Source organism: Rhinoderma darwinii, chromosome 1 (assembly GCF_050947455.1).
Source record: "Rhinoderma darwinii isolate aRhiDar2 chromosome 1, aRhiDar2.hap1, whole genome shotgun sequence".
Taxonomy (NCBI): Eukaryota; Metazoa; Chordata; class Amphibia; order Anura; family Rhinodermatidae; genus Rhinoderma; species Rhinoderma darwinii.
This window is the reverse complement of record NC_134687.1, coordinates 63,148,503-63,274,354: the sequence shown is the minus strand read 5'-3', so window position 1 is coordinate 63,274,354 and position 125,852 is coordinate 63,148,503. Positions and strand designations below refer to the sequence as shown.

At 43.7% G+C, this 125,852-nt stretch overlaps 2 protein-coding genes across 5 annotated transcripts; one reads left to right on the top strand and one right to left on the bottom strand.

The window, feature by feature from the left end:
• The first annotated feature begins 46,553 nt into the window (after nt 1-46,553).
• On the top strand, nt 46,554-74,684 carry LOC142750222 (uncharacterized). The gene is made up of 5 exons (XM_075859154.1): nt 46,554-46,795; nt 49,294-49,536; nt 66,975-67,082; nt 71,016-71,114; nt 71,953-74,684. Exons 1-5 carry the CDS (start codon nt 46,582-46,584, stop codon nt 71,979-71,981), a joined length of 693 nt encoding a protein of 230 aa, XP_075715269.1. The 5' UTR covers nt 46,554-46,581; the 3' UTR covers nt 71,982-74,684.
• Nucleotides 74,685-75,280: 596 nt separating this feature from the next.
• FAM114A1 (family with sequence similarity 114 member A1) lies at nt 75,281-121,975 on the bottom strand. Of its 4 annotated transcripts, none has more exons than XM_075859124.1 (14): nt 121,783-121,975; nt 116,005-116,282; nt 115,447-115,534; nt 114,829-114,936; nt 111,305-111,399; nt 109,544-109,678; nt 103,382-103,534; nt 103,097-103,220; nt 93,337-93,422; nt 91,372-91,542; nt 83,911-84,050; nt 82,392-82,464; nt 81,928-81,981; nt 75,281-79,469 (listed from the first exon to the last, which is right to left on the bottom strand). In XM_075859124.1, the coding sequence occupies exons 2-14, from the start codon at nt 116,275-116,277 to the stop codon at nt 79,374-79,376; spliced, it is 1,596 nt and encodes a 531-aa protein (XP_075715239.1). In that variant the 5' UTR covers nt 116,278-116,282; nt 121,783-121,975; the 3' UTR covers nt 75,281-79,373. The 4 variants fall into 4 exon arrangements, with proteins under 4 accessions (XP_075715239.1, XP_075715256.1, XP_075715230.1 ...); XM_075859141.1 differs by lacking the exon at nt 121,783-121,975 and adding an exon at nt 121,286-121,366; XM_075859115.1 differs by lacking the exon at nt 121,783-121,975 and adding an exon at nt 120,453-120,687.
• Nucleotides 121,976-125,852: the final 3,877 nt, after the last annotated feature.

Genomic DNA, 125,852 nt, shown 5'->3' with positions numbered 1-125,852 from the left:
TCAAACTCATCATCCACAGTGTCCCAGACTTTAATAATGATTCCTTAATGCTCGACCAAATAAATGTGCCCCATTAGTAACCGTGCCCCCTGTACATAGCGCCACATACAGCACCACCTTGTAGATAGCGCCACACAACCCCCCCTTGTAGATAGCACCACACACCGCCCCCTTGTAAATAGCGCCACACAGCGCCCCCTTGTAGATAGTCCCACACTGCCCCCCTTGTTAATAGCGCCACACTGCTCCCCTTGTAAATAGCGCTGCACAACTACCCCTTGTAAATAGCTCCACACTGCCCCCTTGTAAAAAAAACTCCACAATGCCCCCCTTGTAGATAGCTCCACACTGCCCCCCTTGTAAACAGATCCCCACTGCCCCCTTGTAGATAGCTCAACACAGCCCGTCCCCCTTGTAAATAGCACCACACTGGCCTCCCTTGTAAATAGCACCACACTGGCCTCCCTTGTAAATACCTCCGCACTGGCCTCCCTTGTACATAGCTCAACACTGCCCCCCTTGTACATAGCTCCACACTGCCCCCCCCCCCCTTGTACATAGCTCCACACTGCCCCCCCTTGTACATAGCTCCACACTGCCCCCCTTGTAGATAGCTCCACACTGCCCCCTTGTAGATAGCTCCACACTGCCCCCCTTGTAGATATCTCCACACTGCCCCCCTTGTAGATAGCTCCACACTGCCCCCCCTTGTACATAGCTACACACTGCCCCCCCTTGTACATAGCTCCACACTGCCCCCCCTTGTACATAGCTCCACACTGCCCCCCTTGTAGATAGCTCCACACTGCCCCCCTTGTAGATAGCTCCACACTGCCCCCCTTGTAGATAGCTCCACACTGCCTCCTTGTAGATAGCTCCACACTGCCCCCCTTGTAGATAGCTCCACACTGCTCCCTTGTAGATAGCTCCACACTGCCCCCCCCCCTTGTAAATAGCACCACACTGCCCCCTCCTTGTAAATAGCACCACACTGGCGCCTTGTAAATAGCTCTGCACAACTCGCCCTTGTAGATAGCTCCACAATGCCCCCTTGTAGATAGCTCCACACTACCCCCCTTGTAGATAGCTCCACACTGCCCCCCTTGTAGATAGCTCCTCACTGCCCCCCTTGTAAACAGCTCCACACTGCCCCCTTGTAAATAGCTCCACACTGCCCCCTTGTAAACAGCTCCACACTGCCCCCTTGTAAACAGCTCCACACTGCCCCCTTGTAAACAGCTCCACACTGCCCCCTTGTAAACACCTCCACACTGCCCCTTGTAGACAGCTCCACACTGCCCCATTGTAGATAGCTCCACACAGCCCCCCCCCTTGTAAATAGCACCACACTGGCCTCCCTTGTAAATACCTCCACACCGCCCCCTTGAAAATAGCTCCACACCGCCCCCTTGAAAATAGCTCCACACCGCCCCCCTTGAAAATAGCTCCACACCGCCCCCTTGAAAATAGCTCCACACCGCCCCCCTTGAAAATAGCTCCACACTGCCCCCCTTGTAGAAAGCTCCACACTGCCCCCCTTGTAGAAAGCTCCACACTGGCCCCCTTGTAGATAGCTCCACACTGCCCCCTTGTAAATAGGTCCACACTGCCCCCTTTGTAAATAGCTCCACACTGCCTCCCCTTGTAAATAGCACCACACTGGCCCCTTGTAAACAGCACCACACTGCCCCCCTTGTAAATAGCGCTGCACAACCCCCCTTGTAAATAGCTCCGCACTGCCCCCTTGTAGATAGCTCCGCACTGCCCCCTTGTAGATAGCTCCACACTGCCCCCCTTGTAGATAGCTCCACGCTGCCCCCCTTGTAGATAGCTCCACGCTGCCCCCCTTGTAGATAGCTCCACGCTGCCCCCCTTGTAGATAGTTCCACGCTGCCCCCCTTGTAGATAGCTCCACGCTGCCCCCCTTGTAGATAGCTCCACGCTATCCCCCTTGTAGACAGCTCCACGCTGTCCCCCTTGTAGACAGCTCCACGCTGCCCCCCTTGTAGACAGCTCCACGCTGCCCCCCTTGTAGACAGCTCCACGCTGCCCCCCTTGTAGACAGCTCCACGCTGCCCCCCTTGTAGACCGCTCCATGCTGCCCCCCTTGTAAACAGCTCCACGCTGCCCCCCTTGTAATCAGTCCCACGCTGACCCCCCCCCTTATACAGCGGCGTAACTACCGCGGTAGCAGCAGTAGCGGCTGCTACGGGGCCCGGGGCTTGAGGGGGCCCGTGCCGCCAGCCGACACGCCCACCCAAATGCCCGGTGGCGCTGCTAGCAGCTGTTATGGCTGCTACAGCGGTAGCGCCGCTACTGTGGGGCCCGCGACGCCGAGCCTTACACAGGCCCTCTCATGCCTGTAGGTGTCGCTAGCACCGGAGGGGGCCCCAGTGCTAGCGGCAGCCAAATACATGTATTAGCACTGAATGGCCGGGCATGTTCCGTGCCTGACCATCCAGTGCCTTACAATGACACTGATTGGCTAGCGGCGCGATGACATCATCGCGCCGCTTCCATGCTTGGAAGGTGCTGATTGGCGGGGCAAGTCATTCTGCCCCGCCAATCAGCGTCATTGGAGGATGCTCGTTCAGCTCCTGCAGACATGCTCAGAAGAGAGCATGTCTGCATCGCCAGTGAACAGCGTGGGAACGGGATCATGTGAGTATGTCAAATATTTTTTTTTTCCCTCATAAAAATGTGAATGGCATTATCTATAGTGGGGGGGTCTATCTACAGGGGGGGTCGTTTTTATGTGGGCTATTATATATAGGGGGTCTATATGTGGGGCAGTAGCTACAGGGGGGTCTATATGTGGGGCAGTAGCTACAGGGGGGTCTATATGTGGGGGTGTGGGCCACTATATACAGGGGGCTCTATATGTGGGCCATTATATACAGGGGGCTCTATATGTGGGCCATTATATACAGGGGGGTCTATATGTGGGTTACTATATACAGGGGGGGGTCTATATGTGGGGCACTATATACAGGGGTGGGCTATATGTAGAGCACTATCTATAGGGGAGCTATTTTTGTAGGGTACTTTCTATAGGGGTGGGCTATGTGTGGGACACTATATACAGGGGTGGGTTACCTGTGGGGCACTAGCAACAGGGTGGCTATATGTAGTGCACAGTCTAAAGGGGTGGGCTATATATGGGACACTATATACAGGGGGAGCTATATGTGAGACACTATCTACAGAGGTGGGCTATACGTGGAGCACTAACTATAGGGGAAGCTATATGTAGGGCAGCACGGTGGCTCAGTGGTTAGCACTATTGCCTTGCAGCTCTGGAGTCCATATGTGGGCACTATCTACAGGGGGCACGTGTGTGTGTGTGTGTGTGTGTGTGTGTGTGTGTGTGTGTGTGTGTGTGTGTGTGTGTGTGTGTGTGCGTGTGACAGTTATATTTAGATGTGTTGAGAATTTTAACTTTGTTTATAGGTGCAGAAATGAGAAGCTGAAGACATCTAAACGGAAAACTGCAGAAATGGGTCATGGCCGGGAGAAATCCATCATAGATGTCTGAACCGGATAGGATAGGATAGGGGATGCATGTCTTTTGTAGGACAAACTATAGGCCGTCTTTTTTTTGGGGGGGGGGGCTATATGGCGTTATCTACAGAGGGGTTCTGTATGGTGTTATCTACAGAGGGGGCTTTATGGTGTTATCTACAGGGGGGGCTGTATGGCGTTATCTACAGAGGGGGTCTGTATGGCGTTATCTACAGGGTGGACTGTATGGCGTTATCTACAGGGGGCTGTATATGGTGCTATCTATAGGGAGGCGCTGTGTGGTGGAATCTATAGGGAGGCACTATCTACAAGGGGGGGGGGGGGGTTGTGTGATACCCAGCAGAGGGGGGCCCCAGTCAAAAGTTTGCTATGGGGCCCAGTCTTTCCTAGTTACGCCCCTGCCCTTATAAATAGCACCACACTGACCCACCCTTGTAAATAGCACCACACTGACCCCCCCTTGTAAATAGCACCACACTGCCCCCCTTGTAAATAGCACCACACTGCCCCCCTTGTAAATAGCTCCACACTGCCCCCCTTGTAATAGCTCCACACTGCCCCCCCTTGTAGGTCGCTCCACACTGCCCCCCCTTGTAGGTCGCTCCACACTGCCCCCCCTTGTAGGTCACTCCACACTGCCCCCCCCTTGTAGGTCGCTCCACACTGCCCCCCTTGTAAATAGCTCCACACTGCCCCCCTTGTAAATAGCTCCACACTGCCCCCCTTGTAGATAGCTCCACACTGCCCCCCTTGTAGATAGCTCCACACTGCCCCCCTTGTAGATAGCTCCACGCTGCCCCCCTTGTAGATAGCTCCACGCTGCCCCCCCCCCTTGTAGATAGCTCCACGCTGCCCCCCTTGTAGATAGCTCCACGCTGACCCCCTTGTAAATAGCACCACACTGACCGCCCGAAGGTAAATAGCACCACACTGACCCCTCCTTGTAAATAGCACCACACTGCCCCCCTTGTAAATAGCTCCACACTGCCCCCTTGTAAATAGCTCCACACTGCCCCCCTTTTAAATAGCTCCACACTGCCCCCTTGTAGACAGATCCACGCTGCCCCCCTTGTAGACAGCTCCACGCTGCCCCCCTTGTAAACAGCCCCACGCTGACCCCCTTTTAATCAGTCCCACGCTGACCCCCCCTTGTAAATAGCACCTCACTGACCCCGCCTTGTAAATAGCACCACACTGACCCCCCCCTTGTAAATAGCACCACACTGCCCCCCTTGTAAATAGCATCACACTGCCCCCCTTGTAAATAGCTCCACACTGCTCCCCTTGTAATAGCTCCACACTGCCCCCCCTTGTAGGTCGCTCCACACTGCCCCCCTTGTAGGCCGCTCCACACTGCCCCCCCTTGTAGACAGCTCCACGCTGCCCCCCTTGTAGACAGCTCCACGCTGCCCCCCTTGTAGACAGGTCCATGCTGCCCCCCTTGTAGACAGCTCCACGCTGCCCCCCTTGTAGACCGCTCCATGCTGCCCCCCTTGTAAACAGCTCCACGCTGCCCCCCTTGTAATCAGTCCCACGCTGACCCCCCCCTTATAAATAGCACCACACTGACCCACCCTTGTAAATAGCACCACACTGACCCCCCCTTGTAAATAGCACCACACTGCCCCCCTTGTAAATAGCACCACACTGCCCCCCTTGTAAATAGCACCACACTGCCCCCCTTGTAAATAGCTCCACACTGCCCCCCTTGTAGGTCGCTCCACACTGCCCCCCCTTGTAGGTCGCTCCACACTGCCCCCCCTTGTAGGTCGCTCCACACTGCCCCCCCTTGTAGGTCGCTCCACACTGCCCCCCCTTGTAGGTCGCTCCACACCGCCCCCCTTGTAAATAGCTCCACACTGCCCCCCTTGTAGATAGCTCCACACTTCCCCCCTTGTAGGTCACTCCACACTGCCCCCCCCTTGTAGGTCGCTCCACACTGCCCCCCTTGTAAATAGCTCCACACTGCCCCCCTTGTAAATAGCTCCACACTGCCCCCTTGTAGATAGCTCCACACTGCCCCCCTTGTAGATAGCTCCACACTGCCCCCCTTGTAGATAGCTCCACGCTGCCCCCCTTGTAGATAGCTCCACGCTGCCCCCCCCCCTTGTAGATAGCTCCACGCTGCCCCCCTTGTAGATAGCTCCACGCTGACCCCCTTGTAAATAGCACCACACTGACCGCCCGAAGGTAAATAGCACCACACTGACCCCTCCTTGTAAATAGCACCACACTGCCCCCCTTGTAAATAGCTCCACACTGCCCCCTTGTAAATAGCTCCACACTGCCCCCCTTTTAAATAGCTCCACACTGCCCCCTTGTAGACAGATCCACGCTGCCCCCCTTGTAGACAGCTCCACGCTGCCCCCCTTGTAAACAGCCCCACGCTGACCCCCTTTTAATCAGTCCCACGCTGACCCCCCCTTGTAAATAGCACCTCACTGACCCCGCCTTGTAAATAGCACCACACTGACCCCCCCCCTTGTAAATAGCACCACACTGCCCCCCTTGTAAATAGCATCACACTGCCCCCCTTGTAAATAGCTCCACACTGCCCCCCTTGTAATAGCTCCACACTGCCCCCCCTTGTAGGTCGCTCCACACTGCCCCCCTTGTAGGCCGCTCCACACTGCCCCCCCTTGTAGACAGCTCCACGCTGCCCCCCTTGTAGACAGCTCCACGCTGCCCCCCTTGTAGACAGCTCCACGCTGCCCCCCTTGTAGACAGCTCCACGCTGCCCCCCTTGTAGACCGCTCCATGCTGCCCCCCTTGTAAACAGCTCCACGCTGCCCCCCTTGTAATCAGTCCCACGCTGACCCCCCCCTTATAAATAGCACCACACTGACCCACCCTTGTAAATAGCACCACACTGACCCCCCCTTGTAAATAGCACCACACTGCCCCCCTTGTAAATAGCACCACACTGCCCCCCTTGTAAATAGCACCACACTGCCCCCCTTGTAAATAGCTCCACACTGCCCCCCTTGTAGGTCGCTCCACACTGCCCCCCCTTGTAGGTCGCTCCACACTGCCCCCCCTTGTAGGTCGCTCCACACTGCCCCCCCTTGTAGGTCGCTCCACACTGCCCCCCCTTGTAGGTCGCTCCACACCGCCCCCCTTGTAAATAGCTCCACACTGCCCCCCTTGTAGATAGCTCCACACTTCCCCCCTTGTAGATAGCTCCACACTGCCCCCCCCCTTGTAGATAGCTCCACGCTGCCCCCTTGTAGATAGTTCCACGCTGTCCCCCTTGTAGATAGCTCCACGCTGACACCCTTGTAAATAGCACCACACTGCCCCCCTTGTAAATAGCACCACACTGCCCCCCTTGTAAATAGCTCCACACTGCCCCCCTTTTAAATAGCTCCACGCTGCCCCCCTTGTAGACAGCTCCACGCTGCCCCCCTTGTAGACAGCTCCACGCTGCCCCCCTTGTAGACAGCTCCACGCTGCCCCCCTTGTAATCAGTCCCACGCTGACCCCCCCTTGTAAATAGCACCACACTGACCCCGCCTTGTAAATAGAACCACACTGACCCCCCCTTGTAAATAGCACCACACTGCCCCCCTTGTAAATAGCACCACACTGCCCCCCTTGTAAATAGCTCCGCACTGCCCCCCTTGTAATAGCTCCACACTGCCCCCCCCCCCTTGTAGGTCGCTCCACACTGCCCCCCCTTGTAAATAGCTCCACACTGCCCCCCTTGTAAACAGCTGCACACTTCCCCCCTTGTAAATAGCGCTGCACAGCTATCCCTTGTAAATAGCTCCACACAGCAAACTGAATCGAGAGCGGTAGTGGTAACCTACCACTACCACTCTGCCTAACGTGACTCACCGAAGAGCCGAGGTGGTCATGCGCCGGAGGTCCTCTTCTAGCTGGATTCGGTGATGGCCTGGGAGTGGACCAGTCCAGTCACCTGACCTCAGTCATCTGACCTCATGTCGCTGACGTGAGGTCAGGTGACTGGATTGGTCCACTCCAGGCACCGACCTCACTGGGCAGCAAAGTTGCGGGGGAATAAAGAAAAATCCCAGATGGTGTTTTTTTTCTGCCGGACGCTACGGGCGGCAGAAAAAAATACCCATTTTTTGCTGAGCGTCCGTAAATTTACGGACGGTTGGCAACCCTGGGATTCTCACACTGCATTTTTTGTGGCGTTTTTAATGGCGATTTTGCTGCGTCTTTCATGCAGTTTTAAATGCAGCTTAATGTTACATTAAAGTTTCTAGTAAAATTTCAAATGCACTACATACAACTGCGTTTTGGTTTGTGGCTTTTTTTGGCCTTTTTGTGATCAGCTGCGTTTTTTCCAAACGCAGTATGCTCTGGGTATAGGCATTTTTCCCATAGGCTTCTCTATAGGACTTAAAAAACGCCAGAAAAACAGAATGTACAAAAGGACACCAAATGAAAAACGCCACTAAAAACGCCTTAAAAAACTGCATGTTTTATTTTAATAAGGGCGGATTCAGACGAACGTGAGCGTTTTGCGCTCGTGGCAGCAGCGTGTGGCATGCGTATTTGTCGTGTTTGTGCGTGGAAAAACGGAAGGAGGTCTTATGTTTACGCCAGCCTACAAAAAGGCCAACAATGCCACACCCCTGCTTGCTGTGCGCACCTGTGATGCAGCATTTTTGACCTTGGTGCGAAAGTGTTTCTTCAAATCCCTATTTGAGTTTATTTTGCCTGCTCAACTGCATTGATGCCGTCTAGCTCGCTGGCCCGTGTTCTGCTAGCGTGGATGGTTTCCCATTGATTTGGGGAACGCCGTTGCATGCTACTGGCACCCCGGCGTAGAAGACGTAGGATTTGAGTTCATCCAATTGTGGCCCAACGCACCTCAAAAGGCCACTTTCATACCCTGTATGCTGACCTCCGTCGTCACCCTGATAAATTTCGCTCCTTTTGCCGCCTGTCTGTCGGCGCCTTTGATATGCTGCTTGAGCTTGTTCGCCCAGGAATAACCTACCAGCACACAAACATGCGTCGCTGCATTTCCCCAGAGGAGCGGCTACTTGTGACCTTGCGGTATGTGTTGTTTGTAAGAACAGCTTACACGATGGTTTATGTGCTTCATGTCCTACCTAACATGTCTGCTTTGTTGTTTGTGTTTCTGACTTCATGTAGATTTTTGGCCACAGGCAATAGCTACCATTCGTTTCATTTCGAATTCCTTCTTGGGGTGTCCACAATTTGCGGCATTGTCACATCAACCTGTGTCGTCCTGTGGCTGAGATTAAAGAGCACGGTGATGCCTCAGCCAACGGCCCCCCACCGGCTTCGAATAGCCGAACAGTTTCAGACCGACACCCAATTTCCACACTGTATTGGTGCACTAGATGGGAAGCACATTCGTGTGAAGAAACCCCCCCCACTCTGGCTCGAGATACTACAACTACAAGCAGTTTTTTTCGATAGTCTAGTTGGCCTTGGCGGACAGTAATTTATGCTTTACCATAGTAGACATCGGGTCGTATGGAAGCTCAGCTGATGCCCGCATATTTCGCTCTTCCAAAATGGCCCAGCGGCTAATGGTTAACCAACTTGCTGTTCCCGAACCTCCCTCCTCCCTGGCTCCAGCGGCCCACCAATCCCATATGTTATCGTGGCAGATGAGGGTTTTGGCCTGACAAGACAAGTAATGCGTCCATTTGCGAGGAGGGGCTTGGATGACCGTAGGCGCATCTTCAATTACCGGCTAAGCAGAGCATGAAGATGTGTCGAATGAGCCTTTGGCATCATGCCAAACAAGTGGAGGGTCTTTATGACATCAATGCAAATGTCACCGCCCAATGTGACACGTGTGATCAAAGCGTGTGTTGTTCTGCATAACTTTACCCGCTCACATGATGCCAGTTATGATGGGGAATATATGGTAACAAATGCACCCACCACAAACATTGTGCATCCTGTTCTAGCAGGGCGCCCACAAACATCTGGTCTCCGAGTGCGTCAGCAATTTGCAGACTATTTTAATAGCCCTGCAGGAGCTGTACCCTGGCAGCATGTTGGTATTTAAAGTGTTGCTAAGTTATTATTATTGTAGAGAAAGGTCGTTTCTCACCCTTGTCCTTTTTTTTTTTTTTTTTTTGGGGGGGGTTAGTTGGGTTAGGAACTCGCAATACTTGAGGACCCTTGACGTGGGTTGCGAGCTTAAATCTGGAGGGGTTTGGAGTTCCCATTTTTCGGGCCACCAAGTCATTGGCACAACATACCCTTGTCTAGACCACTGACTTCCTATCCTATGTCAGCTGCCCTTTCTGGCCGAAGTCTGCTAGTTGCTGGCGAGAAAATAGAAACATCTTTGTACCAGGAATTCCAAACCCCTACCGATAAACTAATACCTCATCTATGGCGTTGATAAATGTTGTAACCTGCAAACCTGTTAAGACCTGAGACCTCATACCGTGAGAAGCAAAAACAAAAGGAGATATATGTCAAAGAAGGATTGTCCACACGTATTTTAAAAATTAACTTCAGCGTTTATGTTGTTGTCACACAAACGCAAAAAAAAACCAACATAGTTGTATTAAATACACACTTGCTTTTGTGCACCAACATGATGCTTAATAAAGGGAAAACATAACACAAGCCAGAAGTGTTTACACTTTTTAGAAATTCCACGGCCTTGACCACGCACACCTACAAATCGTGGTAGGAATGGGGCGGAGAGGTGTAACCGGACATGTCAGCACCACTATGCTGTTCACGGCCCTGATGAGGATGTTCCTGAACAGCATAGTGGTGCTGAAGCTATGGCTGGTAGCCGTGAGGCTGGATGGGAGGCCGGGTTGGTAGTAGGGAGCAAAATGACGGTCACGGCCAGCCATTGGACCAGGGGAGAAGTGGCTATGCCCTGGCCGATATTGCGGCATACTTGCGATGGGGGTGGCCGGTTGTGAGGGCCCAGCGATATTGTACCCCACCGAGGGCACTGGGACAGCACGCCACTGCTCGATTGCAGAGAAGCACCGCCCTGGACTATGCGGTGGGGTAGCACTGTCAATCAATGACACTATGGCCGACTGGAGGCGCCACCAGCCTATGCTCCGGTACCCGGCGCATTAATGGGGCCATGCTGCGGCAGAAAAAGTCGCAGTTGTCTTCATCGAAACGAGAGGAAAACACCTACACAGAAGAACAGACATTACTGAAACTGATAAAGCTGCGAGTGAACCGAAATGTTGGGCATGGGAGGAAATGTTAACACAGGGACACACTAGTGAATAAGGATGACATTACACATATATCTATAAAGACATCGACTCACCAATTCGTTTACGGTCGCGGGTGGTGCTCTTGGACGAATCCTGCTGGAAGAGCGCCTCCGCAATCTGGTCCCATGCCACCTCCTTCATTGTCCGGTCATGGTATGACTCTGCATGGGTGTTCCATACCTCAGGCCTCTAATGCACTAATGTGATGAGCTGCTCGACATCCATGTTGCGTGGCATGTCTGCAAATTCTTCTGCTGTTGGAGTATGGTATGCTGCCTTTTCAAACCAGGGCTAGAAACCACTTCCTGGTTTCTTCTTGTTTGGACCAGTTTGCTCAACCTCATTAGAATAGAGTCAACCAGTCTGGCGTGAAAAACGCGCGTTCCACGGAGGTGCATCCGTGTGGCATGCGTGATTTTCACCCACCCATTGACTTCAATGGGTGCGTGATGCACGAAAAACGCCTAAATAGAGAACATGTCGTGAGTTTTACGCAGCGGACTAAACCTGCGCAAAAAACACGGACTGTCTGCACTGTATAGGTCCGTGCGAGCCGCGTGAAAACCGTGCGTGCTGCACGGATGCAAATCACGTTCGTCTGAATCCGGCCTAAGGCTAGCATATTTTGAAGTTTTTTTTTATGCACTTTAAAACACCAGAAATTTTCTGTGTGTGAAGGAGGCCTTAGTGTGGTCAGGTGTTACCTCAAAGGGGTTTTCCAATACTTTTTTTTTTTTAGTCACTGCAATGCTTCTCAATTTATTTATCAATGCCCCCTGAATATCGTTCTTTCATTTTTTTATTTTTTATTTACCATTATGTTTTTTTTACCTCTGTCTTTTCATTTTTCTTGCTTTTCAGGTGATACAGTTCCCGGCATGTACCGCTTGTGTCCCAGCAAGCAATGTCGGCAGCAGGGACTCATCACGCCTACTACACTCAGCTATAAACATTTTCTAATCTCCGTTGCCATTTTACTGCTCTCATTAGATCAGTGAGAGCTAACGATAAACGTGCAACGTGCTATACCAAACAACACTCTCTCTTACATAATGGTAAAAAAAAATGATTTCATTTGACCAGAGCCGGAGTCCCAGAGAAGAGCGCTAGCATAACCTCTGCTCTCGGACTCTGTGGAATCCCCTGACATCACTGTCCATATATGGACAGTTATAAACCGGAGAGAAGAAAAGGAGCTTAGAAGCCATATATTAAAATATTACTTTAATGACACATAATAACAAATACACAGAAAAGTTGCTTAAAAAGGTACAAAATGGACATGAGGACACTGTTACAATTCCAGTGAACATACACGTTATGAACAGACAGCTCGTAAAAAATGGGAAGAGGTATTCAACTGCAAGTATACATAATTGTAAAGTACATGGAATAAAATAGGGGATAGGAAGCACTAGTGTTTATCTTAAAAAAGGTCAGCACTAATCAATAGTAGCGTGAGTATAATAAAGTGCTAATATGTGACTTGTTACAGACAGCAGGTGCAACCGTCCCTCCCCTTCAGTAGTAAAGAGTCTTACCCATTAGTTAGTTAGTAGCGAAGTCTGACAGCCGTGCACAGGACCCCAACGCGCGTTTCGCATTGAGCTTTCTCAAGGGGCTTGTAGTGTCAATAGAGCTGCTGCTTTAAATAGTGTAAGCAGCAGCTGACAGAAGAGTTTGTTAATGTCCGGAGTTCTCACGGCGCACGCATTCTGCCGAAACCGGAAGTGTGGCAAGCCCCACTCCCAGCCCCAAACGCCATAGCGCACATCTAGGGTCCCCGACGCGTACAGGGATCCCAGACATGCGCAGTGCGCTAAAGGGGCGGGAACGAGGCCAGGCACATGCCGGCAGAACCCACAGAAGACGTGCGCTCCTCGTTGGACAGGAACAGACATGGAAGATGTAGGTAAATAAAAAATAAAAAATGCAGATACCAGCGCCTATCATTAACCTCATATCATAAGATTAGTTTAAAGTATCGTCTAACAGAAAAGTGCCATATTGCTCAAAAAATATAAATATAGGAAAGTCAATATTGCTGTGTAGCATAAGTAAAATACAGAGATATATACATGTGTATTGAGAAATGTAAGTGAGCCAAAAGATAACAACTCATAGAGAGTAATTGCTATTTAGCTCAAAGTAAAACCAAAACTTGAAGAAATAATAATAAAAAATTATATACAAAATCAATAATAATATTATGACCAATACTGCTGTATTAGCTTGCAGGATTGGATAGGAGGCAGAATACTCTGCCAATAAAAAAATAATAAATGAATAAATAAATAAATACAGGAAAGAAAAAAGTGAAATATCAGACTGTACAGAAATCGACATATAATTATAAATGTATATAGTGACAACCCAATGTTTTTATCAAAAACGTATACCATAAATCATTCAAATGTGTATTTAAATTATTACAAAAATATGGAATAAAAACAATAAAAGCAATAAATATAATCTTTAAACAATTAATAATATACAGTGAAAAAACATAATTTTAGGTCATTAGCAGTGGAACATATTCTAGGTAAGTATCTCTGTGCATCTTCCATAACGAGTCCAATGCGACTGTTCCAATTCATATCACGAACAGGATATCAGAAGGTAATGTATCACACACCTGTGTACCATAGTAAAAAGACACACAATTAAAATATAATTAAAACCAATATGGGGGTAGGGACTCTAAAGAAATGGTGCAAAATTAAGTTGTTCGTTAAGACCTCCGGGTGTCATGGATCCTAATTTAACGATCCACATACATTCTTTTCGGGCCAGGACCTTCCTCAAATTACCCCCTCTGATGCCACAGTGTACATGGTCAATTCCACGAATTTGAAGAGACTTCGGATTGCACCCATGGTACTGCTTAAAATGTTTCGGCAATGTTTTAAACTGTTTGGGGTCACTAATGGCACTTGCTCCAATGATATCCCGAACGTGCTCCCTAGTGCGTGTTCTCAACTGTCTCGAAGTCAGTCCCACATAAATTTTAGGGCAACCACAGAGTGCATAATACACTACATGAGTAGTGCTGCATGAGATGTAATCTCTAATCTTAAAAGTATGTGTTCCATCTGTGGTTGAAAAGTCACTTGCTCTGCTGATATTAGGACAGGCGATGCAATCACCACACGGGTAGCATCCAACTCTTGGTTCTCTTGAACTAAAGGGATTCACATATTTGGGTACATAGTGGCTCTTGGTCAAAAAATCTTTACGATTTTTGCTCCTCTTCGCTGTCATCATGGGTCTCATAGGCAAACACTGTGCTAATGCAGGTTTCCGATCTCAAAATTGACCAGTGTTGTCCCAGAATGGACCTAATGTTGTCCCACTGATTATTATAGGTTGTGATAAAGCGGACATTACTGTCATTCGCCACCTGGACTTTAGTCCGCAGTAAGTTGCAGCGAGGCGTTCTTCTAGCTCTATTGTACCCTGATTTAATAATACGCGTACTATACCCTCTATCTGCAAATCTAGTTTTAAGTTCGTCAGATTGTCGTTCAAAGAGAGTATCGGTGGAGCAGATCCGCTTCGTCCTGAGAAACTGTCCAACCGGGATGGCTTTGACAGTGGCACGAGTGTGAAATGATGTAGCATGCAGCAGTGAGTTCACTGATGTGGATTTACGAAATATGTCCGTCTGGAGAAATCCATCATGATCAGCAGAAATTTGAATATCCAAAAATTCTATTTGATGTTTATGTGACTTATAGGTCAGCTTGATGTTAAGAGAATTGGAATTCAACTGCTGCATGAAGTCTGCCAAACCACACTCGGACCCCTGCCAGATGAAAAGGACATCATCAATATATCGGAGCCAGCACTGCACATGTTCAGCGGCCCGAGCGCCATCCCCAAGGAAAACCTGCCTCTCCCAAAGTCCGAGAAACAGGTTTGCATAGGATGGCGCGCAGGCCGCACCCATGGCAGTGCCTCTGGTCTGCAGATAGAAGCGGTCCTTAAACACAAAGAAATTGTGAGTCAAAATATACTGCAACAATTCCAAAATTAAGTCACAGATTTCACCATCCCGGTTGCTGGTTCCCAAGAAGAAGCGGACCGCCTCCAAACCATCATAGTGTCGTATACAAGTATACAAAGACTCCACGTCTGCCGTGACTAGTATCATATCTGATTCGATTTGAATTCCATCCAACCTACCCAGGATTTCCGTCGTGTCTCTAACGTATGAGGGCAATTCAGTTAACAAAGGTTTCAGATAATATTCTACAAATTTACAAATTGGCTCGCATAGGCCACCCATACCTGACACGATCGGACGTCCTGGGGGATCCACAAGGTTTTTGTGCACCTTGGGTAGAAAATAAAGCGTAGGGATCTTAGGTTCGTCAGTCATAAGTCCCTCATATACTTTTTTGGGAATAATTCCCTTATCCATAGCTTTATCAAGAATTTTAACCAATTCGGAGGAGAAAACAGATAGTGGGCTATGTGTTAATTTGGTATACGTCTGTTTGTCACGCAAATGTCTTAGGGCTTCCCTTTCGTACATAACTGCTGGCCAAACCACGATGTTCCCCCCCTTGTCTGCTGGTTTGATTACAACATCATCCAAAAGTTGCAGATCACCAAGTGCCTTTCTCCCGGGCGGCCGCGCCTCATGCGCCACCTATACACTTGGTTAGACTGATAGTCTTGTAAGTCTCTCTGGAATTTCCCTGACTTAGTTGCACAGATATCCTTCTCCCACTTGGAGTATTCTCTATCTAGATCATTTTGTATCTGTGCTAGGGTCTCACCAGGATAATCTTTTTTCAAAGTAGCCTGAATGACATCTATATCATTTTCCAATTTGGTCAAGGTATTAGAGTTGGATTGAACCAAAAGGTCCCATATATGGACAGTGTTGTCAGGAGCTTCCCCAGAACCGGAGTCCCGGGCAGAGGTCTAGTATATGCTCTGCTCCAGGACTCTGTGGAATCCCCTGACATCACTGTCCATATATGGACAGTGATGTCAGGGGCTTCTCCAGAGCCAGAGCTTCCCCAGAGCCAGAGTCCCGGGCCGAGTGATAGTATAGGCTCTGCTCTGGGACACTGTGGAATCCCCTAATCCTTGTCAGAGCGCTACTAGCACTCTGACTGAGACTACAGCTTTTCTCCTGACATCACTGACATAACTTCTTGTGATACTTTCCGGTCCGCTACTAGGGTGAAGAAAATGACGCGCAGGGGCTGTGATAGCACAGGAGTGGGCATGCGTGGTAAACACTGCTAGTGTAGAAACCACGCATACTCCGAGACTAGAAGTGTTTACCACGCATGCCCACTCCTGCACTATGACAGCCCCTGTGCGTAATTTTCTCTCCCCTAGCAGTGTCAGGGATCATTACTATGTATATTGTCTGAAAAATATTATCCTCACACATATGTATATACATTTCAGTTCTTTGTGTAATATACTGATATATATAACAAGTTCTTTGTTCATGTCGGACACACCTATGGAAGACACCGCCCCCTGGAATGCAAAGAGGAGTGTGCAGAAGAATGTATAGGAAGACTTACAGCAGAAGAGCCAATGGGATTCAAGCAAGTCCCACATCTATAGGGAGGGGCATGTGTCTTCTTTGTGTGTGTTTCTTTGTTCTGAATAAAGTTCAGTTCCTCCTGGCTGACATTGAAGCTGTACCTCAGACATTTGTGTGGTGTACTTCTCTCCAGGCATGCCTTCAGCTTTCAATTTACAGAGGTGGTTATTCGGTGTGAAATACGGACCTGACATTTGGCGCCGAACGTGGGGCCTCACTCGAGGAAATATCAAAATCCGGACAGTCGACAATCACAGGGTGAAACAGAGGACTCAAAGTTGCCCACTGAAGGAATTTGATCACCTCCGCAATAACACGGTAAGCGAATTGATTTTATAAATCTTCGTCTTATCTGTGTTAGTGGGCAGTCTTGTGGCGATCTGTAGAACCCTTTTGTTGATTTCCTGGACTATCTCAGGCGACAGAGGTGATATTTTCCGCTGTGAGGTAAAAAACCTGTGAAACCTTAGTCGCGCCCGACTAACCATCCTCTGGGTAATTAAAGATGATAATAATTCTAGCGAGATGTAATAATAAATACATTGCAGACTAGAGATGATAATAATTCTAGCGAGATGTAATAATAAATACATTGCAGACTAGAGATAATAATAATTCTAGCGAGATGTAATAATAAATACATTGCAGACTAGAGATGATAATAATCCTAGCGAGATGTAATAATAATAAATACATTGCAGACTAGAGATGATACTATTTCGGCGAGACTTAGCGTTGGAGACTGTGAAATTATAATATTTCCTGCCAGACCAAGAGTTGCAGATCGAAAATTGTTATATAAATTACGTGTATAATATAGACTGTTAGAATGGATGGTTTACGGTCCATATTCAAATCTCCAGGATAGTCCGAAAAATGAAGAAATTGATGGGAGTGTGTGGGATCCATAGAGGAGGGCGGCTCCAAGCCGCAGATTGGGCAAAAGGTATTCTGGAGAACAAAGGGAAGTTGGAAGGTAGTAAGTTGATGGAAAGTGCTTTAGAGGGATTTGCAGAAGAGGAAGTTAGGAATAAGAAAGGTATTGTATGTATTAGAAAACAGGACCAGCCGACGCCCGGTAATGGCGTCTGTACCTCATGTTGAGTGTGTCCTCATTGTGGGTGGGAAACCACCCCCCCTTCACAGCTGTGCACTGTGTTTCCAATGGGAGAGGCTGCCCCCCCCCCCTGCCCCTGATGTGGCCACGCCCGGCCCAACCAAATCAGTATGAAATAATCACCTTGTTAATTTTGTCATTTGTAGTGTTTTTTCTATTTACAGAAGTTCCAGTCTAGTTCACTGATGAAACAACACGTCATCATAATATAGAGATGGTGGCCGACAGATTGTATTGTTAAAGATTATGTGGTTGATGTTTTGAACGTAGATAATTCCTATACAATGGTGTGATGAATGATTGCAGATACGTATGTTGTTTTGCCGGCATTGAAAGTGTTAAGATTGTGAGACTAGAAGTTGTGAGAAATGAGTGTGTGACCCCCCTCCCTCTCCCCTGTAGTGTGCTGTGTTTGGGAGGAGGAGGGGGGCTGACTGGGTGCAGTCTGCAGGGCTGATGAGACAAAGGATTTCAATATGCACTGCTGAGATATATATATATATATATCAGTAATGTCTACAAACCTAAATAAATTTCTTCTCTTTTGCGCATGCGCTGTTGTTTATAAAAGTTACGATATTTATGTGTTATGATGTGATCAGATTTCATGTGTTTTGATGTTAATTCAGATGTATTAAACTTTAGATACTGTGAGACACGGGGTTTTGAAAATGTATGTGCCCCCACCGTTCCCTATTTATATATACAGTTTATTGGTTTGCAGTAATTAATGTTATCAGAGATAATATTTTTTGTTTTATTGAATAACTAACTACAATTGTTTTGTTTTTGATTTCACACATGAGTTATGTCATTGTAAAGATCAAATGTATTTTCGTCAGGAAAAAGTCATTTCTGTTTCAGGCTGTTGCACATTACAGGGGGTTAAACTAGTGCCGCACAGATAGAGTGCCAGACTTTGTTATGTTGAGATGTAGTTTTGAACTCTGCTACATTACTTTCGCAGAGTCCACAAAGGGGGGAAGGGTGAAGGAACTGATCAGGTACAATTTTGGTTTGTTTTGAGTTAATTAATTTGGTTTCAGAAGATCTAAAAATGTGTAAGAGACCCCAATGAGTAATCCAGATTAAATGTGTATGAGAGTAACCTACATTTTGAGGTTTTTCTGTGTAGATGGTTGTGTAAGAGACCATCCCCCTCCAGCAAATTTACACAGGAGGCAGAGGTGACGTCACTCACACGAGTCTTTATGGATTTAGATGAGGGAGAAGGCAGAACAAAAATTGTCTGGACATTGTTAATTTGATGTAAAGTTTTTAGGAATGTTTTATTTTTCTTTGTTTTTGTATTAATCAAGTATTTGCAGAATCTGATAAAAGTGAGATTCTCAAAGTATTCTGGATTATCAGATGAGTGTGGAGAAGTGTATAACATTTGGTTTTATTTTAGAGGATGAAGACGCCACCCCTTTGAGATGTTCTATCTATATGTGACATGGGTTTTTAATGTAAATTTGTAATAAAGATATTTTATTATACAGTATGTACAAGCCGGGATACGAGGCACCAGGTAAATTACCCAGAAACCACTCTCACCTTCTTGTTCATCTCAAGGAGCGGAGCTGGAGGTGCTCGCTGAGGCTTGTAACCTGGCAGAAGGTAAGACAGCCGACATTTACACTGACTCTAGGTACGCTTTTGACATCGCCCACAATTATGGGCCCATTGGTAGTAGGAACTTTATTGGATCATCGGGTAAGCCAATTGAGAGAGCGAGAGAAGACAGAACTGACAACAAGGGTATGTGCAGCCAGGTGTCAGTAAATTGGCTTGTCCCTGAATACAATAATGCCACCACTAGGTTTGTAGCAGCCGGCATGATGTGCGCACGGCATGACATAGGTAAAAAAGCAAAGGTACCTGTGAAAAGTGCAGCCCGGCCAGATTACCCATCCCAGCCACTGCAGAACATACAACTACCCGAAGTAGAAGTGTATGACAAAGTGCTCATGTGTGTAGACCTGTTCTCAGGGGGGGCCTGAAGCCCGGCCTGTATTTTTCCCACTGCAGACCTTGTGTGTAAGTGACGGGGGGAACAATGTTATCCCAAGTATTGAACTGGTGTTTGTACAATGATAAGATGTCAGCAGTTCTCTAGACATTGTCCCAAGGTTAGTTTGTTTAATAACTGTATTTAAGAAGGGTTGTGGGAATATTAAATACTGAGGTTAAGTTTTATGTAAAGTTCTGGACCAGCCTTAGCATTGGACTATTAGAGTCATGCGTCAGATAAAAGGTACAGAAGCGGAATATTCCCATTCGAAAACATTTTTATTTGTTTATTTTTATTTTTGTTGTGAAAGGGAAATTTTAGAGCAGAGAATTCTGTGCAGTGTATATGTGTATGTATAGATATGTATATAAAGAAGAAGAATCAGTTTGTAAGTTTTAGTTACTGACCAGTGTGAACGTTTAAAATAAATCTGTCATTGTTAATGTTCTCCTTCAAGTTAATTATCTGATTAAGATCAATTACTGATTAGGCTATGAAAAGCTTGTTCTTCACAGGAAGAGTCCAACTGGGAGCGGAAGGCGTGAGAACCAGATTCTAACAGAATGTGGACGGATAAGGGAAGATGAACCGGTAACACCCAAGGCACTCTTGATGGCACTTGCATTGATGGTGTATGACCTCACATATGCCCCAAGACTGCAAGGATCGACGTGGTAAGATCTAATTGGTATGTCCCAGGTTTTACAGCTGTCGCTGCTAAATTCTGTTAGAGCTGTTTGATTTGCCTACAGAACAGTCCTGGCAGACCGGTGCCAATCTTATCATACCCGCCTCCCACGAAGAGAACCGACCTTGAGAGGCCTTCCCAGGTAGAACGAACCAGATTAGAGTAAGAAAAATAGGTTTAAGACGCTTGTCAGATAAACATGTGGAATCTGTGTATCTTTCTGTGAGGTGGAGATGTTCCAGGCAATCAGCTGAGATCAAGGTACAAATCCTGCTGAAAGAGTATCACCAAGTGCAAATGAAATGTACCCAATAAATTACACATCTTCTAGGTGCCCTGTCCATTGTAACAGAGAAGTATTTCCTTATATAAAGGTGTTTGATGTCATTTAAGGGCCTGACATTATTGTATGTACTTAGAACAACGTTTATAATGTATGCGGATGATGTTATCACCAGATTAGTATTTATTTTAACAATTGACAAGAGTTGGGGGTCCCCAGCAAGTGCCAGTAAATATGAACTAAAAGACTTTTAACACGATGAACTCCATCACTGAGATGCGGCAGGCGCAGCCTGAGCCACTACAACGCGTTTATCATGAACTGACGGCAGTGTCACAATTCTAAGCGGCCGCCCAGACAAGTAACTTGCCAGAGGAAGAGTACAGATGCGGAGGGTTTGATAGTCACAATACAACTCCACTAATCCGCCTACGTGGGATCTCACCCCAGGCTCACAACATGAGGTGCTATGTACAGCCTGATGACGTAAACTAAAGGAGACGTGTCGGACAGATGAGAAGGACCAAACCAAGTCCTGATGACATCAGCAAAGTAAAGACCAAAGACCTGAGTGAATCCGTCAGCAGGATAAAGTGTTTTGATAAGTAAGTGACCAGGAGGGGGTAATAATAACTCCCCCACTGGACACCAACGTAGTCTGACTCCACAATTGTGTAGGTTACCCTGAGGTTGACAGTCAGTGAAGAGCAGAAGACAGGAGAAGAAGAAGACGATGGTGTACAGGACTGGCAATGAACTGATGGGACCCGAGACCTGAGGGTGATAGCATGAGATTGGTGATAGCATTATGTTATTAGCTGAGGCCCTATTGTTTATAATGTCTGAGGTTTATAATTATAATGTGTGTAAATATGCCACGGTGCTGCAAATTACAATCTGAGGAGTTTTATGTGAAGGTGTGAGGTGAAGGTCACTGTGCTGCCCATGACCTGTCATATCTGCAGGGGTAAAGTCCCATTAGGACAGTAAGTGACAGTGCGACAATTATTACTGTTAATAAAAATGTAGACCGGATTAATATATATATATTACAACCAGCAGTGGTTTGTAGATTATATCAAGACAACCATCCTGTATCCAGAGGAGAATAGGGAAAGTTAGGACCACTCCGACACCTTGGAAGTCCAGGTACAAAGGGGGGTTACTCATCAGGAGTAGCTCGTCTCAAGCTGGTGAAGAAATCCAAAACCCCTACCCGCCTGGTTCGAGTGGTCAGTGGTAGGTTGCTAGGCAAGACTCAGGGATAGAATAATATTTTTAGGGGGGACTGTCAGGGATCATTACTATGTATATTGTCTGAAAAATATTATCCTCACACATATGTATATACATTTCAGTTCTTTGTGTAATATACTGATATATATAACAAGTTCTTTGTTCATGTCGGACACACCTATGGAAGACACCGCCCCCTGGAATGCAAAGAGGAGTGTGCAGAAGAATGTATAGGAAGACTTACAGCAGAAGAGCCAATGGGATTCAAGCAAGTCCCACATCTATAGGGAGGGGCATGTGTCTTCTTTGTGTGTGTTTCTTTGTTCTGAATAAAGTTCAGTTCCTCCTGGCTGACATTGAAGCTGTACCTCAGACATTTGTGTGGTGTACTTCTCTCCAGGCATGCCTTCAGCTTTCAATTTACAGAGGTGGTTATTCGGTGTGAAATACGGACCTGACAGCAGCAGACCGGAAACTATTAGGGTATGTTCACACGCAGAGTCAATAACGTCTCAAAATACGGAGCTGTTTTCAAGGGAAAACAGCCCCTGATTTTCAGAAGTTTTTTGAGCAACTCGCGTTTTTCGCTGCATTTTTGCGGCGTTTTTTACGGCTTTTTTCAATAGAGTCTATGAGAAAACTGCTCCAAAACGTCCCAAGAAGTGTCCTGCACTTCTTTTGACGAGCCGTCATTTTACGCGCCGTATTTTGACAGCGACATGTAAAATGACAGCTCGTCTGCACAGAACATCGTAAGACCCATTGCAAGCAATGGGCAGATGTTTGCCAAAGTATTGGAGCTGTCTTTTCAGGCGTAATTCGAGGCGTAAAACGCCACCATTACGCCTGAAAAGTGGTCGTGTGAACATACCCTTAGAATAAAGGGAGTATCCGGTCCACCACTTCCCTCAGTGTACAGTGACGTCAGGAATGATGTACCCGTACATTGAACCAGCCGGAAAACGGAACTCAAAGATCATGGACGGGGTAGCGCCGGAAGTAAGGATTTTGCTACTGGAGACGTATCACGTGACTGGCGCTGGAATCCGGTGTTAGAAGATGAAATCAAAACGTAAGTATATTACAAATGTGTAAAGGATCTGCCAGGCACAGCTTCTGTGTATACGCCCATAGGTAATCCGTCTGCACCTGCTTCTATGTCTGTGAGACTGACTCCATCTTCCACCACTCAGGATGGCAGGCTTAGGAGTGGGAGAGCCTATCACAGCCTGGCCAGATGGAGCTAGCTCCCGCCCTCTGTCTATTTATACCTGCTTTTCCTGTTCCTCCTTGCTTGTGATTCTTCTCGTGTGGTTTCCTGGCCCTGCTGCAGCTTCTGAACTATTTGACCCTGCTTCATTCTGACCCTGGCTTACTGACTACTCTCCTGCTCAGCGTTTGGTACCTCGTACACTCCTGGTTTGACTCGGCTTGTTCACCACTCTTGTTGCTCACGGTGTTGCCGTGGGCAACTGCCCCATTTCCCTTAGCTTTGTGTACCCTTGTCTGTTTGTCTGTCGTGCATGTCACGACTGGTTCGTGGACCCACTGGGCCTTACCGTCTTGGCGGCATGGCAGCTGGCCAACAGGATGCAGGTAAATGTTTATAGTTCGTATAGGGTACCTGTGGCAGCTCAGATAGTAGCGAGGCAGGCTAGGCAGGAACTTGGCAGCAGGTGGACGTCAGGTGTGGAGAGGCAGGTCAGGCGTAGAATACAGTACAGCACGGCTACAGCAAGCACGACACTAGATTCAGGATACAGGAACAGGAAACAGGAACAGGAAAACACTGGGAGCAGGAAACACTAGGGGGCCATTTGCAAGACAGACTAGGGATACAACAACAAGGCTCAGGCGTGGGAGGATGGGGCAGGGACCTTCTTATAGCCCAGGGTGCTCTGGAGCAATTAGCTCAAATCACCAACATGCTTCTTAAGTCTGGACTGAGCTCGTGAGCGCACCCTGGTGGTCATAGTGGAGCAGGACGGCCATATGTGCAGACATCTCTTGAGAGAAGGGCGTCGACTGGATGGAAGGAGTTCGTGGTCAGCGACCACGGATGTTACAGTGCACTTACTGAGCGTAGGGACCGTCGCCCAGTTGTACCCCGTCGCCTAGGGCGGGTCGTTGCAAGTAGGCAGGGACTGAGTGGCGGGTAGATTAGGGCTCACTTGTCTGTTTCCCTACCCCCATCATTACAAAATGACATTATTTTTATATGTGCAGTGAAATAGAAATTTGTTAATTGGTTCCCTTTTAAAGTTGGATTCACACATATCGTTTTGCTGTGGTTTTGTGTGTTCTTTGTGGCGTTTTTTTTCCTGCGTTTTTTTTATTGCGGCCAGATGTTACATTCAAGTTGATAGTAATATATAAAATGCACTATACACAATTGCATTTTGGGTTGTGGCAGTTTTGATGCAATTTTGTGGTCAGTAGAGTTTTTTTTCCAAACGCAGCATGCTCTGGGTATTGGGTCTATAGGAATGAAAAAATGGCAGAAAAAAAAGCATGTACAAAATGACACCAAATAAAAAATACCACAAAAACAGCACTAAGAAGTGTTAAAAAAATGCATGTTACAATTTAATAATGCTCGTGTTTTAGAAGAATTTTTTTTACGCTGTTTAAATTGCCAGAAAAATTCGGTGTGTGAACAAGGTCGTAGAATAGTGAAGGCTTCGTTCACATCTGTGTCGGGGGTTCTGTTCTCATGGGTTCCGTCAGACCTTTCCGTCAGGGGAACCCATGAACAGAAACCAAACGGAAACCATAGCTTTCCATTTGCATCACCATTGATACCATTGAACTGAACATGTTGCATAACACAACATTGTGGAGTTGCGCAAATTAAAACATTGTCGCAGTCATTTTTACTAAAACCTTAAAAGAAGCGTAAGTGTTACCACAACCTAAGTTGGTAGCAATGATTATTATTAATATTATTAGCACATTCTTAACAAAGGAAATCCCACTATTATTCATGCTGCAGCTATAGTTTTGCCCATGCCCATCATTCCAATGTATCTACAACGTCTCTGTAGTATAATATTTTTCCCTACATAACATAAGTTTCCCTACAAATTTAGTATTATTTTCAAATATGGAAATGTTACTGTCTAAAGGCATCTAGATCTATATGTAGACAGGCCTCTCACTGACATAGATAAAGACATCTGCTTACCCCCAGACTACTTATGTGACAGGTCATCAATTGATAGGGTCAGTTGACACGTAGCGTAAATATTGCGGATTTTCCACAACGGATTTAGTTGCGGAAAATCCACTGCATATTATAGTAGCAGCAGAGTGGATGAGATTTGAACAAATCTCATCCACCCGCTGCGTAAATGCTGAGCGGAAACAAACTCTCAGAAATTGACATGCGGTGAGCTTTTTAATCCGCAGCATGTCAATTGTAATTTCATAAATGCTGCTTATTTGTTTTTGCCGGATTTCCCCATTGAATACAACAAGTAGCAGATTTTTTCGCAAAAAAACGCAATTTAGAAAAAAAAATCTTATACTTACCCAGTGTGTTTCTTTGTCCAGGCCGGCCTCCTGGGATGATGTTTCATTCCATGTGACCGCTGCAGCCAATCACAGGCAGCAGCGGTCATATGGGATGAAACGGCAACCCAGGAGGCAGGGCTGCAGGACGGCGGATGGACAAGTCGCCATGGCTACGTAAGTAAGAAGCATTTTTTTTTCAGGTGCAGTTTTCCGCAGTGGACATTGCGGTCGAAAAACTGCACTGCGGTTTTTCTGCCAGAATTCCCTGCGATGCATGGGGCGGATACGCTGCATGCTTTTACGCAGCGTGCTTCCACCATTTGTGAACATAGCCATAGGGCTTCCTATGAGGAAAACAAAGGATGCTTTAAAAATAAATAGATTCTCCAATATGCTGGCAATCTCCGTGAGCCAAACTGAGAAATGCTATGGATAACAATTCTTTGATATCTTTCCCTAACCAGCCAGAATCTGCCTATAAAAATTTGACAATGATTATCCAAGTTAAAGGCTATGTGTTTTTTGTTTTTTTTAAATCAGTGTGTTTTGTGCAACTTTCTAAATACTTTTTATTAAAAATTATTTTTACTTTTTGAGATATAGCTGCTTTGTATTCTGTATACAGAGCAGCCATATCGTGCCCTAAGACCTGAATCCGTCACGGGTTCAGTGTCTGCGGGTCCTGCGTGTGTCTGACACGCAGGATCGAGCTGTTACCGATCACATCTAATTTCATAACTTAGATGTGATCGATTATAGGTAGATCTCTGGCACTGACATAATGAATACAGGTTTCAGCGCTAGATACAGCTGCTGTGTATACAGAATACAAAGCAGCTGTATCTCAAAAAGTAAAAATAATTTTTAATAAAAATATTTAGAAAGTTGCACAAAAGAAAAATGTCTATCTCTGCATTTCGGCATGGCTAGGCAATGCCTTTGGTCTGAATCTGGATTTGGTCATCAATTAGCTTTGCCTGGTTGATTAGGGCAGGGTCTTTTCTTGGGCCTATATATACTTTAGGGCTGGATTATGCTGGTACTGGCTATACTGTTTCTGGCATGTGCTAACTCTTTCCAGATTCGTGTTTGTGACTGTTCTTTTCTAGTGTTTGTTTGTAGTGTGGGACCTGTTGGTCCTTTGAGAGATCTAGTTTTTGAATGGTGGTTTTATGTGTATCCTCGGATCAGTAGTTCCACTGGTTTGTTTGCCTTTCCTGTGCGTTTGGACTGCTGCCAAGCTGTTGCCCTAGCCTGCAGTGAGATATTATTCAGATAGGGTCAGTGAGTGCTGTAAATTCTTGTCCACTGCCTATTAGTCTGTTAACTGCTTGCATGCTATACATCTGCCATCCACTTTATTCATGCATCATCTCCATCTACTACTGCCTTCGATGTTTGGTTCTGCATGTCCACTGGTGAGTTGCTTATGACTTTTGTTTTCTGCCATTGTTGATGCGTGCTTCACCCATGTGATAGTGTTACATCCACGGGGAATGTGGATCCACTGGGCTACTCCGCATAACAAAGTAGCTGCTGACCAGACAAGCCTACAACAGTCACTAGTCAATGGTACCTTGATGGCAGGCTGGTGCCGGATTACTGCTAGCTGATTTGTGCTGGATTAACAAGCTGGTTTGTGCGGGATTATCAGAAGCTAGCTTGTGCTGGATTCTCGGAAGCTGGACTGGTAACGGAGACAGGACTCATCACGGACACAGGAGTCGACAAGGACAATGGAGTCGACAAGGACAATGGAGTCGACAAGGACAATGGAGTTGTCACGCACACTGATACAGGTCTTGACAAGAACACTGGACACAAGATACAGGACTGAACATGGATACTGGATAGTTACAGACACAGGTTTCAGGGACGTTAATACGGAACCTTCGCAGACTAAGTCTGGGTTAGCACTAACATTGCTCAGGCACTGGGCTAGTGGGCAGGGCTTAAATAGTCCAGGGTGTCCAGGGATCGGCTGGGGACACTTTTACTGGTGTGCGCACTGGCCCTTTAATAACAAGCACCAACACGCCCTACGGGCACAGTCTGAGGGAGGAGGAGGCAGAGAGCAGAGAGCGCCTGCATCCCTGGGAAGGGAGACGCCGGCGGAGATTCACAGTCCTGCTGCCGGTAAGAGCGGAATGCTGGCAGTCAGCGACCGCGGGCATCACAGTACCCCCCCTTACGCCCCCTCTTCTTGGGTCTAGAGCGTAGAAGGAACTTCTTGATGACAGCTCAGTGCCAAAACCCTTACAATCCACTAGATAAAAAGTATTCCCTCCTATTTTCTTATAGTCCAGAATCTCCCTGATCTTTAAGATATCTGAAGAACCGCTGGGAGTAATTGCAGAGTTAGGGGACTTACAGAAGTACAGGTCTCAGGAGAGTTATGTGGAAAGAGTTGGGGATTTTGATGGTAGCAGGCCAGCATAGTTTCACAATGGGTGTGTGGATCCACTGGGCCGTACCGCCGTAGTGGGATAGCAGCTGGCCAAACAGGATACCAAGGCAAAGTCAATAGTTTGCATAAGGGTACCTGTGGCAATACAGACAGCAGCGATGGCAGGCTTGGATGGGATCTTGGCAGCAGGCAGACACCAGGTGCGGTGAAACACAAAAGGCGTAGTATACGACACAACACGACTCCAACTCTCCATGGCACAGGAACAAGGTTGCAAAGGATACAGGTAGCAGGAACGGGAACACTGGTAACTCAAAAACACTAAAGGGACCATTTGCAAGGACTAACACTGGTAAACCCAACAATGCTCAGGCAATGAATGGAGGGGCAGGGCCCTTCTTATAGTTCAGGGTGATCATGGGAGCAATGAGATAATCTGAAAAATGTGTGTGCTCTGGCCCATTAAGGCCAGGATTAAGCTAGAGCGCGCACCCTAGTGGTCACTGCAGGACAGGACGGCCGCATGTGCTGGCATCTCTGGGGAGGAAGACGTCTGCAGGATGATAGGAGTCTGCGGTCTGCGACCGCGGACATTACACATAGTTTGTAAGTCACAGGATTGATCTGCTGTACCACTTCAAAAGGACCGAGAAATCTAGGAGCAAATTTTTAGGAAGGAACCTTTAAGTGAATATTCTTGGAGGACAACCAGACTCTCATTAGGGGGGAAAATTCAGGAGGTGGCCTTTGGTTTGTTGCCGGATTTGGAGAAAGCTTCCGTAGGTAATATTGGCTGTGGAAACTTTGGAGCTAGCAGGCACAGGAAGAGGCACACGAGGATGTTGGCTGTAAACTATGAAAAACTGAGAAGTAGCAGTGGATTCGCTTGTATGATTATTATATGCAAATTCGGCCCATGGAAGGAGTTGTCACGTTGAGCTGAAATGAAATGGCGGAGATGGTTTTCGAGCACTTGATTAATTCATTTGACTTGGCCATTGGATTGAGGGTGGTACGCAGAAGAGAAGTCCCGTTTTACGTCCAGAAGTTTACACAGAGCTCTCCAGAATTGAACTGGACGCCCAGATCAGCGACCATGTGGGGAGGCAATCTGTGCAGACGAAAGACATGCGGAATGAAGAGATTTGCCAGGTGAGGAGCTGAGGGAAGACCAGACAGAAAAACGAAATGTGCCATCTTGGAGAAACGATCTACCACAACCCAGACAGTGGTGCATCTAGCAGAGGGAGGAAGATCTGTAATAAAATCCATGGCAATATGCTGCCAGGGTCTATCAGGAATAGGATAGACCCGCAAGCTTGGAATCAGTAGCTTTGTTTTGACACAGTTGGTACATGAGGAGACATAGTCCACAACATCTTTGGGCAATGTGGACCACCAATAGTGGCGAGAGATAAAGTCCTGAGTCTTCCGAGTGCTGGAATGGCCTGCCAACTTGGAGTTGTGACCCCAGGAAAGATTTTTTTCTCTGGTCTGCAGGAGGAACATAGGTTTTCCCTGGAGGAATGTCTCTGATTTGTAGAGAAGTAACAGATATTATACGTGAGGAGTCAAAGATGTGCTGAGGATCCTCTTCTAGGTCCGTAGTCTCAAATGAACGGGATAGAGCATCAGCTTTGACGTTTTTATCAGCTGGGCGGAAATGGAGAAGAAAATTAAATCTGGAGACGAACAGAGACCATCTGGCTTGATGTGGATTCAGACGTTGTGCTGACTGTAGGTAGATGAGGTAGAAATTTGCAAAGCCCAAAAACCTCTGTATGGCACCGAGACATTGGGGACGAGGCCAGTCTAAGACAGACTTTACTTTTTCTGGATCCATCAGTAGTATTTGCTCAAAAACAATATACCCCAGGAAGGGTAAGGATTTCTTTTCAAAGATAAATTTTTCACGTTTGGCACACAGGTTGTTCTCCCTCAACCGCGACAGGGCTTGGCGAACATGCTACCGGTGTGTCGTAAGATCAGGTGAGTAGACCAAGATGTCGTCCAGGTACACTTCCACGCATACGTACAACAGATCTCAGAATATATCATACGAATTCCTGGAACACAGCTTGTGCATGACATAGTCCAAAGGGCATCCCGAAATACTCATAGTGACCGTCTCTGGTTTTGAATGCGGTTTTCCACTCGTCACCCTTTCGAAAGCGTATCAAATCATAAGCCCCACGAAGATCCAGCTTAGTGAACATCTTGTCTTCACGGATTTGGTTGAAGAGCTAAGAGATCAGAGGTAAGGGGTACTTGTTTTTGAAAGTAATCTTATTCAGACCACGATAATCGATGCAGGGCCGGAGAGATCCATCTTTCTTTTCCACAAAGAAGAATCCAGCTCTGGCTGGAGAAGTAGATTTCCTGATAAACCTCCTCCCGAGGTTCTCCTTGACAAATGCAGACATGGCTTGGGTTTCAGGCAGAGAGAGAGGATATACCCGTCCACGAGATGGTGAGGTCTCAGGAAGCAACTCAGTCGGACAGTCGTAAGTACGATGAGGAGGCAGGATCTCAGGAAGACGACCCGGGAGTGACCGAGGCACCAGAGATTGGACAAGAGGAACCGGAGGCAGACAATGGTGTAGACATTGGGATCTCCACTGGAGTATTTCTCTGGAATTCCAGTCGAGGACAGGAGCGTGTTGGCGAAGCCATGGTAGTCCCAGCAGGATTGGATTAATAGCCTTAGGCAGAACACAGAAGGCTATTTGTTCCAAGTGTAGAACACCCACTTATAACCTCAAAGGAGAGAATTTGATGTGGCAATAGTTGACCATTCATGGAAGCTACCGCTAGAGCTAGAGGTTTCACCAGAGGAGCCCTGGGCAAGTGGAGACGGTCTACTAAGGCCTGATGAATGAAGTTCGCAGCTGCTCCAGAGTACAGATAAGCAGAAACAGGATGCGATTCCTCACCTGAGGTGATTGTTACAGAAATTGAAAGTTTAGGAGAGAATTTTGCAGAAGGCATTGGTCCACTTATGGTAGTCTCTTCTATCAACCCTAGGTACTGGAGTTTTCCGTCTTCTGGGTATTTTCTGGGGGCAAAATGACCCTTGCAGCCACAGTACATACATAAGCTAGCAGAACGTCTGCGCTTCCGCTCCTGGTCAGACAATCTGACTCTGTCTACTAGCATAGGCTAATCCCTGCCAGAAGGTTGCCACCAAGGCCTCATGGTTCCAAGCGAACTCTGCTGCCAAAGTATGGAACTGTATGGCGTACTCTCCTACCATCTATTCCCCTTGGCGGAGTGTCATAAGGCCTGGTTCCTCAAAGACTGTACGAAATGTGTCCATGAAAAGCTGCAGACTAGTGGACACTGGTCCTTTACGTTCCCAGAGGGGATTCGCCCATGCCAAGGCCTTGTCAGACGACAGGGAGACAATGAAGGCTATTTTCGTCTGGTCGGACGGAATGTAATTTAAAGTGGATTTTACATTGGATGAGGAAGCCTCAACAAGTTTTGGAATCCCTATCATAGCAAGGTGGAAGTGCCAACTGCATTCCAGCTCCGGAGCTGACTGGAACTTTGGCTGGCTGAGTAGTAGCTGGAGCTACAGTTTGTGGAGCTGCCGGAGTAGTAACAGGAGCGATTTTCAAGCGACTGGCGATGGTATTAACCTCCTGTAGAAGCTGATCCTGGCTTAAACGGAGATCTCGCATGTCATCTTGCATAACTTGCCCCGCTGTCTTGGGTTTGACAGCGGGGTCTATGGCCTGAGCAAACAGATAGCGATTGTCTGGTGTTGCAATCTTGAACTCCACCAGCGGCGTACCAAGTATGAGGAGGCGTCAGCAGTTTTCGCTTGAGCCTGAATCCAAGAATCGCATATTTTAAGAATATATAATTTATAAATTTAGTAAAACAATATCACTAAAGTTAATTGTAATGGCCGGAAGGAGGTGAAGGGAAAGTGAGCCCTAATCTACCCACCGCCCTGTCCCTGCCTACTTGCAACGACCCACCCTAGGCGACGAGGTACAACTGGGCGGCGGTCCCTACGCTGTCTAAGTGCACAGGAAAACAAACAGGGAACATGCAAGGGAAGGGGCAGTAGCCATGGAACGCCACGAGGAAACGGAGCGGCGAACGGACAGTCAGGACCAGGACGAAGTGAGTACACCCAAGCGGGCAAGGAGACAGAAGCAAGCCAGGGGCAAAGCAAAGCAGGTCAAGCAGAACTGCAGCAAGGCAGAAGCACGGCAGAAGCAGGCTGGAGCAAGCAGCAGTGGGGCCAGGAATCCAAAAGAATTACAAGCACTGAGGGAGAGCACAGGGCAGGTAATAAAGGGCAGGGGGCGGAGCTAACTCCGAGAGACCAGGCCGCGATAGGCTCTCCCACTCCTGAGCCTGCCACCCTGGTTAGTGGGAGATGGTGTCAGTCGAACAGGTCTGGCCTCAGGTGTGGATTGATTAATCCCAGGAGTATACCTAGATGAAGTACCTGGCAGATCCCTAACAGTACTCCCCCTTTTATGAGGGGCCACCGGACCCTTACTAAGGGGACCCGGTTTAGTGGGGAAGAGAAGGTGGAACCTCAAGATCAATACCCCAGCGTGAACATCACGGGCAGGTACCCAAGTCCTCTCCTCCGGCCCGTATCCTCTCCAATGGACCAGGTACTGGAGGGAGCCCTGGACCATCCTACTGTCCATAATCTTGGCCACCTCGAATTCCACCCCCTCAGGGGTGAGAACGGGAACAGGAGGTATCCTCGAGGGGGACCAGGACGGGGAGCAGCGTTTAAGGAGGGAGGCATGGAAGACGTCATGTATGCGAAATGATGGGGGGAGCTCCAGACGGAAGGATACAGGGTTGAGGACTTCAATGATCTTATAAGGTCCAATAAATCGGGGAGCAAACTTCCTGGACGGGACCTTAAGGCGCAAGTTCCTGGACGACAACCAGACCAAATCCCCGACGACAAACCGGGGGTTAGCAGAACGTCTACTATCCGCCTGAATCTTTTGTGCGCTCTGGGACGCCTCTAGGTTCTTCTGAACCTGGGCCCAGACAGTGCACAGTTCCCGATGAACATCCTCTACCTCAGGATTAATTGGAACAACCAGGGGAGACGGAGGAGAATCTTGGGTTAAACCCGAAATTACAGAAAAACGGGGAGACCCCTGACGAGTTACTGACCCGGTTATTCAAGGAAAATTCAGCAAGGGGAAGGAATGAGACCCAATCGAATTGACAGTCAGAGATGAAACATCTTAAATATTGTTCCAGGGATTGGTTGGTCCTTTCCGTTTGGCCATTAGTTTCGGGATGGAAGGCGGAGGAGAAGGACAGATCAATCTCCAACTTTTTACAAAAAGCTCTCCAAAATAAGGAAACAAATTGTACCCCTCTGTCAGAAACGATATTGACTGGGGCGCCATGGAGACGCAGGATGTGTTTCACAAACAAAGAAGCTAACGTCTTGGCGTTAGGTAGCTTCTTAAGGGGCACAAAGTGACACATCTTGCTGAAGCGGTCGACTACCACCCACACCACCGACTTGCCCTGAGATGGAGGCAAATCGGTGATAAAATCCATGGAGATATGGGTCCAAGGTCTCTGGGGAATGGGCAAGGAACGTAGTAGGCCCGCAGGTCGGGACCTAGGGGTTTTGGACCTAGCGCAAACCTCACAAGCGGCGACGTAAGCCCTAACGTCTTTAGGCAACCCAGGCCACCAATAGTTTCTGGTAATGAGGTGTTTGGTGCCCAAGATGCCAGGATGACCAGATAGAGCGGAGTCATGGTTTTCCCTGAGTACCCTCAGCCGGTATTGCAGGGGAACAAACAGTTTGTCCCCAGGGACGTTCCCGGGAGCTGCACCCTGATCAGCCGCGATATCAGAAGCTAAATCAGAATCCGTGGCAGAGACGATTATACCAGGGGGTAAAATACAAGCAGGATCCTTCTCAGAAGGAGGATTGGCCATGAAACTACGTGACAGAGCATCAGCCTTAATATTCTTGGACCCAGCCCTATAGGTAACCAAGAAATTAAATCTGGTAAAGAATAGTGCCCACCGAGCTTGTCTAGGATTAAGCCTCCGGGCCGATTCTAGGAAAACCAGATTCTTGTGATCCGTAAGGACCGTTACCTGGTGTCTGGCCCCCTCCAGGAAGTGACGCCACTCCTCAAAAGCCCATTTAATGGCTAGAAGTTCGCGGTTGCCAATATCATAGTTACTCTCCGTGGGCGAAAACTTCCTAGAGAAGTAAGCACAGGGGCGGAGATGGGTGAGGGAGCTGGTACCCTGGGACAAGACGGCCCCCACTCCCACCTCAGAAGCGTCAACCTCCACAATAAATGGCTCCTCTTCGTTGGGCTGAATCAGCACGGGGGCCGAGATAAAGCACTTCTTGAGGGTCTCAAAGGCCAGGACGGCCTCAGGGGGCCAATGGAGGACATCAGCACCCTTGCGGGTAAGGTCCGTAAGAGGCTTAGCGACGACCGAGAAGTTGGCAATAAATCTCCTGTAATAGTTGGCGAACCCTAAAAAACACTGTAACGCCTTAAGGGAGGCAGGTTGGACCCATTCCGCCACAGCCTGAACCTTGGCAGGGTCCATGCGGAATTCATGAGGAGTTAGGATTTGCCCTAAAAATGGTATCTCCTGTACCCCAAAGACACATTTTTCAGTCTTAGCAAACAGATTATTCTCCCGAAGGACCTGGAGCACCTTCCTGACATGCTCCACGTGGGAGGACCAGTCCTTGGAAAACACCAGTATGTCATCAAGGTACACAACAAGAAAATTACCCAGGTACTCTCTCAGGATTTCATTAATAAAATTCAGGAAGACAGCAGGGGCATTACACAACCCAAAGGGCATGACCAGGTATTCGAAATGACCCTCGGGTGTGTTGAACGCAGTTTTCCACTCATCCCCCTCTTTGATGCGGATAAGGTTATATGCCCCCCGTAGATCGAACTTAGAAAACCATTGGGCTCCCTGAACCTGATTAAAAAGATCCGGAATCAAAGGAAGTGGGTACTGGTTCCTCACGGTGACCTTATTCAGGTTACGATAATCAATGCACGGCCTAAGACCACCATCCTTCTTCCCCACGAAGAAGAAGCCAGCACCTACAGGAGAAGTCGAGGGGCGAATGAAACCCTTGGCCAGGCATTCTTGGATATACACCCTCATGGCTTCACGTTCAGGACATGAAAGATTAAATATCCTACCCTTAGGAAGCTTGGCACCAGGCACCAAATCGATAGCGCAATCGTAATCTCTATGGGGGGGCAACACCTCGGAGGCCTCCTTAGAAAACACATCGGCGAAGTCCTGAACAAACTCAGGAAGCGTGTTTACCTCCTCCCGGGGAGAAATAGAGTTAACAGAAAGACATGACATAAGACATTCATTACCCCATTTGGTGAGATCCCCAGTATTCCAATCAAACGTGGGATTATGCAACTGCAACCAGGGAAGGCCTAAAACCAGATCAGACGATAATCCCTGCATCACCAGTACAGAGCATTGCTCCAAATGCATGGAGCCAACAAGGAGTTCAAAAACAGGAGTATGCTGAGTAAAATAACCATTAGCAAGGGGAGTTGAGTCGATACCTACTACAGGGATAGGATAAGGTAAATCAATACAAGGCATCTTTAGAGACATAGCAAATTCCGCAGACATGATATTAGCAGATGACCCTGAATCCACGAAAGCACTGCCCGTGGCAGCCCGGCCAGCAAACGAGACCTGAAAGGGAAGCAAAATTTTATTGCGTTTCACATTAACGGGAAATACCTGTGCGCCCAAGTGACCTCCCCGATGATCACTTAGGCGCGGAAGTTTTCCGGCTTCTTATTCTTGCGCCTGGGACAGGTGTTCAGTAGATGCTTGTCGTCCCCACAGTAGAAGCAGAGACCATTCATTCTGCGAAACTCCCTACGTTGTCGAGGGGACATGGAGGCCCCGAGTTGCATAGGTACCTCCGAGTCCTCCGTGGAGGGGCGAGGAGACGGGACCTCGGGGGGGATCGCAGAAAAGTCAGAGGGGAGCACACTGAAGCGTTCTAGCTGATGTTCCCTGAGACGTCGGTCAAGTCGTACTGCTAGGGCCATAACCTGGTCAAGGGAGTCAGACGAGGGGTAGCTAACCAGCAGATCCTTCAGGGCGTCAGATAATCCTAACCTAAACTGGCACCTTAGGGCCGGATCGTTCCACTGAGAAGCTACGCACCACTTCCTAAAATCAGAACAGTATTCCTCAACCGGTCTCCTACCCTGACGTAAGGTCACCAGCTGACTCTCGGCTAAGGCAGTCCTGTCAGTCTCGTCGTAAATGAGTCCGAGGGCAGAGAAAAGACGATCAACAGAGGAAAGTTCAGGGGCGTCAGGAGCCAAGGAGAAGGCCCACTCTTGGGGCCCTTCCTGGAGTCGGGATATGATGATACCCACCCGCTGGTTCTCGGAACCTGAGGAGTGGGGCTTTAGGCGGAAATACAGTCTGCAACTCTCCCGGAAGGAGAGAAACGTCTTACGGTCCCCTGAGAACCGGTCAGGTAACTTGAGGTCGGGTTCTAGAGGTGAGGTGAGGGGTACTACTAAAGCAGCGTCACCCTGATTGACCCTTTGGGCCAGGGCCTGGACCTGTAGGGAGAGGCCCTGCATCTGCTGGGCCAGGGTCTCAAGGGGGTCCATGATAGCGTCAGCGTAGGAGAAATGGTAGACTAGGTAAGGGCTTGTAATTATGTAATAGCCGGAAGGAGGTGAAGGGAAAGTGAGCCCTAATCTACCCACCGCCCTGTCCCTGCCTACTTGCAACGACCCGCCCTAGGCGACGAGGTACAACTGGGCGGCAGTCCCTACGCTGTCTAAGTGCACAGGAAAACAAACAGGGAACATGCAAGGGAAGGGGCAGTAGCCACGGAACGCCACGAGGAAACGGAGCGGCGAACGGACAGTCAGGACCAGGACGAAGTGAGTACACCCAAGCGGGCAAGGAGACAGAAGCAAGCCAGGGGCAAAGCAAAGCAGGTCAAGCAGAACTGCAGCAAGGCAGAAGCACGGCAGAAGCAGGCTGGAGCAAGCAGCAGTGGGGCCAGGAATCCAAAAGAATTACAAGCACTGAGGGAGAGAACAGGGCAGGTAATAAAGGACAGGGGGTGGAGCTAACTCCGACAGACCAGGCCACGATAGGCTCTCCCACTCCTGAGCCTGCCACCCTGGTTAGTGGGAGATGGTGTCAGTCGAACAGGTCTGGCCTCAGGTGTGGATTGATTAATCCCAGGAGTATACCTAGATGAAGTACCTGGCAGATCCCTAACATTAATAACCTTTGATCCGGACTGTTAAAATATCATAACTCTCGTTTAAATGGAATTGATGATTATTAGAAAAACAAAATAAAAAATACACACAGCTGCCATACTTGCTTGAATATTTGTTTGAAAGTTTTATATGTTACTGCTGTCCTGTATTGCAATGCCCTATGTCATATGCCTTGATAACTGAGCTTTGGCAGGTGTACACTATCCTATACAATGTGCAGAAAAATTATTGTATATCTGTGTGACATTTTAAAAATCTAGTGTATGTCCAAAACCACAGAAAAATTAAATGTGCCCCTCTGCCTTTAGCTGATCTGCTGATAAATGTTGTCAGCTGCAGAAAATTGAGCAATGTAAAGTATTTTATACACTTCCCTTTCAAACACATGTGACTTTTCTCAAGTACGATGAGAACAGAAAGCGAGTGCTGGAACTCACTGAGGAAATGACTAGTAACTACATCAGTGGGGGTAGCCGAAGATTTAGTCTGATTTTGGTGTGACACGTGTCTGCAATGACAACTTTTCTGTTGCTGAAACTTTTTATCGGAATAACAGTCCTGCTCATTGTCTGTATTCCAGAATGGTTCAAGACTAAGGAAGGTAAGCTGTGCCTATCTTTATACAAGGACACATGGCATTCATCTAGCATCAAGTTCTCTTCATATGACATGATATTGAGGATAAAGCCGGCGTCATGTGACCAGTACAAGTGTATTACAAGGCCATTTTCCCATTTATTTTCCATTACCATTTCATTTATCTGCTAGCTAGAGTCTCTATCACATGTGGGAGCGCTGGGGCAGCTCAAGGGAGGTAGAAATATGTACAGAAGTTGGGGGTAAAGTGTATAAAAAGAGTAACTTATGGTTCACTTCTAAATGGGCCACTGCGTCTTTAACTAGACTGCGCTGTGCATTTTGTGGGTGGGAAGGGTGCAAGTTTAATTATATGTTCTATACAGATGTGATTCCTATCAAGAAAAGTCTTCTAGGATTCGAAAAAGACAAAACATTTGTACAGCCAGTAGTATAGATGATCACCTATAGCGGTTGTACCGACTTCAGGCACAACTCTGGTGTGGATGTGAAAATAATATATCCGCTGCAGCTTCACCCAGCCGTCAAGTAAAATTGTACTACCGCTGAGGAACAGGATCATTAAAAATTAAATGAAAAATTGGGTTCTATATTAGCGCTGCTACTAACAGAGACTAGTACATTAAGGGTAGGAACAAACTAGGCGTTAACACTGCGGATTTCATTGCGGAAAATCCGCAGCGTAATACAGTAGCAGAAGTGTGGGTGAGATTTGAACAAAAACCCCATTCCCCAGCAGAAAAAAAGTTCATAAACTGACCTGCGGTGCAGTTTTAGAAGCAGAAACGCTGCGATTGCACTGCAAAAAAAAAACGCAAATGAAAAAAAATAAATTATTTTTTAATTTGAAATTAATATATAAAGCCCATACTTACGCCCTGCAGTAGTCCTAACGATGCAATACTCTCTTCTGAGCGCAGCCCGGCCTCCTGGGATGACGTTTCATCCCATGTGACTGCTTCAGCCAATGAAAGGCTTCAGCAGTCATATGGACTACAGCGTCATCACAGGAGGCCGGGCTGCGCTCAGAAGAGAAAGAGACGAGTCGCCACGACAATGGGCTGGTAAGTTTAAACCTTTTTATTATTATTATTGCTGCAGGTTTTTTCACAGCGGACATGCCGCCTGATAAACCGCAGTTGTGCTTTTTTTTGGATGGAATTTCCTGCGACTTCCAGGGCAGATACGCGCTGTCGTTCTACGCAGCGCATTTTTCCTGATTCCGTCTGGTGTGTTCTAGCCTTAAAGCATAAAATATTCTTTATTATTGTGCGATGCGTTTTGACGCCAGACCGGTGTGAAAATGCGATGCACAATAATAAAATAAAAAGTGCCAATCACTATTATTAGCAGCGCTAATATAGAACCCAATTTTGTATTTCATTTTTAATGATCCAGAGAAAGTGCGAAGTCCTCTATAGGGGGAGATGATGATAGTCTTTCAGATTGGGAGAGATTAAGGTACTGTAGTGTGGGGAAAGCATTAGAACGGAGAAAATAAATTTTATTCTCTGTATTAGGCTGAATTCAGATGACCGCGGTATACGTCCGTGTGACAGCTGTCACACGGATGCATGTATTTCAATGGGGCCGTTGTTTCAATGGACCGTGTGAAGGGTCAGTTGAAAAATGGAATGTCTTATTTTGTTCCGTTTTCACGGATCCCTCAATAGACTTAAGTCTATGGGGATCCGTGAAAACAGGACCCGCACGGGGGCAACTCGGATGTGAAAAACATAATTTTTACACTGTATATACTTTCTGTATCAATTCGTTGCATTTTTTAAGATCTCTGCTTCCTTTCATTCTATAGGAAACTTTACCGTTTACTTCCAGTGGATAATAATCTGTTCTGATCACATGATGGACACACAGGTGCAGGACTGATTACAGGTAGGCTTGGGCTACACGGCGACTTTGGCCACGCCACAGGTTGCAGGGCCAAAGATTGACTGTTATCGCAGTGTCACGCTGTTTGTATCACAGTAAAGAAAGTGAATGTGGCTGCGTTGCAACCTGCAGGTGTCCGCAACCGCAACATGACAGTCGCAAGTAATCGATCAAGTTTGGATTTCTTGCAAAATAACAGTTGCAAGAAATCCAAACTTGATCTATTCCTTGCGACTGTCATGTTGCGGTTGCGGAAACCTGCAAGTTGCAATGCAGACACATTCACTTTAATTACTGCGATGCAGCCAGAGTGACACTGCGAAAGTACAGCGATCTTTGGCCGACAGGGGACCTGTGATGCAGCCAAAGTCACCATGTAGCCTTAGGCCTTATGCCCACTTCAGTTTTTTTTTCTTCAGGGTGCTATCCATTTTTTTAACAGATAGCACCCTCAGACATTAATTTCAATGGGGCCATGAACACTTCCGTTGTTTTAACGGAAACGTGCGGCCGTTCTGTCAAAAATAGGACAGGTCCTACTCCAGTCCGTTTTTGACAGAACAGTCTCAGCCTTTTTATTGATTTGGTCCGTGAAACAACTGACTGCACACGGAAGCCATCCGTGTGCGGTCAGTGTTTCACAGATTCGTCATTAGCGGCGGTACAACGGCTGATGGATGTGTGCATGACACTACAGTACAGTTATCAAAGCTGTGTCTAGTAATGAACCGTGCAGCTGTGTGTCCATTACATGGCCAGGACATATTTTTAACTACTGGAAGCAAACAAAAAAGTTCTTTAAAACCGTCAAGAATTGATACAGAATGTATATAGGAAAATTGTATATGTAGCATCCATGGCCGCGAACCGTCGGGATTACTCACTCCCCGACGCCCGCAGCCATGGATCTGTGAGCGCTGCCTGCATCTCCTCCCCAGAAGACGCCACTGCTCACTTTCGCTTCAATCCGCTGTGTCCCGTAGGGTGCGCGCGCACGCTCTTGCCCGGCCTTAAAGGGCCAGCGTGCACATGGGAATTATCATTAATTAGCCCATGATCACCCTGGACTATAAGAAGGGCCCTGCCTGAGCGTTGTTGTGTTTTCCTATGTTAGTCTTGCAAATGGTCCCTTAGTATTATCGTGTTCCCGTGCCCTGCTACCTGTACCCTATATCCCGTGCTATTTGTTCCTGTGCCTTTAAACCTTTTGGAGTCGTGTTGTGCCACCGGTTCCGCCTGCTGTGTTACACCACGCCTGGTGTCCGCTGTCAAGGTCCCATCTGTGCCTAGCCGTTGCTACTGTCTGAACCAGTACAGGTACCCTTGTGCTTGTACTATTTATATATTGACTTGGTACTCTGTTGGCCAGCTGCTATCCCGCTACGGTGGTACAGCCCAGTAGGTCCACATACCCACAGATCGTGACAGTATAGCATTTCATTAATCAATTAATAACATTTATGTGCTGAAACTGAATTATTCCTTTAAATATTGTTTCACAAGTTGGAACCATTAAAGGGTTAATGTAATGCTGCATCAAAAAATAGCTTTTACAAAAAGGTGGTAGAGAGTTCTACAGAACTTTATGACTCATTCATAAAGTGTGTCTACAGTACTGACTTGTGGAGGTGACGGAAGTTGCATTGGTGTGCCTGGTCTTTATCTGGCAAAAGTGTCTAAAATTAGTTATCACATATCCTAGACTCAGGGCCGGCCTTCGGATAGATGGTGCCCCATGCAAAATTATCTTTCGACGCCCCACCTCCAAGATAAAAAAAAATGCCCCATAAAAAAAGTATAATGCTCCCACACCCACAGTATAATACCCTATATAGTGCCCCCATACAGTATAATAATATTATTTAATAATATATTATAACCCCTTCAAGTACAGTATTTTGTGCTCTAATTGTGCCCACACAGTATTATGCCCCCTAAGTGCCACACACAGTATATTGCCCCCTGTAGTATCCCTACACACTACACTATAATGTCCGCTTAGAGGCCCCCACACAGTATAATGCCCCCCTCCCCTGGCTGCCACACACAGCCCCCCCTTGTAGATAGTGCCCCCCTGTAGATTGTGCCATACAGCCTCCATGTAGACAGTGCCATAATCCCCCACCTCCTCCTTGTAGATCGTGCCATACAGCCCCCCACCTCCACCTTGTAGACAGTGCCCCGAAACAAAAGAAATTGTACTCACCTAGGCCCCGTTCCCACGAAGAACTGAGCTGCTCCACGACGGGATCCTTGCGTAGGCCGGCGTGATCCAGTAGCCTAGTACAGAAAATTTGCTCAGGGCACACCTACCAAAAATTGTTTAGAGAAAGACAGAAAATGGCTAAAAACAAGCAGTACAGTCATAGGGGATGTTCACACAGCAGTTTTTGTAAGGCAAAAGAAATCTGACTCAAAATTCCTTCAGGAATTTTTAAGCACATTTTGAAATGACAGCGTTACTTGACTTGTTTGTTTTTTTTGCGTTGTTTAAGCCGTTGAAGCTAATGCAAAAGGCACAGGAAAAAAAGCTCCTAACGATCGCCGCAGGTATTTTCTGCCTCCTATTAATTTCAATAAGAGATTTCAATAAGAGCTCAGAGGTGGAAACCACATGAAGACCATCAGCCCCCCACACAGTAAAATGACCATCAGCCCCCCTCACAGTAATATGACCACCAACCCCCCTCACAGTCAGTAAAATGACCATCAACCCCACCTCACAGTCAGTAAAATGACCATCAACCCCCCCTCACAGTAAAATGACCATCAGCCCCCCCTCACAGTAAAATGACCATCAGCCCCCCACTCACAGATTCCCCCTGTAGATCGTGCCACACAGCCCCCTGTAGATCGTGCCACACAGCCCCCTGTAGATCGTGCCACACAGCCCCCTGTAGGTAGTGCCACACAGCACCCTGGTAGGTAGTGAGGTAGTGCCACACAGCACCCTCGTAGGTAGTGCCACACAGCCCCCTTGTTGTGGATAGCACCCCCCCCCTTCATGTAGATAACACCTATGTAGCTCCCTGAAGGAGTGGAATCTGCCTGTGGCCGGGGATTCCTCTCCTGGAGCGCTCCGCTTGATGTCTCTGTCCATATATGAAAATTGACATTAGGGGAAACGCCTGAAGCGGAATCCCCGTCCACAGCATTGTCGACACTGTGACCAGGGATTCCACTCCAGGAGAAGCCCCTGTCGTCTGTGTCCATTTATGGACAGTGACGTCACTGGCTTCTCCTGGAGTGGAATCCCCGGTCACTGCGTCGGCAATGCTGTGGACAGGGATTCCGCTTCAGGAGTTGCCCCTGATGTCACTTTACATATATGGACAGAGACAACAAACGCTCCGTCCAGGAGCGGAATCCCCAGCCACACGGTGTTCTGCTCCTTCTGGGAGCTATATTGGTGCTAGTAGATAGCAGAGCGGGAAGATACCGCCCTGTTCTCCTATAGTGGCGTCTAGCGGCGCAGCCGGCGATGGGGGGGCGCCCAGTGTCTCCGCTAGCAGTCTACATCGGCAGTGACACCACAGAGTTAAGAAGCGCCCCTGCTGAGTAGCCGGGCCCGGGTGCTTCTGAAACAAGCAGGGGAAGGGAGCCAGCGCGCTGTTGGCCGCGGACAGCCACTCACATTTTTGGCCCGTGCTCCCATATAAAAGTATGGTAGCACGGTCCGTAAAAAGCAAAAGATAGGACATGTCCTATCTTTTTCGGACACTTTCTACGGCCCGGACACCTTGCCGCAAATATACGGGAAGGTGTCCGTGGTCAATAGAAATGAATTGGTCCATAATTGCGGACTGTAATTGCGGTCAGCAATTAGGGACGAAATCTACGGTCGTGTGCATGGGATGGGGCCTTGGTCTTCCAAATTGTGTATACTTTGGAATTATGATACCACCTACCAAGACTTGTTCCGAAAAAACAAGGGCAGCAAGACAGGCCAACGTCTGCATAGCCCATTGGTTGAGTTTGAGCCATTGATTTAGCCTAATTATCCAGAAGGCTATGGGATCACAGTTTTGGAGCTTTTCTGGGTGACAAGGTGCAGTCCAAGTAGTCGCTGACCATTGTTTTCAGCCTTTGCGCGTGGTCAAGGCTAGCCAGCTCAGTTTGTTGAAGCAGCTAGAAGAATGCCTCTCTCACGTCAATAATGCTTCAGTCCTTGTTGGGTTTCTTCATGGAAAGATCTATCCAGCCATTAACCATATAATGCCAGTACACAACTCCCTGAAGAAAACCTAGAAATTAGGAAACCTCCTAATCTGGATCTCTAGTTTATGACAGTGTATATGAACTACAATTTTGTTTAGTTACAGATCATTCAGCTCAACGGTGAATAAATTTAAAGGGTAACTAAACTTTCAACAAACTTCTGACATGTCAGTGACATGTCAGAAGTTTTGATTGGTTGGCGTCCGAGCACTGAAACCGATCGCTGGAATGAAGCGGCAGAAGTGCTCGGGTGAGCGATGAGCTCCTTTGTTTCTGATCGGCTTTTCTGAGAAAGGCGATCTAACAGTGTACAGACTCAATAAAACGTCTATGAGCCCTTACACCACTCCATCGACTTTCCGAAAAAAGCTGATCAGAAACCAAGTGGTGCAGCACTCACCCGAGCTCTTCTGCCGCTACGTTCTATGAATCGTTGGGGGTCTCAGACCCCCACAGATCAAAACTTCTGACATGTCACTATGACATGTCAGAAGTTTGTTGAAGGTTTAGTTACACTTTAATATTAATGACCGGCCTTTTTTAGGCTTTAATGACCAAGCTATTTTTTTGCTTTTCCATCTTCGTATAAAGAGCTATAACTTTTTTATTTTTCCATCGACATAGCTGTTTGTGGACTCGTATTTTGCAGTATGAGTTGTATTTTTTAATGGCACCTTCTTGGGGTACATATCATTTTTGAATTAACTTTTATTAACTTTTTTGGTGTGTCGAATGGAAAAAATCAGCAATTCCACCATAGTTCCTTGCTTTTTAAATTTACATCGGTATGATTACAGCAATATGAAATATGTATAGGTTTTTTATGTTTTACTACTTTTGCACAATAAAAACTCTTTTAAACCGAAATATCGCCGCATTCCAAGAGCCATAACTTCTGCATTTTTCATTTTTGTAGCCATAAAAGGGCTTATTTTTTGCGGGACGAGGTGTAATTTTTATTGGTACCATTTTGGGGTACATGGTATTTAGGGCTCATTCAGACTAGCATAAAACTCGTCCGTGTGCTGTGCATGAAAATCACTGCATGTCCTATATTGGTGCGTTTTTCACACACCTATCGCCCATTGAAGTCAATGGGTGCATGAAAATCATGTTGTGAGTGATTTACGCATAAATTCAATTGAAAATAATAAAAGAAAAAAAAATGTGCTTTGCGAGTGCGTGAATAACGCATGCCCCTCGCAAAGCACACTGATGCATAATGGACCAGAGTCACGCGTGTTTTTCACGTGCGTGAATCTGATACGCTCGTGTGAATGTAGCCTTATTGATTAACTTTTATTATTATTTTTTGGGGGAGGAATGGAAAAAATAGCAGTTCCGCCTTGTTTTTTTTGCTTTTTTTTTTATGCCGTTCACCTTGCGGTTTAAATACCATGTTAACTTTCTTGTTCAGGTCTTTATGATCGTGGCGATACCAATTATGTGGGGTTTTTTTCACACTTTTACTAAATAAAACCACCATCTTTAGAAAAAAAATGGTTGTATACTTTTTTTTTTTTACTGCCCACCATTTTTAATCTTTTATTCACATTAATTATTTTTTTCGTTTTCCTATGGGACCTCACAATGTTTTGGTATGCTTAGTACACCAAAGCATTACTACCTGTCAGTGTAAGGCTGGATTCACACGAGCGTGTGCGTTTTGCACACGCAAAAAACGCAGCGTTTTGCGTGCGCAAAATGCACTTAACAGCTCCGTGTGGCCTCAGCATATGATGAGCGGCTGCGTGCTTTTTGCGCAGCCGCCATCATTATGACACTCCGTTTGGATGTTTGTAAACAGAAAAGCACGTGGCGCTTTTCTGTTTTCATTCATCCTTTTCACAGCTGTTGCGCGAATCACGCAGTTCGCACGGAAGTGCTTCCGTGTGGCAAGCGTGGTTTTCACGCACCCATTGATTTCAATGGGTGCGTGATGCGCGACAAATGCCCAAAGAACGGACATGTCGTGACTTTAACGCAGCGGACCAACGCTGCGTAAAAATCATGCACATGTCTGCACGGCCCCATAGACTAATATAGGTCCGTTGCACGGATGTATATCACGTTCATCTGAATAAGCCCTAAAACTGATAGGCAATCTATTAGGGAATGCCACTGGCATTGCCTAATATGCATACAGTCATGGCCGGCCTGGGGGACTTTGTTAGGCCCCCTGCTGCCATGGCAACCCATCGACAGCCAGCGATCACATTTGCGGCCCGCGAAAGGGTGACAGAGGAAGCCCCATCCCTCTGAAACCACTTATATGCCGTGGTCTCTATTGACCACAGCATCTAAGGGGTTAAACATCCGGGATCGGAGGTAACTCCAATCCTGGCCATTAGAGGAGGAGCCGGCTGTTATCAGACAGCTGAGCATCCTCTCCAGCCTACACCGGACACAGTGCAGGACTAAGACTAGGCTGCCATGAAATGGCATATTGGTGGCCACTACGGAGTTAAAGGTGTTGTCCACGACCTGACAACTGATGACCTATCCACAGAATATGTCATCAGTATATGATCGGTGCAGGTCCGACACCCGGACCCTGAACCGATTAGGCGCTCTGGCTGCCTCCGGGCTCCGGATGTTTTGAAGGGTATTCAGTAGTTGGAGCCAGAAGCAGATGGCTCCGACCACTGCATAGCGACCGTTCTGCAGATCTACTCCTATTCACTTGAATAGGAGCAGTACTGCAGCTCGGCTGCTATTCCGTGACCAGAGCTATCTGCTTCCGGCATGGACGTCTGGTACCCGGAGGCAGCTGGACCAGCTGATCAGTGCGGGGTCCGGGTGTCGGACCCCCACGATCATATAGTGATGACCTATCCAGTGGATAGGTCATCAGTTGTCCGGTCGTGGACAACCCCTTTAAAATATTATGCATTTTTATTCAAGAAGATATTGGATTATTTTGTTCACAATTATCTCACAATAATTCTTGATTCTTCATAGGTATCTCTGTGGACTTATCATGTATTGATCCCTGTATGATGGATATCGCCTACATCTCTAGGGCGACAGTCACACCACTAATATGTCTTTTTCAAGAAAATGAAAACAAAAAGGCTGTAGAGACTATTGCAGTTCAGAATGATATATTATCTTCCATCACACTTGGTTTTTATATGAATAATTCTGCCCTTTTCATCTGTGATCCACCAAGAAAAACACATCCGTTGTTTCAAGAAATGAACGCACAAGGTACGAATGGGATGTTAAACTTGCTGTTTTCAAAGTGTATGTGGGAGGCAGGTAGATATTGTCATGCAAAGTACACAAACATTAAGCACAACCAGTGCCGTAAAAAGGGGTTTCCCACCATAGTAAGACATGGAATTATTAGGTTATGCCACCACTATCTAAATGATGGAGATCTGGCCACCACCAATGCCTAGAACGAGGATGATGCGACCGACCAAGCACTATTCAGAGAAAAAAATCCAAAAGGAGCTACTGAGCTTCACTTAGTACTGTGGTCCCTTTAGGCTGGATTCACACATAGCGTATTTCTTTCTGATTTTGTTGCAGAGTTTTTAACTAAGGCCAGAAGTAGATTCTACGGGAAGTAGAAGTAAGTTTTTAGGAGGTGTTTTCGACCGTTTTTTGGCACGGTTTCGGTTGCGGTTTCCGCACCAAAAAAACTCTGTGTGAACACGGCCTTCATCTGCAACACAAACAAAAGGGGAGCAAAATGGGCAGTGGTAAATTTAAATTACTCAGAAAATAGAAGTGTATATTTTTGGAAAGCGAAGGGACAGCTAAAACAGCTCTGTGATGTGAGGGGAATATGCCAAACACCATCATAGATCTCAGCTTCTTAGATTCCTATAAGGGCTTATTCAGACGAACGTGATATACGTCCGTGCAACGCGCGTGATTTTCACGCGTCTCGCATGGACCTATGTTAGTCTATGGGGCCATTCAGACTGTCAGTGATTTTCACGCAGTGTGTGTCCGCTGCGTAAAACTCACGACATGTCCGATATTTGTGCGTTGTTCGCGCATCACGCACCCATTGAAGTCAATGGGTGCGTGAAACTCACGCGCAGCACACGGAAGCACTTCCGTGGGACGCGCGTGATTCGCGCAACAGCAGTAAAAGCTATGAATGAAAACAGAAAAGCACCACGTGCTTTTCTGTTTACAAACATACAAACAGAGTGTCATAATGATGGCGGCTGCGCGAAAATCACGCAGCCACGCATCATATGGTGATGACACATGGAACTGTTATGTACATTTTGCGCGCGCAAAACGCCGCGTTTTTTGCGCGCGCAAAATGCACACGCTTGTGTGAATCCGGCCTAAGGCTGAGGGGATCCCTTTTCCATCTTTAATATTTATTCTTCCTGTTATGTTCAGATGTGAAGATCTAGTTTACTGCTAAGTGCGAAGCAGGAAAAAATTAAGAATTTTCCAAATCTAGTTGCGCCCAAGACAGCAGCTCTGCTGATTTGCTTGGATCTGCACTTACACCAGTAGGATTTATATACAGTATAATATCATGAAGTCCACATAGGAGGAAAAAAACTACACTCACCCAGGTCAAATTTTCTTTATCCTTTATTTCTCAATCATAAAAAGCAGGTGCACGCGTGTGAATCTGGTCCGTGTGTGCTGTGTTATGCATCAATGTACTTAGCGAGTGGAATGCGTTTTTTCACGCACTCGCAAAGTACGTGATTTTTTTTTTCCAATGGAATTGTTTCGCAAATCACGCACAGCACACGGATGTGCATCCGTATGCTGTTTGTGATTTTCACGCACCCATTGACTTCAATGGGCGCGTAGGCGTGTGAAAAATGCACCAATATAGGACATGTTGTGAGTTTCACGCAACGGACACGCTGCGTGAAAACTCCTGCATGTGTGAATGGCCCCATTGAAATCAATGTGTCAGTGTGTTGAGCGTGACTTTCACGCACAGCACACGGACGAGTTTTACGCTCGTCTGATTTAGCCCTAAAGCTCTGTTCATATCTGCATTCGGGTTTTCCGTTGTTCTGCTCCGTCATAGGAGTAAAACAATGTAAAACTGGAACAACCAGTACTGTCACAGGTTGGAAACCAACGGTGCTTGACGGAACCCATTGACTTCAATGGGTTCTGTCAAGTTGCACTGTTTTGTCTGGCAAAAAACGCCAAAATCTGCGACATAGCCAAAGGCCTCTTTCACATGAGCGTGTTTGTAAATGTCTGTAAAAACGGATCTGTGAAACGGACATATCACGGATGATATGTTAAACAGATGCAATATTGATGACATATGAATGCAATACGGATTACATGCAGACCAAATATGGCTTCTGTATTTTAATCACTCTCCATAGACTTCAATGGGCGTTTTCCATCCGCAATATGGATGAAAGTAGTGCATGCTGGATTTTCTTAAAATTCACGCATATTTTATATACCCATGTGAACAGCCTCATTGATTAACATTAGCTCCATATTACGGACAGAAAAAAAACGGATGGATTGCGGATCAAAATACGCTTGTGTGTTGACACGAAAGCTGAAACTTGCTATCTGTACCTGCTTTTTATGACTGAGCAATAAAGGATTAAGTAAATTTGACCCAGGTGAGTGGCGCTTTTTTCTCCTAACATATGTGGATTGCAGTACCGACGTTTATTCTCTTTGTAATAATCTCGTGAAGTTCCACCATAAAAAAATAATTTACGCATTTTTTAATACAGGAATGTCAACAAATGTCTCACTGAACATAGGAGGAAAATATTTTGATTACTCTGAAGTGGAGTCTAACTTTGTCATGGTGGATTCTCAGGAGGATGACTATCTCTCTGTTCCTTTTTCACTCGAGATCCATATTAGTAATCTTACAGGACACAATAGAACAAAGGATCAATTGCATTTACAAGACATGAGGGTTCGTCATGACTTCATCAATGTATCTCTACAGTTTGAAAGTCAAATTCCATGTGAGTAGCGCATTCTGCTGGAAGTATTTTCAGACCTTTTTGTCCTTGTATTAGTGTCTGCGTCAGGGCCACGTTTTGATATTCTGTCGGAGCTTTCCGTCGGAACTGAGCCCTGACTGACACAAATGGAAACCAGAAGTTTCCGTTTCCATCACCATTGATTTCAATGGTCACGGATCCGGTGCCAATGGTTTCCGTTTGTGTCAGTTGTGCAGGGGTTCCGTCGTTTTGACGGAATCAATAGCGCTATTGATTCCGTCAAAATGACGGAACCCGACAGAACCCCTGCACAACTGACACAAACGGAAACCATTGGCACCGGATCAGTCACCAGTGAAATCAATGGTGATGGAAACGGAAACCTGTGGTTTCCGTTTTTTGTCAGTCAGGGCTCCGTTCCGACGGGAAGCTCAGACGGAACGTCGGAACGGAGCCCTGACGCAGATGTGAACGAAGCCTAACATGATATTTTAAAGAGGTTGTGTCAAGTAGACATCTCATGTCAATGTACCCCATTTGGGTATATAGACATAATTAAGGGGGTCTCCCTCAGATTGCCTGGCCAGCTTCCACGAGACAACCCCTTTAATGATGGAGAGTATTAAATATATTCAAACATCTAAACTATATTTAATAACATAATTGTATGTGGAGCCAGCTTTCAGTATTACGGCCTGTAGCAGTGCAGCTGCTAAGGGGCAGGATTTGGGCCCAGAATTATATATTTAAAAGGTCTTGAGTGGAAGAGAATAGTAAAGTTCCACTCCGTCTTCAGGACAGTCTAGGGTTTGGGCTATCTTATGGGTCTCATTAGCTGCCAACTGTGCGGACTCCTTTAGGAAAGGTGTGATCTATTCACACAATGCTCCCAGTCTGGAGAAGATAGCCATTGTTAGCCTGTGGGAGTCAGAAGTTCTGGTAAGAACACATGTTTGTAGTGAGGTGCCTGGCAGAAGGCCTTTCACCTTGATAGCTAGGGAAGCTGTATGTTTAGTTAGAGGCTGGACGGCCTAGGGTTTATTTTGAACTGCTTTGTAAAACTGCTTGCTGTATTGAAGACAATAAAGCTGGTTGCGGCCAGTTTCATACAGAATCCTCTATGTTGGGAGTGAAAATTCTTAAGTGTGCCAACCATCTTACCCTGGAGATGGCGATCCTATGAGCTAACTTACCCCAAGTTGTCACAGGCCATATAGAAGATACTAAGTACTCATTTCATACAAAAACAGGGTAATAAAAGGTAATTTGTATATGTCAATAGAAAGGTAAAGCTTTCAAATTGCAATAGGGGAGAAGATCTAGTGTGTAGTGAGAATCTGATGAACGGAGCAGAAAATATTGTCCACTACATCAGAAAGATTATTTGTTTCTGGAGCTCCGTAGTGTAACATGTTTGCGTTTAACCAGTTCAGGACCAGGCACCGTTTAGCCATTTTTAGCACGCGTTAGTTAAAAGTCTTTAACCCCTTACTGAACCAGGACGCACCGGTACGTCCTGTATTGCAGTGCTTTAAGGCACCGGGACGTATCGGTGCGTCCTGGCTAAAAACTGTCACCCTGTCAAAGGACAGGGTGACAGAACTGTGCCGTCATCTGTTTATGACAGTTGATCGGCACAGTAAGACGGTAGGGGACCAATCACAGCGGTCTCCTGCCGGCGATCGCTGTCATTGGTCAGTCACAGCAGACTGACCAATCACAGCTCCATGAGGTGGTGTATGTGATGGAGCTGGCTCAGAAGCTGATCCAGCGCTATCACCGCCGGGTATCGGCTGTCCGACACCCAGCTGTAACGGTCAGGACCGGAGCTAGGCTCCGATCCGGCCGATTAACTCCTTAGATGCAGTGATCGCTGCATCGAAGTGTGTTCTAGCCTGTCTGCAACCACGATGGTTTCCACGGGCGCGGGTGTCAGCTGTTTGTCACAGTTGACATCGTGCTCTAACGGCCAGGACCGGAGCTAGGCCCCCGATCCGGCCAATTAACCCCTTAGATGCAGCTATCTCTGCGTCTTCGTGATTAGATCGCACCCTATGGCTGCTAATGGCAATCATCGGCACCCGCGGGGGTTCCGATGGTTGCTATGGCAACCGTAGACTAACAATCGCTTCCTAGTACTGAAGCCTATTAGGCCCTGCCGGGAGGCGAAGGATGACAGGCTAGCTGTCAGGGAATAGCTGACAGCTCTAATACACTGCATTATGTAGGTAGTGCAGTGTATTAGAATAGCGATCAGGGCTTCATGCCTTCAAGTTCCCTAGTGAGACAAAAAAAAAGTTAACAAGTTAATAAAAATGTTGTAAAAAAGTACAAAAAAAATAAGTAATGTTAAAAAATACTATAACAGCCTTTTTTCCTATAAGTCTTTTATTATAGGAAAAAATGAAAAACATAATAAAAGTACACATGTGGTATCCCCGCGTCCGTAACGACCCGAACTATAAAAAATATCATGCTATTTTACCCGCACGGTGAACACCGTAAGAAAAATGTAATAAAAAACTATTCCAGAACCGCTGTTTGTTAGTCACTATCCCTCGCAAAACAGAATAAAAAAAGGGATCTAAAAGTTGCATGTACCCCAAAATTATACCATTAAAAACTGCAGCCCGTCCCACAAAAAACAAGCCCTCCCACAGTTTTTTTGACGGAAAAATAAAAATGATATGGCTCTCAGAATATGGTGATACAAAAAATAAATAATTTGAAACAAAAGTGATTTTTATTGTGCAGATGCTGCAAAACATAAGAAAAACTATATACATATGGTATCGCCGTAATTGTACCGACCCGCAGAATAAAGTAAAATTGTCATTCATAGCGCATGGCGAACGCCGTAAAAAAAAAGAATAAAAAACATCAGAATTGCTGGTTTTTGGTCACCTTGCTTGCCATAAAAAGGGATAAAAAAAATCGCTTGTACCCCAAAATGGTACCAATGAAATTTACAGATTGTACCGCAACAAATAAGCCCTCACACAGCTCCAGTGGAAAAAAAATAAAGAAGTTCTGGCTCTCAGAATATGGGGACACAAAATGTGCAGAGTATCCAAAAGTGGATAACATCTGGCACCATTTATCAATGCGACACTCGCCACAGATCTATGAAATATTATTTATTTACCCCATTATTATACCCTCTTATTATGCCCTGATGTACCCGCACAGATTACATATGCCCCCACATTATAAACTGAAATACCAGCAAAACCCCAAGCAAAACTATAACTAAGCAAAATCTGCGCTCCAAAAGCCAAATGGCTCTCCCTCCGTTCTGAGCCCTGCAGCGTGCCCAAACAGCAGTTTACATCCACATATATGGCATCGCCCAACCCTGGGAGAACCCGCTTAACAGTTTGAGGTATTTGTCTTCAGTGGTATGAGCTGGGTACAACATATTGTGCACTAAAATGGCATACATGTGGAAATTTGCAATTTTCACTTTGCACCATCCACTGAACATTTATTTCTAATAGAAAAACAAAACCTGTTTGGTCAAAATGCTCACTGCACCCCTGAAGGCATTTTATTAAGGGGTGTAGTTTCCAAAATGAGGGTCACAACTTGGGGGTTTGTTTTACTATTTGACCCCAGAGCCCTGCCATTGTGGGCTAATGCTGCAAAAATCACCAAAATAGGCCTCACATGCGCCTTTCACTCCTAAGCCGGTAATATGTCCAGGCAAATGATAAATGCCTTGAGGGATGTAGTTTACAAAATGGGGGTCACTTCTCAGGGTTTTACACTCTACTCTGGTACCTAAGGGAGCTCTGCAAATGCGACATGGTGCCTGTACACCAGTCCAGCAAAATCTGCGCTCTAAAAGCAAAAATGGCGCTCCTTCCATTCTGAGCTCTGCCATGTGCCCAAACAGCAGTTTAGGGTCACACATGGGGTATTGCCGTACTCGGGAGAAATTGGGTAACAAATTGTGTGTTGTTTTTTCTCCTATTACCCCTTGTGGGGGAAAAAAATGGGTGCAAAACTATATATTTTTTGGGAAAAAAATAAATTTTTCATTTCCACTGCCTCATTCTAATACAATCTATAAAACACCTGTGGGATCAAAATCCTCACCCACACCCCTAGATGATTACCCTGAGGGGTATAGTTTCCAAAATGGAGTCACTTCTCAGGGGTTCCTACTGTACGGTTACCTCAAGGGCTCTGCAAATTCGACATGGCACCCAAAAAACAATCAACCAAAATCTACATGCCAAGCAGCACTCCTGCCATTCTGAGCCCTGCCGTGTGTCCAAACAGCAGTTTATGACCACATATGGGTTATTTCCATACTCGGGAGAAATTGCTTTACAATTGTTGGGGCGCTTTTTCTCCTATTATTCCTTGTGAAAATGAAAAATATTCAACATTTTAGTGGAAAGATTGTAGATTTTCATTTTCACTGCATAATTCCAATAATTCAGCAAAAAAACTGTGGGGTCAAAATGCTCACTATACCGCTAGATAAATTCCACAAGGGTTGTAGTTTCCCATATGGGGTAACTTTTGCGGGATTTGCACTATTTTGGCCCCTCAGTGGCTTTGCAAATGTGACATGGGGCCGCAAACTATTCCAGCAAAACTTGAACTCAAAAAATCAAATGGTGCTCCGTCCTTTCTAAGCCCCGCTGTGTGTCCAAACAGCAGTTTATTATCACATATGGGGTATTGCTGTGCTCAGAAGAGTTTGATTTACAAATGTTGGGGTGGTTTTTCTCCTTTATCTATTGTAAAAAAGATTTTCAATTTCACGGCATAATTCCCATAAATTCTGCAAAAACCGCGTGGGGTCGAAATGCTAACTATACCACTAGAAAAATTCCTTGAGGGGTGTAGTTTCCAAAATGGGGTCACTTTTGGGGAGTTTCCACTGTTATGGTCCCTCCAGGACTTTACAAACACAACATGGCATCGAAAACCATTCCAGCAAAATCTGCGCTCCATAATCCAAATGGCACTCGTTCCCTTCTGAGCCCTGCCGTGGGTCCAAACAGCAGTGTTTTACCACATATGGGGTATTGCCGTAATCCGGAGACATTGCTTTACAAATGTTGGGGTGCTTTTTCTCATTTATTCCTTGTAAAAACGAAAACATTTTATGTTTTTTTCAGAAAAAAAGTAGATTTTCATATTCACAGACCAGTTCCAAAAAATTTAGCAAAAAACCTGTGGGCTCAAAATGCTAACTATACCCCTAGAAAAATTCCTTGAGGGGTGTAGTTTCCAAAATGGGGTCACTTTGGGGGGTTTCCTCTGTTTTGGCACCACAAGACCTCTTCACACCTGACATAAAATATATTGTAATAAAATAGAGGCCACAAAATCCTCTAGGTGCTCCTTTGTTTCTGTGGCCTGAGTTTCAGACCATTAGCACACTAGGACCACATGTGGGATATTTCTAAAATCTGCAGAATCTGGGAAATAATTATTGAGTTACGTTTTTCTGGTAAAACCTTCTGTGCTACAGAAAAAACTGTATTACAAATGAATTTCGCAAAAAAAAATGAAATTTGTAAATTTCACCTCTATATTGCTTTAATTCCTGTGAAACACCTAACGAGTTAAAATAATTTCTGAATGCTGTTTTGAATACTTTGAGGGGTGCAGTGAATACTTTGAGGGGTGCAGTTTTTAAAATGTGGTGATTTATGGGGACTTTGTAATATATAAGGCCCTCAAAACCACTTCAGAACTGAACCGGCCCCTGAAAAAATAGCCTTTTGAAATTTTCTTGAAAATGTGAGAAATTGCAGCTAAAGTTCTAAGCCTTGTAACGTCCTAGAAAAATAAAAGGACGTTCAAAAAATGATGCAAACATAAAGTAGACATATGGGAAATGTAAACTAGTAACTATTTAATGTGGTATTACTATCTGTTTTACAAGTGGATACATTAAAATTTAGAAAAATGCAGATTTTTGCAAATTTTCTCTAAATTTTTGTGTTTTTTTACAAATAAATATTCAATTTAACGAACAAATTTTTTCAGTATCATATACACTACCGTTCAAAAGTTCGATTTATCAAATGAGTTGCAAAATGACTAGAAAATATAGTCAAGACATTGACAAAGTTAGAAATAAAGATTTTTATTTCAAATAATAATTTTCTCCTTCAAACTTTGCTTTCGTCAAAGAATGCTCCATTTGCAGCAATTACAGCATTGCAGACCTTTGGCATTCTAGCTGTTAATTTGCTGAGGTAATCAGGAGAAATTTCACCCCATGCTTCCAGAAGCCCCTCCCACAAGTTGGATTGGCTTGATGGGCACTTCTTGCGTACCATACGGTCAAGCTGCTCCCACAACAGCTCTATGGGGTTGAGATCTGGTGACTGCACTGGCCACTCCATTACAGATAGAATACCAGCTGCCTGCTTCTTCCCTAAATAGTTCTTGCATAATTTGGAGGTGTGCTTTGGGTCATTGTCCTGTTGTAGGATGAAATTGGCTCCAATCAAGTGCTGTCCACAGGGTATGGCATGGCGTTGCAAAATGGAGTGATAGCCTTCCTTATTCAAAATCCCTTTTACCTTGTACAAATCTCCCACTTTACCAGCACCAAAGCAACCCCAGACCATCACATTACCTCCACCATGCTTGACAGATGGCGTCAGGCACTCTTCCAGCATCTTTTCAGTTGTTCTGCGTCTCACAAATGTTCTTCTGTGTGATTCAAACACCTCAAACTTCGATTCGTCTGTCCATAACACTTTTTCCCAATCTTCCTCTGTCCAATGTCTGTGTGCTTTTGCCCATATTAATCTTTTCATTTTATTAGCCAGTCGCAGATATGGCTTTTTCTTTGCCACTCTGCCCTGAAGGCCAGCATTCTGGAGTCGCCTCTTCACTGTAGACGTTGACACTGGCGTTTTGCGGGTAATATTTATTGAAGCTGCCAATTGAGGACCTGTGAGGCGTCTATTTCTCAAACTAGAGACTCTAATGTACTTGTCTTGTTGCTCAGTTGTGCAGCGGGGCCTCCCACTTCTCTTTCTACTCTGGTTAGAGCCTGTGTGTGCTGTCCTCTGAAGGGAGTAGTACTCACCGTTGTAGGAAATCTTCAGTTTCTTTGCAATTTCTCGCATGGAATAGCCTTCATTTCTAAGAACAAGAATAGACTGTCGAGTTTCACATGAAAGCTCTCTTTTTCTAGCCATTTTGAGAGTTTAATCGAACCCACAAATGTAATGCTCCAGATTCTCAACTAGCTCAAAGGAAGGTCAGTTTTATAGCTCCTCTAAACAGCAAAACTGTTTACAGCGGTGCTAACATAATTGCACAAGGGTTTTCAAGTGTTTTCTAATCATCGATTAGCCTTCTAACACAGTTAGAAAACACAATGTACCATTAGAACACTGGAGTGATGGTTGCTGGAAATGGGCCTCTATACACCTATGTAGATATTGCATTAAAAACCAGACGTTTGCAGCTAGAATAGTAATTTAGCACATTAACAATGTATAGAGTGTATTTCTGATTAATTTAATGTTATCTTCATTGAAACAAACTGTGCTTTTCTTGCAAAAATAAGGTAATTTCTAAGTAAACCTAAACTTTTGAACGGTAGTGTAGTACAACATGTCACGAGAAAACCATCTCAGAATCGCTTGTTATTACCACATAAAGTAACACGTCAGATTTGCAAAAATAGGCTGTGTCCACAAGGCCATAATAGGGTTAGACACTAAGGGGTTAAGGTTTTTATTTACTAGAGACGTGGATTTTGCAATATTTTTTTCGTGATCAATGCAGGTTTCTTTTCTTATGAATTTTATACATTTTTTTTTTTTTTTTAAGCATTTGTAGGCTTATAGTTTGAAAAAAAAAATTTACATTTATATCGTCATTGTCTTCTGTAAATGTTGATATATTACAGGTCTATTATTGGGTAATTGGGTCAGGGCTAGCGTTACAACAATGAGTGTCTTGCAAACTTTTTTTTGGTGGGGGTATTTTCTGTGTATTTTTTATGTAATTTATTTACTTACATTTTTTTAAAATTATTATAACAACCAGCAGCTCCAGTTCCAGGGGAAATCAGTCCTGTGACTATTGTCACTGTTAGGGTATGTTCACACGCACTGTTTTCAGACGTAATTCGGGCGTTTTACGCCTCGAATTAAGCCTGAAAAAAGTCTCCATTACGCCTACAAACATCTGCCCATTACTTTCAATGGGTTTTACGGTGTTCTGTTCCCACGAGGTGTTATTTTACGAGTCGCTGTCAAAATACGGCGAGTAAAAAGACGCTCACGAAAAAGAAATGCATGTCACTTCTTGGGACGTTTTTGGAGCCGTTTTTCATTGACTCCATTGAAAAACAGCTCCAATAAACATCCCTAAAATACGCCGCGACAAAAGTGAGTTGCTACAAAAACGTCTGAAAATCAGACGTATTTTGCTAAGCTGTGTGAACATATCCTTAGGGCTGTAGCAGAAGCCTACTACTACCGGCAACCCGGCAATCATGTGTCCAGTCACATGACCACCGCTGCCACTATGCTATACACAGACCTCAGTGTTGAAAACTGCTTCTATCTTCTCTGCAGGGTCCCTGGCAGTCTGACTGCTGGGTATCCGATATTCATCTGTCCAATTGCTCGGGCAGCAAGCTTGAACCAGCACTGTTTATATACAGTGGGCCAGGGGCGTTGCTAGGCTCTTAACCCATTCAGTACCAAGCTAATTTTGGCCTTCAGGACCAGCACCATTTTTTCAAACCTGACATGTCACTTTATGTGGTAATAACTTTGGAATGTTTTCACCTATCCAAGCGATTCTGAGAATATTTTCTCGTGACATATTGGACTTTGTTAGTGGAAAAATTTAATCGATAAATTCATTGCTTAATTGTGAAAAACAACAAAATTGAGAAATTTTGCAAAAATTAGGATTTTTCTAAATTTAACCCCTTCCCGCTCCTTGACGTACTATTACGTCATGGCAGCTGTATCGTTCGCGCTCCATGCCGTAATAGTACGTCTCGGGAGTAACGGCCGTTTCGGCCGTCCTCCCGACACATACAGGAGCTGTGACACTGCTGTCTTGTTCAGCAGCTGTCACAGCTCCTACAGCGGGGACCGATCGCTGTGTCCCCGCTGATTAACCCCTTAAAAGCCGCGTTCTATAGAGATCGCGGCTTTTTAGGGGTTAAGCTGCCATCGCCGGCCTGCTACGCGATAGCGGCCGGCGATGGTGACTATGGCAACCGGACACCAAACAATGGCGTCCGGCTATGCCATAGACGGAAGCCTAGTGGGTCCTGACAACGTCAGGACCCACTATGCTTGCTGTCAGTGAGTAGCTGACAGTTCTAATACACTGCACTACGCATGTAGTGCAGTGTATTAGAATAGCGATCAGGGCCTCCTGCCCTCATGTCCCCTAGTGGGACAAAGTAATAAAGTAAAAAAAAAGTTAAAAAAAGATGTGTAAAAATAAGAAAATAAAAGTTTTAAAAGTAATAAAAGTAAAAGTCCCACTTTTTCCCTTATCAGTCCTTTATTATTAATAAAAATATATAAACAAACAAATAAACTATACATAATTGGTATCGCCGCGTCCGTAACGGCCTGAGCTACAAAATTATTTTGTTATTTATCCCGCACGGTGAACGCCGTAAAAAAAAATATTAATAAACCGTACCACAATCACAATTGTTTGGTCACTTCACCTCCCAAAAAATGGAATAAAAAGAGATCAAAAAGTCGCATGTACCTAAAAATGGTACTGATGGAAAATACAGTTCGTTACGCAAAAAAAAAGTCCTCGCACGCCTTTATTGATTGAAAAATAAAAACGTTCTGGCTCTTAGAATAAGGTAACACAAAAAGTGAATGATTGTTTACAAAACGTATTTTATTGTGCAAACGCCATAAGACATAAAAAAAAACTATAAACATCTGGTATCGCCGTGATCGTATCGCCCCGCAGAATAAAGTGAATATGTCATTTATAGCGCACGGTGAACGCTGTAAAAAAAAAAGTATACAAAAACAATAGTAGAATTGCTGTTTATTAGTCACCACGCCACCTAAAAATGGAATAAAAACTGATCAAAAAGCCGCATGCACCCCAAGAAAACTACAATGGATTCCTCAAGGGGTCTAGTTTCCAAATTGGGGTCACTTTTGGGGGGTTTCCAATGTTTTGGCACCACAAGACCTCTTCAAACCGGACATGGTGCCTAATAAAAAAGAGGGCTCAAAATCCGCTAGGTGCTCCTTTGCTTCGGAGGCCGGTGCTTCAGTCCATTACCGCCCGAGGGCCACATGTGGGATATTTCTCTAAACTGCAGAATCTGGGCAATAAGTATTGAGTTGCGTTTCTCTGATAAATCCTTTTGTGTTATAAAAAAAATGGTATAAAAAGAGTAAATTTCACCTCTACTTTGCTCTAAATTTCTGTGAAACACCTAAAGGGTTCATAAACTTTCTAAATGCTGTTGTGAATACTTTGAGGGGTCTAGTTTCTAAAATGGGGTGTTTGATAGGGGTTTCTAATATATGGGCCCCTCAAAGCAACTTCAGAAATGAACTGGAACCTAAAAAAATAAATAAATGAGGCAATACTTCGCTTCTTACATTATACTGATAATGAGCCGTGCCCACTCCGAGATGACCCCAGTTTTGACCGTTTGTATAAACGGAGACCCCTATTAGACCGTTCCAGTGCCCGGTTTTCCCAAGCATACACCCCCGAGAAGTGTTTTTCTATTGATGAGTCCCTGGTACATTTTAAAGGGAGGGTTCAATTCCGCCAGTACCTGCCAGGTAAGAGGGCAAGGTATGGCGTGAAGATGTATAAGCTGTGAGAGTGCATCAGGGTATACCTACAGGTTTAGGATATATGAAGGAAAGGCCACCCCCAAACCAGACTGCATCCTGGACTACAATAGGTACATGGGAGGGATGGACTTGTCAAATCAAGTCCTGAAGCCCTACAGCGCCATGCGGTGTGGTATAAGAAGCTGGCCGGGCACATCATACAGATGGCTTTGTACAATGCGTATGTGCTACGTCGATGTGCAGGCCAGAGGGGAACTTTCCTGGAATTTCAAGATCTAATCTTTAGGGACCAGGAAGGGGGGGCACCCAGTACTTCTGGAAGCGAGGCCACACGCATCGTACCAGGGCAACACTTTCCAGGAGAAGGTCCCCAAACCGGTGGAAAGGGAAAGAGTCAAAAGAGGTGCAGAGTCTGCTATAAGAGGGGGATAAGGAAGAACACAATATACCAATGTGACACGTGTCCCGAAAAACCAGGGCTCTGTATAAAAGATTGTTTTAAAATGTATCATACATCCCTTGATTTTTAATTTACCCTGATGCACTCCGCACAGCTTACCCCCCTCATCTTTCCCTTCTGAGCCCTGCCGTATGCCCAGGCAGCTGATAACAGCCACATGTAGGGTATTGTCGTACCCAGGAGAACCCACATTACAATTTAAGGGGTGTATATCTCCGGTGCCGCATGCTGGGCACACTATATTGGACACTGAAATGGCATATACATATATAAAATTGCAAATCTCACACTGCACCATCTGCTGCGCATTATCTTTTACACAGTACCTGTGGGGTCAAAATGCTCACTACACCTCTAGATGAATGTCTTAAGGGGTGTAGTTTTTAAAATGGGGTCACTTCTCGGGGGTTTCAACTGTACTGGTACCTCAGGGGCTTCTGCACACATGACTTAGCACCAGAAAAGCTCCAGTAGGCCAAATGGTGGTCCTTTCCTTCTGAGCCCTCCCATGGGCCCAAAGGGCAGTTTATCACCACAAATGGGGTATTGCCGCACTAAGGACAAATTGGGCAACAAAATGGGGTATGTTGTTCCTTGTGAAAATAAGAAATTTTGATCAAAAATGACATCTTATTGGAAAAAATATCATTTTTTTCATTTCACAGCCCAATTCAAATAGGTGCTGTGAAAAAACTGTGCGGTCAAAATGATAACAAAAACCATAAATGAATTCCTTGAGGGGTGTAGTTTCCAAAATGGGGTCACTTCGGGTGGGTTTCCATTGCTTTGATACCTCTGGGGCTCTGCAAATGCGACATGGCACCCGAAAACCAATCCAGCAAAATCTGGACTCCAACAAACACATAGCGCTCCTTTCCTTCTGAGCCCTCCCATGGGCCCAAACGGCAGTTTATCACCACAAATGGGGTATTGCCGCACTAAGGACAAATTGGGCAACAAAATGGGGTATGTTGTTCCCTGTGAAAATAAGAAAATTTGATCAAAAATGACATTTTATTGGAAAAAATATCATTTTTTTCATTTCACAGCCCAATTCAAATAGGTGCTGTGAAAAAACTGTGCGGTCAAAATGATAACAAAAACCACAAATGAATTCCTTGAGGGGTGTAATTTCCAAAATGGGGTCACTTCTGGTGGGTTTCCATTGTTTTGATACCTCAACGCCTCTTCAAACCTGGCATGCTGCCTAAAATATATTCTAATAAAAAAGAGGCCTCAAAATGCACTAGGTGCTTCTTTGCTTCTAGGGCTTGTGTTTTAGTCCACGAGCGCAGTAGGGCCACATGTGGGACATTTCTAAAAACTGCAGAATCTGGACAATACATATTTAGTAGTGTTTCTCTGGTAAAACCTTCTCTGTTACTAAAAAAAAATTGATTAAAATTGAAATTCAGCAGAAAAAATGAAATTTGCAAATTTCATTTCCACTTTGCTTTAATTCCTGTGAAATGCCTGAAGGGTTAAAAAACTTTCTATATGCTGTTTTGAATACTTTGAGGGGTCTAGTTTTTAAAATGGGGTGTTTTATGGGGGTTTCTAATACATAGGCCCCTCAAATCCACTTCAGAACTGAACTGGCACCTTCAAAAAAAGGCTTTTGAAATTTTCTTAAGAATATGAGAAATTGCTGTTTATGTTCTAAACCTTGTAACGTCCAAGAAAAATAAAATAATGTTCAAAAAACGATGCCAATCTAAAGTAGACATATGGGAAATGTGAACTAGTAACTATTTTGGGTGGTATAACCGTCTGTTTTTCAAGCAGATGCATTTAAATTCTGAAAAATGCTATTTTTTGTAAATTTTCTCTAAATTTTGCAATTTTTCACAAATAAAGACTGAATATATCGACCAAATTTTACCACGAACATGAAGCCCAAAGTGTCACGAGAAAACAATCTCAGAATCGCTTGGATAGGTTTAAGCATTCCGACGTTATTACCACATAAAGTGAAATATGTCAGATTTGAAAAATGGGCTCTGAGCCTTAAGGCCCAAACTAGGCTGCGTCCTTAAGGGGTTAAATGTACATGTTTGTAAAACAGATGGGAATACAACCAAAAATAGTTATAGTTTCCCATATGTCTACTTTAGATTGGCATAATTTTTTAAACATCCTTTTATTTTTCTAGGACGTTACAAGGCTTAGAACTTTAGCAGCAATTTCTCATATTTTCAAGAAAATTTCAAAAGGCTTTTTTTTTCTTTCAGGGACAAGTTCAGTTCTGAAGGGGCTTTGAGGGCCCATATATTGGAAACCCTTATAAAACACACCATTTTAAAAACTGCACCCCTCAAAGTATTCAAAACAACATTTAGGAAGGGTTTTAACCCTTTAGGCGTTTCACATGAATTAAAGCAATGTAGAGGTGAAATTTACAAATTTCATTATTTTGTTCCGAAAATTAATTTGTAATACATTTTTTTTCTGTAACACAGAAAGTTTTACCAGAGAAACGCAACTGAATATTTATTGCCCAGATTCTGCAGTTTTTAGAAATATGCCACATGTGGCCCTAGTGTGATAATGGACTGAAACACAGGCCTCAGAAGCAAAGGAGCATATAGTGGATTTTGGGGCCTCCCTTTTTGCTAGACTAAATTTTAGGCACCATGTCAGGTTTGAGGAGGTCTTGTGGGGCCCAAACAGTGGAAACCCCCTAAAAGTGACACCATTATGGAAACGACACCCCTCAAGGATTGTATCTGGGTAGGGCCGGACTGGGACTTAAAATTAGTCCTGCCATTTTTAAACACCCAGGCCCATCGCATGCCATGCCCAGACACCACTGTTGGACTGGGGCACATGTGGTCCACCATTCAGCTAAACAAAGATATTAAAGGAGTTTTTCTCCAGAATAAATGTTATCCCCTAACCACAGGATGGATGAGAACATGCTGATTGGTGGGGGTTCAACCGCTGGGACCCCCACTGATTATGTGAACAGGGGTCCTGTTCCTCCGAATGAATGGTGCGGCAGGTCGAGCATGCACACTGCCGCTCCATTCACGGTCTATGGGACTGCCGGAGATAGCCGTGTGCATCAAACCCTCACCGATCATAATATTATCCCCTATCCTGTGGTTAGGGGATAACATTTAATCTTGATACAACCTCTTTACGAGAGATTTTCATAAATCTCCCACAGTTAGGTGCATAATTAGGAAACACTGGGCCCCATAGCAAACTTTTTACTGGGCCCCCCTCCCCTGGGCGCCACACACAGCCCACCCTTGTAGATAGTGCCCCCTGTAAATAGTGCCATTTGGCCCCCTCCTGTAGACAGTGCTATACTACCCCCCCTGTAGACAGTGCTATACAGCCCCCCCTGTAGACAGTGCTATACCACGCCTCCTGTAGACAGGGCTATACAGCCTCCCCATACAGTGCTATACAGCCCTCCCTGTAGACATTGCTATACTTTTAAGTATCACAAAGAGGGACAATCGATGTGGCGCGCAGCAGCAATTTTTTCCCCTTTAAGCTATGCCTCTAATCCCATCCAATCCCCGCCCATACACACTCTGTGCAGCCCACACAGTATCATGCTCCCATAGTGCCCCCACACAGTATAATGCCCATATAGCTGCCACCTCACAGTATAATGTCCCCATACAGTATTATGCCCACACAGATGCCCATACAGTATAATGCCCACACAGATGCCCCATAAAGTATAATGCCCACACAGATGCCCCCGTGCAGTACAATGCCAAAACAAATTCCCCATGCAGCATAATGCCCCATAGCTGCCCCTACAGTCAAATGCTCCAAATAGCTGCCCCACACAGTATAATGCCTCCCATAGCAGCCCCCACACAGTATAATGCCCCACGCAGTATAATGCACCCCATAGCTGCCCCACACAGTATATTGCCCCCCCATAGCTGCCCCCACAGTATAATGCCCTCCATAGCTGCCCCCACAGTATAATGCCCCCACACAGTATAATGCCCCCTATAGCTGCCCCCACAATATAATGCCCCCCATAGCTGTGACAGCTCTAGAGGCCAATGAGGAGACCGCTAGATCCGTCATTCAGAGCAGTGGGGCAGGGCTGGCAGTGTTCACTAAGGAGAGATGAGGAGCACTGCACATCACGTCCCGCCTTACTGGTACTTCTGTTTAGCGCACTGGGAGAGTTAACCATTGTTTTCTCAGTCATGCGAGACAAAAGGTATGTTCAAAATGCCCCCCTCCTCACCTATATCACCCTGTCAGCAGACCTCAAAACTGCTGACAGGTTCCTATTAGGGCGGATTTACACGAGCGTGTGCGTTTTTGCGCATGCAAAAAACGCGGCGTTTTGCTTGCGCAAAAGGCACTTAACAGCTCCGTGTGTCATCAGATAGGATGTGCGGCTGCGTGATTTTCGCGCAGCCGCCATCATTATGACACTTTGTTTGGATGTTTGGAAACAGAAAAGCATGTGGTGCATACTTTTGACTGCTGTTGCGCGAATAACGCACGTCCCACGGAAGTGCTTCCGTGTGGTGCGCGTGATTTTCACGCATCCATTGACTTCAATGGGTGCGTGATGCGCGAAAAACGCAGAAATATAGGACCTGTTGTGAGTTTTACGCAGAGGACACACGCTGCGCAAAAATCACTGACAGTCTGCACTGCCCCATAGACTTGCATAGGTCCGTGCGACACGCGTGAAAAACATGCGGGCGGCACGGACGTATATCACGTTCGTGTAAATCCGCCCTTAATGTGCTGAAAACTTATTTAGATGTTCTAGTGAATGGTGAGTCATCGTCTTATTATATTATATAAAGCTCTGCCCATAGACCCGGATATTATGTTCTGTAGAAGATTGTGATGGAGCGTGGTAAGACTGAATCAGGATTGGGGCTGAAAATTGTAATTAAGGCCCCATGCACACGACCGTGCCCGCAATCACGGCCCGCGATTGCGGGCACGGCCGGCCGCCGACTGACAGCCGCATTTTCGGGCCGTGCTCACATACAAAGTATGGGAGCACGGCCCGCAAAACGCAAAAGAACGGACATGTTCCATAATTCCCGGAACATTTCCACGGCACGGACACCCTTCCGTAGTGCTACGGAAAGGTGCCCGCGTTCAATGAAAGAGAATGGGTCCGTTTTTGCGGACCGCAATTGCGGTCCGCAAAAACTGAGTTTTTTTACGGTCGTGTGCATGTATGTTACTAAAGTTTATTTACATCTGTTATTTATTATTTATGTTTATAAATATACTGACCCAGGTAGGGTCAGGTGAATTTTTGGAAGGAATTCTACTGTGGAGAATTCCCTATGTTTTATATAAATGTTTTGGATAAAATTACCCTTTTTCAGGTTATTTAAATAAACGGCTGCTGTGGCCATTAAAATCCAACCACGTTTATACAACAGGAATGTAGGACGTAAGAAACTTTCCTACAGGGGAAGTCCTTGAAGATATTATTTTTGTTTAATTGAGTTAGCCATCTGCAACCACCACATTTTTACCTCCAGCTGGTTCTGAGGCACCGCTCGCTCTGATCAGAAACCCACTTCAAAGGGATAACACACTAAAAACTCATCTCCCACAAAAAATGGAATAAAAAGTGATCAAAAAGTCTTATGTACCCCAAAATGTTACTAATAAAAACTACAGCTCGCCCCACAAACAAAAAGCCCTCACACCGCTCAATCAATGGAATAATGAAAAGAGTCATGGCCCTCAGAATATGGCAACACAAACCAAATTTCATTTTCAACAATTCGTTTTTTTCTTATAAGTGGTAAAACATATTTGGTATAGCCGTAATCGTGTTGACCCGCAGAAAAAAATTAACATGTCATTTTTACTGCACAGTGAATGCAGTAAAAATGAAACCCAAAAAGTAAGAAGAAATCACTCTTTTTTTCCCATTCCACCCCACAAATAATTTTTGGACAATTTCTCAGTACATTATATGGCAGACTAAATGGTGCCATGAAAAACGGCAACTTTTCCCACAAAAAACAAGCTCGAATACGGCTAAATCAACGGAAAAATACAAAAGCTATGGCATTTGGAATGTGGCGAGGAAAAAGCACTTTTTTGTAGGTGTTTTTGCATTATTTTGACAATTATTTGCTATATTTTTCGTTTGCATGACACAATACATATTATAACTTTTTTACATTCATTACTCTTCTGTTCTTTTCCAAAAACAGTTTACACAAGACCACTCGGTATCATCTGGCTGATTCTGATTTCGCTTGTTTTTGTATGTGGACTTATTTTCATTGTTTACAAAGTTAAACAAGAGACTTTAATAGACTGTAAGTATAAAAAGTATAGAACACTTCAACTTGCATTTCATATGGACTTTTACAGGATCTCCATCAATGACCTATATTGTGTATGGTCACAATTAGGCTGGGTTCACACGAGCACATTAACGTCCGTAATGGACGGACGTATTTCGGCCGCAAGTCCCGGACCGAAATCAGTGCAGGGAGCCGGACTCCTAGCATCGTAGTTATGTACGATGCTAGGAGTCCCTGCCTCTCTGCAGGACAACTGTCCCGTACTGTAATCATGTTTTCAGTACGGGACAGTAGTTCCACGGAGAGGCAGGGACTCCTAGCGTCGTACATAACTACGATGCTAGGAGCCCAGCTCCCTGCACTGAGTTCGGTCCGGGACTTCCGGCCGAAATACGTCCGTCCATTACGGACGTTAATGTGCTCGTGTGAACCCAGCCTTACACGCATGTTTACTCCAAGAGCAGGAAAATATTTTATACCAGTTATCCTTCTTATTGGTCCAATTGAAATGTTGTGGCCTGCTGTTATGGAATGTATACTACTGTAGCCACCTTAGTCTGAAACTTAAAGAGAATGTCTTATCAGAAAATGACCTATTGATTAAATCAAGTTTTTATGTTAAACATTTTTTTTATTTTTTTTGTGTTTTTTTTGTGTTATTATATACATTTAAAAAAATAATCCTAAAATCTTGCAGTTTTCACTCTGGCCACAGAGCCTCATAATATATTGACACTTCCTGTTCTGTAGAGATCAATTCTCAGCAGTCATTTCATCACAGGCAGGATTACAATGAAAGGTAACACCTCTATATAGATAACACAGTATCCACCATTGAAAATAGGTGATGTCACAGATCACCTTCTCCCCCTCCCTGCACAATGAGCTCTGCACAGTTCACAGAGCATGCTTAGAAAACTCTCCCATAGAAGTCAATGGCCCTCCTTCTTGTTCACAGGTTTCTATGGTCCATATGGCTGCTTTAAAGCATATCTCTAAATGCTGTTAAAAGCAGCTCAGGCAAGATTGCTACCTCCATAATCATGTACAGAAAATATAATATAAAAATCTACAATCAAAAAATAAATAAAAGTTTAAAAAAACAACAACATTATGTTTCACTAGCTGGTTTTAATTAGGAAAAGAAATATAGGTACAACTTTCCCTTTAAAGGCTATGGACACCTTTGACATGGAAAAGATAATTTTGACAAATATTAGTGGTTACCTGGAGTTAAAAACATTGCACTAAGTTTCAGGCTGATATTCAATTTTGCAACCTGCTCATAGTTCTAGACCAGGGTTAGCAACCTTCAGGCTGGGTTCACACGACCTATTTTCAGACGTAAACGAGGCGTATTATGCCTTGTTTTACGTCTGAAAATAGGGCTACAATACGTCGGCAAACATCTGCCCATTCATTTGAATGGGTTTGCCGACGTACTGTGCAGACAACCTGTCATTTACGCGTCGTCGTTTGACAGCTGTCAAACGACGACGCGTAAAAATACAGCCTCGTCAAAAGAAGTGCAGGACACTTCTTTGGACGTTTTTGGAGCCGTTTTCTGATAGACTCCAATGAAAACAGCTCCAAAAACGGACGTGAAAAACGCGAGTTGCTCAAAAAACGTCTGAAAATCAGGGGCTGTTTTCCCTTGAAGACAGCTCCGTATTTTCAGACGTTTTTGGTCACTACGTGTGCACATACCCTTAGCACTCCAGCTGTTGTCAAATTACAATGCACAGCATTCCCAGACAGCCTCTAGCTGGAACAATAAAGCCTTTGGCTGTCAGGGCATATTGGGAGTTGTAGATTCCCAACAGCTGACGTGTAGAAGGTTTCTACCCCTGTTCTAGACTTTGTCATGTTAACATGTGCCTCCCAGTAATACATGCTGGATGTAAAGTTTGTGACTCCAGGATACTGCGGCTTTCACTAGCTCTCATGTATCAGCGCAGCTTCATCCCTGTACTGCTTTCATCTTCTGAAACCCATAAGGGATCTCTTCTTTAACATTAATTCTGACTAGTTTGTGACCCCCCCTTCCCCCCCGTGCAGAGTACGGGTACGCTCCCCTCTCCCCATATAGACTTCTTTGTGTGTTTTCCTCCATATCTTCACTCTGATACTAACAGCCTGTGTGCCCTTCCTGAAAATTTGGATCTTTTTCTTCCTCTCCACACTCTGATCTGCCGTAAAAGCTGAGAAAGCGGACTCAGCCAAGAGCAGTGTGCTGTCACATCTATTTAAGAATCAGCTGGACAGCCATCTATATACAGGAGTTACACAGACTATAGAAGCAAAATGGTAGAAAAAGTTTGAAGACTACTTAGAAAGTTGCTTAACTCCTTCCCGCATTTTCACCTACATGTACATGGGGGAATGCAGCCTGTTCGCGCATTCCCACGTGCATGTACATGATGGTGATCGCGTGGGCACAGAAGCTGTGCCCACACGATCACCACGGGAGCCCGACTGTGACTGGCAGCCTTCAATCTCAGCCGTTTAAGACATTAAGTGCCGCGGTCAATAGCGACTGGGGCATTTAAATCTTTTGACAGAGGGAGGGAAGTCCCTTTGTCACCCATCAGTGGCCCGCGAACGCGATCGGCAGCCGCCGACGGGTTGGCATAGCAGCTGAGGGGCCTAACAAAGGCCCCCAGCCATGCCCTGGCTATATGCCTATTAGGCCGAACCAGACAGTTTTACACTGACAGGCAATAATATTTTGGTATACTAGGTATACCAAAGCATTATATCTGCGATCAGAAGATCGCATGGTGAAGTCCCCCAGTGGGACTTAAAAAAATAATTAAAAACAGTTAAAGTTTTTGAAAAATGTAAAAAGATGTGAACAGTAAAAATAAAACAATTTTTTTTCCATAAATGTTTTTATTTAATAACAGTGTAAAACATGAAAGGTACACATATATGGTATTGCTGCAATCGTAATGACACAAAGAATAAAGTTAACACATTAATTCAACTGTATAGTGAACGCCGAACAAAAAAAAACGCAAAAAATAATGGCAAAAATCGCTTTTTTTCTCCATTCCCCCAGCAAAAAAAAATAAAAAATTAATCAATAAGTTCCATGCACCCCAAAACAGTAGCGATGAAAACTACACCTTGTCCCGCAAAAAACAAGCCCTCATATGGCAATAATAAAGTTACGGCTCTTGGAATGCAATTATGCAAAAATTTATTCTTTTTGTTTAGGTTTTTTATTAAACAGTAACAGGGTAATTCTCCCAAGCGGCTCACATACCATAAATGTTCACCATCTAAAAAAAAATAAAAAAAAATAGTAACATATGCCATAACCAAACCTTATTATGCTGGTTTTTATACAGCTCTATGCTCAGGCTTAAAGAAGGGGATTCCGAGGGTCTCCTCTGATGTCTATATGCCCCATATTGAAAGTGTATGTCTTAGTGATACAACCCGTTTACTTATTTGCTGGGCCACCTTTTGACCATCTCCATGTTGTAATTTACAGCGTTGAACTGTACATTGAGAGGCTTTCTGATTCAGATTATATGATGCATTGTGGTCTATACTCCGCTCCAGCATCCAGTAGCCGTTTACCACCACATGCATTGCCTTCGGGCCCTTTTTTGTCTAATGCTGCACCCTCTGAAAACTATAACAATGGCTGCTTTGGAACAATTCTCAAATGCATAGGTTTGGTTTATGCTCACAGCTGTGTTCACCCACAATCATCCTACTGTCAAAGTTTGAAAGGTTACATTGTTTACCCATGATACCCTCTAAAGACTCTAAATGCTTCAATGTCCATCCAACTCACATCCGAAACATTTGTGTAGTAACCACATAAAATATCCTGCTGGTCATACCAACTGGCCACGAAGTGTAGGACTTCTTTTTATTTACTTCTATGGGAGCTACGTTCATGCAGTTTATACAATGTCATTATCTTAACAGATAATCAAGAAACATCAAATATCCCAAGACTGAAGGAAGAACACAACATATCATCAAGAACACATTGCCAGGAGAAGAATTATCATATGTGTAAGCTGGGTAAGTTTAATTCTAGTAAAATGGCTAGAACAGATCATACAGCACACATTGGGTTAAAAGTCTTTTTGCCATTTGCTAATCAAGAGTTCTTTTATTGGACATTATGGCAAATCTGTTCAGAAGATGATCACTGGCATCCTCTATCAGGGTGTATTTAGATAATCAGATGATACTAGTATTTAATGTTGGCCATACACATGTTGGTCGAACAAGCCAAGAGTCCCATCCTGATAGCCATAATGCCTTTTAATTAGCGTTTGGGCAGAAAACAAACATGCAACTTTCAGGGTGTCACGCCCACTTTCTAAAGAGTCTTGATGTTATTGAATCCCTTTAACTTTGAAATTCTGCTCCTGTCCCCTGGCTTTAAAGGGGTTGTCCAGGTATAGGGTGGTTTTTTTCATACAGGATAGGTCATCAGTTTATGATCGTGGGGGTCCGACACCCAGACCGATCCGCTGTTCTGGCTGCTTCCGGGCACTGGAAGTTATAAAGTGGTCGGTGCCGGAAGCAGGTGGCTCCGTACACTGTACAGCGGCCCCATGCCTGGACAACCCCTTTAAGGTGTTTGCTTCTGATGTGATAACATGTCATCCAAGAAACGGATCATAAACTCTCATTTTCTCAGCATGTTAAATTGATAATAAAGTGTTAGTTTACCGCTAGTTGTTGAGATTCGAATGCAAAAGTGACAAACAATATGGCTGTACTTCCTGCTGTCACTATTGCTCTAACTTCAGGTTTACTAATCTATGACCATTTTGAGGTACGGATTACTTCTATATTTATTTTAGAGGCACAGAAGACTTATACTCAAATAACTTTCTCCCTAGAATAGCTGAACAGCAAGATACAGTTTCCAAGTAATCGTCTTGGTGGACTAACTCACACCGTGTTGAAGCTGCTCACATCCAATGGAAATTTATAAGGTGTAAATATAATCTCCGGTTGTGTAATTAGGTCACAAAGTATTATTCTTATGGTGCAAGCTTAACGGGAATTTAAACCTATATATCCTTTCCCTTTTGTTAATCTGCAGACTTTTGCCATCTCCTGTTACAAATAGACTTGTAGAAAGCATATTTTTTTTGTTTCTACTGCATAGAGGGGCTGCTGAAAGTTTACATAAGGGGTCTGTTGGCTGCTTCCGTGGCCACAAATAACCAACCTTCAATGTATCTTGAACGGGCAAAACCCTTTATTCTCTACAAAGGAATATAACAAACCCTCTGCATCACTACTAGTTCTAGTAAATGTTCATACGCATCTATGCAGGATACAATAGCGGCCAAATGACCCTGGCCTACTGGGAGGAAGGGATTGAACCTGTAGGGTCATGTCAGATAACATGCACTAATATGGTAGTAGAATAGTAGATTATTCACAGTATTCATACGTAAAAATAGAGGGGTTCATAGTTTTTGGGTCCCTGGTTTGGTTGCAATGGTCCCGTGGACTGCCCTCCAAGGTTCCCAAACATTTTCAGCCTGCTCAATTTTTACTTGTGGGGCAATTGAAGGCCAGGGTTTATAAGGAAATGATACCAAACATGAATCACTTAAAGAACACATTAGGAATCCAATGAAGAGAATAACACCAGATATGTTAACATGATTTAACATTGCCTCTGTACGGGTTTTAAGAGGAATGGCAAACGTGTAGGGCATATTCCGTGAATACAGGGGCCGTATGTTAACCTGTTATTGACCGCCAATATTCCTTTACTTTACGGCAGCCACTAACAAGCTTTATTAGCCTGACATGGGTGTCCTGTGCCGGGTGCCGATTGAATTTCAAGGCAGCCTGGGGCCTAATGAAGGTCTCTAGGTCTACCATTTTTGCACTCCTATTAGGCTCTGCCAGAGGTGGGGCCTAGATGGATACCTGTCGGTTTTACACTGGCAAGCATAAAACACTGTAATACAGAAGTTTTGCTATGTATTATAAAAGCAACCAAACGGTCACCATGAGAAGTCCCAAAGTGGGACTAAAAAAAAAAAATGGTAGAAGTAAAAGAAAATCTTTTTCTTTTACAAAATGCTTTATGAAAAATACAATTTAAAAAAAAAACAATTTGTATCGCCGCATCCGTAATGACTCAAACGGTAGTATTATCTCTTTATTTATCCTGCGAACAAAACAATGCTAGAATTTGTTTTTTGTTCACCCCACCTCCCAAAAAACACAAAAAGTGATCAAAAAGACACGTGTACCCTAAAATGGCACCGATTAAAACTACAAGTCGTCCCGCAGAAAAATAAGCCCTCTTACAGCTACGTTGATGGAAAAATAAAAATGTTATGACTCTTGGAATGTGGCGACACAAAACATAATTTTTTTTATTGTACAAATGTAGTAAAATATATAAAATTTTCATAACTATAAAAAATTGGCCGTAAACGTACTGACCCAGACAATACAGTTGTTATTTATACCGTAAACGGCATCAATTTTAAATGCAAAAACACGGGGAATTTGTGTTTTTTCCATTCCCCCCCATAAAAATGTAATAAAAGTGCATAAATAACTTATATGTAACCCAAAAATGGTGCCATTAAAAATAAAAAACTTGTCCCACATAAAACAAGCCCTATATGGTTATGTCGACGGAAAAATAAAAAAAGTTGTGGCTATTGGAATGTGGCGATGATAAAAACAAAAAAAATAATAATAATTTGACTATGAATGGAGACATCTGAATCACCCTGTATATCTACACACACAGAATACGCTGTGGAAAGGTATGCAGCATATCCAACCTAAGAACTGCAGATTTCCAAACGAGTGGTGCAGATTTCTGGCCAAAATCACCACTGAAGAAAGCGGAGCCAAGAAGGGAAAAAAAAAATATCAATATTTACTTCACTGGTATTGCCATAATGATGCGTCCCTGCACCCCACGCCTTGGTCTCCACGCTGCTGGCCTCCTGGAATGACGTTTCATCCCATGTGACTGCTGCAGCCAATCACAGGATGTAGCGGTCACATGGGCCGCAGCATCATCACAGGAGCCGTTGTATTGGCAACGCCAGGGAGGTAAGTATAGACTTTTTTTTTTTTTTTAATTAAATTTAATCAGGAAAAAGGTGTTTTTTTCTTTTAGATTCGCAATTTTTGCGGAAACATTCACAGTTATTTTGCCACAAAAATGGCAACATTTGCTATTTGTTGCAGATTTTTACCTCCCAATGAACTTATTGTGGAAAAGTGCGACTATTAAAAATCTGGACCGCAGGACAATTTATGCCTGTTTTCTCAGCGGACTTTTTTTTGCAACGTGTGGATAGGATTTGTTAAAGTCTTATCCACTTTGCTGCTACTCCAATATGTAACGGATTTTCAGAAATGAAATCTGTTGTGGATAATCCGTATCTTATCCACACCTTGTGCACATACCTTTAACTTTTGGCTGCATGTTGTTATTGTACCACTATGCTTATATTGTAAATATTACCCAGAGTTTTTACATGGTTAACTTGTATATGTTGTAATTGTGTAATAAGTTTATATTAACACCATTGACACATGCACTGTTCTTTTGTGTTCTTAAGAGTGTTTTTAAACTCAAGAGTCAACTGTTTTTTTTTTTTTGTGATTTCAATAAAGTTTTTTTGATATATTTGAACAACATTGTTGTGGTGATTGGGGTAGCGGGGTTATCTTTGGGAAATTGTAGGTTGACAGATTCCTCTTTCTCCGTACATCTGCGGAAATCCCCCGTACCCATGAGATTGTCAGCCAAAGCCGCAGGTTCGGTCAACTTTTATCTCAAGTGTATGGTCATCTTTATCCCCTGCACACAGCCTACAATTATCAGTGAAGACCAGAAGCAGCACCCTCGGTCCACAGTCCACCTTCTATTTCAATATAAATACTAAAGGTCACCTTATTAAAGCGAAGGGGCACTAAACAAAGCTTATAAAAGTGGAGATTCTCAGAACTGGAGACGGGCGATAAAGTAGTGATCATAGGGGCAGACATTTTTTTGGACTTTGTCAGTCATCGCATCAAATATCACTACAGTCAGCCTGTTCCCTGAAATGTAGGATAACGGAATAATACATTGTTAAACTACTTAATAAATACAGAAATGATGGAACTTTAGAGTAAGGGCACCACTGTCCATTGCCCGTACTGGTTGACTAGTAACATTGAAAATAAAAATGTAAATCCAAATAATTTTTATTGAATTTGTCAACTATGAACAATGCAGTGTAACAAAAAAAAAAAAAAAAGATAACACATTTCCTCCAAAAACATGCACTTCGATGTATAAATTAAGGCCCAGTATTTCAAGTACACAAATAATTTACAAACAATATTTCTTGTGCCTGCGCTCTTACCCCCTTGTCTTGCATGTTTATACCTAGATGCACCGTGACTTATTGTGCTATCTTGTGGTTTCCTGGTGCTTAAATGATAGGGAGCTAAACCAGGAGCGTATAACGTTTTCTTTAAAATATATAATAAATTCTATTTTAGGAGTATAATTTTATTTCGTTTGGACTTTGATTTTGTCCTGCTTGTTTTTATGTTATTTGTAGCGGCAAAATTATTTAAACCAGGAGCGTAGCTAGATGGGGAAGGTTGGGTGCTGCTGGTACTAACAAGCCACTCAAGATACAGGGCTAGGGGAGCAAACAATCTTTGCCCTTGCTGAAGGAAACTTTATATATGACTAATTTAAGCCAATGTATAATGGATAAGCAGCCTAGTGGATAGCAAGTGGGATTTTCTGTAGTCAGTGGCGCAATTAGGTTTTCTCTTACTTGGAAACTCTCCTCTAAGCCCTTCATGAGAAGATAAATGATAAAATTATTTCTGTCACTACCACTAGGAGGGGTTCACTGCATATAGATTTCTTGTTAAGTTCAAAGGGAGCTCTATAAATCCCTATGCAGTGAGCTCCCCCTAGGGGTGGCATCAGGCAGACAGAATTCTATCATGTACCTCTGGGTGTGTGAAGGGAAGACGAGGATTTGGCTATCAGAAAAACATATTTGCCCCTATAAAGAATTTCGTACCCATTTAGATGAAATAAAATTACATTATAGACCCTTTATAAACCCATGCACTATCCCTAACCACGAGGAATATTCGACTTTACCCTAATTCCTAAAACTCTTTATAATTGGGTAGGGGGAATAGGACATCTTTGACGTCTCTATCAAAGGCACCAATGTGAATGAAAGCCCTCCTTTAAAGATCCTGCATTTTTCCCTGGTAGTTACATGTACTAAGATGGTCCAGTCCAGTGCTTGCTAACCTGAACTCACACCCCATGCAGAATTCACCAGGGGGAGCTGCAAGATTCTGTAAAGGGTTGTAAAACTAACATACTATGAGAATGCCAAAAACAAATGGATGATTGCTGATGCTCTAAATGTAAATGCAAAATGAGTTGAAAAACTTTTTGAACATCGTTGTTGTTGTCTACTCAAAGTAAAATCTACATTATGAATAATTATCAGTTCAGGTCCTATTGTTAGTATGTCCAAAAATTAATCTGTCAAGGCATAGAAGTGGTTGTGGATCACATGATCCCCAAAAATGAACAGTCACATGACTTATAGTAATCTCTTGTTATCCAAAAATCTTATTCTATCCAACATGGCAGTCAACAGATCTTGCTAAAATAAACATATATATATATATATATATAGGACTAATCTTTCACCCCAAGTTAGCACAGTTTTCTCTTTAAATGTAAGTTGTCAATTAAATTCTTATGAACAGGATTTATGCATATCATATACTTCTCTATACACGTACACAGATATAGATTAAATTGATAATTATATTCATAGCGGACATTTAAGTGTTCTACAGTAAGATGTAAAAATACAGTTAAAGAAAAAGAATTCTGAAAATAAATATCATCATATACATGATATACATAAGAATAACCACCCAAAACTGAAAATCTGGTTCAGTTTCTGAAATCCAAGAATAGGAACGATGCCGGGCGCCCTCTGAAGTTTTCTCCTGTCCTCTGAGGGGCCTGTCCAACCCTGTCAACAAGCTTATCATAGTTGTAAACGGAGAGAATGGCCCATCCAGGCATGGCGGGAGTGTAATTCATAATAAAGATACTAGATTTAGTAAAATGTATTTGTTAGAATTTCCATACCACCTAAACAATAATTTATACAGGATTGTAATTGGCATCCGGCATTAGGGGTTTGCATCTGATTGCTGTAATCTTATAAGCACATATAAAATAAACTAGAACATACTCTTTCATAAGTAAAGCAGTCATTGAAGTGGTATTGGGATTTTAGAAACTTTAAAGGGGTTTTTTCGAATTATTGCATGGTTCCTAATGTTAAGCCATCAATATAATATACCAGAAAACCCTTTTAACTTAGATACAAACAATCATAAAATAATTTCTACACGTGATGCCATGCTACCAATAGTGATATACCAGACAAAAATGTAAAAACTCAACAAAAAGTTCTGGTAGGGCACAATATTATCTCAGTCAAAGGCCGGATTCACACGAGCGTGTGCGTTTTGCGCGCGCAAAAGGTCTGCAAAAGCTCTGTGTGTCACCAGCATATGATGCGTGGCTGAGTGATTTTCGCGCAGCCGCCATCATTACGACACTCTGTTTTTATGTTTGTAAACAGAAAAGCACGTGGTGCTTTTCTGTTTTCATTCATTTACTTGACTGCTGTTGCGCGAATCACGCGCGCCACCCAGAAGTGCTTCCGTGTGCCGAGCGTGATTTGCACGCACCCATTGACTTCAATGGGTGCGTGCAGCGCGAAACACGGCCAAATATAGGACATGTCATGAGTTTCACGCAGCGGACACACGCTGCGTTAAATTCACTGACAGTCTGAACGGCCCCATTCAGTAACATAGGTCCGTGCGACACGCGTGATTTCCACGCACGTAGCACGGACGTATTTTACGTTCGTGTGAATAAGCCCTTAAATCTTAATTATACTGCGGTACCCACTGCACCTATATTATTACATAACTAGGCAGATTAGTCATTCAGGAAGGCTGGGTGACAACTATGGAACAACTAATGTATGGCTGAATCTTGGAAGGTACGGCTACAGGGGGTGTAAAAAGTACCAGGGAACCAGGTGAAACTCGAGTTTAGAATTTTGCCCAGAATGACCCTTTAAAGTGTAACTAAACTATTAAACTTTTGACACGTCATAGTGACAAGTCAGAAGTATTGATTGGTGGAGGTGCAAACACGGAGACCCCCACCGATTGCTAAAATGAAGCAGCAGAAGCACTCGGGCGAGAATAGTGCCGCTTTGTTTCTGGTTGTTTTTTTCTCTGAGCATTGTATGGGCTCAATGCAAAGTCTATGAGTCTGTACACCGCTCGCTCGGCTTTCCGAGGAAAGCTGATCATAAACGAAGCAGGACAGTGCTCAAGGAGCGTTACTACTACTACTTCGTTTTAGAGATCGGTGGGGGTCTCCGCGCTCTGACCCCCTCCGATCAAAACTTCTGACACGTCATTGTGACATGTCAAAAGTTTTCTTAAGTTTAGTTACCCTTTAAGACTAGATTTAGGATTACTAGAAGTGGGAAGATGCTCTTTAATAGCATAAATAAACTGCAGTATTTCTGTGACTTTTCCTCTGACACCACATTTCCTATTTTGATAGCAATCTGTTAATAGATTAAGCATTATATTCTACTAGCTTCTTATGCAGAAAATACCTATAAAAAAATTTGGGAGAATTAACTCTGAAAACCCTACTCTAAAATATTTGGTTTGTTTTTATACAATGTGCATGTAGCAGACACAGCGACTGTTCCCCGCAGACAGACCGCTTTTTTTTTTTTAGATGTTTGTTCACAACTGTCTGGTTAAAAGGGAACTTGTCAGCAGGGCAGGTTCTCATTGGATTATGCCATCTGTTCAACGGCCCTTGAAAGCTAAATGGGTGAGCATATTTGCACCCACTAAATGATCTTCAAAAGTGCCAGTCAGGGTGCTAGAAGAGTGAACCATAATCCTTGGCTTCTTAGGAGAAATCCTCCACTATAATTTTGCAGAGCTACTCCAAAGTGGATCTTGTGACCTCTTTCAGCTCTGTGGAATGGTTGAGAGGACTCTAATTTCTAAGGAGTCACGGGGACAGGGTTTACTTTCTTGACTGGCACTTTGGAGGGCAATTTATTGTGTGCAACATTGTCCATTAAATCAGCTTTGATGGGACTTTGTACAAACACCACGATCTAGCTGTGATGTATACGAGATCATATTGGGATAGAATAGCAGTTATGCTTTAGAAAAGGTAGCCTGAATGTGGGAGAACTGAAGTATAGGAAGAAGAAGACGGAAAGCGTCCTGGATGTAGGTTGTGCTGTTATTCCCCTGTAGAAGAAAGAAAAAAGTATTTATATTTTAGCCTTACATGAAGGCACAATTTACAAAGTGTTTGGTATCTTAAAGGAACAGTGTCACCCAAAAAAATGTTTTAATATGTTAAAGATGTTAGAGCTTTACTAAAAACGTTTGGATTAATTTGTGTGTTTGTGTGTTACTTTTTTTTATTTTTACACTTTTTCTTCTCTATGGGGGCTGCCATTTTTTTTTCCATTTCTGTATGTGTCGATTAACGACACATACAGACATGGAATACGGCAGCTACAGTCCCATAGGGACTGCGAACGGGGCCCGTTCCATCCACTATCGTGTACGCCGCTGTGTGGGAACGACGCATGCGCCGCTCCCACACAGTTCAATTTGAAATGCGCGCCGTCCGGCGCCATTTTCCTGTAGACCGGAAGTCGCAGCCGGACAGTAAGATTACTACTTCCGGTCGCGGCTTCCGGACTTGTGCACATGGAGCAGCGGCAGCAGACGGAGCGGATGGACCGGAGGGAGCGGCGGCGACTGGAGCAGGTAAGTGATTTCTATGTATGTTCGTGTTTCAGTGTGTTTACTACTGTATGTAAACCTTCTACACTGTGTGTTAGCTCAAAAAATGGCGACACACAGTGTAGGAGGTTAGACTGTTCAAACCCCTCGTTTCTCCCGGCACTAGCCAGGATAAAGGAGGGGGGGATTCTGAGAGCTCACTAGAGCGAGGGATTTTTACCCAATTTTGCAGCATAAAGCAATGTGGTTGCTTTACCACATGCAATGCTGCAATTTTGGGAATGGCTCCATCTAGTGACCAGTGCTGGGAAATATTATAAATTGAATCCAATTTATAATATTTCCTGACTCGTGAAAAATAAAAAAAAATTAGAACAATGTCTAATCACCTATACACTAATTGTTTAACTAAAAAAAAAAAAAAAACATGTTTTGCTGGCAACACATTCCCTTTAATGTACAGATAATGCTCGGGCCTATAAAAACAAAGGTGTACAAAAAAAACTATACATAGATCTAAAATGTGTTAAAGACATGCACTTTTTGTTGAAAAAGTTCTGTTGTAGATATCTACGACGCACGAGGTGGCCGTGAGGTTTCTTACATGCCTAGCGAGTTGCGCAAAATGGATCATGCCTCGTGCCACACATTTGGTACAAGTTGTGACAAATCAGGCAAACTCACAGGGGAGGGGCTCTGACAACACCGACAGAACTATAAAGGAAAATCTGTTACAAAAGGCCAGGTCTAAGTAGATTAGGGTATCTTTAAGATGCACCTTAAGATTTCTAAGATCATTGTATGTGGAGATGACCCCTCTCAGTGCTGCTCTGTGCCTGAGAGGACGCCCCATATGTTCATTACCTGACAAAACATGCATCTAATGTGAATAGATTAAAAGGGCACAATTATTGTTGAAACGTTATATGCAAAAAGCCATAATCGAACGGGGCAGTCATGTCACAAGTTCACTTTAAAAAGGGAGACAAACAAGATAGAGAAACAATACATTGGTATGGTTTCTGCATTTACTTCTAGCACACCAATCGATTGAGCAGAAGAGGTAAGCAATAGATAGTATACTGTATCTAATGTGTATATAGTTCAATACAGAAGCTTACCTGTAAAAGGGGTTGTCCAGTCCCTAAAAATTGATGGCCTATCCTCAGGATAGGCCATCAATAGCTGATGGATTGGGGTCCGATTCCCAGGACCCCCCGCCGATCAGCTGTTTTGAAGGGGTGCAGCACTCGTACGAGCGCTGCTTCCCCTATATTTCTACTCGTTTACTGTGAATCTTCGACACAGATGTAATGGCGATTCATAGGTATTGCAGCCTCCTTCTCCCATTGAAGTGAATGATAGAAAAGGCTGCAATACCTGTGAATCATCGCTAAATGTGTGTTGACGATTCACAGTGAGCGAGTGGAAATTAAGGGGAAGCAGCGCTCGTACGAACGCTGCCCCCCCTTCAAACAAGCTGATCGGCGGGGCTCCCGAGGGTCGGACCCAGACTCATCAACTATTGATAGCATATTAGGAGGATAGGCCATACATTTTTAGGGACTGGACAACCCCTTTAAAATGTTATTAGTGTAAAACCCCTTTATCACCTATACACAAGATAGGTGCTAAATATTAGATCACTGGGGACTCCGCCGCTGGGACTATCACTAGTAAGAATTACTGAAGTCCCATGTTCCTCCTCACCAGCACGCACATGGTGAGGAGTAAATGTATGGAGTGGAGGTTGAGCATGCCCACCGCTCTATGGGAGATACGGAATCAGCAGAGAAGTCGTCCAGACATGCTGATAAAGAGAAACAAGGGACTGGGGTCTCCATACTGATAGATACTGTATGTGATAAATGTTACTAGTGGGAAAATCTCTTTAAACTATGTTTTCATTTTTCTATAGATTTGTTTATTGAATAATGATGGATCATGTTACCTCTAGTTGTATACTGCTGACCATAGGGTTCAATATTTCTGCCTTCAGCTTGCTCTGTTGAGCAAATATAAAATATTATTTTCCAGTACATACCGTATGTGCAATAGTGTACATATATTAATAAAAATATATATTATTGTGTGCAAAATAGAATGTGAAGGTACTTTGGCTAAAATATCAGGGAACTGCATTATATGTGCATCCCACGGGCATGTTGTATACTGCCGTAAATGGATGTCTAGAGTATACGTATTAGCAAATTCCTCAACATGCAATCCCTTATTATTATAGCCAAAGTGTATATGTAAACGTATATACAGCATATATAGATGTGAGTAATGACAATCCCTGTACAGAGCTGTGGAATATGTGGGCGCTGTATACATTTTATATATATATTGTATTTGTCTAAATTATTTAAGAAGAAAAAAAAACAAAAAAAAAACACGAAACAAAATACTTACCCCAGCAGAGGTTAGACAGCCAGAAAAGCTTTTTGATAGGGAGGATACTTCATTACACATAGCGCTGGTAAGCCTAAAGTGTTAAGATTTTTTTTTTTAAATATATATATTTTTTAAATTCACTACACGAATACCAATAAAACAAACAAACAAATATGACATAAAAAAGTACAGAGGTATACAATGGAGAGAATAGGGTGGTCCGTGTACTTGCACCTAGGTTGGTGCACCGCTACCCTCTCAGAGCAGGACTCACGTTAGGCCACACAGCATTACATAACATGATGGCTGCAGTCATAGACCGAGTGCCATGACAGCTGCAATTTAGACATTCATGCAACCAAGAAAGACATGGGGTGAAAGATAAATAGTCGCCAGCAAGTTGCATAACTGATGACTTCTACCAGGAAACAATGATCCCGATCCCATATTCCCCATGGGTAATAAGCGCTGCCAAAGGTTTCTAGCAACTGCTCATCCCCCCCCCCCGCTACCTATGGGGTATAATTATGGGGGTATATTTATGGGGCAGTCAGGAGAGAGAGCTGTTAGCTAAAAGCAGCTATCTTATAATGTATGTGTATGGCTAACTTCAGAGCTGCAGTTCAGTCCCCGAGCTGAGGGCTAGCACTTAATTTCTTACACAGGCCGTAAATCCATATAACATTCTATGGACAGTCTATGGACACACTGCTTACATAGACTTCAGTACACCGAGTGGTTCCATAGACTTGCTGTATGGAGTGTGTCAAAACAGATTAATACAATTGTGGTCCCCCAACATCACAGCTTATGGTAAGAAGGACACTGTGTTTCTGACACGGTTATGGGGGAACTGTGGGGCAGTAAGAGTTCTGTTTTAAGCAACTGAAAGGAGCAATCCAGGCAATACTGTTACTGTGTTATGCCCAGTGCAGACCATGACTCGTATTCCCCTTGGTGGTCTTTGAATCTGTGCCATGCACCACCTCCTCAGGCTTTGCACTAGGAATAACACAGGGGTATTCCCATAGAATATACCATAGGATATCACATAAATGTCTTATATGTTCATCACTCTAGAGAGGAGAGGCGTTGCAGAGCCTCTCTCTATAGTAGTTTATGGGAATTGTGAAATACTGGGCTGTTCTCATTACTTCTATAAACTACAATGCAGATAGTCCCATGGATGAGCGGCCACCTCCTCTTCTCTGCCTAGCAGGGGAGCAGGGAACCCGCATCTATCAGACATTTATGACCTATACTGTTAATATGCTATAAATGTCTCAGAAAGAAATAGCCCTTTAAGTTTTATTGCAGCCCTTGGGAGTGGTACAATCTGACAATGGTGCCCTTGGACCAGAAAAGTTTGTACACCCCTGCCTTAGAGCAACACAGTGGCCCAATACATCAAAACTACATCTCCAACCCCCATTAAAATTTGTAGCAATATCATTGGTTATCACGGTGGCATAAATATAACAATAGTTATTAATGATCCGAGTTTGTTATATTATTACTTGTATTGTATTATACTCACTTGGCTAAAACAACAGCTTGGTCTTTCACTGGTTTTTCTACATCTTGTCCATGAAGTATCAGTTCTGCCACTTTATGAAGTTGCTCAATGCAGCGTGCGGTAATTTCTGCCAAATTTTCAACAGACCTCATGTATACATCCTTAAAGTAGTAAGAAAGCATTATGCGACATATCAAAACTACGAACAGCTCTCGCTTTATACGTATTTTGCACCTAAGCCGGTATGAGATGACTTTAATACTGCTGCATCTTAGATTTCATATTAAAAGTTGCCACAGCCGGACCCCCATGGTTCTACTAAACCAATCTTAGATCACTATTGAGTTCTGTAGAGATCGAAGAAGCCCAATAAATGCAGCATGCTTTGCTTTTAAATCCTGTAAAAATAACACATTGGTCAATTAATTACTAGGGTCTATTCACACGTTGCGGTAAAATAAGGCTTTTTGCCGTGATTCAAAACGCAGATGCTGAACAGCACAAAATGATAGCAAGTTGCAACAGTTTTCCAGCATTGAATTTAATTGGATATGAAAACTACACGTGTAAACTTATCTGAGCATTCAACCCAATATTTACAAGCTCTATGCCCAAATGATGAAGCTTTATTTAACATTGCAAAGAACTTAAAGGGGCGATATCATCAGAAGTGACAGATCTATTATATCATTGTTTTCATAGTTATGCAGTGTTAATGTTTTATTTTTGTCATGTCTATCCATATTAAAATTATTATTGAGATTAAGGCCCCATGCACACGAACGTAAAAACGCCCGTAATCACGGGCGGTAATTACGGCCCGTAATTATGGCCCATAGACTTCTATTGGCCACGGGTACCTCCCCGTATGCTTACGGGAAGGTGTCTGAGCCGTTGAAAAATATAGAACATGTCCTATTTTAGGCCGTAATTACGGGTGACTACGTGTGTGCACCCGTAATTACGAGAGCGTTGCTAGGCGACGTCAGTAAATAGTCACTGTCCAGGGTGCTGAAAGAGTTAACTGATCGGCAGTCACTGTTTCAGCACCCTGGACAGTGACTTCCGATCACAATATAAATCAACGTGTAAAAAAAATAGAAATTCATACTTACCCAGAACTCCCTGCTTCTTCCTCCAGTCCGGCCTCCCGGAATGACGTTTCAGCCCATGTGACCGCTGCAGCCAATCACAGGCTGCAGCGGTCACATGGACTGCTGCATCATCCAGGGAGGTCGGGCTGGATGTCAAGAGAGGGACGCGTCACCAAGACAACGGCCGGGTAAGTATGAATTTCTTTTACTTTTACCTCGGAAAGGGCTGCCCCTTCTCTCTATCCTGCACTGATAGAGAGAAGGGGCTGCCGATTAGTGCAGTGCAATTTTGCAGAGAAAACGTGCCAGTAAATACGGGTGGAATACTGGTGACACCAGACCCGTATTTACGGGCACGGGTCCGTAAATACTGGTGCAATACGGGTCGAATACGTGTGACCAAGGACCCGTATTTAGGCCAGTATTTACGGGAGGACAAAAATACGTTCGTGTGCATGAGGCCTAAGATTTTGTAGTTTTGCAGTTTTCACAGAAGCGGACACCTAGTGGCCAAATAGGCTACATTGCAATTTAGAAGCAGCCCATAGTGAAATTGAATGTTATCTCACAATATCTTTCCAAACAATTGTACTAATAATTGGCCATCGTAAATACAACCAAAAAAAAAGATCATCTATATTGTTGATCTTGATCCATCATGCCGGCATAAAAATGATCCTTATCGGCAGCGTGATCTGTATATGGGGCTCATAACGACATTTACTGCATATTTACAATAGGAATGTGTCATGTCCGTGGCTGCGGGCTGTCAGGTTCACTCTCCCCCTGACGACCGCAGCCATGGGTCTGCGAGCGTAGGCTCCAGTCTCCTCCTCAGTAGACACCAGCGCTCACTTCCACTCACCTCATTTTAATCAGCCCATGAGTGGTGCAGCCCCTTGCTTCGATGCCTGAGCGTTGTTTGTCATATCCTAGTTTGTCTAAGCAAATGGTCTCCTAGTGTTTTCCAGTTCCAGTGTTCCCTGTTCCTGTATTCTGTGCTATCCTGTTCTAGTGCCGTGCTGTAGTCGTGCTGTGCTGTATCTACGCCTGTCCTGCTGCTCTACGCCTGACGTCTACCCGCTGCCTAGTCCCAGCCTAGCCTGCCTTGCTACTGTCCGAGCTGCCACAGGTACCTTATACGACCTGTGGACTGTGACTTGCGCCCTCTTGGCCAGCTGCCATACCGCCTAGGCAGTACGGCCCAGTGGGTCCACGAACCCAACGTGCCAGAATGGCTGCTTAGCGTAAGTGCTGTTGCTAGGCAGAGATCTTTCTAATGATCTTTTTACACCCAGACCTGTAATAAAGGACAACGGGGCATCCTCTATGTCTAGAGGAAAGAAGGTTTCACCTCCATCACAGAAAGGGATTCTTTACTGTGAAAGCAGTGAGACTATGGAACGCTCTGCCACAGGATGTTGTGATGGTTAAATCTCTGAACAAGTTCACGAGGGGCCTGGATGGCTTTCTTGAAAAATGTAATATTGCAGGTTATGAGTACTAGATTCTGGAGATGGGACGTTGATCCAGGGATTTATTCTGATTGTCAGATTTGGAGTCAGGGAGGAATTTTCCCCTAATGAGGCAATTGGCATCAACTCATAGGGGTTTTGCCTTCCTCTGGATTAACATGATAGGATTATAGGTTGGACTTGATGGATCTGTGTCTTTTTTCTTTGTAAATTCTTTATTTTACAATTTTTAATTCAAAACCATGTTAATCAGGGGTACAAAAAAGAGGGGGGGGGGGGGAGAATCCTAATAATAACATATTCCAAATAGTAGACATGCAGGTCCAAAATATTGAATCAATACAATGGACAAAATTTGGCAAATCAGCAGTGAAGAGTGGGGAAGGAGAGGAAATAGAAAAAAAAAAAGGAGGATGAAAAGGAGTAAAAGAAGAAAATAAAACAAAACAAAAGGGGTGGGGAAAGTAGAATGGGAGGGGGTTCTGTAGGCACATGGTCCACTGCACAACTAAGGAGGTATGAAATCTCTGCCTCAGGTGGTCATGATGATCCTATATTCTGGGGTGTCTTAATAAACAATCCAATGGTACCATGTTTTAGTGAAAATGTCATGTCGATCAATTGGGAAGTGAGGTCCTCCATGCGCTTAATTTCCTCAATCTTGAGAAACTGGGGGGGGGGGGGGTTCTGTGCTCTTCCACAAAACCGGTATAACAAGCTCGTGCACAGTTAACCAAATGTCGGAGAATAGACTTCTTGTATGATGGCAAAGGAATGTCGCTTAAATGAAGCAGGAAAAAGGCGGGAGTAAAAGGTATGGTGTGGTCAGAAAAAGAGGAGGTTATTCTCCATACTTCCTGCCAGAAAGGGGACAACACTGGACAGTCCCAAAAAGTATCTTCAGCAGACCGGCATCTCCAACAGTGCAAGGAGACATTAGGGAACATAACATGCAGTCTGGATGGAACATAGTACCATCGAGATAGAAGTTTGTATCCTGCCTCTTGGATGCGACTAGATATTGACAATCCATGTGTTAGATCATATATTCTTGTTAATTGGGAATCAGAAAAAGACAAATTCAAATCATGCTCCCATTTGCCCACAAAAGGAGGTGGACGTTGCGTTGAAGGGGACACCAACATGGCATAAATAGCAGACAAGCCCTTTTTCAGCGTAGAGGGTTTCCAATGGCGTGTTGGAGCGGGAGAGGGAGGTTGGGGATGGAAGGGAGAGAAGAAAGTGATGAAGTTGATTCGCCTTCCAGAATCCCAATGGACAAGGGTCAGGTGCGGAAATAAGAGATTCCAGGGATGGCCAAGAATCCCCTACCAGAAAATGAGTAGCTCGATATCGGCCTGAGGAAGCCCATCTCTGGAATACTGAATCCAACAAGCTCGGTGTCAAAGAGGGACGGCCCAATATCGAAAGTAAAGGAGAAGGACAGGGTAGAAGTTGATTCACAGTGGACTTTTTGAGTATTGCCAAGGTAGGGGAAATGGTGGGGTGGGGAGGGTAAAGAGAAGTTAGGTAACCAGGGTAATATGTGAAGAGGCGAGGAGCAAAAATGTGTTTCTAAGGGGACCCATAGTTTGGTATCAGCATTACGATGCCAGTCCACTAATCTATTAAGGTGAGAAACTCTGTAGTAGCCATAAATATCGGGCAACCCAATTCCCCCCTGTCTTTTAGTTCTATACAGTAACAACTTCGAGATTCTGTCTGGTTTGTTATTCCACACAAATTTGGAGAAGAGGGAGGCAATCGCATTAAAGAAAGAGTGGGGAATATGAATAGGCAGGGCCTGTGTAGCGTCCATGGCCGCAGGCCGTCGGGTTCACTCACCTCCCGACGCCCGCAGCCATGGATCTGTGAGCGCCGGTCCCCATCTCCTTCCTAGGAGACACCAGCGCTCACTTCCGCTCTGGTCCGCTGTGTCCCATACTGTGAGCGCGCACGCTCGTGCCCGCTCTGAACGGGCCAGCACGCGCACATGAAAATCATCATCATCATCATCATCATCATCAACCCACATGATTTCCTGGTCTATAAGAAGGCCCCAGCTCTTCTGATCCTTGCCTGAGCATTGTTAGTTTATCCCAAGTCTGTCTTGCAAATGGTCCCTTAGTGTTTCCCGTTCCAGTTGTTACCCGTGCTCTGTTACCTGTTCCTGTATCCCGTGCTGTGTCCTTGTTCCTGTGCCTACTAGTGTTGGAGTCATGTCCTGCTGCACCTGCTGTCGTTTGCCACGTCCAGTGTCTTCTACCACGTCCAGTGTCTTCTGCCACATCTTGTACTGCCCGCCACGTCTGGTGCAACCTGTTGCACCGACCTCCATCCGTGCTAAAACCACAGCCACTGTCTGGACTAGTTCAGGTACCCGAGTGTTACGAACTGCTGTAGACTTTCATATAGACTGAGACCTGGTCAGCTGCCTCTCCGCTACGGCGGAGCAGCCTAGTGGGTCCACATACCCTGTGACCGTGACAGCCTGTAACAGGTAAAGTATCCTAGGGAAAACATTCATCTTCAATATTGAGCATCGACCAAACCATGTACAGGTACCATGAGTCCATCTATTGAGATCTTTCTTAACTGAGGACAGTAGGCAAGGTAAGTTATCGTGATAAAGTCCGAACGCACGTGGGGGAAGGTGAACCCCAAGGTAAGGTAGAGTAGAGGAAAACCATTTGAGAGAGTATTGAGAGAGTTTAGACATAAGGTTCGGAAGAGAGATTAACGGTCTGGATAAGAAAAATAAAAGGTCATCGGCGTAAGCAGCAATTTTATGTGAAGTGTCCCCGACTTGAACTCCCGTAATATCAACATTCTGCCGAATATGTCTAAGGAGGGTTTCTAAAGTGAGGATAAAAATAAGAGGGGCTAGGGGACATCCCTGGCGGGTACCATTAAGGATAGGGGAGTAGTCAGAAAGAACCCCATTAATACTAACTGCCGCAGAGTGGTGTGAGTACAAACTACCAACCCACTGGAGCATGTTGGATCCAAGCCCTATGTGCTTCAAGGTCTGGGTAAGAAATCTCCAATCCACTCGGTCAAAGGCTTTTTCAGCGTCAGTGGATAGGAAGACAGCCGGGATGGAGGAGGTGGAGAAGTAATGTAGGATATTAATGGTCCTAGTGGTATTATCCCTAGCTTCTCTGGTGGGAATGAATCCAACCTGGTCACGATGGATGATATGTTGCAACAAGGGGGTAAGGCGGGTGGAGAGGATTTTTGCAAATAGTTTAAGGTCTACATCCTGGAGGGAGATGGGTCTATAGTTCGAGCAATAAGAAAGATCTTTACCTTCCTTGGGGATAACTGAAATGTGGGCCCTAAGAGTGTCTGAAGGAAGAGTAGTATTTGTAACAAGGGAAATATAGGCAGAAAGAAAATATGTCTGAAGGTCCGGTAAGAACGTTTTTATAGTAAATTAACGTGAGACCATCTGGGCCTGGGGCTCTGCCCGTTCGCGAGCCTTTAATAGCAAGCTCGAGTTCAGAAAGTGTGATAGGATCCTCAAAAACCGAGATAGACTCCTGAGGGAGAGTGGGAAGGCCGGCACATTGCAAATAGTTATCTATAGAAGTTAGGCGCTCAGTAAGGGCCTGTGGATGGAGGGGCGGACTAATCTTATAAAGCTTGGCGTAGAAAGACTGGAAGGTGTCTGCAATGCGTGAAGAGAGGGTATGTTTATGACTGTGTTCATCCGAGATATGAGGAATAAATGAGCATGCTCTCTGCAAAACGCAGGGCCCGCACCAAGGTCTTCCCCAGCTTGTTCCCAAACTCAAAAAAGTGACGGCGACATTTAGCCAAAGAGGCTTTCGCATGGGAAAGGGATAAATTTTTGCATTGTTCCCGAAGGAGGCAAAGTTCAGTCTTAGTCTGAAGTGCAAGCGACCGTTTATGGGCTCTCTCTAGGGTACCAATCTTGGAGAGTAAGTCTAGGAATTGTGAATCCTTCACACTTTTGAGCCGGGCACCGTGTTTAATAAGAGTTCCTCGAATAAAACAGTTACGCGATTCTGTGTCTTTTTTCAACCATATCCCCTATGTAACTATTAATTACGATTTTTTTAAAACACTAAATTGCTTTGTAAAGTACACAAAAAGAAGAGAGTTTAGACAGCAGACTCAAAGCATAGTGAGTGGGGAATAATTGGGGGGGGGGGGGGGGGGATAATATTCAGTTATTTTGTTATATTTTATTATTTTAAATAATCTAAAATCACTTTTTTGTTTAGGATAGAGATATTTTTTTTAGTTACATAGTTACAAAAGTTGAAAAAAAATACACAGGTCCATCACTTACAATCTTTCTCAATAAATTGGATGTCTTTCATTGCTTGAATAATTGTAACCCTCAATGCCATTTGTCAGTAAATAAACATCAAGCCTTTTTTTAAATGCGGATATATTATCTTCCATTACTAATTCTTGGGGTAAGGCATTCCATAGTTTGACCACTCTAACTGTAAAGAATCCTTTCCTATATTGATGTCTGATTTGTATTTTATTATTTAAACGATTTTATTATTTAGAGAATTTTTCCAGGACTTAAATATTGATGTATTTTCCAGGACTTAAATATTGATGTATTATAGACCATCAGTTTGATTGGTGAAGTCTAACAACTGGGACCGCCACCGATCAGCACAGTGGCTGGTTTGTGCCGGACTTAAATGGAGCGCTGCAGCCCCTTCATTCTGACGGTCATTGGGGATCCCAGGGGATCCTCCAATCAAACATTGATGGTTAGGCCATCAATGTGTAAATCCCAGAAAAACCCTTTAATTTCTTTTGTTCTGTGGTAGACTAGATTCGTTTTTGCTCTCTATGGAAGTTTTCATGTAACTAGATTCCTTCTATTCTATTGAAGAAAAAAAGATGGTATATAATATACTTACTTCAGAGCCGAGCTTTTTCTTGTCCTCCGCTTTGCCTTCTTCTTCACTTGCTTCAGTTGGGATGTCCTTCATAACTTCTTTCACCTCCTGAACTTTTATGGCCATTTCTTCTGGTTGTTCTTCGGAGTACAGTCTCTCTGCTGACAACCAGGCATGAGCTTTCTTCATAGCCTAAAATGGACAGTAATAAGAACCAATCTAACAATTTAATAAAAAATGTCTCTAACATAGTATCCCAAAATTTGCTACGGTCATAGACTTATCCTTACATAACTAAAATAGCTGTATATCACATAGATTAGTATATTATTTATATCACTATAAAATATGTATGCTAATTACAGTGCCTTTCCTGCACTTAAGTCTGCGTGATATTTCTCGGCCATACAGTATGTCTTTTTAAATAGTGCTCACAATGAAGCACATGGCCACAATCATCCTATAGATGCTCTTTATAAAAAGATGACAAGTTAATTTTAATCATTGTAATGGCTGTGTATTATAAGGCCTGATATGGGCCATTAAAACGAGCGCCAATCAACGAGGCAGCTCAATGATCGGCGCTCGTTTGCGCTTTTCACAAGAAGCAATGATTGGTTATGTATGGGGACGAACGACCGTTACTAGAATCACTCATCCCCATACATTTCCATCATGTCGGCAGCACATGATGGAAATGTATGGGGACTAGCGATTGTAGCATTTGCTCGTTCATCGGCTGATCTTTGCCCAGTTGACACAGGGCAATGATCTGGCTCGCTTGCCCAATCATTGGCCCGTGTTATTTATGCATTTATGCTACAAATGCGTTTTTAAACACTGATTTTATATATATATATATATATATATATATATATATATATAAAAAATTACAAATTTCCATTAATGTATCTATAAATACTACATGTATAAACATCACATTCTGAGGTCATAACTAATATAGAGGGGAGCGCTGCTGCAGAGTGGTTTGTGACAGACCGGATTTGTAGGAAGTTCGTTCTCCGGCGCCAACCACTGACTGACTGCCATGAATTGCGCTCTATTTAGCAAGAGGTTCTTCAGCAGTTACAGTATGTATTATACAATACCATGTCCCAGCCGCTGCAGAACATTATATATTTATCTTAGAGTTGTAATTTAGTTTTTTAACAATATACTGTAGTTTGTAATAGGAGCTTACTTCTAATTCTCAGGTGGTCACACACAATTATTGAGTATATTAGGGCTCATGTACACGGCCATTAAATGTTGCATAGCACCCATAGAAATCTATGGCCCATACTGTACTACGGATTTGCATGCCCCATTGCCTTACGTTGAAAATACAGTACCGTACGGAGGTACCATATGACAGCACATAGAGTACCTACAACTCTGTAATACTAAAACGGAGAAGAAAAAGAAACATGGCGCCACATCGTGCAAAGTAAAAGTGGGATTAAGTGAAGGAGCAAAACTGGTTAGATATAAGCTCACCTTGGAGAGTGGACACTGATGAGGTGTCACACAAGCATAAGAGCTGCTGCCAGGTCCAAAAACACAAACAAAACAGAGTTTGTTGTCCAAATAGGAAGTAAAAAGCAGAAAAACGGACAAACGGCGATGCAATTGAGGTCGGGAAATAAGGACCTTTAGACGGACATCACGGCAAATATTTTAATGACAAGGCTACGCGTTTCGACACCGGACTGGTGTCTTCATCAGGCCAACAAGGCCTGATGAAGACACCAGTCCGGTGTCGAAACGCGTAGCCTTGTCATTAAAATATTTGCCGTGATGTCCGTCTAAAGGTCCTTATTTCCCGAACTCTGTAATACGACTTTCTGTGTGCATGAGGTCTTATAAGGAATAAGAAAATTACTAATTATAACCAGGAAACTTTACAAAGATAAACATCAAAATAATTATCTCATCGTAATACAAATATGTGTTAATTATGATAAAACCTTGGAGTGTGGGTAATACCTTATTGAGCTTGTCAGGGGTAGCAGCAACGTGCAGCTCAAACAGTAATTCGGTAAGCATGCTTGTAAACTCTTCTGTCTCTTCTCCTGTACAGATCAATAGAGGGTATTTACTATTAGAATTATTCGCGGAAATATTAATCAGACACTTATCACACTTAAAGAAGAGCAACAACCTCAAATTTCTGCATAATTAAAACTAGTAGAACTACAGTATTCTAGACAAGATTTGGGAAAGGCTTTCTTGATCCTACAAAATAGAATCTGAATCCATTCCTGCAATTAAATATCCTGCTTCTGTACAGAGCCATTAACCCCTTCAGGACTGAGCCTATTTTGGCCTTCAGGACGAAGCGGATTTTTCAAATCTGACATGTGTCACTTTATGTGGTAATAACTCCGGAATGCTTTTACCTATCCAAGCGATTCTGAAATTGTTTTGTCGTGACATATTGTACTTTATGTTAGTGAAAAAAATTTGGTTGATAAATTCAATATTTATTTGTAAAAAACACCAAGATTTGGAGAAAATTTGCAAAAATTTGCATTTTTCTAAATTTAAATGTATCTGCTTGTAAAACAGATGGTAATACCACACAAAATAGTCACTAGTTAACATTTCCCATATTTCTACTTTAGTTTGGCATCGTTTTTTGAACATTCTTTTATTTTTCTTGGACGTTACAAGGCTTAGAACTTTAGCAGCAATTTCTCATATTTTCAAGAAAATTTCAAAAGGCTACTTTTTTCAGGGACCAGTTCAGTAGTGGCTTTGAGGGCCTTATATATTAGAAAGTCCCCATAAATCACCCCATTTTGAAAACTGCACCCCTCAAAGTATTCAAAACAGCATTCAGAAAGAGTATTAACCCTTTAGGCGTTTCACAGGAATTAAAGCAAAGTAGAGGTGAAAGTTACAAATTTCATTTTTTTTTTACAAAATTCATTTGTAATACATTTTTTTCTATACCACAGAAGGTCTTACCCGAGAAATGTAACTTATTATTTATTGCCCAGATTCTGCAGTTTTTAGAAATACCCCACATGTGGCCCTAGTGTCCTAATTTACTGAAATACAGGCCTCAGAAGCAAAGGAGCACCTAGTGGATTTTGGGGCCTCCTTTTTTTTTAGCATATATTTTAGGTACCATGTCAGGTTTGAAGAGGTCTTGTGGGGCCAAAGCAATAAAGACCCCAAAAAGTGACCTCATTTTGGAAACTACACCCCTCAGGGAATTTATCTAGGGGTATAGTTAGCATTTTGAACCCACAGTTTTTTTGCTAAATTTATTTGAATTAGTTTGTGAAGATGAAAATCTACTTTTTTTCTGAAAAAACATAGAAATTTTAAATTTTTTCAAGGAATAAAAGAGAAAAAACACCCCAACATATGTAAAGCAATTTCTCCTGATTATAGCAATACCCCATATGTGGTAATAAACTGCTGTTTGGACCCACAGCAGGACTCAGAAGGGAAGGAGCACCATTTGGATTTTGAAATCCTGATTTTGCTGGAATAGTTTTCAGTGCCATGTCGCGTTTGAAATGCACTGGAGGGAACAAAATAGTGGAAACCTCCGGAAAGTGACCCCATTTTGGAAACTACACTCATCAAGGAATTTTTCTAGGGGTAAAGTTAGCATTTTGACCCCACGGTTGTTTTGCTGAATTCATTGGAATTTTTCTGTAAAGGTAAAAAATCTACTTTTTTTCTGAAAAAAGGTAGCCATTTTTAATTTTTACAAGGAAAAAAAGGAGAAAAAGCACCCCAACATTTGTAAAACAATTTCTCCCGATTACGGAAATATGCCATATGTGGTAATAAACTGCTGTTTGAACCCACAGCAGGGCTTAGAAGGGAAGGAGCGCTATTTGGCTTTTGGAGCTCAAATTTAGCTGAAATGGTTTTTGGGTGCCATGTCGCATTTGCAAAGCCCCTGAGAGGCCAAAACAGTGGAAACCCTCCAAAAGTGGAAATTACACCACTTAAAGAATCTGTCTAGGGATATAGTGGGCATTTAGACCCCACAAGTCTTTTGCAGGATTTATTAGAATTAGGCCGTGAATATGAATATTGACATTTCTTCCACTAAAATGTTGCATTTTTTTCAATTTCACAAAGGATAAAGGAGGAAAAAGCTGCCCAACATTTGTAAAGCAATTTCTCCCGAGTACGGTTATACCTCACGTGTGGTCATAAATGGTTTTTCATTAGAAAGTAATTAACCCTTTCTGGACTGATCCATTTTTTTCTTTTCCTTTTTAGTTTTTTCCTCCCCGCGTTCCAAGAGCCACAACTTTTGTATTTTTCAGTCAATAGAGGGACGAGCGGTCGTTTTTATTGGTACCATTTTTTGGTACATACAACTTTTTGAGCACTTTTTATTAAATTTTTAGGTAGAGCCAAGGTGACCAAGAAAACAGCGATTTTGCAGTTTTAAATTCTTTATTTTTCATGTGAGGCGCTCCATACATCACCCCCCACACTAAGACATGCTATGCCGTGGTGCGCAAAGGGGTTAATGCGCAGCGCATGGTGCGGAGTGAAAATTACAATTTTCCACTCATATGCCATTTTAGTGCACTATATGTTATACCCAGTTTGTGCCACTGAAGACAAATACTTCATAAAATATTAACCGGGTTCTCCCGGGTATGGCAATGCCATATCTGTGGACGTAAACTGCTGTTTGGAGACGCTGCAGGGCTCAGAAGGGAGGGAGCGCCATTTGGCTTTTGGGGCGCAGATGTAGCTTGGTAGTTGTTCTGTTTGGGGTTTTACTGGTGTTTCAGTTTATAATGTGGGGGCATATGTTATCTGTGCGGGGTACATCAGGGTATAATAAGAGGGTATAATAATGCAGTAAATAAATAATAATCCGCAGATATGTGGCCGGTGTCGCACTGATAAATGGCGCCCGATCTTATCCGCTTTTGGAAACTCTACACATTTTGCATCGCCATATTCTGGGAGCCAGAACTTTTTTATTTTTTCACCACCGGAGCCGTGTGAGGGTTTATTCTTTGTGGGACAATCTGTAGTTTTCATTGGTACCATTTTGGGGTACCAGAAATTTTTTTGATCACGTTTTATTCCATTTTTTGGCAAGCAAGGTGACCAAAAACCATCAATTCTGACAATGTTTTTTATTCTTTTTTTTTATGGCCGTCACCCTGGGCTATAAATGACCATTTTACTTTATTCTGCGGGTCGATACGATTACGGCGATACCAGATGTATATAATTTTTTTATGTTTTGCAGCGTTTGTGCAATAAAATCACTTATTTATAAAATAAATAATTTTTTGTGTCATCATATTCTGAGAGCCATAACTTTTTTATTTTTCAGTCAAAAAAGCGGTGTAAGGGCTTGTTTTTTGCGGGACGGGATGTAGTTTGTATTGGTACCATTTGGGCGTACATGCGACTTTTTATTGTATATTTTGGGAGGGTTGGTAACCAAAAAATTGTGATTCGGGCACGGTTTTTCATTTATTTTTTTCGCTGTGTTCACCGTGCGGGAAAAATAATATTACAGTTTTATAGTTGGGGTCGTTACGAACGCGGCGATACCAAATATGTGTACTTTTTTTAACGTGTTAATTTTTTTCCTATAATAAAAGACTTATTATAGGAAAAAAAGCATTCTTTGTTTATGTCACTTCTAACTTTTATTTTTACACTTTTTAAAAACATTTTTATTATCTTTTTTTTTTACTTGTCCCACTAGGGGACACTTAGGCTATGTTCACACGGGGTATTTTGCCGAGTTTTTTGATGCGGAAACCGCGTCGCAAAACTCGGCAGAAACGGCCCGAGAACGCCTCCCATTGATTTCAATGGGAGGCGTCGGCGTCTTTTTCCCGCGAGCAGTAAAACTGCCTCGCGGGAAAAAGAAGCGACATGCCCTATCTTCGGGCGCTTCCGCCTCTGACCTCCCATTGACTTCAATGGGAGGCAGGAGAAAGCGTATATCTCGCTGTTTTATGCCCGCGGCGCTCAATGGCCGCGGGCGAAAAACGGCGCGATAATTGCCGCGAAAATCGGCGTGCAGGGAGAGGAATATCTGCCTCAAAGTTCCAAACGGAATTTTGAGGCAGATATTCCTCCCCCAAAATACTCCGTGTGAACATAGCCTTAGACTTGCAGCTCTGATCGCTGCTGGAACACATTACACTACACACGTAGTGTAATGTGTTCTAACTGTCATTGTGACGTAACAGTCACACTTCCGTACATGGCAACCCGGAGGTCATTGTCTGGCCTCTGGTTGCCATGATAAGGATCGCCAGCCCCCGCAAATGCATGTGGGGGGCTGCCGATCCGCTGTAAACCTCTTCGATGTGGTGATCGCAATCGACCACTGCATCGAAGGGCTTAATTGCCGATTTCGGCGGCGACAGGCCGCTGATCGGCAACGGGGAGAGCAGGGCTGACACCCTGCACAGTTAACCGCCGCTGCGGTGTAGCGCCGTGGTTAACTGTTAAAGCGCGGACGTAACTGCACGCCCAGGTGCGCGAAGTTACTGCTCACCTGGACGTGCATTTACGCCAAGGTGCGGGAAGGGGTTAAAGGTCTATTCAACAATTGATAGTCGTAGGGGATTCTATAATCAGGAAGACGGATAGAATAATTTGTCGCCAAGACCACCTCAACCGAATGGTTTGCGGTCTCCCTGGTGCCAGGGTTCGGCATGTGGTGGAACGGGTGGACAAATTGCTGGGAGGGGCTGGTGATGATCCAGCTGTTGTGGTCCATGTCGGTACCAACGACAGAATAAATGGTAGGTGGAGGAGCCTTAAGAATAATTTTAAAGAACTAGGCTACAAGCTGAAGGGAAGGACCTCCAAAGTAGTATTCTCAGGAATACTGCCTGTGCCATGCGCATCACATGAAAGACAGCGGGAGCTCAGGGAGTTAAATGCATGGCTGAAGTCTTGGTGTAGAGGAGAAGGATTTGGGTTCCTAGAGCACTGGGCTGACTTTTCATTGGGGTACAAACTGTATTCTGCAGATGATTTGCACCTAAATGGAAGGGGGTCCGCTGTACTGGGGGAGAGAATTCTAGCTGGGGGGGTGGAGTATTTAAACTAGGGCTGAGGAGGGAGGTCAATGTAGAAAAAAAAGGGGTAGCCAGGTTAGAGAGGGGTCAGACTATATTGGTGGGGGGAGAAACAGAATGTGGGGAGAGGACTAGACAACAAGATAAGGAGATCCTTTCGTTACAAAACATCAGTGTAAATAAAAAGGCCCAATTAATGTCAAATCACATTTCTGATAATAAAAGTGAAAAACTGACAGGCAAGTTAAAGTGTATGTTCACAAATGCCAGAAGTCTAGCAAGCAAAATGGGGGAGCTGGAGGCCTTGATACTGGAAGAAAATAGAGATATAGTTGGTGTTGCTGAAACATGGCTGGACTCTTCACATGACTGAGCTGTAAATCTACAGGGTTTTACACTTTTTCGGAAAGACAGGACAAATAGGAAAGGTGGTGGTGTATGTCTGTATGTGAGAAGTGATATGAAGGCGAGTGTGAAAGAGACAATAGTGGGTGAATACTGTGAGGAGGTTGAAACCTTGTGGGTAGAACTAGAAAGGGAGGTAAACACTGAAAAAATTACTTTTGGTGTAATCTATAGACCCCCCAATATAACTGAGGAGATGGAAGGTCAGCTATATAAACAGATGGAGCGGGCTGCACAGGCGGGTACTGTAGTGATAATGGGAGATTTTAATTTCCGGGATATTAATTGGTGTCATGGTTCAGCTTCAACTGCAAAGGGGAGACATTTCCTCAACCTGTTGCAGGAAAATTTTATGGGCCAGTTTGTGGAAGACCCGACTAGAGGTGAAGCTCTGTTGGATCTGGTCATTTCTAATGCAGATCTTGTTGGGAATGTCAATGTTCGTAAAAACCTCGGTAACAGTGATCATAATATAGTTACATTTTACCTATACTGTAAAAAACAAACGCAGGCTGGGAGGGCAAAAACATTTAATTTTAAGAAAACCAATTTCCCTAGGATGAGGGCGGCAATTCAGGATATGGACTGGGAAGAACTAATGTCAAATAATGGAACAAATGATAAATGGGAGATTTTCAAATCTACTTTGAGTTATTATAGTGCAAAATTTATTCCTATAGGTAACAAGTATAAACGACTCAAATTAAACCCCACATGGCTTACACCTTCTGTGAAAGGGGCAATACATGACAAAAAAAGGGCATTTAAAAAATACAAATCTGAGGGTACATCTGCAGCCTTTGTAAAATATAAAGAGCTTAAAAAAATCTGTAAAAATGTAATAAAATTAGCAAAAATACAAAATGAAAGGCAGGTGGTCAAGGATAGTAAAACAAATCCCCAAAAATTCTTCAAGTATATAAATGCTAAAAAGCCAAGGTCTGGACATGTAGGACCCCTAGATAATGGTAATGGGGAGTTGATCACAGGGGATCAAGAGAAGGCAGAGTTACTAAATGGGTTCTTTAGCTCTGTATATACAACTGAAGAAAGAGCAGCTGATGTAGCCGCTGCCAGTGCTGTTAATATATAAGTTGATATACTGAATTGGATGAATGTAGATATGGTCCAAGCTAAATTAAATAAAATAAATGTACACAAGGCCCCGGGACCAGATGGGTTACACCCTAGAGTTCTTAAAGAGCTTAGTTCAGTTATTTCTGTCCCCCTTTTCATAATATTCAGAGATTCTCTAGTGACTGGTATAGTGCCAAGGGACTGGCGCAGCACAAATGTGGTGCCTATTTTCAAAAAGGGCTCTAGGTCTTCCCCGGGTAATTATAGACCAGTAAGCTTAACATCCATCGTGGGGAAAATGTTTGAGGGGCTATTGAGGGACTATATACAGGATTATGTGACAATAAATAGCATTATAAGTGACAGCCAGCACGGTTTTACTAAGGACAGAAGTTGTCAAACTAACCTAATCGGTTTTTATGAAGAGGTGAGCAGAAGTCTAGACAGAGGGGCCGCTGTGGATATAGTGTTTTTGGACTTTGCAAAGGCATTTGACACTGTCCCCCATAGACGCCTAATGGGTAAATTAAGGACTATAGGTTTAGAAAATATAGTTTGTAATTGGATTGAGAATTGGCTCAAGGACCGTATCCAGAGAGTTGTGGTCAATGATTCCTTCTCTGAATGGTCACCGGTTATAAGTGGTGTACCCCAGGGTTCAGTGCTGGGACCACTATTATTCAACTTATTTATTAATGATATAGAAGATGGGATTAATAGCACTATTTCTATTTTTGCAGATGACACCAAGCTATGTAATATAGTTCAGTCTATGGAAGATGTTCATGAATTGCAGGCAGATTTAAACAAACTAAGTGTTTGGGCGTCCACTTGGCAGATGAAGTTTAATGTAGATAAATGTAAAGTTATGCATCTGGGTACCAACAACCTGCATGCATCATATGTCCTAGGGGGAGCTACACTGGCGGATTCACTTGTTGAGAAGGATCTGGGTGTACTTGTAAATCATAAACTAAATAACAGCATGCAGTGTCAATCAGCTGCTTCAAAGGCCAGCAGGATATTGTCGTGTATTAAAAGAGGCATGGACTCGCGGGACAGGGATTTAATATTGCCACTTTACAAAGCATTAGTGAGGCCTCATCTAGAATATGCAGTTCAGTTCTGGGCTCCAGTTCATAGAAAGGATGCCCTGGAGTTGGAAAAAATACAAAGAAGAGCAACGAAGCTAATTAGGGGCATGGAGAATCTAAGTTATGAGGAAAGATTAAAAGAATTAAACCTATTTAGCCTTGAAAAAAAGACGACTAAGGGGGGACATGATTCATTTATATAAATATATTAATGGCACATACAAAAAATATGGTGAAATCCTGTTCCTTGTAAAACCCCCTCAAAAAACAAGGGGGCACTCCCTCCGTCTGGAGAAAAAAAGGTTCAAGCTGCAGAGGCGACAAGCCTTCTTTACAGTGAGAACTGTGAATCTATAGAATAGCCTACCGCAGGAGCTGGTCACAGCAGGGACAGTAGATGGCTTTAAAAAAGGGTTAGATAATTTCCTAGAACAAAAAAATATAAGCTCCTATGTGTAGAAATTTTTCCTTCCCTTTTCCCGTCCCTTGGTTGAACTTGATGGACATGTGTCTTTTTTCAGCCGTACTAACTATGTAACATCATGGTTTTTGTTTACATTTTTTAAAATTGTGGCAGGAAAACGCAATATGATAGCAAAGTGCGAATAGACCCTAATTCTACTATCCTGAAATGGGACTTGTAGAGATAAATAAAACGTGATGCCAGTTTTTAGCTAGGCTTAGGATCCCGTACACATAGCGTAACCACAAACAGTTTTATCACAAATTGCCGTGTGTTTCAACTGTACAAGCCGCATGGCCAAAAACCGCATTGCAAGACCGCAGCTGTTAATGGTAAAACTGTGTATGGTTTTTCCCTGTGGTTCTTGGCCGCACGGCACATTATTGCCACGTGCCTTACACATGGTGTCCAAAACAACTGACGGAGTAGGATTATGCTGAAACTCATCATAGCTGTGGACAATATAATGCAGGATAGAAGACAGGTAAAACAAAGGTTGGGTTTCTTTGGCATGTGATGTACATTATAGCGAAGGACAAATGATCTTTATATCACCTGCATGGGGGCAAATATATAAGGTAGATTTACGGCATATATGTTTCGAGGGGATATATCCAAAAAACAAAAGACATCCATTGGCCCTCAAACATTTAAAGAGGCTCTGTCACCACATTATAAGTGGCCTATCTTCTACATAATGTGATCGGGGCTGTAATGTAGATTACAGCAGTGTTTTTTTATTTAGAAAAACTATCATTTTTGATGGAGTTATGACCTATATTAGCTTTATGCTAATGAGTTTCTCAATGGACAACTGGGCGTGTTTTACTATATGACCAAGTGGGCGTTGTACAGAGAAGTGTATGACGCTGACCAATCAGCATCATACACTTCTCCCCAATCATTTACTCTGCACATAGCGATAAAGCTATATCGCTATGTGCAGTCACATACACAAACACTAACATTACTGCAGTGTCCTGACAATGAATATAAATTACCTCCAGCCAGGACGTGATGTCTATTCACAATCCTGACCACTTCTCTGCACTTCTCTGTGAGTTACAGCATAGCAGGCGTAGTCTCGCGAGATTACGCTGTAAACTGTCATTTACAGCGAGATCTCGCTGTGCTGTAGTCTCACACAGGCGCTACAGAAGTGGTCAGGATTTTGAATACACATCACATCCTGGCTGGAGGTAATGTATATTCATTGTCATGACACTGCAGTAATGTTATAGTGTGTTTATGTGGCTACACATAGCGATATAACTATATCACTATGTGCTGTATAAAAGAATGGGGAGAACTCCCACTTGGTCAAAAAGTAAAACATGCCCAGTTGTCCATTGAGAAACTCATTAGCATAAATCTAATATAGGTCATAACTCCGTAAAAAATGATTGTTTTTCTAAATAAAAAACACTGCTCTAATCTATGTTAGAGCGCCGATCACATCATGTACAAGATAGGCCACTTATAATGTGGTGACAGAGCCTCTTTAAGTACATTGCAGTTTGGCTTCTAGAATTGGATTTGTGCATTACTGGCTTACACATTTAGCTGCCGGTTTTATTCCTGGAGGTTCTTAGGATTGTACAATACATTGATTTAGACATATACATATAGTCTCAAAAATGACATTTTCATACAGCTACCTTCAGCATTGCTTTCTTCTTCAGCGTCAAAATCCTTCTGAAGGAAAATATCCTTAATTGCAATAAGCTCTGCTTTTAAGGTCTCCAATCTTTCATCTCCCAAGGATGATAAATATTCTTGTACCTGCAGTGATTGTTACATGGTTAGAATAAATGTACGGAGAAAAAACCAAACCATAAATAGTCATAGGTAACAATGTATCAGATATAACAAAGAATAGTGATGTGCAGATGTGAACTTCTATTTTGTCAGCTTTGGATAACCCAATCTTCCCTGTGTATTACCTTTGTCTCACTTTCATTGGAGAGGATTTCCAAAGCTTCCAGATGGGACAGTCCCTGGTACTCGTCAAATAACATGCCATAGTGTGCCGTCCTCTCATCTGACACTTGCTCCGCAAGCCTCTGCTTCTCCTTTTCTTTGGCTTCCCTCAACATCTGCACAAACAAAACGATGAAATCTTTGCATCGTCCACATATATTAATATCAGTGTTTCCAGTATTCATTTAGGAGACTGAGGAAATCTTGCATGATTGCTCTAGTCTTGTGCGATCTCCCAGCAGATTGCATTTACCAGAAGGAAATGGAAATTTACATCTTCAGTAGTTGTGAACAGAGCTGGTATACAGGTCTATGTCCGGCATTAATATACACCATGCAACCATCACTTACCAGTTACCAAGTCTTACTATAGAGAAGGTAGGGTTTCTTATTATTGGTAATGCATATACATAATTTACTGTGATTTCTCCCATTTAATGTATACTACCAGTTATAAATAAAAAACATAAATTTTATCTTGGCAATGTAATTCATTAGCAGAGTCCTTCTCCTTTCTGTGCTCCAGCAGCAAAGACTCGAAACCTGCAACCGATGGAAAAGCTCCAGCAGCAGACAGAGCTCTGGGTACAGTCTTCTAGGCACCCGTATCCAGTAGGAAGCCTCGCTGTGCTGCTTTTATTGTAATTAATAGGAGTTTTGCAGCAGAGATTTCCTTCTGGCGGGCTACGGATGACTAGTGAACTGCTAGGATGACTTGTGTCTGCTGCTGGAGCTTTTCAGTCAGTTGCGGGAGTGTTCAGAACAGGAGCCTGCGCTGCAGGAGTTCAGAAAGGATGAGGACTCTGCTAATGAACTACATTGCAAGGATAAAGTTTGTTGTACATACTGCAACATGGGATATTTTTCTTAATAACTGGAGGTACACCTTAACCCCTTTAGGACACAGCCTGTTTTGGCCTTCAGGACACAGCCTATTTTTTCAAATCTGACATGTGTCACTTTATGTGGTAATAACTCCGGAATGCTTTTACCTGTCCAAGCGATTCTGAGATTGTTTTCTCGTGACATATTGTACTTTATGTTAGTGAAAAAATTTGGTCGATAAATTCAATATTTATTTGTGAAAAACTTCAAATTTTAGCAAAAATGTGCAAAAATTAGCATTTTTCTAAATTTAAATGTATTTGCTTGTGAAACAGATAGTAATACCACACAAAATAGTTACTAGTTACCATTTCCTATATGTCTACTTTATGTTTGCATCATTTTTTTTCACGTACTTTTATTTTTCGAGGACGTTACGAGGCTTAGAAATTTAGCAGCAATTTCTCATATTTTCAATAAAATTTCAAAAGGCTATTTTTTCAGGGACCAGTTCAGTTCTGAAGTGGCTTTGAGGGCCTTATATATTAGAAAGTCCCCATAAATCACCCCATTTTGAAAACTGTACCCCTCAAGGTATTCAAAACCACATTCAGAAAATATTTTAACCCTTTAGGCGTTTCACAGGAATTAAGGCAAAGTAGAGGTGAAATTTGCAAATTTCATTTTTTTTGCCGAAATTCATTTGTAATAAAATAAAATCTGTAACACAGAAGGTTTTACCAGGGAAACGCAACTCAATATTTATTGCCCAGATTCTGCAGATTTTAGAAATATCCAACATGTGGCCCTAGTGTCCTAATGGACTGAAGCACAGGCCTCAGAAGCAAAGGAGCAGCTAGTGGATTTCGGGGCCTCCTTTTTTTAGGAATATATTTTAGGCACCATGTCAGGTTTGAGGAGGTCTTGTGGTACCTAAACAGCCGAAACCCCCCCCAAAGTGACCCCATTTTGGAAACTACACCCCTCAAGGCATTTTTCTAGGGGTATAGTTAGCATTTTGACCCCACAGTTTTTTTGCAGAATTTAGTGGAATTAGTCTGTGAAGATGAAAATCACCTATATTTCTGTGGAAACATAGAATTTTTTCATTTTTACAAGGAATAAAGGAGAAAAAGCCGCCCAACATTTGTAAAGCAATTTCTCCCGATTACGGCAATACCCCATATGTGGTCGTAAACTGATGTTTGGACCCACAGCAGGGCTCAGAAGGGAGGGAGCGCCTTTTGGATTTTGGAAGCAGATTTTGCTGGATTGGTTTTCAGTGCCGTGTCGGGTTTGCAACGCCCCGGAGGGACCAAAACAGTGGAAACCCCCCAAAAGTCACCCTATTTTGGAATCTACACCCCTCAAGGAATTTTTCTAGGGGTATAGTGAGCATTTTGGCCCCTCAGGATGTTTTTTAGAGCTAGGGTGACCAAAAAACAGCGATTTTGGCGCTTTAAATTCTTTATTTATTACAGCGTTCACCGTGCTCAATAAATTACGTTTTAATTTATTCTGCCGGTCGGTACGATTACGCCGATACCATATGTGTATAGTTTTTTTTAAGTTTTGCAGCGTTTGCACAATAAAATGAAGTTTCTATAAAATAATTTATTTTCTGGGACACGCTATTCTGAGCCGTAACTTTTTTATTTTTTCGTCAAAAAAGCTGTGGGAGGTCTTGTTTTTTGCGGGACGGGTTGTAGTTTTTATTGGTACCATTTTGGGGTAAATGCAACTTTTTGATCACTTTTTATTCTATATCTTGGGAGGGGTGGTGACCAAAAAATAGCGATGCTGACAGTTTTCAGTTTATTTTGTTTGTGGCGTTCACCGTGCGGAAAAATTAACATTATAGTTTCATAGATTGGGTCGTTACGAACGCGGCGATACCAAATATGTGTACTTTTTTTTAACGTTTTCATTTTTTCCCTATAATAAATGATTTATTATAGGAAAACAAAACCTTTTATTTTTACACTTTTATAAAACATTTTTATTAACTTTTTTTTACTTTTTACACTTTATATTTTTGTTTATTAACTTTTTTTTTTACTTTTTACACTTTCTTTTTTTGACCTGCAGCTCTGATCGCTGCTAGAATACATTACACTACCTACGTAGTGTAATGTATTCCAACTGTCAGTGTGACGTCACAGTCACTTTGACAGTTGGTCTACGAGGATCAGCAGAGGCTGATCCTCATAGGCTGACATACATGGCAGACCTGGGGGCCGTTGTCTGGCCCCCAGGTGCCATCACAAGCATCAGAAGCCCCCACGATTGCATGGGGGCTGCTGATGCGCTACAAACCCGCTACATGCGGAGATTGCAATCGAGCCCCGCATGTAACGGGTTAATTGCCGAAATCAGCGGCGATGAGCCGCTGATCGGCAACACTGGAGAGTGTCCGCTGTCGGGGACAGCTGATCTCCAAGTTCCCGATGCACACTGTCGCCGACAGTGTGCATCGGGAACGACACAGTGACTTCCTGTCACTCTGACAGGAAGCCTATCAGGACCAGCCGAAGGTTGGTCCTGATGGGCTTCTGTCCATGGCAGACCCGGAAGCCATTGTTTGGCTTCCGTTTGCCATACTAACTATCGGCAGACCCCGCGATTTCGGACGGGGGTCTGCAGATATGTTAGAAACCCCTAAAATTCGGCGATTGCACCCGATCGCCGAATTTAAGAGGTTAATGCGCCGAAATCAGCGGCAAAGGACCGCTGGCCGGCAAGAGGGGAGTGTCAGCTGTCGGCGACAGCTGACCTCCTGGTTCCCGGTGCACACTGTCGCCGACAGTGTGCACCGGGATTAACTCAGTAACTGTACGTCCTCGTGCGGGAAGTAACTTCCCGCAACGACGTACAGTTACGTCCTGGTGCGGATAGGGGTTAAACTAAGTTTAAGGATTCTTATGTGTGCTTAAAGAGGCTCTGTTACCACATTATAAGTGGCCTATATTGTACATGATGTGATCGGCGCTGTAATGTAGATTACAGCAGTGTTTATTTAAAAAAACGATAATTTTTGATGGAGTTATGACCTATATTAGCTGAATGCTAATGAGTTTCTCAATGGACAACTGGGCGTGTTTTACTTTTTGATCAAGTGGGCGTTGTACGGAGGAGTGTATGACGCTGACCAATCAGCGTCATACACTTCTCTCCATTCATTTACTCTGCATATAGCGATATCGCTATGTGCAGCCACATACAGTACACAAACACTAACATTACTGCAGTGTCCCGACAAAGAATAGACATTACCTCCAGCCAGGACGTGATGTGTATTCAGAATCCTGACCACTTCTCTGTGATTTACAGCATAGCAGGCGTAGTCTCGCGAGATTACGCTGTAAACTGTCATTTACAGCGAGATCTCGCTGTGCTGTGAAATCACAGAGAAGTGGTCAGGATTCTGAATACACATCACGTCCTGGCTGGAGGTAATGTATATTCATTGTCAGGACACTGCAGTAATGTTATAGTGTGTTTATGTGGCAGCACATAGCGATATAGCTATATCGCTATGTGCTGTGTAAATGAATGGGGAGAAGTGTAGGACGCTGATTGGTCAGCATCATACACTCCTCTGTACAACGCCCACTTGGTCATATAGTAAAACACGCCCAGTTGTCCATTGAGAAACTCATTAGCATAAAGCTAATATAGGTCATAACTCCGTCAAAAATTATTGTTTTTCTAAATAAAAAACACTGCTGTAATCTACATTACAGCACCGATCACATCATGTACAATATAGGCCACTTATAATGTGGTGACAGAGCCTCTTTAAGGTGAATCTCTATATTGGACAGCACCCATTCATTTTGTGTGTAGCCTGAAGAGAAACTGATCACAGGGGATCCTGCTGCTGGGACCCCTGAAGTCAACTAATATCACTGTGGGAACCACTTTGCAAGTGGTTGTTACACATTATCCATTCAAAGTAATGGGTGTCCATTGTTTCAATGGACGCTCAGCCTGCAGAAACAAAATGATGCAAATCTTGGCTATAGGTAATAGAGGGTTCCTGATGGGAGATCTTCCACCACACTATAATAAAGCATATGGAAAGGGTTTGCTTAAAAGGGAAGGTGTCATGATTTTTTTTTTTATTATTATATTGCTTTCAATATGATATTAACATAAATTTTATTTATTTGTGTTCTCATGTTCTACTTTTTACTGTGTTCTTACTTTTACTTCCTTATGGGGGTTGCCATTTTTTTTTTATCTCTGTATGTGTCGATTAACGACACATACAGAGATGGAATACGGCACATACAACCCCATACAGAATGCGAATGGGAGGCGTTCCATTCTCAGAAGCGTGCGCCGTCTGTGTAGGAACGGCGCATCCGCTGCTCCCACAGATCAAAATGAAGCTCGTTCGTAGAGCAAAATCCAGCGCCATTTTCATGTGGACCGGAAGATGCTGCCGGACAATAAGATGACGACTTCCGGCCGCGGCTTCCGGCCATATGTTCAACGAAGCGAAGGCGCAAGGAAGTGGAGTGTAGACCAGCGGAGGCAGGAGCAGGTAATTTATGTGTTTTACGTGTATCATGTGTTTATTGTGTTCGTGTATGATGTGTGTATTATGTGCGTGTATGTTGGTGTATGTTCGTGTGATACTGTCTGCTGAGCCCTGTATCTAATCCTCCTAGCACTGTGCAGTCCCTCAGAAAATGGCGGCACACAGTGTAGGAGGTTTGAAGAAATTCAAACCCCTCCTTCTCCTGGCACTAGCCAGAAGAAGGGAGGGGGGGATTGTGTGAGGACACTAGAGCGAGTGTGTCCACCCCAAATTTGCAGCATAAATCAATGAGGTTGCTTTACCACAGTGACCATGTTGCAATTTGGGGAACTGCTCCCTCTAGTGGCCAGCACATGGAAATGTTAGAAATTAGAATCTAATTTATAATATTTCCTGACTTGTGAAAAAATGAAAACAATGTGTAATCACTTAAATACTAATTTTTTAACTGAAAAAAAAACAAAAAAACATTTCTAGCGACACATTCCCTTTAAAGGGGTATTCCCATATTAGACATTTTTGGCATATCCACAGGATATGATATAAATGTCTGGAATATGCAGGTCCTAGTGGATAGGTCATAAATGTCTAAAATGGGAATACCTCTTTAAAGCAGTTGACCCCTTTAAAACAAGCAGAAACACCACATTCTCAATCACTGTGACTGACTATATACATAGGACCTTTTACAGCATGAACTAAAAACACAGCAAAGCATCATCCCATATGTTTTCAGAAGCTTTAGTGTCATTACCTGCGATAAGGATACCGTCTTCTGCATAAGAGTCTTAGTTTTCTTAAATCCCGGGTCACTTTCGGCTAGTACATTCATTGTCTTTTTTCCAATAAACTCCAAGGCATCAAGGCCGCCACTCAAGACAGATTTACCCTAGAAAATTTTTGCAAAATTATGGGTAAGTAGGCTGTAATACAGGTTAACAAAGATATATACAAGGAAGATTAAATAAGTATTTAAGGATTTCAGTGCTATACGATGCCCAGGATTTACTGTAATCCATCAAACAGTGCCAAGAGTCAGACCCCCACCAGTCTAAAATTGATGGCCTATCCTTTTTTTTTTTTTTTCAAATATATTTTTATTCAAAGCCAGAACAGTTACAAGTATGCAGTGTGTGTCACACATACGTACATCAAATAACAATGTGTTCCAGCCTCAAAATTATTTTCCATTTTACTTGTCATCATTAAATTACAAAGCAATTAATAAGGCAAAACAAAGCCAACAATTCCCTTCCCTCCCCCCAACTCTCCCCCATCTCGGTGAACATTTTCTTAACTAGCCATCAGCATGCCTAACGTGCCCTGGATACTCTGTGAACTATACCATGATGTGTGTCGAAATGTGCGCATGAACACCCCTATCTCTGCTGTGGGATAATGTTGTTCAATGAATGTACGCCAAGTTTTAAAAAATTGTTCTGTAGACCTTTCTTTGTGTCTTTCTAGGTCCGTTTTATCATATCCCAATAAAGTCTTGAGTATTCACGACCTCCGCAATTTCCGGGACCGATGCCTGTAACCAGTGGCGTAAGATGCACTTCTTGATAGCCAATAATGCCATATCTATTCCTTTCCGGGCCACTATAGGTGGTCCCTCCCCCCCTGGATCCAAAGGGAATATAGTGAAACAACACTGCCTGTGGGTTTGCGTGCACCTCTTCCCCCCAGGTGTCTTTAATAAATTGGAGAGCCAGATCCCAAACCGTCCGAATTTGTGGGCACAACCACATCCCATGAAGTAAATCAGCTTTGTGTAAGTCGCATTTAGGACAACTACGCAGATAGTGTGCTGGAGCGTCCCTATAAGATAAATTAAAGGCGTATGTTGCTCTGTGCATAAGCCGGAAGTGCATCTCACGCCACTGTTCATTTACCATGACCTTCCTCACCCTCTCCCATCCATCACGAATTTTGCTGGAGATTTCTGGATCCTCCAGCTCCACCTCCCACGTTCTAAAGCAGGAGGTACTAAAGGAATCAAGATGAGCATTCCGAAGTTTACCATATAAACTTGCTAGACTTCTTCCCGTACCACCCTGCGGCACCATCCCATCAAATGCTCCCCGCACCTCCACTACATCAATATTGCGGACTTTGGTTTTACATAACTCTGTTACTTGAGCATATTGCAAATACTGATTTCCCCTCAAATTATATTTGCTAGAGACCTCCTGCCACGTAAGCCATCTCCCCTCCTCAGCATTCATGAGTTGGCCCAGGACATTGATCCCTTCATCTCTCCACTGCGAAAACAGTTTATTCTGACTCCCCTGTGGGAACATGGGGTTATCCCACAACGGCCAGAATTTAGAAAGACCATACGGAAGACCAAAAAGCTTCCGCACCGCCTTCCGATGGCCTATCCTAAGAATAGGCCACCAGTTGTTTTTTTTTTAAAACCCAATAACCCTTTTAAGGGAACCTATCACTGGACAAACCCCTTTACATAACACTGAACTTGTCACGAGACAAGGTCCAAGATATAACAACTCACCGTGTTCTGTACAACATTAGTTAAAGCTGAAAATACACCACGACTTGCACTAGGTGAAATGGGTTCTGCTGGACTGTCACCTTTTTCTGTCGATACTGTAATAAAGTGGACATAGAATTTAGTCAATATAATACAACAAGATTTATGTTCCATATGACTCTTATATTTGACTAGAATCAGAAGTGTCAGAATGTCTTTTTAGATTACAGGTACAAGACTCGGTTGCATGGTGAAGAATGGAATATGACACAATCAAGTCTGAGATTCTAGAGAAATATATCGAAATAATGGCCTGCACCTTTACAATAGACAGAGGTTTTGCCGATGGCAACTAAAGACATTACAGTTGCAATTTTTCTTTAGCATGTTTGAAAACGATAGACGTGACTGACAACTTATATTTGTTCTCAAAGCCAATGAAATCACCTTTATTAAAGAGGTTATCTGGTTTAAAAGAAACAAATTTTCATATATTCTATTATGGAATTCTGATTTAAAAAACTATTCCCACTAATAAAGTGAAAACATATTGCTAGGATATGCCATGACTTTATGATTAGTAGGGATCCGACTTCTGGGACCCCCATCGATCCTGAGAATAAACTGGCAGCAGAATTGTTTCAGTTTTTCCCTGCACAGCTGGGTGACTGGGAGCTCCGCTGTGCAGGGAAAAATTAGAAGGGCGCGCATCGCAGTGCTCTGGTCCCTTCATTCGGACTCCTACCAATCATAAAGTGGTGGCATATCGTAGCGATATTACATCACTTTATTAGATGGGAATAACCCTTTAATTGAAGGGGGTCCCCTGATAAGGATCCTCATCTCTTTGTCAGAGTGGAGAGCGGTTACAAAGTACGTCTATCGCTCTGGAGGACCAGACTTGTCCTGTAAAACATAGACAACGCATTGATTTGTGTAGATCTAGAAGCAAAACAATGCACGGCGCCACATGTTGCAGATAAACCAAGTAGGAATGTTCGTATAGGTTGAGACAGGATTGTGCTCCCCTAAAGTGGTTGTGTAGATTCAGACACAACTCTGGTTGTGGTACAATTCGTAAGACAGGGAATCCTAGGAGTGTGCAGCTGCCAAATCTTGGAGCCGGTATACAAGAAATGTTCCCGCATCAATAATGCAAAATTAAAAAGAGAAAAATATACAAAATATATTCTCTTTTTAATTTTGCACGCATTCATTTGTATGGGCTCCGTGTAATGCTTCATTTCCCCTGTAGTAGCGCTGCAAGGAAACCGAACAATTAGGCTATGTTTACACTCCACATTTTTGCCTACGTTTGACATATATATGCCGGTAACAGCTCCTGATGTATACGTTAAACTGCGTGTCTAATGCCGAACAGGGGTATCAATCACATATAGGCTATAATGGAAAATGTTTAACGGATGTGTCATGAAAAGCTATTGAAAGGCACATGACGTACACGTTTAATGCATGCCTGTGATGGGATTTCATACATGCATACATAGTTTTAATGCATACTTTTTTACTGGACTCCGCGGGATGGAATAGCGTAGTCTACTACGCTATTCCATACAGTTTTTTTAATGCTATATTAACGTCTATTGGCCAGACGGAGGACATTGTTTTGGCCTCCGTCTGACAATAGAGCCCTATGAACATGTTTAGCGTGTACGTCGCAAGCTTTCCCCAAATAGACACTAAACGTAAACAATGATGTGAACAGGGCATTTCTGCCTGGTTTCCTCACAGATTACAGCTGATCACTGAGGGTCCCAGCAGAAAGACACGGTGATCAGCTTATTGTCAAGGGACCCTTCTAACAAGTAGGGATAGTCCAAGGAGGAGAAGCACTTTAAAGAGGCTCTGTCACCAGATTTTGAAACCCCTATCTCCTATTGCAGCAGATCGGCGCTGCAATGGAGATAAGAGTAACGTTTTGTTTTTTTAAAAACGAGCATTTTTGGCCAAGTTATGACCATTTTTATATTTATGCAAATGAGCCTTTCTAAAGTACAACTGGGCGTGTTTAAAGTTAAAGTACAACTGGGCGTGTATTATGTGCGTACATCGGGGCGTTTTTATTTTACTAGCTGGGCGTTGTGAATAGAAGTGTATGATGCTGACGAATCAGTATCATCCACTTCTCTTCACAACACCCAGCTTCTGGCAGTGCACAGACACAGCATGTTCTCGAGAGATCACGCTGTGACGTCACTCACTTCCTGCCCCAGGTCCTGCATCGTGTCGGACGAGCGAGGACACATCGGCACCAGAGGCTACATTTGATTCTGCAGCAGCATCGGCGTTTGCAGGTAAGTCGATGTAGCTACTTACCTGCAAACGCCGATGCTGCTGCAGAATCAACTGTAGCCTCTGGTGCCGATGTGTCCTCGCTCGGCCGACACGATGCAGGACCTGGGGCAGGAAGTGAGTGACGTCACAGCGTGATCTCTCGAGAACACGCTGTGTGTCTGCACTGCCAGAAGCTGGGCGTTGTGAAGAGAAGTGGATGATACTGATTCGTCAGCATCATAAACTTCTATTCACAACGCCCAGCTAGTAAAAGAAGTAAAAACGCCCAGTTGTACTTTTACTTTAAACACGCCCAGTTGGACTTTAGCAAGCCTCATTTGCATAAATATAAAAATGGTCATAACTTGGCCAAAAATGCTCGTTTTAAAAAAAAAAACACGTTACTCTTATCTACATTGCAGCGCCGATCTGCTGCAATAGGAGATAGGGGTTGCAAAATCTGGTGACAGAGCCTCTTTAAGAATACTTTTAAACAGAGGATTCAGTTACTGTGACAAAATGCGAAAGACGGACATGTTCCATAATTCCCGGAACATTTCCACGGCACTGACACCCTTCCGTAGTGCTACGGAAAGGTGTCAGTGTTCAATGAAAGTGAATGGCTCCGTTTTTGCGGACCGCAATTGCGGTCCACAAAAACGGAGGTTTTTTGCTGTCGTGTGCATGGGGCCTCAAACTGAATGATAATATGTATTAAATGGGGGCTTTTGCACCAGCTCCCATGGTATGAACGGTGACAGACCCTTAAGGAATAGTGCGCCATATTTATACAATACACAGGTCCTCACTGAATGTGAGAGTAGTTTTCATGAATGATAGGGTGCCCATCAGTTGTCTTTATTTTCCATAGACCATACACAGTATTAGGCCTCATGCACACGTCCGTTGGCCGTTGCACGGCCGCTAATGACGGATCCATGAAATACGGACCGCACACGGATAGCTTCTGTGTGCTTTCTGTTGTTTCACGGCCATTTCATTGATTTCGTCCGAGACTGTTCCATCAAAAACGGGCAGGAGTAGGACCTGTCCTATTTTTGACGGAACAGCCGCACAGTTCCGTTAAAACAACGGAAGTGTGCATGGTCCCATTGAAATGAATGTGTCAGGGTGCTATCGGTTAAGAAAACGGATAGCACCCGGAAGAAAAAAAACTGAAGTGGGCATGAGGCCTTAACCCCCAATTTCTGAACGTAGTAGTTGTATCAAATTATGAAATGTATATTCACCTTCTTGTCCTGCTTCAGACGTTCCTATCTCGCCACTTTCCTCAGACTCTGAAGTCCTAATCCTTAACGTAGCTCCTGCTTTTTCTTTCACGGCAGATATCCCATGTCCTGGAAAAACAGGGAGATCATTTGTGAGGATGTTACCAAGGCAAATTTTTTTTTTAAAGGACAGTGCTGTAAAGACAACTGTAATACCGCTTTACGCCTAATTTGTATATGCATATTCAAATAAGGGTATGGAGCTTAGCCTAAGGTTGACTTCCACATCCTTGCTGTATTACACAACTAGAGGTTTCTTTTCTTGAAGACTGGTCCAAGGTCTCATTGCAAGGGTTCCAGACTTGTATGGTAATATTACAAAAAAGAGCGAGTTTGAACTGGCGATAGACAGAAGATTTTTGTACGCAGAATCCACCAACAATCTAATGCTTAGGTCTACAGTGACCAGAAGACTTTCCCTGCAAATGGATTTTAACCCTATTGTTTCGCTGCGACAATTAGTGGCTGCTTATCCCTGCTCCCACCATAGAAATGATGGTAGACTCAGGTTAGATAGTATGTGTGATGACAGCTTTACTTTTTATTAGGCACTTGATGTTACTATATTGGTATACTCACCTACGGTTGCACTAGCTGATGACAGGAGAGACTTGCCCCATGTTCCCCAGGTGCTCCATGTGCTTTCCTTTCCAGAAGTCTCGGAATCCTAAAAAATAAATAAGACGCTTTTCTAAGTAGACCGTCCTTTGCAGTTCGACTACGGTATTCAAAGGATATGCCATAAATGTCCGATAGTAGCAGGTCCCACCTATCTCTAGAACTCCCTGACCCCATCTTACCTTATCCGGCCCCCACTGCTCCCTGACCACTGTCTAACAAGGTGGTCAGGAGTGTAGAAACAGCCGAGCTACGCTGTTTCTGTAAATCCTTTAGAAGTGAACGGGAGTTAGAGAAACAGCGTTTCATGGCTGTTTCCGTAGCACCCGCATTCCAGGAACAGCCAAGCTTACCGTGCTACGCGGTTTCCATAACTCCCATTTACTTGAATAGAAGTTGCGTGGGACTCGCATTTGTTGGAAATTTATTGCATATCTACAGGATATGCCATAAATGTCCAAAATGTGAAAACCCCTTTAAAGCGTTTAAACACGAGAACCAGCGGAGGTATACACATACTAGGTGTTCATGGTCTTCCTGATCAGCCTTGGAGTCGGACGCAGATTCTAAGTTCACAGTGTCACAGCATTCCTCTGGGTTTGGTTGGTATTGCTCCTCTTGAGATATTTGTTCTTCAAAGTTCTGTTCTTCAGTTTCTGTGATCTGTTTTTCTCCATTTTCAGGACGGTTTTCGGTTACAGACTCCTCATTATCGCTCAGTAAAAGGTTTGCTATTTTTTCTAGTTCAGTCCCAGTGGTCTCCTCTTCTGCTTTACCTCCTGCACTTGACATTTTCACTGTTGATAAGACAAAAATAACTAAAGCAAGACTACTGAAATACTGAATGCACATAATATGGGACCTTGTAAAGACTGTTAACCAGCCAAAATATTTCACAGATGAATATAATAAATGCGTCAGGAGTAAACTTATCAACATGAAATCAAATGTATTCACAAGAGGAACTTATGTGTTATGACTAGTACATGTCCCCAGGGGGCGGTGCACGACTTCTCTCTTTGGTGGTCGTTGAATCCGTGTCATGCACCGCGCCCTCGAGCCCTGCACCAGGCGTAACAAAGTGGGGCAGATTTACTGCAGTGTCTTTGCCTAGAATGTGTTGTAAAATGTGCCAAATTTTAGTGCAAATTAAGCCAACCAAGAGGCGGTATAAGAAAAAGTGTCTAGCATTATGCCCAAAATTTATCATACAGCACTGTGATAAATTTGGCGCATATTCAGACTGACTGGTCTAAGTTTAAGCAGTCTTAGGTATCATTTACACGAGCGTAATATACGCGCGTGCGACACGCGTGCTTTTCACGTGTGTCGTACGCACCTATATTACTCTATGGGGCTGTGCAGACAGTCCGTGGGTTTTGCGCAGCGTGAGTCCGCTGCATAAAACTCACGACATGTTCTATATTTCTGCGTTTTTCGCGCATCACGCACCCATTGAAGTCAATGGGTGCGTGAAAACCACGCAGGTCGCACAGAAGCACTTCCGTGCGAACTGCGTGATTCGCGCAACAGCAGTCAAACTCTGAATGTAAACAGAAAAGCCCCACGTGCTTTTCTGTTTACAAACATCCAAACGGAGTGTCATAAATCACGCATCCGCGCATCATACACTGATGACACACGGAGCTGTTAAGTGCCTTTTGCGCACGCAAAACGCCGCTTTTTTTGCGTACGCAAAATGCACACACTCGTGTAAATGAGGCCTCAGACAGCTTAGTAAATCTGCCCCAGTATATCAGTTTTGGATTGCCTGGACTGTCCCTTGAAGTGTGCGGTCATGATCATTTGTGCGTAGAGACTGCTGAATGTGTAATTTTCCCATCCTAAGGCCCCACAGCACACGGACCTATTGATTTCAATGGGGCCATTCACATATGCGTGATTTTTTACGCAGTGAGAGTCTGCTGCGTGAAACTCATTACATGTCCTATATTGGTGCGTTATCACGCACCTACGCGCCCATTGAAGTCAATTGGTGTGTGAAAACCACGCACTGCACACAGATGCACATACGTGTGCGGTGCGTGATTAGCGCATCAATTCAGTTGAAAATAATATTACAAATATGTGCTTTTCGAGTGCGTGAATAATGCATGCCTCTCGCAAAGCACACTGATGAATAACGCAACCCACACGCGTTTTTCACACACGTGAATCAGATACGCTCATGTGAATGAGGCCTAACAAGATATCCCCGCGGCCAACTCAGACCATTATCAGATATCAGAAGTCAGTCAATATCTGTGTGAGCAAAACCAGTCTTCCCTCAAGCACAAGTCCGTATTACAGCTCCATGCATGTGCCCACACATTTAGTAGCAATTCCACTATCGGATCCCGGGATCTACGATCAGGAAAGCCTTTCCAAAAATGACTACATGTAAATGACTTGTTTGATCGCCGCCGTCATAACGGAAATTAATCTTTAAAAAAATGTATGCCCCAAATGTAAACAGGCGTCCTTTTTAGTCATGAGTATTGGTATATAACTGGCCTCCCACGATTCACACAAGCATGTTCGGTCCGTAAATGACGGAACGTATTTCGGCCGCAAGTCCCTGCGAACACAGTGCAGTTATGAACGATGCTAGGTGTCCCTGCCTCTCCGTGGAACTACTGTCCCGTACTGAAAACATGATTACAGTATGGGACAGTTGTCCCGCAGCGAGGCAGGTTGTCCTAGCGTCGTACATAACTATGATGCTAGGAGCCCGGCTCCCTGCATTGTGTTCGTCTGGGACTTGCAGCCGAAATACGTTCCGTCCTTTACGGACCGAACATGCTTGTGTGAATCCAGCCGGAGACTACGATCAATGTTAAATAAAAATCAGATAATCGATACTCAATCATAATAATAGGATTACAAATTGGATCTCTACTATCTTGTAAACTTGTTATATGGATGGAGCCTCCAATGTATCTTTATGTGCCCCAATGTTATATGTATTAATCTGTGAAATAAAAAAAGTCGTGGCATACGCCATCACAATTCGTATTACACAGGTATTCTCCACTACAGGCATTGCTTCTAGGGGAGAGTACATAGTCTGTCATTCATCAGCACAGGCCTAGTTTGGATACCCTGGGGCTCCACCTAACCATCAACGACTTCACACACTGCTGTATCTATTGGGAACATGCTATATAGGATCTATACACATTATAGAATACATACATTTGTATACGGAGATCCATCTGGCACGGTCACATTTAGAAATCAGTGCATGGCACGGTAAGTGTGCCCACATGGTGCATGAGTCGGACTGTGATAGCTACTTCTCCAGCCATGATTACTAGGCCACCACTCAACAGAGACAACCTGTAAGGGCTTATTCAGACGAATGTATTATACGTCCGTGCAACGCGCGTGATTTTCACGCGCCTCGCACAGACCTATGTTAGCCAATGGGGCCGTTCAGACTGTCAGTGATTTTCACGCAGCGTGTGTCCACTGCGTAAAACTCATGACATGTCCTATATTTGCCCATTTTTCGCGCATCACACACCCATTGAAGTCAATGGGTGCGTGAAAACCGCGCACGGCACACAGAAGCACTTCCGCGTGCCGCGCGCGATGCGCGCTACAGTAGTCAAAAGTATGATTGAAAACAGAAAAGCACCACGTGCTTTTCTGTTTACAAACATACAGAGTGTCATAATGATGGCGGTTGCGCAAAAATCACGCAGCCGCGCACCATATGCTGCTGACACACAGCGCTGTTATGGACCTTTTGCTTGTAAGGGTAAGTGAACACGGGGCGGATTAGATGCGGATTTCATTGTGGAACAGTAGCAGCAAAGTGAATGATGGTTCAACAAATTTCATCCACACGTGGCATAAGAAATACACAGAAAAGTGTGAAACTTGGTGGTACGGATTCTCAATCTGCGGCATGTCAATTTCTCTTATGAAAACGCTTCAGAATTTCTGCATAGAAAATCAGGTGGGAAATGTCACAGCTAATCCGCCTTGTGTGCATCGAAATGATCACTAAGGATTGTCGCACTGACTTTCAGCCCAGTAAATATATTGGAGCGCGATTATGTTGATTACCGATCACTCATTCTAAGCATCATATATTGTACCAGCGCACTCTATTAAGGTGGAGTGATGGACTTTGTTATCCTCATGACACAGCCTCGCCTCTGTACTGAACACAAGTGAGGTCATATTTGCTGTATCCCACGGTTACGACAATAAACCACTGTCTGTCTGGTGGACTGAACAGTCATACAACCTCCCACCCATGACGGACGCAAATACACACAAAGTATCAAGGAAAAGAAAAGTTACATGTACAATCCACACACATTCCAGGAAAACGTTTAACGTTGGTTCGCCATGATGAGCAGGTCGCTCGCTTCTGCAAACAGGACAATAGAATCGGGTTTACAATGCTGATACCTTGTTTATTGAGGGCTGAACCACGGGGGTCTACTTAGAAGGAAACAAAAGTTTGCACTTTATAGATCAGCGTACACATGAACATATTTCGTGCCAATAAAACATTCGCCCCAGGCTTTTATATGTGTTAAGCCTAATTTACAGAAAAATAATCTTCACATACAGATGTAGCAGAGCTGAATGCGTCATTAATCCATTTTAATTGCACCATGATAACTCACTGAGATAGACAGGGAATACAAGCAGTCCTGTGCAAAACCACAAATATTACAATGTAGTATCAGGATGATTTCCACATGACAAACTGAGCTCTACTACATCGGCATATAAATATGGTGTACAATGATATAACACATTAGTCAATTACTGATCAACACATACGTGACGTTCACCGCCGACACTGTCACAGTCCGTCTGTCTGATCGTATAAAACTTGATGTAACTTCGAAATCTTTAGAACCCCAAAAAACGAATTCTCTCTTTTTAACGAAAATCCTTTATATTTGTGTTGGTCAGAGAAGCGTCACCCAACATTCACCTACCTCTGAAGGGCCAGATGTGGGATTACAAGCAGCTACACACTGCCACGCTGTATGCTCTCCCCTTAACCCCCTCCATGCTGGATAGAATCAGCTTTCATGTGGAGTCAGGGCAGAGCTTCCCCTTCACACTTCATTATTTGTTATATTATCGTTACATCATTTACAATGTCTTTCCTAAAACCACCGGAGGGGTTAAATAACTGCAGTGTAAAATGTCTCAATCTTATTCAGTTGTGATTGGGTTAATAACGAAGATCTCCACCCTTGAGTCTGCAATTGTGACTGATAAAGTTAGTGAAGAAAAAAAAAAAAGTGTCCTGAGGCACATTTCCAGACTCTAGAGGAATACTTGTCTATGAAGGACACGCTGTCACTTGTAGTTCCACCATAGAAATACATTGTTATTTTATATTCATATAAGGAAATAAAATAAATAGACATTGTAACAACTTGTAAGAGACATTATCTAGAATTGTAGACCGCTCTTTCTATCTCCAGCTAAGACTACAACTCCCAGCATGCAGTGACAGTGGCTCTCCAGCCGCTCCAAAACTATGTTGTCATTATCGCACTTTGCCACCGTAGGTGATTGCCATGCGATAATATTAGACTATGAGGAGGGGGGAGGGAGTGCATGGAGTTGAATGTCTTTCAATTGCAATTAAAAAATAATTTCAATTAAGAGGGCTCCTTTCCTAAAATTGCATTAAAAATAGATTCTATGCAGGCAAATTTCTGTGATGTGATATTGCATAAAATAGCCATTAAATAGAAGGCGAATGAAACCGCATAAATGCATGCGATTTTATGTGCCCACCATAGTTTAGTATTACCAGCGATAACGTGCGCCGATCTCTCACGATCACACTGCTATAATCGCTGCTGTGGAGTCTGGGCCTCCTGTGTACGGACAACTTTACTCCGCAGATTTCCCTCTAGTGTTTACAATGAAGCTCCAACAAGACACCGCACACTCTCCATAGCATCTGGAGGCATTTTTTTTAATGCAATAGCGCCACCTCCCGGTAGTATTAGTGAACTGCTGCGAGATCCGCTTGAAGTTGAGCGACTACTGCAACAAATCACTATTCACCAAGAAGAATATGTGCCCCCGTCCGCCTCACCCCATTCATACTCTACAGAGCGGAGAATAAAGCTGCAGTATATTCAGCCCTGTGCAGAGAAGCCCTGATGAAAGCCGGTGTCACTAAGCTACTACGGTGTATGTAGAAACATTGCGACATCTGCACTTATATCACGACATGTATTTATAAGTGAGGGCATCATGCCAGCAGCAGCTTCTATGGACCGGGGATTGTTAACGCCTTACCGCTCAGCTCTTCCTTCTTCCAGGGATGGTTTCTACTCACTCCTCCCTTATTGCCACGTACACTGGATCACGCTCACTCAGGAGAGTGTCAGCATAATGCACTGACGGTGTCTATGTCTGCACCAGCACAGCAGAATAAGTCCTGCATGGCCGCTTACTGGCTGTATGCGCGGGGTTTTATTTATTTTTTTGGTCGTTGAATATTTCGTCCTATATAGATAATATTTTGGTGGGAAGACTGCTGTAAGTTTTGTGTCCAGCAGAGGGCGCTGACGGCGCTTCATTGTCGCTTTTAGTTTGTAGGGAAAGATCCTGTACGTCCTGTCTCCAGCAGATGGCGCAGATGTATGCTTTCCCATTGTGAAAGGTATCAATACCTACAACTTTTGTCTTTTTTGACACACAAGTACTTAAAGGGAATGTGTCGCTAGAATTTTTTTTTAAGTTAAACAGTTAGTATATAAATGATTACACATTGTTTTAATTTTTTTAATTTTTTCACAAGTCAGGAAATATTATAAATTAGATTCTAATTTATAACATTTCCATGTGCTGGTCACTAGAGGGAGCAATTCCCAAAATTGCAGCATTGGCATGTGGTAAAGTAACCTCATTGCTTTATGCTGCAAAATTGGAGAAGACACACTCGCTCTAGTGTCCTCACACAATCCCCCCTCCTTTATCCTGGTTAGTGCCAGGAGAAAGGAGGTGGTTGAATGTTCAAACCTCCTATACTGTGTGCCACCATTTTTTGAGCGAATGCACAGTGTAGGAGGATTAGATACAGTGGTAATCAGACAGTTTTAACACAAACATACACACACATCACATACACAAACATAACTTACCTGCTCCTGCCGCCACCGCTGCCTCCGCTCCTAGTCCTTGCGTCTGAACATATGGCCGGAAGCCGCGACCGGAAGTCGTCATCTTACTGTCCGGCCGAGACTTCTGGTCCACATGAAAATGGCGCCGGATGTCGCTCTGCCAAAGACCTTCCTTTTAGTCTGTGTGGGTGCGGTACATGTGCCGATCCCACACAGACGGAGTACACTATAGTGAATAGAACGGCTCCCCATTCGCATTCTCTATGGGGATGTATGTGCCGTATTCCATCTCTGTATGTGTCGTTAATTGACACATACAGAGATGAAAAAAAAATGGCAGCCCCCATAGTGAAGTAAAAGAAAGAAAAAAGTACAACACAAAAACACAAATAAATAAAATGTATTTTAATGACATACTAAAAGCAATATTATATATAAATTTTTTTTTTTTTTCGTGACACCTTCCCTTTAACATTGCCTTTCAGTATATTGGGGAGAATGCTGTACGTCCTGTGTCCAGCAGAGGGCGCTTATGTACGCTATACTCCAGTATAAGTTTTAGTATATTGGAAACGAAGTACAGTAAAAAATTGTGTAGTACCGTGTTAGCCAGAGACAATATGAAATGTTAAATACTTTTGTGTCAAAAAAGACAAAAGTATAATAGGTATGATACCTTTATTGGCTAACCATAAAAGTTCTATATGCGGCTTTCAGAGCACAGAGGCCCCTTCTTCAGGCCTGAAGAAGGGGCCTCTGTGCTCTGAAAGCCGCATATAGAACTTTTATGGTTAGCCAATAAAGGTATCATACCTATTATACTTTTGTCTTTTTTGACACAAAAGTATTTAACAGTATATTGGAAAGAATGTTGTACATCCTGTGTCCAGCAGAGGACGCTGATGTATATTTTCCTTATTACTGGTATATGCACATTTCATCCTGTGGGTTTTAGTATAATGGGAATGCTGTAAGTCCTGTGTCCAGCAGAGGGCGCTGATGTATATTTTCCTTATTACTGGTGTATGCACATTTCATCCTGTGGGTTTTAGTATAATGGAAATGCTGTAAGTCCTGTGTCCAGCAGAGGGCGCTGATGTATATTTTCCTTATTACTGGTGTATGCACATTTCATCCTGTGGGTTTTAGTGTAATGGGAATGCTATAAGTCCTGTGTCCAGCAGAGGGCGGTGATGTATATTTTCCTTATTACTGGTGTATGCACATTTCATCCTGTGGGTTTTAGTATAATGGGCATGCTGTAAGTCCTGTGCCCAGCAGAGGGCGCTGATGTATATTTACTTATTAATGTTTTTCTACACTTCATTCTATGTAGATTTTAGAATATTGGGAAAGATTATGTAATTCATGTTTCCAGCAGAGGGCACTGATGTATTCTTTCCTTATTAGTGTTTTAGTAAGTTTCATCCTATGTAGATTTTTGTATATTTGGAAGAATGCTATCAGGCTTGTGTGCAGCACGGCGCTGATGTATTGTTTTCTTATTTTTAGTGCTTATACTTTTTATTTTATGTAGATTTTGGGATATTGGGAAGTACAGTAAAAAAGTGTAGCACCGAAATATTGGGAAGAATGATGTACGTCCTATATCCAGCAGAGGGCGCTGATGTATTGTGTTCTTATTAGTGTTTTTGTACATTTGATTTTATGTAGATTTTAGTATATTGGGAAGGATGATGTAAGTCCTGTGTCCAGCAGAGGGCGCTGATGTATACTTTCCTCATAAGTATTTTTACATTTCGAATTAGTGCTAAAGTGGGTGACACAATAAAAAAAATAACTGTTAATAATTTGTTTAATAAAAGAGAAAAAACTACTCCTAATCACAAGAGGCAAAATTCAAAAAACAAAAATCACATTAAAATTACTCAAGTGTTCCACTATACAGTCTCCTGGACCAATCTATTCTGCGTGAAAGTGAAACAGCCAGTTAGGCAAATAGGATTACGATTTTTGGTGAATTTTCCATATTTATGCGGATATTGCATCTGGATTATTTTGTACTACATTAAATTTTTTGTAGGTTTTAGTATAGTGGGAGGGATGATGTTTGTCCAGTGTCCAGCAGAGGGGGCTGACGTATACTTTTCTCATGTCTGGTGTTGTACAGGATATTAGGAATAAGGATATATTCACACACTGCAGACAGTCTGCAACAAATCTGCTGCTTGTGAATTTACCCTAATGCTGGAAGTCCGGTGTCTATAAGAGGACGCTGATGTCCTCACCATTGGTCCTAGTGCTTGTCAAAAAAGGAATTACTTCAATTTATCTTAGAAATTGTCTGCTGAACCCAGTAGAAAATTAAAATAATCATAAAGTGGGTCAGTTATATTGCTAAACCAGAGATTGGTGCAACCAATTGGTGTTAGGCTGGGTTCACACTGAGTTTTTTGCAGGAGGAAAATCTGCCTCAAAATTGCGTTTGGAATTTTGAGGCAGATTTTCATCTGCCTGCACGCTGATTTTCGCTGCATTTTTCACGGCTTTTTTTCTCCCGCAGCCGTTGAGTGCCGCGGGCATAAAACGCAGCGAAATACGCTTTCTCTGCCTCCCATTGATGTCAATGGGAGGTCAGAGGCGTAAACGCCCGAAGATAGGGCATGTCCCTTCTTTTTCCCGCGAGCCGGTTTTTCCGCTCGCGGGAAAAAAATCGCCTCCGCCTCCCATTGAAATCAATGGGAGGCATTTTCGGAAGTTTTTTGGCGCGTTTTGCGGCGCCGTTTCCCCGTAAAAAAACTGTGTGAACCCAGCCTTACAGTTTGAGTAGTGAATACCTATATAGAACCAGACCTAACGATAAACGTTATAGTAAACGTCCACACATAAAAGGAAAAACAGACAATAAATACCTATAACTGTATGTGAAGACAAATCAAATCTCCCAAAAGGGAAAAATAATGACACCAAGTACAGTAAGTAACTTGCAAAAAATATAAATACTTTATTACAATATACATAAGAACATGTTGGCCATCAGGACCTAAAAACCACAGACAATTAAAATATACAATGTGGAGAACATGAGGCTACTCAGAATGGCCTATATTCAACATTCAATAATACCAGACAGGGTCACTACGACAGTCATGCTATAAATGTACAGTACAAGGATAACAGAAACCGCAAAATGTGTCTCCAGAAAGCATGCTGAAACAGAACAATGTAATACAGACCCTGTAAAAAATAGTATACACGAGAGACTTGTAGCTAACACTGAAA

Coding starts and splice junctions, on each gene's coding strand:
- FAM114A1 (XM_075859124.1), bottom strand. CDS start 116,277: ATGTCAAGTGCAGGAGGTAAAGCAGAAGAGGAGACCACTGGGACTGAA. Junction 109,679..111,304: donor CTAATGTTGTACAGAACACG/GTGAGTTGTTAT, acceptor AAAATTTTCTAG/GGTAAATCTGTCTTGAGTGG. Junction 103,221..103,381: donor CCAATGAAAGTGAGACAAAG/GTAATACACAGG, acceptor CAATCACTGCAG/GTACAAGAATATTTATCATC.
- LOC142750222 (XM_075859154.1), top strand. CDS start 46,582: ATGATGGATATCGCCTACATCTCTAGGGCGACAGTCACACCACTAATA. Junction 46,796..49,293: donor TCAAGAAATGAACGCACAAG/GTACGAATGGGA, acceptor TTTTTAATACAG/GAATGTCAACAAATGTCTCA. Junction 49,537..66,974: donor GTTTGAAAGTCAAATTCCAT/GTGAGTAGCGCA, acceptor TTCCAAAAACAG/TTTACACAAGACCACTCGGT.